The 113,192-nt window shown below is 46.2% G+C and overlaps 2 protein-coding genes, 1 non-coding gene and 1 pseudogene across 3 annotated transcripts; 3 read left to right on the forward strand and 1 right to left on the reverse strand.

The window, feature by feature from the left end:
• The first annotated feature begins 440 nt into the window (after positions 1 to 440).
• On the forward strand, positions 441 to 48,986 carry Gpatch1 (G-patch domain containing 1). The gene is made up of 20 exons (XM_032893858.1): positions 441 to 527; positions 9,396 to 9,530; positions 10,642 to 10,727; positions 11,623 to 11,783; positions 12,679 to 12,776; positions 13,810 to 13,868; positions 16,136 to 16,378; positions 17,790 to 17,937; positions 20,187 to 20,266; positions 23,430 to 23,634; positions 24,445 to 24,741; positions 26,084 to 26,262; positions 28,081 to 28,208; positions 30,547 to 30,683; positions 30,997 to 31,160; positions 35,358 to 35,571; positions 37,792 to 37,899; positions 38,585 to 38,682; positions 40,645 to 40,793; positions 48,719 to 48,986. Exons 1-20 carry the CDS (start codon positions 455 to 457, stop codon positions 48,747 to 48,749), a joined length of 2,793 nt encoding a protein of 930 aa, XP_032749749.1. The 5' UTR covers positions 441 to 454; the 3' UTR covers positions 48,750 to 48,986.
• A 1,065-nt stretch (positions 48,987 to 50,051) lies between these two features.
• On the forward strand, positions 50,052 to 89,139 carry Wdr88 (WD repeat domain 88). The gene is made up of 14 exons (XM_032895164.1): positions 50,052 to 50,142; positions 50,821 to 50,952; positions 51,154 to 51,469; positions 51,512 to 51,836; positions 57,897 to 58,007; positions 62,268 to 62,356; positions 64,767 to 64,830; positions 68,623 to 68,761; positions 69,891 to 70,020; positions 74,381 to 74,568; positions 78,868 to 78,950; positions 80,596 to 80,664; positions 87,600 to 87,692; positions 88,987 to 89,139. Exons 1-14 carry the CDS (start codon positions 50,052 to 50,054, stop codon positions 89,137 to 89,139), a joined length of 1,983 nt encoding a protein of 660 aa, XP_032751055.1.
• A 1,445-nt stretch (positions 89,140 to 90,584) lies between these two features.
• Trnat-agu lies at positions 90,585 to 90,658 on the forward strand. Its single transcript has one exon. It is a non-coding gene; the product is annotated as a tRNA-Thr (tRNA).
• A 21,258-nt stretch (positions 90,659 to 111,916) lies between these two features.
• LOC116895054 lies at positions 111,917 to 112,031 on the reverse strand (annotated as a pseudogene).
• Between the last annotated feature and the right edge of the window lie 1,161 nt (positions 112,032 to 113,192).

The following is a 113,192-nucleotide window of genomic DNA, read 5'->3' on the forward strand; positions in this document are numbered from 1 at the left end:
AGATATTTGGGTAGTTTCCAGCGTCTTATCGTGTCTTTCAGTACTCAGGCGCGTGACAGGGCCAGGATAGGGTGTTACAGAGACCAATTTTTGTTGTTGTTGTTTGTTTGTTTTTGTTTTTTTTTTTCGAGACAAGGTTTCTCTGTGTAGCTTTCGCTGTCCTAAAACTCTCTGTAGACCAAGCTGGCCTCGAACTCAGATTCTCCTGCCTCTGCCTTCTGACTGCTAGGATTAAAGACGTGCACTACTACCGCCCAGTCACAGATGCAAATCTTGTCTGCAGCTGGAGTCAGCTTTGCATAGGACTATGATCTGCAAGGAGGAGGTGACACTTCCCCGCAAAGAATTCAACTTTACAGTGTTACAGTGTTTCAATTCGCAAAGGCGAAACTGTGAATGTGTTTGGTCTATAGAGGCTCCCGTAGCGAGGGGGCGGAGCCCGGAAGGGAGCAGGATGGCGGCGTTGGACAGTGACAGCGAGGAGGATCTGATCAGCTATGGAACGGGCCTGGAGCCTCTGGAAGAAGGTGAGGGTCCGATGGCCGGCGAAGTCTGCAGGGCGCAGGCTGGGAATCCAGCACGTGGGCGACAGCGACATCTCGGCTTGGGTCTGGACTCATTTGCTGTGGGCACAGGGAACGCTCTGGAAAGTCTTGTGCACCTCACTTTGGCGCCGCGTTCTCGGGGGCTGAGAAGGACGCGGAGGGGTGGGAGATGCAGGTGTGACTAGGCAACTTGGGTATGATGGAGGGTGGTCAGTCAGTTTCTTGTCGCGAGGAAAGGTTTGCACGCGTACTTGAAAGTAAAAGAAACCAGACCTGGAAAGGCCTGGGAAGAAACACTTGAGATAGAAAATCTCTAAAGTGGCAGACAGTTTAGCAGTCTGATAGCAGAGGGATAGTCAGGACAACTGTGGGTGGCACTTGCAATGGTAAGGAATTTGGAGTGTGTGTGTGTGTGTGTGTGTGTGTGTGTGTGTGTGTGTGTGTGTGTGCTGAGGATGGAACCAAGGGCCTCATGCATAGCACTTTACAACTGAGCCACATACCCAGCCCCAAGAATTGGAATCTTTCCTTCTTCTGACAGGGTCTCATGTAACTTATGCTGACATCAAAGCCACTATATAGTTGAGACTGGACTCGAACTCTTGAACCTCCTATTCTTGCCTAACATGTGCTTGGTTTGCAACTGTGTGCCACACACCCAATAGGAGTTTGGCTCTTATACTAAGGGTAGGAAAAACCCTTGGTTCAATTTACACAAAGAGAAATGTATTTTCCCCTTTTTGGGGTGGGGGTGAAAAGGGAGGAGGGTCTTACTATCTCCACTTAGCTGAACTCACAGTATTCTAGCAGCCTCTGCCTCTGGTGTAAAGGTGTGTTGGCAGTATGCATGTTCTAACATTATGTTTGCTTTAATTTTGAGGGTAGTCTCCTTGGGGGTGGGCAGGAATGAAGTAGGGAAATTAGCTGGGAAGGTCTGGAGATTGTGGTTGTGTGGGCCGGAGAGTTGGCAGTGACAGCTCTTGGGTAGCTTTTGCATGGAGTAGACTTAACAGGCATTGACTGGAATTGCTGGTGAAATACAGGGGTGAAGATAAGAGGAAGCCAGGTTCTCTGATGTTTCTGATCTGTTTCACTTAATGACTAGATTTATCTACTGGGAGTCTATACCGCTGATGGTGGTGTTAACCCTGTGGGGAAGACAGAGTATTCACAGTGGTTCCCTGTAGACTTTGTCGGTGGAACTCCCTCCCCCCTACAACTGCCACCCCCTGCTTCCCATTCTGACCTCTGAGATATATTTTCACCGAGAGTCTGTCTGTTTTTCTTTCTCTCTTTCTTTCTTTCTTTCTTTCTTTCTTTCTTTTTTTCTTTCTTTTTTTTTTTTTTTTTTGCGGGAGTAAGTATAAAATAGGGTCTGTCTATATAGTCCAAGCTGGCCTTGCAAGCTGGCCTTGTACTTGTTAAATATGTAGACCAGGCTGGCTTTAAACTCAGAACTATTTACCTTTCTTAGCCTTCCCAGTACTGGGAGTACAGCTTTGCACATCACATATCACATATGTCTTAGACAGTTCTTCTGTGGCAGAGTCTCATGCAGCCCAAGCTAGCCTCAAACTTTTCTGCAGTGAAGACTGATTTTGAACTTCTGGTCCTCCTGTTTCCACCTCCCAAGGGCTGAGATGACAGGCCTGTGCTACATGTCCGGTTTGTGTGGTGCGGAGGATGAAACTCAGGCTTCTGTGCTTGTCAGGCAAGCATTCCACAATTGAGCTATATTCCCCAGCCCAAGCAGTTCTAATCATTAGAAATGTTTGTCAGATCCTGGCTCTACCCGTCCCCTCTGCTGACCAAAGGGAGAAAAGGGCTAGTCTCCATGCAAGTTCTTGTAGGTTTTAACTTTGCCCTTGTGTTTCCTCAGAGATGTTCGTGTTAGTGCACTATTATAAGTGATAATTTTTCTCTATCCCAACTAGTTCCCAAATAAATGAGACAGAGACGATAAGATTTATTTGGTCAAGTTTTACAGCATAATAGCTGAGCAGTTATTAATCTACTCTATTTCTTTAAGCTAATCTGGCTACATCCCAGCCAAAATCCACGTGATGCTTGCATTTTAGTATTGGTCTGGGTCTCTCAGCTCTGGGTATGTTCCCATAGTGTCTTCTTGACCCATTTCTCACAGAGAATCACCTCTTTTCTCTCTGCCCATCCCTTGACTGGTATCTCAAGACCAGTCCTATTCTCTGTGCTACTCAGCCATTGGTAGATCAGCTTTTATTGACAAGTCAGAGAATAAATGGGAGTAATGTTTACACAACATTGAGGCAGGAGATACTTAGAATAAGCACTACAATGCCACGTCCAGATTACAAGCAGATATGGAGACAGAAATCAGCAGAGGAGTAGTAAAGCATAATCTTTGCATGTATACAATAACATGTGTGCATAACCGATTTACACCCATTACCCTGGGTTTAAAGTCTCCTCAGCCCTAATTGTAGAGTTCTTCTCCAAGTAGACTGTCGGGTGGAACATGACCATCATAGCTATGTTCCTAATTCTAGCCTGTTTGTTCAATACAACTAAGATCACATTAGTTTTCTTGACAAGAACAACACCCTGTGAATGTAAAGAATCAGTTGATAAAGATCTTTGACTGGAGGAGTTTCCGGTTTAGTAGAGAACCAAAGCACAAGATTTGCAAGTACTAAAATATGTGATGTTATTGGATAGTATCCTTCACAAGCTATTGGAGAGGCCACAGGGAAGCCACAGGGTGCTGTGAAGACTGGTTAGACAGTAGCTGTGGAAGAGGTCAAGGGTCAGGCATGCACAACATCCATGTTGAACGTCCGTTTGTATCCTTTCCGTGTTTCTGGTCCTATGGTTGTTTCCTTGAGAAGAGATATGCTGTTAAGCCATCAACTGTTTGACCTGGGCTTTTCTAATTCTCCCTAGTTTGAAATCATATTATTATTACTGTGAGAGAGTATGCACGTGCCCAGTCTGTGTGCAGGGGTCGGCGACAACTCTCAGTAGTCAGTTCTCTCTTGCTATGTACGTCCCAGAAATTAAACTGAGGTTGCCAGCTTGGGCAACAAATGCTTTTACCCACTGAGCCATCTTGCTAGACCCTCCAGTTCTTCCTGTTTTTAACAACAGTTAGAAATGAAATAAATTGGTCTAACTGTGCTTTGGGGTGAAAGGAAGGGCATTGATTTGTAGAATCTTCTCTCTTTTTGATCCGGAGAGATTTATTATTTATACATGTCTGTCTATGTTTGGGAAGGACTGGTGAAAGAGGACATTAGATCTCCTGGGGCTTTATTTGTAGGTAGCTGTGAGCTGCCTGGTGTGGTGGGTACTAGGATCTGAACTTAGGTCCTCTGGAAGAGCAGCAAGTGCTCTTAACTGGTGAGCCATCTCTCCAGCCTCTCTGGAAATACTCTGTAACTTCAATGTTAGAAGCGTTAGAACTTTCTCCTCTCCCTCCCTCCTGCCTTCCTGGTGCTGATCCCACTCTCTAACACTGAGCTATATTACAGCCCCTGGTCCACCGCTCTCCAAACACTTTGAAGTCTCTGGCTGCTTTTTACAGCACAACTAGACCAATAATCACTCTTACTCCTGCTTTGAAGTTGTGCTGTCAGGTTAGGTAAACACTGGTGGAGGACTGGCTCCTTTGACTTAATTAAACCTTAATTAAAGTTGCTGGTCCTGACAGCGGGATTATTGGTTAAGTATTAGCTGGGGAGTTTAGTGACAGTGATCAGAAAGGAAGAAGTACACAGTACTTTCCTACTCTTCCTTAGACACCATCACCCCGTTATAGAATCCTCGATTCCAGCCCTCCTCTACAGATTCATTTTAGGGCTGTTTTATTTTTTTTCTTGGTGCTGTGACTACCACCCTTAAACTTACCTAGACATCCCTCAACACAGAGGATGTCACAGACCCTGTATCACCATTGCCAAGGGCCTTGTACTGTCAATCCTTTCTTCTCGCTCCATCTCACACTTCTTCCTTCTCCTCTGGTGCAATTGGACCGTCTCAGTATACCTGACACTATGGGTATTGTCTGTCTGTCTGTCTGTTTTTAATGGGAGGGGTGTGCTTTGGGTTAAGTCGGGGCTTTGTGCGTGCTAAGCACGCATTATTCCATGTTAGGACTCCTCTCCTCCCAAGGCCAGCACTGCCCTCTTAGACCTCCTGCGTGATGGCAGTTAAAGGTTCTGCTGAAATTGTGTCTCTACCTGCAGCTAACAAAACCCTGCTCGTTCAGGTTCCTTTATGCAGACACACGCATACAGGCCTTCCCTACTGGGTTCTGTGCTTAGCTTTTTCTACCAGTGTCTAGAACCCAGCTTCTTCCAGAGGCAGGGCTTTGGTGAACTTCTAGCTGAGGGGTAAGGACATCTGAGGAACAGTGTGGGTGGTAGCTCTGGCTTAGAGATAGAGTCGAGATCTGGCTCAGCTCCGTGCTTATTAACTGTGGGCCTCAGGCAGCTACTTAATAAGTACCCTTATCCAGGTACGATAAACAAGTAACTGATCAGCCCCTGATATGGGGAGAGTTAGTTGTTGTCTGTGGCCATGATTACAGTAGGTTCTGGCTAAAGTACCACTTCCTCTCTGGAGTTTACTGTCAACCTTGTTAGAGATGGCACCGTCTCCTCAGGAGTTCTGTGGAGCCTGGCTGGCCACACCAGTGGCTCTCATGACCGGCTGCCACCAGTCCCACTTAGTTGTCTGCAGATATTATCTTCCCTTCTATGTCAAGAAGGCTGCAAGAATAGCACCCTCCCTTACCTTATCCCAGGGCCTCACCTAGCCCAGCTGCAGGGCATGGGCAAGGTAGGAAAGGGAGCAAGCCCGCCACATATGCTGCTAAACATTCCACAGCACGCAGGACATCTCCCCACCACAAAGAACGACATAGAACAAACTGTCAGCAGCGCTGAGATAGCAAAATCTGACAAAGACAGGAATCATGCCAGACACATACAAAGTAATGGAGTGTGTGTACCAAGTTTCTAAGAAATGGGAAGTCAGGGTTATAACTCAGTAGGCAGAGTGCTTTTCTGGCATGCTTGAAGCCTTAAGTTATCCCCAGAACCACATAAAGTCATGTCTGTCATTTCAGTATTCAAGAGGTGGAGTTGGAAGGTTCTGAAGTTCACGGTCATCCTTGGCTTCATAGTGAGTTTAAGGCTTTGGGTTCATCCTGGCCACACTGGACCCTGGTTTTGTTTTTTGTTGTTGTTTTTCTTCTTAAAGAAAACAAAACAACAGTGAAAATCCTGCAGGATGAGAGCCTGGTCGTAGCTAGTTCTTTAAAGTAAAAATGGCACCATAGCTAGTGTTAACTGAGTCTCGCTATAGCAAGGCTTTGTGCATGGTTTGTTTATTGATGACGAGAATGGAGTCCAGGGCGTCTTGTGTGCTATACTAGGTAAAGGCTCCATCTCTGATCTGTTACTCAGTGATATTTAATTTTTGCTGCTACCACAAGATGTGTTCTATCATTATGCTAATTTTACAGTTTTAGAAGCCAAGCCCTGGAAAGACTAAGTCCTTGGCCCAAGACCACAAAATGAACAGGTTGTGCCACAGGAGGATTTGAACTCAGATTACCTGGCCTCTTAGTATAGCTCTTTATTTGATAGTGAAATGGGGGTGCGGGGGATAGAAGGAGTAGCTTTTGAGATAGGATCTCTTGTTAGCTCGGGCTGACTCAAACTCACAGCAATCCTCCTGCCTCAGTCTTCCAAGTGCTGGGATTACAGGCATGCATCACTATACCTGACCTGCCTACCTACCTACCCACCTACCTTTGTTTGTTTGTTTGTTTCTTTCTTTCTTTTCTTTTTTTTTTGTTTGTTTGTTTCTTTCTTTCTTTCTTTTTTTGTTTCTTTGTTTCTTTCTTTCTCATGACAGGGTTTCTCTGTGTAGCCCTGGCTGTCTTAGAACTTACTCTGTAGATCAGGCTGGCCTCAAATTCAGAGATCCACCTGCCCCTCTCTCTTGAGTGTGGGGATTACACGTATGCGCATACCACTGTCCAGCTATGCCTGGCTTTTTAATTAATTAATTTTGTTTAAAAAATAAGAACTGGGGGTTGGGGATTTAGCTCAGTGGTACAGTGCTTGCCTAGGAACCGCAAGGCCCTGGGTTCGGTCCCCAGCTCTGAAAAAAAAGAACCCAAAAAAAAAAAAAAAAATAAGAACTGGTTTAATTAATAAAGTCATGGGTATACCTGGCCTTCAGGGAATACCTCACTCGTGACACACAATGCTAACAGCAAGAATAGCAATGCTGGCTAGGCTCTTAAAAGCACTTCCTGTGTGCCCCTCCTGCTGTGTACTTCACAAGTGTTGTCTGATTTGCACACAACCTTGAAATAGCTGCTGGTCTGGTTGTCTCTGACTGGGGTCTCTAGCGCAGTCCTCTGTTTTACCTTCTGGTTGCATGGATTACTGGCATGCTTTCACATTTAGAGTTGGGGAAGCGCAAGTTGGGGCTCTGCTGACTGAGGTCCTGCACTAGTAAAGGTGGAGTTAGTGTTGGAGAGTGCAGCATTGTGACCGACCTCATGCCCTTAACTGACCACAAACCTGCTTCCTGTTGCATACATTTGTGGATAGCAAGTATGCGCCTGAGCTTGGATCCCTTCCACATTTTAACTAAGTGCAGAGCTTGGGGGTGGGCTGGGATGGGGGTGGGGACGTCCTCTTGGAGACGGGGAGGAGGAGGATGAATTATGGGAGGGTGGGCCAGGAGGGGGATAATGACTGGACTGTAAAAAAGTTAAAAGTAATTAGAATAAAACACACATTATTTTTTAAAAGATAAATAAATGCAGAGCTTTCGAGTTGCAGGCAGCAGTTTGTGTCATAACACCTGAAACTTGAAGCCTAAGGAACATTTATTTGCCTCAGGCTAAATGTGCAGTGGCCTTTGCTTGTACAGTGTGACAGCTCATTCTTTTTCAGACAGGACTGACAAGGAAGACAGGAGAGGGATCAGTAGTAAAGGTGCCTGCTGCTAACATGAGTTTGATTCCTGGGACCCATATGGTAGGAAGAGAAAATCGACTTTTAAAAGTTCTCTGCTCAGCATGGTGGCACACACCTTCAATCCCAGCACTTGGGAGGCAGAGGCAGGCGGATTTTTGAATTCTAGGCTAGTCTGGTCTACACAGATACATACAGGCCTTGAACTCATGATTGACAGTGTGTGCCATCACGCCTGTCTTAGTTAGGGTCTTATTGCTGTGAGCAGACACCGTGATCAATGCAAGTCTTATAAAGGACAACATTTAATTGGGGCTGACTTACAGGTTCAGAGGTTCCGTCCATTATCATCAAGGCGGGAGCATGGCAGCCTCCAGGCAGGCATGGTGCAGGGGGGGCTGAGTTCTACATCTTCACCTGAAGGAAGCCAGGAACAGACTGAGCATCCCCAGGCAGCTAGGAGGAGGGTCTCTAGGCCCACCCCACAGTGACACACTTCCTCCAACAAGGCCACACCTTCTAATAGTGCCACTCCTGGGCCAAGCATATGCCAATCATCGCAATGCCCATCCCCAGTATAAGTTTTTAAAAGTATTTTGTCTGTGTGTGCTTGACTGGAGACTGGAGGTCAGGGTTGGCTGTCTTCTCTGCTGTTCTCCATTTCCCTCCATTCATCTCTGCCTCCCTCAGCGCCGGGGCTGTCGATGTCTACATTGGCTTTCCCGAAGGCGCTATGATCTGCACAGCAAATACTCCCCACTGAGCCACCTCTCCAGCCCTAGTTTGTTTTTTTGTAATGAAATTGAGTTTTTATCTTGGATGTGTGCATGTGTATTATGTGTGCACATGTTTACTGTGTGAGTGAGAGCACTCATGTTCCATGTCATGAGTGTGGTGGACAGGATGACCTCTGGTGAGTCAGGGTTTCTTAGGCTGGGGCTCCTGAGCACACCGGGCTGTCTGACTTGTGGACTTCCAGGGGTTCTCCTGTGTCTCCCTCCCATCTTGTAGTAGGAATGCTGGGACTGCACACATGAGCAACTGCATCAGGCCTTATGTAGGTGCATTAATTACTCCTCTGTTGATGTGATAAAATATTATGACAGAAAACAATGTATAGAAAAAAGCCATAAACTCTGGTTTAAGGTTCTAGAGGGAGAGTCCACAATGGCGGGGAGGTGTGGAAGCAGACAGTCAAAGCATGGAACTGGGACATCACATATCGAGAGCAAACACAAGCAGGGCAAGTGAGCTAGAAGTGGGGTGAGATAATAAACTGTCAAGGCCTGCCCCAGGGATGTACATCCGTCAGCAAGGCTCGCGCGCACACACACACACACACACACACACACACACACACACACACACACACACACACGAGACAGGGTTTCTCTGTGTAATAATCCTGATTGTCCTGGAACTCACATTGTAGACCAGGCTGGCCTCTAACTCACTGAGATCCACCTGCCTCTGTCTCGCTAGTGCTGGGATTCAAGGCTACAGTTCTTAAAGGTTCCACAACCTCCCCAAGTAGTGCTACCAACCAGGGACTAGGTATTCAACTACACGGCCTGTGGGGCTCATTTCTCATTCAAACCACAGTTGAGTTTTTGGACTCTGAACTAGGGCTGGCTCTCATGTATGTGGAAGCGCTCTGTCCACTGAGCTCATCCTCCAGCGTGGACATTCTTGCTGCAACATATTTCTTAGTAGAATCTTCCAAAATGTATTGTTTTGTAAACTAAGCTAATAACGTCTAGAAACAGCAAGTTCAATTAAATGGACATCTTATAAGTGAATAAGAATGCATTATGTTTAAGAAATGACATTTCTCTAAAATCTTTCTAATTCATCATACCCTTCTCTCTTTGGCCAGGTGAAAGACCAAAGAAACCTATTCCTCTTCAAGACCAGACTGTCAGAGATGAGAAAGGAAGGTACAAGCGCTTTCATGGAGCCTTTAGTGGTGGTTTCTCCGCTGGTTACTTCAATACCGTCGGCTCAAAGGAAGGTAGGACCCTGCAGGAGCCAGAGGACTGTTGATCATGGGTATGACAGAGCTCAACCCCTCCTGGGTTTCATCTGTGTCAGTGAGTCTCACCATGTAGCTCAGGCCAGCCTGGAAACCTAGGCTCTCCCACCTCAGACTCCCGAGTTCTGGGGTGACAGGCATGAGTCTCCATGTCCAGATCCCTCCTGACTTTAAATAGAGCACAGAGATATTCTTTGAACAACTGGGTTGCTCCAGAGTCGACATACACACGATGTTGGGTGCAGCCTGACAGGGAAGAACCTTTCTCCTACTTTGTGGAAAATGGAGAGATTCCAGCCAGTGGTTAAAGCCAGATAGTGACTTCCCTCATTTTGTTTTGCCCTGAGCACCCTCAGGCAGATGCCCAGTTAATCACTGGCTGTACCTCTGACCCAGTGACTAAGAAGGTCAAGTGTCACAGGTGTTTTGCAGATTTGCAGATGAGGCCACTGGGGGTCATAGAAGTTGTAGAGTCAGGATAGCATCAGAACTGCCCAGGAATTATTCGACACAGAACTGTACACATCAGCTACTACTTGATCATGACCTGGAGAAAAATAAATTTAAATGTTGCGGGGTTGGCGATTTATCAGTGGTGGTAAAGTGCTTGCCTAGCAAGTGCAAGACCATGGGTTCGGTCCCCAGCTCCGAAAAATAGAAAAGAAAAAAAAATTAAATGTTGCACTATAATGTATAATCAGTTCTGTAATTAAAGTAACATGTGTTGTTTTCTCTTTCTTTTCTTTCTTTTTATTTTCTTTTTTTGAGACAGTGTCTCACTGTATAATCTAGAACTTGCGATGTAGACCAGGCTGTAGCTCCATCTGTTCTTCCTCCTGAGTGCTGGGATTACAGACATGCACCACCCAATTAACTGAATACTTTCTTACTTAGGAGCTGAGGATAGAGCCCAGGACCTCACTGCAGGCTAAAGCAGACATTCTACCACTGAGCTATACCTAGTCTGGTCTACCGAGTGAGTTCCAGGCTGGCCAGGCCTTTGTAACAAGACTCCATCTTAACAAACGCAAACAAACAACAAATGAAATACTGTCTAGGATCATATGATTCTAAATCCTTTTCCTTCCAGGATGGACACCCTCTACCTTTGTGTCTTCAAGACAGAACAGAGCGGACAAATCTGCTCTTGGACCTGAGGATTTTATGGATGAAGAGGTGGGTCAGGCAGTGACAGGGTCCTTGCATGTGCTGCCTTTTCCCTCCCCAGAAAGCCTGTGTAAGCCTTCCTTCCTGTCCGAGGCCTCACCTCTTAGATGTTATGCTCATGCCCTATGTGCCTGTCAGTGGCTTCTCCATCAGTCAGATGTCTGTGCAGGGGACCCTGGGACAGTTTCTGAAGTCAGGGATGTCATGTAAACGCCAATGTACTCAGACATCTCTAGTTGTCTCTAACTCAGTGTCCATGGTACTGAGCCCGTGGCTTTTCACAGGAACCCTGAAGCAACCGTGGTTTTAGGAACTGTAAACTATCTAAAATTAAACTCCCATTACTTTAAAACAACCTGGGCATGGACTCACCCATGGACACAGTTAAGTGCAGTCCAACAAGCTGTAAGCTACCAGGAGGAGTTAAGGAGCCCCTGGGTCTTGCCATGTAGCTGAGACTGGCTCTCAACTTGTGACCCTCCTGCTCCAGCCTTCCCTAGTGCTGGGATCACAGGCAGCTTGCCATCACATCTGACTTCTCTCTCTCTCTCTTTAAATTTTATTTAGTGTATTGAGATGCTATGTTGCATGTGAGTATGCACACAAGAAGGGACTGCAGTTACAGACAGTTGTGAGCTGCTATACAGATGCTGGGAATTGAACCTAGGATCTCTGGAAGATCAGTCAGTGATCTTAACCGCTGAGCCATATTTCCAAACCCCAGACTTCTCTCTTTTTCTTTGCATATTTACAGGAAACTGATCTCTGTTTAAAACTTTGTTGTGTGTATGTGTACAAAGGCATTTGTGTTAGTACAGAGCATTTGTGTATGTGTGTGTTAGTATCAGTGCATTTGTTGTGTGTGTATAAATGAACTAATTCTGTTTAATTTTCTTCTTTGAAGGATCTTAGTGAATTCGGGATAGCGCCTAAAGCAATTGTTACCACGGATGATTTTGCTTCCAAAACCAAAGACAGAATACGGGAGAAGGCCAGGCAGCTGGCAGCTGCTGCAGCCCCTATTCCTGGAGCCACGCTGCTTGATGATCTCATCACGCCAGCAAAGTGAGCGGGGGAGGGGTTGTTCCAGGTTCCCAGCAGGGGCGCTTCGTACACGTGTGGTTATCTTTCTCAGGGATAGCTAAGCTGCAGGCACAAGGTGCTCTCTGACCAGAAGAGTGAGAGAAGGGGTTTCACCCACAGTGTCTCCCTTTATCCCTGCAATGAAAGGCTGTTAGGAACTGGGGTGGCTTCCCTTCCTCATAGGCCTTGTGGCTTCTATCCTGCCTGCACCCTCTCCATTCCCTCCCTCCCTGTCTTCCTCCACACCTTCCCTCTGCTTTTCTTTCTCTTCACCCTCAGCTTGAGGACAATCTTACTAGTTTAAAAGATAGATTATTCCCTTCCATAGGCAAGGTAGAACTCTCAGTAGTTGCCTAGAGAATGAGAAAGAGGAGACAATAGAGACAAAAAGCCAAGCTCCTAAAGCTGGTTTGGGGAGCAGACACAGGGTGGGCAGGGGAGCCATCCAGGAAGAATAAGGAAGACCAAAATGTTGAAGTGCTAGGGAAACGTGCTTAGAGAAGAGATAGAAAAAAAGGAGTTATGCTTTTCTGATTAAGTGGGCAGACTTCCGAAGCTGCATGGCTGTTACCTGACTTTCAATTTCTGTATACTTTGTCTTCTGTTTCTGGGTGTGGTGTGGCCTGATTAGAATTTTCTGGTGTCCCTGGGCTGCAGGTTTCCTTGACAAGGACTTCCCAGAGACTCTACAGGCCCATCTCAAAGGCCAAAGAGGCAGATGTGTGTCTCCCCTAGTTCAGATGTACCTCCAAGCCCACAGGCTGGGCCATTGTGCTATAGCCGCAGGATGAGCACAGACAAGGCAAGCGGAGGAACTAGAGCAGGAGTTGTTTACCAACATTGCAGTTCACCGTCAGTGTTTCCATATCCTGTCTAGATTGTCTGTTGGCTTTGAATTGCTAAGAAAAATGGGTTGGAAGGAAGGACAAGGAGTCGGCCCTCGGGTGAAGAGAAAGGCACGCCGACAGAAAGCGGGTAAGCCAGCTTGAGGCCCCTTCTTCAGTGCACATCCTGGTTTGTTTAGTTTTGTCTTGTAAGACAGGGTGACAATCTGCAGTTCAGGCTGCCTGGAGTTCTCTGTGTAACTCAGGCTGGCCTCAAACTCATGATTCTCCTGCCTCAACCTCCTGAGTGCTGGGGTTATAGCTGTGAGCCATGACCCTTAACTACAGCATAGTTTCTGGTTTTTTGTTTGTTTTTTTAAAGGATTTCTTTATTACTAGCTGGGTATGGCAGCACATACCTTTAATCCCAGCACTTAAGGAGCTGTGCACACCACATATGTGCAGGAGCCCTGGGAGGCAGAAGAGAGTGTCGAGGCCCTGGAGCTGGAATTAAAAGATAGTTGTGAGCTACCATGTGGCTGCTGGGAATGGAGCCCAGGTCCTCTGCACGAGTAACAGGTGCTTTGAGTCACTGAGCCACTGACCGCTCCAGGCCCACAGCATATTTTGGAAAGCTGCATATTCCTAAAAATAAACCGCTGAGTCAGGTAGCATGCACATAGTGTAAGGTTTTCGGTGTATGCACAGTAACTTCTGGAAGGATTGTACAGTTCACATTCTTACCTGGAGTGTAGATGTTTGCTTTACAACCACACCTTAACTGAATCACAGTCACAGTCAACATTACTGTTTCCTCCTCCTCCTCCTATTTATTTACTGATTGATTGATTTATGCTAAAGATTGAACCTACAGCTTTACACATCCCAGGCAAGGACCATATCAGTGAGCCACACTACACTCACAGCTTAAAATTATTATTTTTCTGCTCTTTCCATACCCTCTGTGTCCCCAGACTGTGAGTGAACCCTTTGAAGGCAGGAGGAATGTCCTTTGGGTCCCTGCAGTACATTATTGGAGCACAGGTGGATTGGGCCTGTCATCCACCCAGGACCCTAAGGGTACAGCACTTTATGAGTGCAGTCATGTGCTTCTGATGAGTGTCAGGGGCTCGGGCTTTGTTTTCCTTTGCTCCTGACTAACGCCTTTGGGATCTCTTTTGTAGATCCTGGTGTTAAGATCTATGGCTGTGCTTTGCCACCTGGAGGCTCTGAAGGGTCTGAGGTATGTTACAGTAGAACGGGCTACTTCATGATGGTGAAATTGTAGGGTCACAAACTGGGAATGAAGCTCAGTGGTTGAGCCTAGCATATGCAAAGTCTTGGGTCTGATCCCTATTGCTGAGAGAAAATAAAAAAACTGCCGGGCTTGCTGGTGCACAGCAATAGGTAGACTGAGGCAGAAGGAAAGGTCTCTAGGTCTAGACTAGCCTGAGCTACATAGTGAGACTCTGCCTCAGAAAACAGTGGGATAGCTCAGTGGAGAAAGGAGCTTGCTGCCAAACCTGACCACCTGTGTGTGATCCCCTCAACCCCTGACCCAGATATAAGGAGAGAACCAACTCCCACAAGTTGTCCTTTGACCTTTACATACACTGGATGGCATGCATGCCTTTGTGCCCACATAATTTCTCTCTCTCATACATACATACATACACACACACACACACACACACACACAAATAAATAAATAAATGTAATAAAAATTACAATGCAACAACAAGGAAAATCCTAAGCAGTACCCAAGCAAACAGATAACTAAATCAATCAAGGTCATGAGCAATCTTAGGAATTTCTTAGGGTCCCCTATCTTGGAATAACCAACCATGCCCTAAAGCTGTTATTACTATGTCAACTGATACATTCAACAGCTTGCTAGTACCGTAGTTGTCCCAACTACATTCTTATTTATTGATTAATTGAGACAAGGTCTCACTATGCATCCCTGGCTGGTCTGGAACTCACTGTGTAGACCAGGCTGGCCTTGCATTCAGAGAGATCCTCCTGCCTCTGCCTCCCAAATGCTAGGATTAAAGTTGTGCACTACCTGGGATTTGGGGTGCTGGTGAAATGACTCAGTGGTTAAGAGCACTGTCTGCTCTTCCAGAGGTCCTGAGTTCAGTTACTAGCATCTATATGATGGCTCACAACCATCTATACTGAGATCTTACGGCATGCAGATGTACATGCAGATAAAACACTCATACACATAAAATAAATAGATAAAAATCTAAACATGGAAAAGAAAAACTTGTGTGCTATGATGCCCTGCCTGTTCTTACTTTTTTTTTTTTTTTTTTTTTGTGAGGTTTAAAACTAGGGCATTGCATGCTAAGCATGTGCCGAACTTTTGAGACACACACATACTCTTGCCCTTGTCTCATAGTCTTTCTTTTTCCTCTTTTTTTGTTTGTTGTTTTTTTTTTTTTTTTTTGGAGCTGAGGACCGAACTCAGGGCCTTACGCTTGCTAGGCAAGCGCTCTACCACTGAGCTAAATCCCTAACCCTTGTTTGTTGTTTTTTTTTAAAAGATTTATTTATTTATATGAGTACACTGTTGCTGCCTTCAGACACACCAGAAGAAGGCATTGGATCCCATTACAGATGGTTGTGAGCCACCATGTGGTTGCTGGGATTTGAACTCAGGACCTCTGGAAGAGCAGTCAGTGCTCTTAACCACTGAGCCATCTCTCCAGCCTCTTTTTGTTTTTTTGGGGGGGCAGGTTTTTTCTTTTTTTTCTTTTTTTTTTTTTTTTTTTAATGTGTGTGTAACAGTCCTGGCTGTCCTGGAGCTAGCTTTATAGATTTGGCTGGCCTCTAACTCACAGAAATCTGCCTTCCCCTGCCTCCCAAGTGCTGAAATTAGTCATGTACCACCACCACCCAGCTAGATTCTTTTTTTTGAAAGAGGTCTGTGTCTGCTAGTTAGTCTCTCTGTGTGTGCAGGTGCCTACCAAGGGCAGAAGAGGATGCCAGATCCCCTAGAACTAGAGTTAAAGGCAGGTGTGAGCTGCCATGCGGGTGCTGGGAACCCTGGTCCTCTGCAAAAGCAGAGAATGCTCTCAATGGCTGAACCATCTCTCAGCCTCTGCTTATAGCAGTGGTTGTTAACCTGCAGTCATGACCTGTTTGGGGGTCGAATGTCAGATATTTATATTTCAGTTCACAGCAGTCGAGTTCTGAAGTAGTTTTAATTAATATTAATAGTAAGTAGTAAATAGTATTTAACAATGAAATAATCTTGTAGTTGGGGTCACCACGACATGAGGAACTGTATTAAGAAGGTTGAGAAGCACTGGTTTCTCGTCTCACTGTCTCACCATGACGTCACTTTTGTTAGTATCGCTTTTTCCCAGGGATGGGGTCTGGCCATTCACAGCATCAGCAGTAGAAGCCTGGCAACCGTTTTGTTTGGAATTAATCACTGAACTCTAAGAAGACTTGGCACCTGATACTGACTCACCTTAATTCCTCCTCAAACATTTGAAACAGGATGAAGATGATGACTACTTGCCTGACAATGTGACTTTTGCTCCTAAAGACGTCATGCCTGTGGATTTTACACCTAAAGATAATGTACATGGGTTGGCTTACAAAGGCCTGGACCCCCACCAAGCATTGTTTGGAATGCCAGGAGAACACCTGAATCTTTTTGGTGGAGCATCTGAGGGGACCAGCCATCTTCTTGGAGATGTTGGGCTGAGTAAAGGAAGAAAACTGGGCATTTCTGGCCAGGTAAAAGTTTCTGTGTTGTAAAAGCAGAAACACTGATAAATAAGTATACTTCCCATGGTAGGTTAGTCCATCGTAGGTACTTTGTTTGCTCAGTGAGGACTTTGAAGTCCTATCCTGCCTCCCCATGAACCCCCTCTTTCTCTCTTTCTCTCCCCCTCTTACTATCTCTCTGTCTTTGTCTATCTCTGTTTCTTTCTCTTTCATTTTGGGGGGCTTGACTAGTATATGCAAGGCCCTGTGTTTCAGCCCCAGCACTGAAAGAGAGACAGAGGCAGAGAGAGAGAGAGAGAGAGAGAGAGAGAGAGAGAGACAGACAGACAGAGAGAAAGACAGACAGAGAGACAGACAGAGAGACAGACAGAGAGACAGACAGAGACAGATAGACTTAGGGCCTTGCCTACAGTAGGCAGGTACTTTTTCACAGTGCCATATGCTCAGTCCCAGATTCTGTTTCTCTGAGGGTCCTTTGGTGGCACCTGTGATGTTTGCCACCCTAATTCTAACAATGGTGCCCAAGAGCCTGTGTGTCCTTGGTAGAGACCCATGTTCCCTGCTGGAGGTCTGTTTTCCCATCCTGGTGGGGCCAAGAAGAAAAGCACCTTTCCAATACTTTGATTTAATCTAATTGTAACTGGGAGCCCGAAAGATGGCCCAGCAGACAGCTAAAGCCGCTTCGTTCTTGCCACCGCACACTGCTTGTAGGACTGCTTGTCAGGCTCTTGGGAGTCAGGAGCACCTGGGCTGTCCGGACTTGGAGGTTTTGTCCTTTTGGAGCGCCCTATTGTCCACCTTCTCAAATGGACTCACAGGTTCTTAAAAAGAAAGTGGGCAGCGTGGTGCTGCTTTCCTTTAATTCCTGTACCTGGGAGGCAGAGACACATGGACCTCTGTGAATTCCAGGCCAGCCTGGACTACATGAGAACAAGTTCCAGGACAGTCAGGGTGACATAGTGAGATTTTATCTCAAAAAACCAAAAAGTTGGTTACTTTGTTTTGTTCTTTCTTTGCATGCCCTTCCTCTTCTTCCACAAGAAGTCAACTTACTGCAGGCTGTTTCCCAAAGGTCAGACCTTGGCCCTGCTGACCAGAGACCAACAGATGTGTCTGCCTTCTCTTTTCAGAGTCCCATTCCTGTCTGTTCAGTGCTGTGTGGGTGCTCACATCTTTGCCCATGCTTGTGTTGGCGTCCCCTGCTGGGGCCGGAGGACGATGCCTATGCTACAGTGTGGCATTCGCCTCTGTCACTGATGTTCAATAGACCTGAGACTCTTCTAACTTAGGGTTCCCATTAGCTTCTCTCTCAGTGATCTGCAGGTGTACATGCATCCGCTGGGTCCGTAATACAGCTTACCCTGCAGTGCAGACAGACCCTCCAGCCTGGGAGCCCTGTTTGAAACCTTGTGTGTTGCAGGCTTTTGGTGTAGGTGCCCTGGAAGAGGAAGATGACGACATCTATGCCACGGAAACCTTATCCAAGTATGACACTGTGCTGAAGGACGAGGAGCCTGGAGATGGCCTCTATGGCTGGACAGCTCCCAAGCAATACAAAAATCACAAAGGTACTTCTTGGCAGCCCAGACGGTAGGACTGGTTGTCAGGCTCTTGGGAAGAAGGGGGTGCAGGCTCTGGTACTGGAGTGCCAGACTCGGTAGAGAAGGGGGTTATCAATGATACAGGATGTGGGGACTGAGAGATGGTTTAGTGGTTAGGGACACTGGATGCTCTTGCAAGGACCTGGGTTTGGTTCCCAGCACCCACATGGTGACTCACAGCCATCTGTACCTCCAGTTCCAGGGCATTTTATGCTCCCTTCTGGCCTTTATAGGTACACATACATACAGTTAGGCAAAACACCTATAAACATCAAACAGAAAGAGATAACCCAAAAATATGCAGGGTGTGAAACAACGGAAGCTGATATAGTGGCTTGTTCTTATAATTCTATCACTTGGAAAGCTGAGGCAGGAGGATTCCTGTGAGTTGGAGGCCTGCTTTGCAGTGTATAGGACATAAGAAAGAAATGGGGTTTAGGCCACAGCTAAAGCCGTCAGTGACGATGGGATGTACTTGGGAGCTGGAGAGGCGACTGTGTGGCCTGGTGCCATGTTGTGGTCAGACAGCAGTGAGGACTCAAAGTTCAGGGAAATGGAAGATTCAGCCAATTTAAACAGCAGGGCAGAAGACTAGGTTTGGGTACAGGTGACAGTGCCAACAATCTGTAACACAATAGAGCTCAGCTAACCTGCCCCCCCCCAACTCCTGAGGCCTCAACAGGCTGTTGTCTGTAATCAGACATGGTCGCTCACCTAACCTTTTTGTTTTTTGTAGTTAAGTTTTGACTATAGAGGCCAAGCTGGTCTCAAAGTAGTGCTCTGTCTGCCTCCACCTCCCAGGTGCTGGAATTACAGATGTGATTATTATAAATATTGGCGTCTCTCAATATAACTTAAATCTCCAGACAGAGTCTGTGGTGATTCAGATCCCTTGGTTAAACTGCCATTCCAGTCTTGATTTCTAGAAATGGTGCAGGGGAGTAGACAGGGTGGAGAATCAGGAGTGTCTAATACAGTCAGTCAGCACAGTGCCCTAGATCCTATCACAGTACCCCCCAGTGCCCAAACAATACACAGCTTCACATTTGTAAATTAGAAATGTTATTGTATATGTTACATGCTACTGCATTGATACCATTGACAATATGTTACATGTTAATTATATAATAATGCAAAGTACTAGTTACTAATTGAGCATACTCTAGACACTAATGGGAGAATGAAATTGATAATAGTTATCTTAATTATATCAGTAACCAATATTTAAGTTACCTAAATTATTAACAACTTATAATAGTTGGTAGTTTGCAATAGCATATACTCTAGTCTGCTTTCTGAAACAAATCCTTCACTTTTCCTGAATCTAGTACCTTCGTTCTGCTGATGAGTTTGGTATATTTTGTCTCTTTTTTAATTTGCACATATTTACTGCTCATATTTTCTTTTGACTGAGTGAATGTATCATTTCACCCAACCTCTGCAACTGACTTTTAGATTTCTTTTCCTTCCAACAATTAATGGGGCTAGAATGACTCTTATGTGTACCCACTCTGCAGAAAGTCTTTTTGTGACTTGCAGGGCCTTTGTCACAGGCTTGCATTGGCAGCCACCGGACCATCCCGACCACGTCAGAGGGCGTTGGTCACTCAGTTTCCTTAGTCTGCGGTCTTCTCTATCTACTGTTAGCATTTCATTTGCAACAAGAGTTTGTTCCCTGGCGAGTTCACAGCTGACCTGGTTGTGTTGCCTAGGAGCCTTATTTGGGCTGTTGCTAAGGAAACTGGGACACAGCCACCCTGGGGCACTGTGTGAGAAATGACCCTTGCAGTTGGGATCTTTCTTTTGACACTCTAGCTGGCTTTACTTGAGAACTTTCACTTAAATAACCGCCAGAGAGGACAATTTTATGGGGCCATTTTAGATCAAGTTTTTAGATGTTTCCTGATGGCGGCAGCACATCATGGTGGTGGCCTGTGCTGAGGCTGTTTTGCTAAGGTCCTTGCTTTGGGTGCTTGTCCTGGGAGGGAGGCGGAGGCAGCTGTCTGAGCTGTCTGGGTCGCTGGGCAGTGGAGAGCAGTTTGGTCTAAGCCTCACTGTGTCAACAAAGGGGTGAGAGTTTGAATGCCACTGGGTCCCCAAATGCTCCTTCCCAGTGACCTCACCCAGGGTGCTGTTTATGCTCCGGAAAATAAAAGGCCTCTTGTCTTACTTAATCACCTCAGCTTCTGGAATTAATCAGTGATGTCATTTTGTAGAACCCGAGAGAGATCTTCGATATGTTGGCAAAATTTTGGAAGGATTTTCCTTGGCTTCTAAACCTTTATCTTCAAAGAAAGTAAGAAAACCTTTCCATTAAAATTATTTTGCTTGTTTGGTACTTACAGTGTTTATTTTAATATTTATATGTTCTTTAATATTTATACTATCATCAAGTAATTAATTGAGCTATATCAATGTACTTATGGAAACCTGGCATTCCTCTATGCATACTCCTCTATTAACATTTTTTTAGAAGAAATCTGGGTATGACAGGACAGGTCTGTAATCCTAGCACTTGGGAAACTGAGGCAGGAGAATCATATTCTGAGGCAGCCTGTTTCAAAAAGCTGAAGGGGGCTTCACTTAGCCCAGCCAGTAAAGTACTCAAGACATGAATTCAATCCCCAAACCCATGTCAAAAAAGCTGGTGCAGTGGCTGTACAGTGGCTTCCAGTACATGGAAGTTTCCAGAGACTCACTGTCCAGCAGTAGAGCCTTCTTGACAAGTTCCATGCCAGGGAAAGAGTCTGTCTTAGGAAACAGAAGGTGGGGCTGGAGAGATGGCTCAGCAGTTAGGAGAACCGGCTGCTCTTCCAGAGGACCCAGGTTTGATTCCCAGCACCCACATGCAGCACACGACTGTCTCTAACTCCAGTTCCAGGGGACCCAGTGCCACCTTTGGCTTCTTCTGGCACCAGACATACATGGTAGCACATAGATGTACATATAGACAAGATGCCTATACACATTTTAAAAAAAAAGACATTTCCATTGAGAGGCCAGTAATGTGGCCTAGTGGTTAAATTCCCAGCACCACATAGAACCCCAAACCTTTGCATCTTGTGAGAGGGCAGTTCTCTTACTTTTAGACTAACTTGATGTATTGGGAATATTGCTCAGGGGAAAGTGCTTGCTTACCACATGCAAGTAAACGCAAAGGTGGTGGTGATTTCTTGATAGGAGTAATTCCACTGTGTCCGGGGAACTGTGAACTCCTAATTCTGCCAGTAACAACAGGATACAGACATGGATGTGGTGGAAAGTTCTCAGGCCAGTGTGCACCTGGGCCTGAGTGCTTCACTCAGTGTTCAGGGTTGACTTGGTTCTCACTTTCAGGGAACTTCTAATTCTAGAAGTCAGTGTACAAGCAATGGTTAATCTATGCTTGTTACACTAAGAGCAAGGGAACCCTTCAGTAGTTACTTAAAATATCTAATGGTTGGGTATATGATGCAGCCTTTAATGCCAGCACTCAAGGAGCAGAGCTGGGTGGATCCCCAAAGGGAGAAGCCAGCCTGGTCTCCAGATCTGAGTTTCAGGACCGCTAGAGCTACCCAGTGCAATTCTGTTTCCAAAAGAAGTCTAATGCTTAGGCTGGGCATGTAGCTCAGTTACAGAGTGTTCAGTGTGTGGGAGGTCCGTCAGCCCCCAAAGAAACAAAGAAGCAAAACTTCCCTCTAACTTTTCTATTCTGCTGTCATTAATGTCTTCAGAGTTTGAAATCCAGAAATTTCACAGATAGGTGTAAATGTCCATGCTGTCAGCCTTTACCCCCCTCCCTCTCTCCTGCTGAGGTTTGACCTAAGACCTCATGTATGTTAGGCACACACTTTACCCCTCAGCTACACCCTAGCCTGTCTTTGTTACTTTGTTGTTGTTGTGGTGTGGTGGTGGTGGTGGTGGTGGTGGTGGTGGCGGTGGTGGCGGTGGCAGCGGCGGCGGCGGCTAAGATTTAATCCCAGGGTCTTGTGACTATTCTGCAAATATTGTTACTGAGCCTCATTCCTCAGCTCTACTTAGGGTCTGAATTAAAAAATACTTTGAATTAAGAAGTTATGGGGCTGGAGAGATGGCTCAGCGGTTAAGAGCACTGACTGCTCTTCCAGAGGTCCTGAATTCAATTCCCATCAACCACATGGTGGCTCACAACCATCTGTAATGGGATCTGATGCCCTCTTCTGCTGTGTTTGAAGACAGCTATAGTGTACTCACTACATAAAACAAACAATTCTTTTTAAAAAAAAAAAAAGTTGGGGCAGGAACTGGAGAGATGGCTTAGTAATTAAGAGCACTTGCTACTTAATATTGAAAATTGAGGAGTGGGGTTTGGATCCCAGTACCCACAAATACCTGTAACTCCAGCCCTAAAGGGTTCATATCCTCATCTGGCCTCTGTGAGTACCTCCACACATGTGTACACACATTTACATAACAGATATACATATTCACTGTTGCGTATAATAATTAAAAAACAAAACCAACACTTACTGGCTACTCTCCAGCCACGGTGGTCTCCCCACCTCCATGGTTCCCATGCTGGTGACTGCCCAACTTCTCAAGGTTCACTTGCCTAAAAACCTACTCTCATTCCCATTAATCTGCCCCCCGTGTCTAGCTGTCACAAATCCCTGTAACCCAGTGAAATCAAAATTCTAGAGGCTTGTAATTTATCAGTTAGATTTATATCAGTAAATTCTCAACTCACAAAACTCCCACACAACGAACTTAGTGCCAATTGATATTGATACAAGCTGCCCACCTAGACTGGACAAATTGTCCTACACTATTCTATCCCTTCGATGATATTCATAGCTACCTGTGGCTATTGAAGGCCATGTGGTTCTGGTTTGTCCTCTTCCTCCATCTTCTCTGTCCTTCTGTCTTCCCTGTGTGCCTGTCTGTCCCATCTCTAAAACTCTCAGCCCTCCTTCTTTTTCCGCTGCCCAATCATAGGCTCTAGCCTTATCTTGTGCCTGCCCTCACCTGCATATAAACAGCAATCCACAATTCACGAATAAAATAAAAATGAATAAAAAATAATGAAGGTCTGACGTTTCACTTGGAAGTGAACCATAGCCCGCACAAAGAGTTTGGACTTTAAAACCACCTACTTTCAAGTTTGTTTGTTTGTTTGTTTGTTTTTCAAAGGCTTGAACAAACATCTGTAACTGTTCAGTCTTACAGTGGGCTGGGTCCACATGTGGGGCAGGACATGGTGCTATGTCTTCTTATATTTAGTGCTCTCATCATGGGAAACATACATATTAGCAGTGGTGTTGTTAGCAGTGCGAGGCTGTTTGGACAGTGGTTCTGGTTTCCCTCAGAGGCCAGTGCTATCCCAGTGCTCTCCACCTCGAAAGTGAGCTGGGGCTGGGCATAAATCATGGTTTTCTTTCTTAAGTTTTTGTGATCTTGTTGCCCAGATTTCCTGACTTTTATTTTGTCTGTTTTTCGTTAAGATTTATCCACCCCCCGAGTTGCCCAGGGACTACCGACCAGTGCATTATTTTAGACCTGTGGTCGCTGCAACGTCCGAGAACGCTCGCTTACTTCAGGTGTTATCGGAGTCATCTGGGAAAGCAGGGCAAGACGTGGGCACACACAGTAGGCATCAACTCAATGCCTCCAAGCGGGGGGAGCTGCTAGGAGAGATGCCTGTTCCAGGTACGTGTGGCGGAGGAGACTGGGCTTGCTGTGTTTAACGTAATCTTACTCAGATAGGAAGTTGTGACTTCCCACTGATGGGGAAGCCTAGGAGCAGTGTCATGTCCTACAAACAGCGTATAAAAGTGTACACAGACCTTATTCATTATGACTTGGTAAGTTGTCCTTTTGCCCCTCCCCCTCCCTTTTAAAGGTCTCATGTAGCCCATGATGGCCTTAAATTCTCAGTGTAGCTCAGGGTGATTTTGAACCCTCAGTTCTGTAGCCTCTGACACACAAGTGCTGAGATCACAGGACTGTGCCACTCACATTTATTTGTTTTGTTTAAAAAGTTTTATTTAAGTTTTATTAAAATGTATTAGCCAAGTATTGGTGGCACAGGCCTTTAATCCCAGCACTTGGGAGGCAGAGGCAGAGGTAGGTGGATCTCTGTGAGTCTAAGGCCAGCTTGGTCTACAGAGCAAGTTTTGGGACTACAGAGAGACTAGGACTACAAGCCAGGGACACACAGAAAACCCTGTCACCCCACCCCCCTTTTATTTACATGTATAAGGGTGTGTACGTGCACATTCATGCTGGTGAGGCCAGAAAAGGCTGTTGTATCCACTAGGGCTGAAGTTGTAGGTGGTTGTGAGATCAGAGTTGTACCTGTGGTCGATTATGTAAATATGCAGTGCATAGGACATATAGATATTGATAAACCAGTAACATAAACACTCGTCTGTGATTATGTACATTTTCAGTGGTGACTGTGTGTACAAAATAGTTAAAGCTGTCTGAATGTCATCTCTCGTTACTGTTTTTATTTAGGGTCAGCGACTTCAGTGTTGGAGTTTCTGTCCCAAAAAGACAAAGAAAGAATTAAAGAAGTGAAGCAAGCAACTGACCTGAAAGCCGCCCAAGCCAAGGCCAGGAGTCTGGCCCAGAGTGCATCAAGCAGCAGAGCACAGGCCTCCACACCAGACCCTGGGCACAGCTCATGGCATCTGGCCCTGGGCAGTGGGACAGTCACCACCAGAGCCAGCAACTTCAAGCCTTTTGCCAAAGATCCAGAAAAGCAGAGACGATATGAAGAGTTCTTAGTACACATGAAGAAGGGTCAGAAAGGTGGGTGCTGGCCTGGCAGGGTTGGCAGCCTCTCTGTGCATCCCCTCCTCCATCACAGACTGCAAGTCAAGCAGCCCCGATCTGTCATTAGTTTTGCTCCACTTGGTGTAAACAGTACAAAGGTTTCAGAACCTCACTCTGAAAAGCAAATTCATAGCAGAAATAGAGTTAAGGCCTATAATTCCAGCACTGGGTGGCTGAGGCAGTGGGGTGAAGAGTTTGAGGCCTGCCTTGCTATGTAGCAAGTCCTTGTTTCAAAACTAAAACAAAACAAAACAAAACAAAAATCGCAGAATAGTGATAATTTTGGAGTTTTAGTTGCTTTGAAAAACAGAAAAGTATTATGGGGATGTGTTTTCATTTTAATCCCAGGTGTGTGACATGGGGCTGCTTCAGACCGTCCACAGCAGGTGACTGTGATTTGCCTCACGCTCTAGCAGGGGCGTGATTTTGCCAGCTGCAGACAGTTTCTGCGACTGTGTGAAGTTTGAAATCCTATAGACTTTTTAGAGGGTGTATAAATTTCAGGGCCCTGACAGATGGTTTGTTGGTTGTTGTTGGTCATGGTTTGTTAAGTAGTTGTGCACAAAAGAGAAATAAGGAGAAGAAATTAGATATCCTGATGGTGAAGATCAAACTTTCCCCAGGGAGCTTGAAGCCTATAATCAGCAAGAAGTAGTTTAATGATAATGTCGCTCCTTTTCTGACTCCTAACTTTATTCAGGGATCTCTTTCCTTTCCCCTCTATTCTTTTCTCTCCTACCTAGTGTTAGGGGGTGGAAATGGTGGAAGAAAGAACCAACAAAGTAGCAAAAGACAGCCACACAGAAAAAGGGCAGAGTCTCCTCCCTAGCACAGGGCTGTAATTGGTTGGATTTACCAATGTCTGGATACACCAGCAGTGCCCTTATGTCTAAGGGTTAGCCATGCACCAGCCTTCCAGAACCTTCTCTAATACCATGTCGTAACTAGAATTTAATAAAGAGCATCTTGATGACTTGGGGACTGAACAGACGGGTCAGCAGTTAAGAACACTTGCTGCTCTTGCAGAGGACCTAGATTTGATTGCCAGCACCCACACAGCAGCTCACAACCATCGTTCCAGGGGATCCAACAGCCATACATGCATGGTGTCCAAATATGCTTGCACAAAAACATTTATATACATAAAGTAAAATAAATCTGGGGAAAAAAACCAAAGCATCTTATGAAGGAAAGAGTATTATTTTCTGGAGGTAGCACCCAGTGCCCCCACCTCCGTAAGTACAAGGGTCTGGACATCTGGCCTCTGAGGAAACACACAGAACAGTGGTGTCCACCTAGTGCTCTCCCTGTCCTGCAGATGCTCTGGAGCGATGCCTGGACCCCAACATGACCGAGTGGGAGCGAAGCCGAGAGCGGGAAGAGTTTGCTCGGGCAGCCCAGCTCTACGTGTCCTCCAACTCTACCCTGTCCTCCAGGTTCACTCACGCCAAGGAGGAAGATGATTCAGATCAGGTTGAAGTTCCTCGAGACCAAGAGGTCTGTCGCCATCATGTGCCTACCTGGTGAACTTCATTTTGTGTTTTTGCAGTTGTAGGAATTGAGTTGAACCCAGGCTTTCACACAGTGTTAGTATGTACGTGGTCTAACCATAAAGCCATACTCCCAAGCTCTGGTCAGATTTTTGTTTGTTTGTTTGTTTGTGCATTTATGTGGATGTGTGTACCGTGTTCAGGTACATGCACCTGTATGTGTGCATCTAGAAGTCAGATACCAACATCGAATGTCTTTCTCAATTATTCTGTAACTTACTTTGTTTTATTTAGTTTTCTTTTGAGACAGGCAAACTGTTCTGATATAGGCAAACTGTCCTGGAACTCTGTTCTTTCTACCTCAGCATTCCCAATGCTAGGGCTGCAGGTGTGACCCACTCCGTCAGTCTTCAACTTACTGTTTTGGTTGTTGTTGTTTATGTTCATTGGTGCTTTGTATGTCTGTGTTAGGGTACTGGATCCCCTGGAACAGGAGTTACAGACAGCTGTGAGCTGCCATATGGGTGCTGGAACCCAGTCCTCTGGACGAGCAGCTGGTGCTCTTAACCGCTAAGCCATCTCCCCAGTCCCTTTGACCCTGCTTTTTTTGAGACAGGGTCTCTCACTGAACTCAGAGCTCGTGGATTTAGCAAAGTGGGCTAGCCAGTGAGCTTCAGGGATCTGCCTGTCTTCTCTTCCCCACTAGTGAGATTCTGGACACGTGCTCTTGGACCAGCCTTTAGGCAGGTTCTGGGGACATAAACTCAGGCCCTTAGGCTTTGGTGGCAAGCACTTGCGACTGAGTCATCTCTGCAACCCCTCTTAGTGATTTTGACGTTAAAACTCCATGCACCTAAATATTTTGAATCAGTGAAAAGATCAAAATACACATGGTACAGTAGAGTGAGAAATAGTTTTGATATTTAGCTTACAAGATATAGCGGTGTAACAACTCAAACTGTTTTCAAGACCAGTGTTTGTTTGTTTGTTTGTTTGTGATGAAAGTACAAGGGAATGAAGCTTAGCACTTTAAAAAATACATATTTATTTTTATTTTATATGTGTCAGTGTTTTGTCTTCATGTATTTCTGTGTACCACATGCCTGTCTGGTACCCTCAGAAGCCAAAAGACAGTGTTAAATTCCCTGGAACTAGAGTTAGAGATGACTGAGCCATCCTGGTGCTGGGAATCAGACCTTCGGAAGAGCAGCCAGTGCTCTTAACGTTTGCGAGATCTCTCCAGCCCTGGCCTCTTTCTTTTTGGTCTTGGTATTCAGGCTGGGCTAGTTTAGAATTTGCTACGTAGGCAAGGCTGCTTCATACTCATTGAGACCCACCTGTCTTTGTCTCCTGACATAAAGTTTTAAGATTTATTCTTATTGATTTTTAAATATTCTTCGTTCAGTGCTTTTAATCCCAGCACTGAGAAGGCAGAGGCAGATGGATCTCTGAGTTCAAGGCCAGTCTGGTCTATAGAGCAAGTTCCTGTAGAGCCAGGGCTACACAGAGAAACCTGTCTTGAAAATCACAGAAAAACAACCCAAAAAGCGTCATATATGTGTGCATCTACATGTGAGTATTTGCATGTGTATGTGGGTACCCATCGAGTCCAGATGAAGGCTTGGGTCCTCTGGAGCTGGAGTGACAGGCGGCTGTGAGCTGCTGCACTTGGCTGTGGGGCATAGAATCAGGGTCCTCTGCAAGAGCAGTGTGCTAGCACGACTGCTGAGCCATCTCTCCAGCCTAAAGCTTGATATTTCTAACCTGGAAGACTAGTGAGGTCAGTTCTCTGACTGCATCAGACAGAATGACTGTCTCTTTCTAGAATGACCTCAGTGACAAGCAGTCAGCTGTGAAGATGAAGATGTTTGGGAAGCTCACCCGAGATACATTTGAATGGCACCCCGACAAGCTTCTGTGTAAGAGGTTTAACGTCCCTGACCCATATCCGGGGTAAGTTGGGGTAGCCTGTCTTTCCACCCACTCCATGAAAGCTCATTTAAGAGAAAAAAAATGGTGAGATTTATTTTATGTGTTTCTGCCTGCACGTGTGTCTATGCACTACATGTTTACCTGCTACCCTTAGGTCTTGGAAGAGGGTATCAGAACTGGAGTTATAACCACCAACTACCGCATGGGTGCTGGGAACTGAACCTGGGTCCTGTGTGAGAGCAACAAGTGCTCTTAAGCACTGAGCCATTTTTCCAGCCCCCTTAGTGTTCATATTATGCTCTTGCAGTCCCCTTTTCTTTTTTTTTTAAAGATTTATTTATTTATTATATATAAGTACACTGTAGCTGTCTTCAGACACACCAGAAGAGGGCATCGGATCTCTTTACAGATGGTTCTGAGCCACCATGTGGTTGCTGGGATTTTGAACTCAGGACCTCTGGAAGAGCAGTCGGGTGCTCTTAACAGCTGAGCCATCTCTCCAGCCCTGCAGTCCCCTTTTCAAGAGAAACTTAACTTCTAACTATTGGGGGCTGCCAGTTTGCACATTTACTTTAACTTCTGTTTGTTTATTTATTTGTATTTTTGTTCATGTGTATGTAGCTGTGTGCATATATGAGAACTCAAGGGGGACAACAGAGGACATAAGGTCCCTTGGGGTTGCAGTAACAGGTGGTTGTGAGCCACATGACATGGGTGCTGGGAACCAACCCATCCTTTGGAGGAATAGTAAGCACTCTTAACTGCTGAGCCATCTCTCTAGCCATCCCTACCCCCTTTATTGTGATTAATGTGATTGCATGCATGGGTCTGTGTTGCCACATGTATTTAAACCATATTGCAACCTCTTAATTCATTGCCAACATATAAATACAGGTAAACTTTATACCATGTTTTAATGACTTTGCGTGGCACCCATAATGCTGCTCATACATTTTATTTTAAACATGTTACTTACAGCTGGATATGGTGGTGCCCGCCTTTGATCCTAGCACTTTCCAGACAGAGGCAAGAGGATCTCTGGAAGTCTGAGGCCAGCCTGGTCTACAGAGGGAATTCCAGGACAGCTAGGGATACATACTGGAGAGATCCTATGTCAGATAACAATAAAACATGTTATTTGTGTTTCTATTCCCTTCATGTGTGTTGGGAACATGCTAAGATCAAATACTGTAGGGTCTTGCATATATTAGGATCAAACACCACAGGGCCTTTGCACATACTAGGATCAAACACAGACCTTTGCACATGCTACGATCAAACACAGGGCCTTGCACACGCTAGGATCAAACATAGGGCCTTGTACATACTAGGATCAGACACAGGGCTTTGCACATATTAGGATCAAACACAGGGCCTTGTACACACTAAGATCAAACACAGGGCCTTGCACATGCTAGGATCAAACACAGGGCCTTGCACACGCTAGGATCAAACACAGGGCCTTGCACATACTAGGATCAAACACAGGGCCTTGCACATACTAGGATCAAACACAGGGCCTTGCACACAGTAAGATCAAACACAGGGCCTTGTACACAGTAAGATCAAACACAGGGCCTTGCACACGCTAGGATCAAACACAGGGCCTTGCACACGCTAGGATCAAACACAGGGCCTTGCACACACTAGGATCAAACACAGGGCCTTGCACACACTAAGATCAAACACAGGACCTTGCACACACGAAGATCAAACACAGGGCCTTGCACACACTCGGATCAAACACAGGGCCTTGCACATACTAGGATCAAACACAGGGCCTTGCACATACTAGGATCAAACACAGGGCCTTGTACACACTAAGATCAAACACAGGGCCTTGCACACAGTAAGATCAAACACAGGGCCTTGCACATGCTAGGATCAAACACAGGGCCTCGCACATGCTAGGATCAAACACAGGACCTTGCACATGCTAGGATCAAACACAGGGCCTTGTACACACTAAGATCAAACACAGGACCTTACACACAGTAAGATCAAACACAGGGCCTTGCACACGCTAGGATCAAACACCAGGCCTTGCTCATGCTAGGATCAAATACCAGTCTCTGTATAGACCATGCTGGCCTTGAACTCTCAGAAATCCATTTGCCTCTATCTTGTGTTTGCTGGGATTAAAGGCATGCACCCCCATGCTTATCAGTCAATACTCTAACAGAAATAACTCAAGAGTTCTGAGGTCAGGTGTTCTGCCTTCCTGAACTGCTCTGAGAAGTAGAAATGTCTTGCGCCTTCGCTGGAGAGCTGATGTGAGAAAGCAAGTCTCATAGTACGTGGGCTTAATCCTAGCTGTTCTTAAAACACCATCTGTTTTCCTCTTTTCCCGCTACCCCAGCTCGACTTTAGTTGGCTTACCCAGAGTGAAGAGGGATAAATACTCAGTCTTCAACTTCCTGACGCTCTCAGAGCCTGCCTCTCTGCCCACAGCTCCAGTACCCAGTGAAAAAGCCCCGCAGCAACGGGGTCCAGACAGTGAGTAGAACTCCCTGGGACCCAGGTACTGACCCAGGTCTCAATCCCTCACTGGCTGGAAGGTGGAATAAGGAGTGGGCCAGCGTGAGCACAATGTAGACTTTCTTTGATAACAACTGCTTGTACCTGCACAGCAGCACTGGGAGTTTAATCTTTGGGCTTAGGTCTGTCTGCACATGCCTTACCCCAGTACTTTGTATGGTGTGCCTGGTCCCATCCAAGGTAGACCTAGGTTCTGAGCAAATGAAAGGTCAATCTTGAATTTGCCTTCTGTTCACTAATTCCAGTGTTCTGTTGGGTTCCTGCCTTTCAGAATCCAGGAAACCATCCCGATGGGACACATCCAAACAGGAGAAGAAAGAGGATTCCATTAGCGAGTTTTTAAGTCAGGCTAGATCAAAAGTTGGACCTTCAAAACAAGAATCCAGTGCCTTAGGAAGCAAAGAGGAACAGGCCTCTGAGCCACACCCAGACATGGTATGCGGATGCTGCTGTCTGTGGCCCAGGCCCATCTCTGTGTGATGTGTTCTCTCTATTCAGTAGTGGGTGGGTGCCCACGTGTGTGCATGTGCATATACAAGTGTGTGTGCCCTTGTGCTTGTGTGTGCCCATGTGAGTGTGGGTGCTTGTATGAGCAAATGGTAGCTTCTGCTGCTCCTGTGGTGTGCAGTGAGTACGTGGGACACCATAGGCTTGTGTGTGAATAACAGAGGACACATTTTTCCAGAACATCTTTACTTATGGAAACCAACAGCAGGTAGATTTGGCCCATGGGTTCTACCTGGCTGGTGCCCATTAGACAGACCCACAATACAGCTGTAGCTGTATATGAGAAAAGTCTACACATGGTGTCTAGAGCAGCTCTCACTTAGTGTAAAGCATTGGAACCCAGCCCACTGTATTCATAGAACATGGATAATGTTCCCTTCTAGATGCAAGTGTTCCCTTTTGTGGAGAGATCCCCTGGGTTCTCTTACCTTGTATCCTTGGCTTTTACACATATGTAGTCAGAGGATGACCTATGAGAATGGGTTCTCTCCTTCCACCATTTGGAAGGATCAAATACCACAGGGCCTTGCACATGCTAGGATCAAATACTACAGGGCCTTGCACATGCTAGGATCAAATAAATACCACAGGGCCTTGCACATGCTAGCATTGAACACCTGTAGGGAACATTTCACAGTCAAACCGTGGTGGTCCTGGGCCTCTCTGACAGAATCATTAAGACCGTTTGTTAATATCCCACAGGTTTCTGTTTATTTTTGTTAATCTCCCTCTTTTTCTCTCCTTTGTTCAAAGTGGTGCATTTTTATTGAACTGTTTTCAAGTTAATAGACTCTTTCCTGTGCTATTTCATTCTTCTTGTGAATACAGACAATAAGTTTTGTTTGATTGGGAGTATTGGCCCAGCTCCCAGGATCCCACAGTTCCCCAGCCTCATGCTCCCTGTGGATGAGACCATAAGTAAATACCTCCATAGGCAGCTCAATGATGAGTCCAAATCTTCTGTTTCTTATATTTTCCACCTCTGAAATATACATCTCCCTTTATTTCTTTGCAAAGACTTTAAATGAAATCTTTTTATTTGACCTTATTCTTGGAGCATAGTTATAATGACTACTTAAAGAAGCAAGAAGCCAAGTGTGGTGTTTCACACCTTTAATCCCAGTACTCAGTGGGCAGAGGCAGGTGGATTCTCTGTGAGTTCGAGACCAGCCTGACCTAGTATAGGGAATTCCAGGCCATCCAGGGGCTATATAGAGAGACCCTGGTAGTCTCTCCTGATAGTGGGCATGACTCCTGATAGTGGACCAAAGGCTTCCCCTTCCATGGGTGCTCTTACTAGGCTGTTCATTGCTACCTATGAGGTTGGAGCCCAGGGTCAGTTCATGTATAGTCTTTGGGTAGTGGCTTAGTCCCTGGAAGCTCCGGTTGGTTGGCATTGTTGGTCATATGGGGTCTCAAGCCCCCTCATCTCTTTCAGTCTCTGATTCCTTCAATGGGGGTCCCGTTCTCAGTTCAGCGGCTGGCATTCACCTATGTATTTGCCGTAGTCTGGCTGTGTCTCTCAGGAGAGATCTACATCCGGTTCCTGTCAGCCTGCACTTCATTGCTTCATCCATCTTATCTAGTTTGGTGGCTGTATATGTATGGGCCGCATGTGAGGCAGGCTCTGAATGGGCGATCCTTCAGCCTCTGTTCTAAACTTTGCCTCCCTATTCCCTCCCAAGGGTATTCTTGTTCCCCTTTTAAAGAAGGAGTGAAGCATCCGCATTTTGGTCATCCTTCTTGAGTTTCATGTGTTCTGTGCATCTAGGGTAATTCGAGCATTTGGGCTAGTAGCCACTTAGCAATGAATGCATACCATGTGTGTTTTTCTGTGATAGTTTACTTCACTCAGGATGGTATTTTCCAGTTCCATCCATTTGCCTATGAATTTCATAAAGTCATTGTTTTTGATAGCTGAGTAGTATTCCATTGTGTAGATGTACCACATAATCTGTATCCATTCCTCTGTTGAAGAGCATCTGGGTTCTTTCCAGCTTCTGGCTATTATAAATAAGGCTGCTATGAACATAGTGGAGCATGTGTCTTTGTTATATGTTGGAGCATCTTTTGGGTATATGCCCAAGAGAGGTATGACTGGGTCCTCAGGTAGTGCAATGTCCAATTTTCTGAGGAACATTCAGACTGATTTCCAGAATGGTTGTAATACCCACCAACAATGGAGGAGTGTTCCTCTTTCTCCACATCCTCGCCAGCATATGCTGTCACTGGAGTTTTTGATCTTAGCCATTCTGACTGGTGTGAGGTGGAATCTCAGGGTTGTTTTGATTTGCATTTCCCTTATGACTAAAGATGTTGAACATTTCTTTAGGTGCTTCTCAGCCATTGGACATTCCTCAGCTGTGAATTCTTTGTTTAGCTCTGAACCCCATTTTTTTAAATAAATCTTTTTTTAAAAGATTTATTTATTCATTTATTATATATAAGTACACTGTAGCTGTCTTCAGATACACCAGAAGAAGGCATCGGATCTCTTTACAGATGGTTGTGAGCCACCATGTGGTTGCTGGGAATTGAACTCAGGACCTCTGGAAGAGTAGTCGGGTGCTCTTAACCGCTGAGCCATCTCTCCAGCCCTGAACCCCATTTTTTAATAGGGTTATTTTTCTCCCTGCAGTCTAACTTCGTGAGTTCTTTGTATATTTTGGATATAAGCCCTCTATCAGTTGTAGGATTGGTAAAGATCTTTTCCCAATCTGTTGGTTGCCGCTTTGATCTAACAACAGTGTCCTTTGCCTTACAGAAACTTTGTAGTTTTATGAGATCCCGTTTGTCGATTCTTGATTTTAGAGCATAAGCCATTGGTATTTTGTTCAGGAAAATTTCTCCAGTGCCCATGTGTTCGAGATTCTTCCCCACTTTTTCTTCTATTAGTTTGATTGTATCTGGTTTGATGCGGAGGTCCTTGATCCACTTGGACTTAAGCTTTGTACAGGGTGATAAGAATGGATCGATCTGCATTCTTCTACATGCTGACCTCCAGTTGAACCAGCACCATTTGCTGAAAATGCTATCTTTTTTCCATTGGATGGTTTTGACTCCTTTGTCAAAAATCAAGTGCCCATAGGTGTGTGGGTTCATTTCTTGGTCTTCAGTTCTATTCCACTGGTCTATCTGCCTGTCTCTGTACCAATACCATGCAGTTTTTATCACTATTGCTCTGTAATACTGTTTGAGTTCAGGGATAGTGATTCCCCCGGAAGTCCTTTTATTGTTGAGGATAGTTTTAGCTCTCCTGGGTTTTTTGTTATTCCAGATGATTTTGAAAATTGTTCTGTCTAACTCTATGAAGAATTGGATTGGAATTTTGATGGGGATTTCATTGAGTCTGTAGATCGCTTTTGAAAAAATGGCCATTTTTACTATATTAATCCTGCTAATCCATGAGCATGGGAGATCTTTCCATCTTCTGATATCTTCTTCAATTTCTTTCTTCAGAGGCTTGAAGTTCTTATCATACAGATATTTTCACTTGCGTGGTTAAATTCACATCGAGGTATTTTATATTATTTGGGACTATTATGAAGGGTGTCGTTTCCCTAATTCCTTTCTCAGCTTGTTTCTCTTTTGTGTAGAGGAAGGCTACTGATTTATTTGAGTTAATATTATTCCCAGCCACTTTGCTGAAGTTGTTTATCAGCTTTAGTAGTTCTCTGGTGGAACTTTTGGATCACTTAAATATACTATCATGTCATCTGCAAATAGTGATATTTTGACTTCTTCCTTTCCAATCTGTATCCCTTTGATCTCCTTTTGTTGTCTGATTGCTCTGGCTAGGACTTTAAGAACTATATTGAATAAGTAGGGAGAGAGTGTGCAGCCTTGTCTAATCCCTGATTTTAGTGGGATTGCTTCAAGTTTCTCTCCATTTAGTTTAATGTTAGCCACTGGTTTGCTGTGTATGGCTTTTACTATGTTTAGGTATGGGCCTTGAATTCCGTTCTTTCTAGGACTTTTATCATGAAGGGGTACAACCAGTACTTTTAACCACTCAGCCATCTGTCCACCCCCCTAAGCCCAATCTTAACTGTTTAAGCATGTGTACATATGTATTTCAAAGCATCAAGTCCTTTCACCCCAACTCTTGTTTCTGTGTTAATGCAGACTGTAGACAAAGCTGTGGATGCACAGCCGGACAAGGAAGGTAGCCGTCCTTCCATGGATTTATTCAAGGCCATCTTTGCCAGTTCCTCTGATGAAAAGTCCTCATCTTCAGAGGAGGAGCAAGAAGACAGTGAGGACAGTCAAGAGCACACCGAGGAGGCCAGCCTTAAAGGTTCCCAGGAGGCTGCTGTCAGGGAGACCTCTCTGATCCATGGTAAGGCCACCTCCCTGACTTGGGTGCTAAGGGAGAACTGACAGTGTTGAAGGGCAGTCAGTTTGTCTGTGGTGAGACAGGCTCTCAGGGAGAAGCCCAGTCTGACTCGATCTTCCTAAGGCTGGCCGGTAACCTCTGGTCCTTTTCCTACCTCCCAGCCTCCATCTCCTGGGACTACAGGCAGGCACCATATTTGGCTTCGCAGCCTACAACTAGGACAATTGACAATTAATAGTATCTCATCATGTTCATATACATACACACACGCAAACACTTACACATATATATGCACACACATATATATACACATGTTTGTATGTGTGTGTGTGTGTGTGTGTGTGTGTGTCAGTATGTTCATTATGTGTGTGCATGCATGCACAGTGGGTCCAGAGATCTGCCTTAAGTGTTGTGCCTCCATAAACAACCCCTTTGCTTTTTGAGATGCAGACTCAGCAGTACCTGGGGCTCCCCAGCTTGTCTACGCAGTCTGCTCACAAGCCACCGAACCCCACGTCTCCCACACTGAACTTCCACGTGCGTGCCATCACACTCAGCTTTTTACTGGGTTCTGGGCTCAAACTTGGGTCCTCGCGCATATGTGGCAAGCATTTTAGGGCCTGTACCACCTCTCAGGCCTTTTATCACTATATTTTAATTTGTGTGAGTAGAGTCTCAAGTGTTGGATCTTTTTAAATCTAGTTTAAATCTCTGTTGTAAATTTTAAAGATAGTGTGTTTGACAATATTGATTTCCCAACTTAGTCTAGTTAAGAATTGAAAAAGTACAAATTTTCTTTAAATTTCTTTTTTTTAAGGGTTGGGGTAGAGTTCAGTATCTAGTTGGCAAATTCTTTCTTTCTTTACCTGGTTGCTGAGGGAGTGTCAGGGTTCTGGGAATGCATTTGGTAAGAATGTTCAGGTTCCACTGTGTGGGAGAGGGGTTACGCTCTGGTCCTCCGGTCGGCTCCAGCAGGCATGGCCTGGCACACTGACCTAGTAAGAAACGCTGCTGTCATTTCCTGCCTCCACACTTGCCCAGAAGACTGGCCAGCTTGTTCCAGGCACCACCTTGAGCATTTCAGACAAAACAGAGAACTTTTGGATGCTGGAGCTGTGAGCAGGTTCCATTTGCATTACTGGCAGTGTCTGCCCCCATGTCTGTCTGTGGTAGACCTGAGTATAAATCCTGAAGGGTCCCACACAGGGATATGATACAGTATTTATTTTAGATGATTACAGAATCAGTTCTTTGTTTTTTCTCCTGTGGATAAAACCATTATTTTTTTTTTAAATTATAAAGTCATGTATACTTGAAGTTTAAAAGTAGGCTGGGCATAGTGGTACATGCCTTAAATTCTAGCACTTGGGAGAGCCAGTGGCAGATGGATCTCTGTGAGTTCAAGGACAGCTTTGTCTACATAGTGAGTTCCAGGACAGCCAATAGTGAGCCTCTGTTTTAAAAAAAAAAAAAAAGTTAAAAAGTATTGGGTTGGCAATATAGCTCAGTGTAGAGTGCCTGCCTCCCATGTAGAGGACCTGAGTTCAATCCCAAGCACTGCATAAACTGTACATGGCCCAGAACTAGTGTATGGACAGCAGACTCAAGAGCTGTAGGCCATCCTCAGCTATATAGTGAGTTGGAGGTTAACCTGGGCTACATAAGATTGTCTCAAAAATGAAGTAGAAAGCAGGTAGAAAGGACCACTATGAACACTCCTGATGCAGACTTTGTATCTTATGCTTGTTCTGTCTGACAGTGGAGTAGTCTGTCTGTCTTTTTGGAGGGGATGGTTTACTGTGAACAGAATCCTTTATTTTCACTATTTCTTCTGATGATAGCATATTTTGAGTGAGGTTTTTGGGGTAGGCCACAGTCTCTCATCCCTGTTGGTAAGCTTGTATCTTCTCCTATGGGCCTTCTTCCAGTGAGCTCCTCAGCTTCCATTCAAATAATTTGGAGTGCAGGTCTCTGGCTGGCTGTCTATGGTGGCCTCCTGTTGACAACCTGCCATGCACTTGGTTCCGTGTGGCCTAATGTAGCTGACCTCCCACCCCAGTGTCCTCAGGCAGAGGTGGCCTCCACCATGTCCTCCACCGTGTGCTCTGCATGGGCTGCTTCAGCAGACTGAAGGAAGTGTACTATTCAGTGGTAAAAGACACCAAGACTTAAGTGCATTAGCACCGGGCAGATGAATGGAATTAATACTTGGGTGTTTTTCAGCTGCTGAGCGGGAGCCTGGTGAGCCTGCAACCCCCTTCCCCATCCAAAAGGTACAGATCGATGAACGGGAAGAGTTCGGGCCTCGGCTGCCTCCTGTCTTCTGCCCCAGTGAGTCCAGTGCACACATCCACATGTGCCACTCCTGCAAAGGAACAGCCCGTCAAATGTCCCTCCCACCCATCTACCAGATTCCTCGACATTGAGTGTTCACAGTGTTTCTGATTGCAGTCAGTTCCTTTGGCTATAGGCACAGGCTACCCCTCTTCCCCAGCGTCTTTAGCCGCTCTTCTGTCCAGGGGCTGTATATGAATGTTCCCCATGAAGATATTTAGCCTGGTTTTGGCTGTGGCTTTGAAAGCCAGGGTAACAATTATGACATGGCCCAGTCAGATAAGTGCATGTGATGCCGTTGCCCACCATGCTGCTTCCTACAGTATTCCACCTGTGTTGGCTTGGCCGCTTAGCTCAACTTTTAGAGAATCCAGCAAGCCCGTCTCCCTCAGCTTTGGCTCAGGGATCTTTGGTACCAGGTTGGTGTTAGTGGCTAAAGTACTCTGGCTTATTTGTGCCTATTTTCCAGAATGCCCTGACATCCATAAAGTAGCGAACAGTAACTTGGTGTATGGGTTACTTACGGGATTGGATTTACAAGAGGTAGCATTAGGAGAAGCTTTGGGGAGGTGACATTTTGAGATATCAGACTGTCAGTAAGGTTAGAGTGGCAGGACTCTCTGAATGGATAGTCTTCCTTTCTCCCTGCTACTCAAAGCATTTATCACACCTTCCTCCCCAGACACTCGCCAGAAACTCGAGATACCTCACAAAGAGAAACCCAAGAAAAGCAAAGAAAGACACAAGAGCAAGAAGGAACACAGAAGGAAGAGAGAGAAGGTGAGTGTCTCCCTCTAGTGTAGAGAAGTGTGGGAACGTCCTGAGAAGCCCCAGGGAGAGGTGCTCCTGGCTGGGAAGCTGGACATGGCCCCTCAGTGGCTTGATAGAATTGTCACGTCCATTGCCAGCTCCCTTTGCTTTCTTTTAGAGAGCAAAGATGGAAAGAAAGATAGAAAAGAAAAAAGAAAAGAAATTTGTGTCCAATCAGGCATGGCGACACATACCTGTAATTCTCTGCATGAGTGGCTCAGTGGTTAAGCCCCCTGGCAGCCTTGGTTTCTGTCACCTGGCTTACAGTTGTCTACACCTCCAGCTCCAGATCTGACGCCCACTTCTGGCTTCCACAGGCACTGTGCACAAGTCACACACAGGCAGAACACCCATACACGTAATATAAAGAAAAGCCGTAAAGGATCTGAGGTACCTTAAACTAAACATTAGACATTAAATAATAAAACCGTCCACATCCACCTCAGTACTCCCATAGACCTTAGGGAAAGAAACCTGAGACAAAGAATCCCACAGTAGGTGACTTTTCTTGTCATCCATGTGTTCTTTATGGCTTCTAGCCTGTGGTCTGGCCGTAGTTAGTGGCAGTGCCTATGCGTCCCTGCCTAGGATCGGAGTCAGTAAGAAGCCGCGGAAGGATGCACAGCCAGTGTTGGAAAAGCAGATCGGTGTGTTCTTATTCCTGCACATCAGCAGCCCACTGCCACTGCCACTCTCTCCCCTCTGCCTGGACAAGTCAGATTCTTAGGAGGATAGGGGCTGAGAGTCACCATGAGGTCCTGCCATCATCTGTGTAGCCCTTTGTTGTTGACATGTTGGGGATACCAGCATGTATATGGTTTAATGTGTCACAGCTGTTAGCTCTGGGTATCACCATTAGGGCAAAGCATACTTTAAAGGAGAATCATATTTTATTTTTTAAGTTTTGAAAGAAAAAAATTGTTTCTTAACAGCTCTAGCATCCAAATACATGCTTGGTATTTCAGCCCAGGTTATTATATGTGACAAAGTTCTAACTTTGTAGTTTCCCAGCCCTTCTCAGGCAAATTCCAAGCATTTTACTGCTGAGTAATCTGCCAACACTTCACTAGAGGATTCTAGGCAGGTGCTGTGCCACTGAGCCACGCCTCCAGCCCCTCACTGGGGGATTCTAGGCAGGGGCTCTACCACTGAGCCATGCCCCCAGCCCCTCACTGGGGGATTCTAGGCAGGGGCTGTACCACTGAGCCATGGCCCCAGCCCCTCACTGGGGGATTCTAGGCAGGGGCTCTACCACTGAGCCACGCCCCCAGCCCCTCACTGGGGGATTCTAGGCAGGGGCTCTACCGCTGAGCCACACCCCCAGCCTCTCACTGGGGGATTCTAGGCAGGGGCTCTACCACTGAGCCACACCCTCAGCCCCTCACTGAGGGATTCTAGGCAGGGGTTCTACCACTTACCACAGCCCCAGACCCTCACTGGGAGGTTCTAGGCAGGGGCTCTACCAATAAGTTATACCTCGTGCTCCTGGGTTAGAAGTGTGTGTTCAATTGTGTACATATAGGTCAAGCATCATATTAAATCATTCACCTTTTTTGTGTTTTTTTTTTTCCAGGTTTTTGTTTTCTTGAGACAGAGTCTCTCAGTATTGCCCTGGCTATCCTAGAATTCACTCTGTAGGCCAGGTGTCCTTGAACTCACAGAGATCCACTTGCCTCTGTGTCCTGAGTGCTGGAGTACATGCTACCACGCCCGGCACCTCCACCTTATTTTTTGAACCTGTAGCTTGTTGCTGCTGGGATGGAGCAATACACACACACCTGCTTTTTACATATGGAACTTGGTCAGCAAGAACCTTACTAACTGAGCTACTCCCCAGCCCTTGTTCAGCTCCATTCCATCGAGTCAGCAAGGAAAGCATCTATTGTTTCTCTCTCGCTTCCTAACCTTCATTTCTATTTCCTTTTTTCCTAGAAAAAGAAACATAAGAAACACAAACACAAAAGTAAGCAAAAGAATAAGAAATCAGAAAAAAATAGCAGTTCTGAGAGTACAGATAGCAGTGACAGTGGGAGTGATGCAGGAGGGTCCACAGAGCTGTCCCCGCAGGAGCTGCTACGAAGGTAAGCCCTGGGGATGGGGAGGTGGGAGGGAGCCTAGCAGAGCTATCCCCCAGGAGCTGTGGGGAGGTGGCACTCACCTCTTACCCTAGCTCTTTGGAGGCTGAGGCAGAAGGATCTCAAGTTTGAGGACAATATGGGCCACATGGTATGATATTGTGTCTCAAAAACCCAAAGTGGGGTTGGAATAGAAATAGAAAACTTCAGACCCAGCAGAAAGAGCTCCCCTTTCCATATTAACCTCCTCAATCGGTCTCCTATTAACTTTTAAGACTTCTGTACAGACATGCACACACACACACACACACACACACACACACACACACACACACACATATGTAACTAACTTTTATTCACCAGATGTAATTGTTATCTCAGAGGCTTACTGTTGAATAAGCTTATTCTATTTCTTTCTGAACTCTGGCTGGCTGGTTCAACTTAGCTGTTCTGACCCAACCTCCTCTCCAAGCTGACTGACTCAAACTGCCTTCTTTTGGCTTCTAACTGAATTGCTCTTCTTGGCATCATACTAATTTTGGCAATCTGTGTTGTTGTAACAATATAAAAAATAAAAAAAAGCATGGCTGTCTTTTACCTCACTAGGTTCAGCACCACAGTGCCCCAAGATGTCTGCTGGATATCTTAGTTCTCAATCACCAAAGCGTCTCACAGACTCTGCACCATCCCCTATCACACTGCTGAAGGCCTCTCTCTGAGCCTGGCAGCAATCTCTACCTATCTAGCTCCCAAGACAGCTTTTCATGCCAGAAACACACATCCCAACTCCGAGGTGACCCAGACCAGCGGCCCCACACTCCATTACACTTAAATCTACACATGAAAGAACACAATACAATAACCTTTGGCCCAGTTGATAAGATGTAATTGCCCACCTAAACCTACAAAGCCCAATACACATCCATCCCTTAAGAACATTTGTAACAACCTGTAAAGGTACAGTGTGGAATCTTAACGTCACCTGCCATAGTGTCCTGCCACCGCTTCTCTCCCTGTCCCTCCTGTCTCTTCCTCCTTTCTGTTCTAGTCTCCTTCTCTTTCTTCAAACTTCTCTCCCGCCCATCCTTCCTTCTCCTCCAATGACAGGCTTCCTTCTATCCTGTACCTGCCCCTCACCTGTATTTTACAAATTCAATGGGGAGAAGGTTCTGGTGAAGTCACCTGAGTCCTGAGTATGTGACTGGGCAGCTGTACTTGGGGCAGTGGAATTAGCATCAAAATACAGATAACTCCAGGGCAAACCACAACATTTCCCCCTTTTTGTCCAGTTAAGAGACCTTTTCACTTATATATAAATTGAGTACAATTACCACCATTCTACAATTTATAAATATATGATACCCAGTTCATCGCTATATCAGTTAAACAGAACATTTAGTTATCCATTCCAGCTTAAAAAAGGCTTAAAATCTATATTATATCTTGGCTAGCTTATATACTATCTGATAACTATCCAATAAAATATGTATTTCCAGAGTTAAACAGCCTGATAGGCTATAAAACTATAATCAGTCTTCAACCCCATCAGAAATCTGAGAATGACTAAATATCTATACACATAGGAAGCCTAACATGGCTTGCAGAACTGAGAGGTTGTAGAGACAAATCTCCACACAGTCACCTGTTAGCAACATGTGAGCTCGTCTTCAGCCTTCTGGCCCAATATCTACTGACAGACTCTTGAAATGCAGATTTTTGAAGGACTGATCACCCTGTCTGGGCAGAGCTTATCAGTCAACTCTTCTGCATAATTTGTCCTTTTTTGGACAGCATCAGTCTGGAGATGAAACAGGCAGGTTTTTCCAGCATCCTCCTTGCCACAAAATATTGACTGGCCTGGAGGTAGAGATGTTCAAATTCTTCCTTAAATCCGCCAAAGGGGAACTATTAGGAGCAGGTATATCTCAATAAAAGATAAATAACTTTAAATCTCAAATTTTGTGGATTTCTGATGTTTTTGAAAACCAGCTATCTATATAAGACAATCTGGACTGTTGTCTTTAAATCTTAATATTATCTTGAAAGTACTCTCACAAAGTCAGAGCCATGAATTTGCTATTTGGCCCTTAACTCACATATATAATCAACTCAGAAGTTTGTAATGACATCAATAGAAGGACTGGCTCTAAACCTTATACCTTTAAACTTTTTTGACAAATAAATTCTATACCAAAGCAAAGATATAATTTTAGATTAGTTACCAAATGAGATTATGATGTATAACTCAATCTAGCTGATTCCTCCCTGTTAAATTACAACCAATTTTGTTTTTTTCTTTTTTTCGGAGCTGGGGAGTGAACCCAGGGCCTTGGGCTTGCTAGGCAAGCGCTCTACCACTGAGCTAAATCCCCAACCCCTATAACCAATTTTAAATTCCTCATAAAAACAACTTTAGAATAACCACTTTTAGCACCCCAAAAGTCCAGGGAATTGGGGCGACAACTTCTCCATAACTTCTTCAAGCTGTACATGGGTGTTGAGATATCCTTGGGGGTAGGAGGGTAGGAAGAATGAAGCAAATGCTGTAGCCAATGTGTCCTGACTGGACCCAGCTGAAAAGCCCTTGAGACCAGGAATCCAAGTAGGCACACTCTGCAAAATACAACTCTCAAGATGAAAGTTTAGAATCGAGGTATTTTTTTGTTTGAGTCTCTTGAATCTAATTTTTCAGGTGGTCTCCCTCTATCAAATCTGATCAGTATGACTCTGTGAGGTTTCCAGAGCCTAATCACACTTTTTAAAAACACAAAGACAAAATCTTTCTCCCAAAATACTGTGTTCCTTAGTCTGAAACCAGAAAAGCTTCTATCTTGCACTCTCTCCCAGAGTAATAATATAACCATAAAACCAAAGTCACACCCACTATGAAGATTAAACAATTTTTACAAAAGGAAGTAGGCTAAACAATGAGCCTGATAGGCTTTTGTACTCTGCAATATCAGGAAATGAACCCCAAATTCCCATGGAGCCCACGTTAAGAGAATCCGAGCTAACTGTTGTGGTAGATATCAAAAGTAACCCCCTCGCTAGCTGGCATCAATGAGCCATATGGCCTTTAGCAGGGTAATTCATAAAACAAACTAAACACCTTCTATCAATTCTAATACCAATAAGCAATTTATCAAACCAGGATTTTCACCCAAAATATATCCATTTGTCAAGCTCTCTACCTGGAGCCACAGATTTTTCTTTAACCTTAATAACTTGTAAATACCTTCTATCAATTCCAATATCAATAAGCAACTTAAAATTAGAACTTTCACCCAAAATGTATCCATCTGTTAAGCTCTCTACCCAGAGCCACAGAATTTTATTTAACCTTAATAGCTTCTATAATATATGTCTGCATTCACTCCATCTGGTGTTACAAACATTTATCACAACTCTCTACTTGGAGTTAGTGACTAATTTTTCCCTGTCTAAGTTCTGAACCGTGGGTGAAAATCCCCACGTGACTCAGGTAATCTCTTTACTCTCTTGTTTCTAAAAACAAACTCAATCACCTTCTAATAATACCTGTCATTAAGAAGTAGCTTGTCTAACTAGGATTTCAACCCAAAATTCCCATGGAGCCCATGTTAGAAGGAATATGAGTATCCTGAAAGACTTTCTAAACACCTTTCTTTAAAAAGCAGCTTTTTTGGGGTTGGGGACTTAGCTCAGTGGTAGAGCGCTTGCCTAGGAAGCGCAAGGCCCTGGGTTCGGTCCCCAGCTCCAGAAAAAAAAGAACCAAAAAAAAGAAAAAAAAAAAAAAGCAGCTTTTAATCTCTAACTCTCTGATCAGCTATTACTTATCACACAGCAGGGGACCTACAGCCTGCCAGCCTAGGCTACTTCCCTGTTTCTTTGCTTAAATCCTGCCCTTGAGCTATCACTTGACAACATGGCGCTGGCCTCCTCTTAGAAAATAAAAACTTTCTCTCAATTCTTAGGATTACTAGTGGATTCTTGCCCATAAGGTTGGTTCACCATCTGTTGTTGTAAAAATATAAAAAATTAAAAAAGTACGGTTGTCTTTTATCCCCACTAGGTCCAGCACCTCAGTGCCCCAAGATATCTGCTAGATATCTCATGTGGCAGAAACACATCCCAACTCCTCGGCGGTGGCCTGGTGTCTCCAGTTGCCGCACACTTTCACAAACTCAAACTGTCACATAAAAGAACACATAACACAATAACCTTAGATCCAATTGGTAAGATATAATTGCCCACCTAAATATACAAAGCCCAGTACCATCCATCACTTAAGAACTTTAATAACAACCTGTAAATACACAGAGAGGAATCTTTTTTTTTTCTTCTTCTTTTTTTCGGAGCTGGGGACCGAACCCAGGGCCTTGTGCTTGCTAGGCAAGTGCTCTACCACTGAGCTAAATCCCCAACCCCTCACAGAGAGGAATCTTAACATCACCTGCCATGGCTTCTCTCCCTCTCCTTCCTGTCTCTTCTTTTCCGTTTCAGTCTCCTCCTTTTCCTTCAAACTCTTCTCCCGCCCATCCTTCCTTCTCCTCCGATGACAGGCCTCCTTCTATCCTGTACCTGCCCCTCACCTGTATTTTACAAATTCAAAGGGGAGAAAGTTCTGGTGAAGTCACCTGAGTCCTGAGTACATGGCTAGGCAGCTGTCCTTGGGGCAGTGGAATTAGCATCAAAATACAGATAACTCCAGGGCAAACCACAACAAATCTGTCCTACCCTTCTGGTTTCTTCTTGTTCACTGGTTCATTTTGTTTTCACCTGTGTCTAGCTTGTTCTGCCACCTGTCTCTGTACAACTGTCCTGTTAAAACTGCCCCTCTCTTTCCTGTCTGTTCTCTTGAGAGTTGGGTGTATCCTATCTCTGATTCATTCAATCAAATCTTGCTCCAATTAGTCTCTTTGTCAGTTCCTCAATTAGACATCACCATCAAACATGGCTGCTTCCTTCCCTCTAATTTTACCTATACTGTTTGGGATTAAAGGTGTGTACTAAGGCTATGTCTGCTTTCCAGCCAGATCACATAGACCTAGAAGGTCTTTGGATATGATCTCTTGTCAGAGTAGCCATGCTCCTAGATTAAAGTTCTTTTATATACACATGCACATGCATGCCCATATACACATACACACATACATGCACACACAGTCATATCCACACATGTAATCATATGTATATATAATCTTATAAACACAACTATATATATAAGCAATCATATATACATACAATCATACATACATGTAATTATATATGCATACATGCACACGGATTATCATATAAACACATACTCATAAAAACACACAACCATACACACATGTAATCATATATACATGTAATTATTTATACACATTATATACACATTGATGTGCCTATTTAATATATATTTCAGGATTGGTTGATTTGTTTGCCTGCAGACACACACACACACAAAGTGTGTCATATGCATATAGTGCCCACAGGGGCCAGGAGGGATGTTGGATCTCTTGGAGCTAAGTTACAGTGGTTGTGAGCTGCTATACCAGCACTGTGACCTGAGTCTAGATCTTCTGTGAGATTGGCAAGTGCTCCTGTCTGTCCTAACTGCTGAGCCATCTCTCCAGCCTCCTCCCACACTCCCCTTCAGAGTCTAGCATGCATGGCGTCCAGTTCAGTTCCCAGTGGAGTCCTGTCCCCTTCTGAGTGCTCACGAGCACAGTTCGTACTGTCCTGCCTCTGTCCACACCCCCACAGAATGGACTATAAAGCTCTACAGCCTTCTAGGTTTTCTCTATTTTGCAGCTCTTAACTTTTCCACATTTTTCCCACAAACCAGTTCTAAAGACCATGAACCCCATGGTCAGGAGCCCTGCTCCTTGGTAGCAGTTTTTTTTTGTTTGTTTGTTTGTTTGGTTTTTTTTGTTTTTTGTTTTTTTCCGGAGCTTGGGACCGAACCCAGGGCCTTGCACTTGCTAGGCAAGCGCTCTACCACTGAGCTAAATCCCCAACACTTTTTTTTGTTTTTGTTTGTTTGTTTGTTTTTGTGCTGCTGTGATAAAATAACTGACAGGCAGCAGACTGAGGAAGGAAGGGCTTATTTTGCTAAGTCTGGTGGTACTGCAGTGCGTCCCAGGGGCTGGCTGGTGATCAGTGTCCGGGAATGTATTAGAGCAGACAGAAAGCAGGCAGGTAGCTGGTGCTGATCGACAGGTAAAACTTAAGTCATACATGAAAAGTTTGGTGGCGCCTGCCTATCCATAATCCCAGCATCTGAGAGCTGGAGTCAGGAGGATCAGGAGTTCAAAGTCTTCCTGACCTACATCCCAAATTTGAGGTCAGCCTGAGCTACATGAAATCTCATCTCAACAAACAAACAAACAAACAAACAAACAAAAACAAGGACAAGACCGGAGAGGCAATGTATGTGGTGAGCACCGCTGGTGCTGGAGACGCATGCTTAGGTCTTTAGATAGCGGCTAATGCACCATGTTCTCATCACCAGAACGAATACCCAAGACAACCACTTGTAATGGGAGATGTCACCTTTGGGCTCTCGGTTTTTAAAGAGGGTCCAGTCCTCACTCAGTCGTCCCTGTTGAGTTGGTCCTGGGCTGAGGCTGCGCATTGTGCTGGGAAGAGGCTGGGGTCCTACTGTCTGCTTCAGTCCTAAGACTTGCCACTGTGTCCCACCAGAGAACAACTCGTGGAAGCTGCTTTACCCCTACTGTGTGGATTCTGGAGATCAGACTCAGGTCATCGAGACTGGGGGCAAGTGCTCTTTGCCTTCTGAGCCATCTTGCCACCTTTGTTCTGTTTAAACACAGTATCTCACTATTTAGCCCAGGCTAGCCTTGAGTTCACAATCCTTCGTCAGCCCTCGGAGTACTAGGATTATCAGAGTGCACACCCGTGCCACCCAGCTCCTGTTAAGTTTTCATCTTATTTAAAGAAGTCATGTTTAATTTAGTTGTGTGTGCTTTTTCCCTTATTGTATGTGCAATAAGGAAAAAATAAGGATTAAGTCCAGAGCCTCCTGCATGCCACTGAGCTTGCTCCTCAAACCCTGATGGAATCTTGTTACATGAGCTCTCAGTGCTTGGCTATGGAGATGCTTCTGTGTTGCCTAGGCAACAGTCACTGGCTGGTCCTTGGCTGTGCACTGTTCCTTTATGCGAGTGAAGCATGGAGTGTTGTCTGTTCTGTCTTGGTTTTCTCCCTAGAGTGAAGCCCCACTCAGAGTCCAGCAGCCGTGCACCTCCTTTGCATTCAACTCGGCCCTTTTTTCTTCCTTTTTATGATAAGGTCTTGTTGTCTAGCCCACTCTGGCCTGGAGCTTGTGATCTTCCTGTCTTAGCCAACCTCCCACCCCCACCCCATGCTGGGATGACAGGTGAGCACCTCCTTAATTGGATTAAGAAGTTGAAATTTCAGACTGATAACTCAAAAACGTTGGGCCCTGAAGTGAGCAGTTTTTGTTCCTTTCCAAAAGTCATGTGACGGATGAGGCAAGCTCGTGAAACTGGCATCAGGAGTTGCTGTTAGCAATGGAACAGGGCTGTTATGCCCTGGAAATAACTGGAGGAAGAGTGTAAAATAAGGAGCAAGGAGCAGAGAGATGGGTCAACAGCACGGCTCTTACAGAGGACCAGTTTTTGTTCCCAGCACTCACAGCAAGCAGCTCCCTCCTACCTACATCTCCAGTCTCAGGGGCTGTTGTGCCCTCCTGACCCTGAGAACACTCACACACATGTGTATGCAATGTGAAGATGGTTATAGTAAATCTTAGCAAATAAAATAAGGATCGAGGGCCGGAGTGGTGACTCACGCTTGCAACCCTAGCCTTGGGAAGCTGAGGCCAGCCTGGGCTAAGGGCTGGGGACCTCGCACCGTGGAGGTATTTGGCTTTCAGTTCGTGTTTCATTTCCTTTTCTCCCCCTCTCTCCTGTTTTCTTCTGCAGACTGAAGTGTCTCCCCCTAAGAAGGCAGTGATGGAGCCCTTCCCTGGCCTGTCTCAGTCTGGAGGCTCCTCCATGATGGAAGTCCGTTGATTTCCCAGTTCATACATTGTACAGATGTATTTATATGTAAATTCCTTCTGTAAAATAATCTTTTAAACCTTGACATTTCAAAGGCTGCCTGAAAGGTTGCAGAAATTGATTTCTATTTTTAACCTCAGTTCATGTTAGAGGGATAAAAGACTGAACAGTTTAATTAAAGTGACTTTTTAAAAAAAAAATATGTGCTTCTTGATTTCTTTTGCAATGTGCTGGAGATTTTAAAAAGGAGAGAAGATCGAAGGCTTTTCTCTGGTTCCTGTCAAGATAGACCAGTCCAGTAAGGACAGCTGGGACTTGGCAGAGGAGGGGGAAGGAGGAGCTTGCCCATCCCCCTCCTTGGGAGAAGCATCCTCCTGCTGGAGCAGGGCTGTGTGCACCACAGCCTGGGTCCCACAAAATGCAGAGCTGGGCAGGGGTGAGTGGTAAAAACTTACTGAGCCAGGCACTGATGTCATCCCAGCACCTTGGTGGAGGTGGGGTGGGGACCAATGTGCAGGGAACTTTATACAATGAGAAAGACTTCACAAGAAGCAAGATGATCGGGGTTGGGGATTTAGCTCAGTGGTAGAGTGCTTGCCTAGGAAGCGCAAGGCCCTGGGTTCGGTCCCCAGCTCAAAAAACAAAAAAAGAAGCAAGATGATCGTGCTTTGTTTAACCACCCAGATGGGTGAACCCTCTATATGCCACAGTTATTTTATCTAGTCTTTTCTTCTGCCTGTAACTATCATTGTTATGAATTGTAATGAATTTTTCCTGTCAACACACAAATGGTGTAACCCTGGTCCCCAGAAGCTGCATCCTGTTCTGTCCAAGTCATGAGCTAGCTCCTCTACAGGCAAAGGGACAGTGATTTACAGTGACAGCCAGGATCCAGGAGGGTACAAGGGTAAGATCCCTGGTTTTGCACTTCAGTCTTCTTCCTTATGTGTCCAAAATGCCAGAGAACATTTTAGGAGCACTAGTACTCTGCATTGGGAGACATCTTCTGTCACCCCTCCCCCGCCCTCATTTCTTCCCTTTTCTCTTTTTCGAGATTGGGTCTTGCTGTGTAGCCCAGACTGGCCTGGAAGGGAACAATCCTGCGAGATGCCTCCGAGTCAGCAAGTGGGCAGGTAAATAGCAGAACCTGGTGCAGCACGTGGATCCGAAGGGCTCAGCGAGGGGCGTGGGCACGTGGTGCCACCGTTCCCGCTGCGCCCGCGGCTGGCCCGCGGCTGGCCCCGCAGGCTCCAAGATGGCCTCACCCCAAGTCCCCCGGAAAGCCTTGGGGGACACCAGGAAAGGTTCAGGAGAGACTAGGACGGGTTCAGAAGACACTAGGACCGGTTCAGAAGAGACTAGGACGGGTTCAAAAGAGACTAGAAGGGGTTCAGAGGAGACTAGGAGGGGTTCAGAAGAGACTGGGAGGGGTTCAGAGGAGACTAGGACGGGTTCAGAAGACACTAGGAGGGGTTCAGAAGAGACTAGGATAGGTTCAAAAGAGACTGGGAGGGGTTCAGAAGAGACTAGGATAGGTTCAAAAGAGACTGGGAGGGGTTCAGAAGAGACTAGGATAGGTTCAAAAGAGACTGGGAGGGGTTCAGAGGAGACTAGGACGGGTTCAGAGGTGACTAGGAGGGGTTCAGAGGAGACTAGGAGGGGTTCAAAAGAGACTAGGAGGGGTTCAGAGGAGACTAGAAGGGGTTCAGAGGAGACTAGGAGGGATTCAGAGGAGACTAGGAGGGGTTCAGAGGAGACTAGGACGGGTTCAGAAGAGACTAGGAGGGGTTCAGAGGAGACTAGGAGGGGTTCAGAAGAGACTGGGAGGGGTTCAGGGGAGACTGGGACGGGTTCAGAAGAGACTGGGAGGGGTTCAGAAGAGACTAGGATAGGTTCAAAAGAGACTAGAAGGGGTTCAGAGGAGACTAGAAGGGGTTCAGAGGAGACTAGGACGGGTTCAGGGGAGACTAGGACGGGTTCAGAGGAGACTAGGACGGGTTCAGGGGAGACTAGGACGGGTTCAGGGGAGACTAGGGAGGATTCTAAAGATAGCAGAATAATTATTGATGAGATTAGGAAAGACACAAAAGAGGTCCAGAAGAGCTCTGGCAAGGCCAAGAAGAGTTATGTTAAGGTCAAGAAGAAGAGGAGGAAGAGTACTAAACAGAAGGGGCCTGAGCCCAAGAAGTTGGATTTTGTCGAGGACAATGAGCAGAAGGAGTCTCTTGGGATCAAGAAGTTGGTTTTTATCGGGGACCGTTGGCAGACGGTGTCTCTTGAGCCCAAGATGTTGGGTTTTGTCGAGGACCCTTGGCGGAAGGGGTCTCTTGAGCCCAAGATGTTGGATTTTGTTGAAGAACCTTGGCGGAAGGGGTCTCTTGAGCCCAAGATGTTGGATATTGTTGAGGACAGTTGGCAGAAGGACTCTTTTGAGGCCATGAAGTTGGATTTTGCCGAATACAATTGGATTTCGATAGATAACAGAGTTTCGGCAGACAGCAAGAGGAGTTCGGTCGATAGCAAGAGGGATTCAGTCGATAGCAAGAGGGGGTCGATAGATAGCAGAAAGTTTTCCGTCGATAGCAAAAGGGGTCCAGTCGATAGCAAGAGGGATTCAGTCGATAGCAAGAGGGATTCAGTCGATAGCAAGAGGGATTCAGTCGATAGCAAGAGGTTTTCCGTCGATAGCAGAAGGGTTTCCATCAGCAGCAAAAGGAGTTCGATCGATAGCAAAAGGAGTTCAGTTGATAGTTGGAAAAGCTCTGGCGGGACTTCGCTGGATTTCAGTGAAGACAGGAGGAGTTCTGGCGAGGATAGACACATTTCTAGTCTCGCCAGGGTGCGACACAGTAGGGTGCCATGGGCCACCCTGATGAGAGCACTGGGTCGTTTCAAGCTGTACCTCCCACATATCCGTCGGTATTATAATCTGTCCTCCCGTGACCCCCTGGCCTTAGACAAGGATTTTCTTCTGCCACGTGAGAAGCACCTCAAGGCAACAGTGCAGAAGTCCTGGGGCAACCAGCAGCCTCTCTCTAAGGTCAGAACTACCCACCAATGTTAGAGGTCCCAGGTGGCCTCCCACCCACCTGAGTGAGGCCCATTATCCGCCCTGCACCCTCCCACTGCAGCCTCTATAGAAGGCAGAGGGGCAGTATCCGGTGCGGCCCCTAGGGGGCATTAGTGATTCCTGAGGCTGTCTGTGCCGCCTGACACCTGATAGCCAGTGCCTTAACCTCTACTTTCCCAGCCCCATGTACCCTTTTACATCCCGGGGAGTCCTCTGCAACTGTGAATGACCTTATCCACCTTCACCTTCTTGGGCAGAGCCCAAAAACCCGTCTCCTCCCCCTCTATCCTTTCGTGTTCCCTCAACTCAGCATCTGGAATCCGGACATGACCCTATCCCATGATTCTTAGCTGTGGGAGGAACCGGGTAAAGGTTGGGCCGTTTTCATCCGACCTCCCTATCTTTGCTTTTCAACTTTATTGTTATAGTTCTTGTATCATACAGTCCAACTAAGCAAGTCATACATCGACCAATGTCTTTCTTTAAAGATTTATTATGTATATGAATACACTGTAGCTGTCTTCAGACACACCAGAGGAGGGCATCAGATCCTATTACAGATGGTTGTGAGCCACCATGTACTTGCTGGGAATTGAAGTCAGGACCTCTGGAAGAGCAGTCAGTGCTCTTAACCGCTGAGTCATCTCTCCAGCCTCGAAAAATGTCTTTTTTTTTAATTAAATAAAAACATTTTCATATTGTCCAGCCATCACAACTCTCAAACATTTCAGTCATACCTCCGACCCACCAGAAAAGGTTAGCAGTTATCAGTCATTTCTTGTTTTCTTATAACCCAACCTCTAACCCTAGGCAGCCACCATTCCTACTTTCTGATTTGTCAGTCTAGAGAGTAATTGAATCAAGTGAAGCACTGTGCTATGTATGCGAAGGAGGGAGAAAACTTCTTTCCCTTAACACGATGCTTTCAGGGTTCATACACACTGAGCATCTATCTGTAATCTTTTTTTTTTTTTTAAGAATTATGTATTTACTTTATGTATATGAGTATACTGTAGCTGTCTTCAGACACACAGAAGAGAGCATCGGATCCCATTACAGATGGTTGCGAGCCACCATGTGGCTTCCGGGAATTGAGCTCAGGACCTCTGGAAGAGCAGTCAGTGCTCTTAACCACTGAGCCATCTCTCCAGCCCCCACAAGAAGCACTCCTTAGTTTCTTTTTCAAGACAGTTTCACTATGTAGCCCTGGTCATCCTGAAACTCACTTCGTAGACCAGGCTAGCCTCAAACTCACAGAGAACTGCCTGCTCCTCCTTCCCTAGTGCCGGGACTAACGGTGTGTGCCACTCCACCCAGTGTAAGAAGGGCTCTTTTTTTTTTTTTTTTTTTTTGACCCAATTGGTAAGATATAATTGCCCACCCACACATACAAAGCCCAGTACCATCCATCCCTTAAGAACATTTGTAACAACCTGTAAAGATACAGCGTGGAATCTTATATTTTTGGTTGTGAGCCTAGCCTTTAACGGCTGAGCCACCTCTCCAGCCCAGCGTGGAATCTTAATGTCAGCCTCCATTGTCCTGCCGCGGCTCGTAAGAAGGGCTCTTGACTGTTGAGATGTCTCTCCAGTCCCCACGGTTAACTTCGTAGAGAAATGCTAAACTATTTTTCTGAAGCGGCTACACATTTTTACCTTCCCATCCGAACTCATGTGAATGCTGAGGTCTCAGTCTCAGGAGTAAACGGGATACCCGGATCCTCTGTCTCTCTGCTCTGTGTTTGATCAAGAACCTCTGAGAGACTTTCCCTCAAAGAATAAGGTGGAGACAGGTTCTTAGAGTCTCCCCATACACACGCAGCACGCCTTCCACATGTGTGAATATGTACGTGTACTACTTCACTGTGCACACAAAGAAGGAAACAATACAATGAAATAAAGTGTGAATTTCACCATGCATTCTAAGTACATGCCACACAACAAATATGTAATTTTTTATTTTTTATATTTTTGAGACAGGGTAGCCCTGGCTGTCCTGGAACTTGTTCTGTAGACCAAGTTGCCCTCAAACTCACAGGCCTGCCTCTGCCTCCCAAGTGTTGCCACCATACCTGGCCAGATATGTAACTCCTTGATGATAGCCTCTGCAGCATGATGTTTTTAAATGAAACTGAATTAAATTAAATTAATTTTTTGACATAGGGTCTCATTATGTATCCTTGAATGATGTGGGACTCGTGTAAGAACTAGGCTGGTCTTGAACTCGCGGAGATCCATCTGCTTCTGCCTCCTGAGTGCTGCAATTAATGGGGTGCTTCTTGGGTCTGGAGAGTTGGCTTAGCATTTAAGAGCTTGTGCCATTCAGTTTGAGGACCAAAGTTCAAATCTTAGGTGGCTCCCACTGCCTGTGAACCCAGTTCCAGGAGACACCTGTATTCCTATGCGCATACCCCCTTAAAGAATAGAAAGTAAATCTTTAAAGGTGGATGGGAACTTTATTTTATTTTAATTTTTTAGGACATAGTTTATTTCTGTTTGCCTTTTCTTTTCATCCTCCCCACCCTCACCCCAAAGTCTAGTTAGGAATTAGGGATTCCATCACACAGAAGAAAAAAATGGGAATAAAAATTTGGGGAAGGCAACCTGCATTCTCTGCTGTAGGGTAATGGTGGGTGAAGGAAGGATCTGTCCCATAAAGCCACAGGCTTATGCATTTAAATTTGCCTCAGTTGACAGGGAAGGTTGTTTCTGCTCATAGAACTATATGAAGCAAAAAAGGCAAACACCGGTGTGTCACTGTAGTTAGCTAATCCGCTTTACTTCCCAAGCAATGGCTGTGTGAGCTCCTTGCTAGCTGCTTCAACACACACGCACGCACGCACGCACGCACACATCCTTATATTTAATATGCCTTTATCAGCTTAATGACTGGGCCACTCCCAAACTTCCACATTGTTAACTCTTCCTCTTTAATACTCCTGAATTATTACTTATTAAAATCTATATTCCATCTTTGCTACCCTAGACCCAATGCCCCCACCCCCAACCCCGGGCCTCTCTTCCCTGGCCCTTCCGTGATTGACGTTCCCTTCCGTAGCTCTCAAGCCTGGCCCTTCTGCTACCCCTGCACAGCAGTTCTGCGCCTTGGCCCCCTTGTCCTCCAATCCTAAAGTCCCGCCTCTGTCTCCCTGCCCAGCCATTGGCTGTCGGCAACTTTATTTGCCAATCAGAACCAGCTGGGGGTAGGGACCCTCAGCGTTTCACATGCAGAATTCTCCTGCAATTTTGGGAACTCATAACGCCAGCGTTAAACCAAATCCACAACACTGGTGTCTTGGTTCCTCTGACTCTCCAAACACGGAGTCTATCTTTCAGGAAGGGAACAGTCGAAGCAGCCTTGACTCATCTGTGAAGGATGTACCCTTCTGTCCATCCTTCTGGGATGGAGAGCGTTCATAGATTTAGAGGCTTCCTTGGGAAGTGTTTCTAAGCTCTGTCTTTACAACGGGGGCGGAAATGGGGTCCTGGCACTGTTTTCACCACACCAGGGAGCTTGTTTGAAATGCAGAGGGCGCTATACTCCCTCATCTCTCTCTCTCTCTCTTCTCTCTCTTTCTCTCTCTCTCTCTCTCTCTCTCTCTCTCTTTTTCTTTTTTCTTTTTTTTCGGAGCTGGGGACCGAATCCAGGGCCTTGCGCTTGCTAGGCAAGCGCTCTACCACTGAGCTAAATCCCCAACCCTGGCCTCATCTCTTTTGATCACCGGTGATCACATAGATTTTTTTTTTCCCTCCAAGTAGAAATAGCCTCCCTGACAAAGCAGCTCCCGAAAGTGAACTGCCATCTCTGTCTCGCCCTGGCTGTCGTCCGCCCATGTCCTTCCCCATGACGACTTTTCTAACTTTACTTTTCGGAGCAAGGTTTCAAGACTCGCCGTCTTCTTACTGTTGGTCCCCCCCTTGCTGAGAACACAGGCACATAGGATTTTAATTGTGACATCGGTTTGTCCATTCTTGCTGCTGTCTTTTGGTGTCAGATCTAAGAAGCCACCAAGGCAAGAGTGGGGATATTTACACCTCTGCTTTCCTCTGAGCCTTAGAGTTTCAGTACTCAGTATTAAAGCTTTTGACTCATTTCGACTTCGTTTCTATATGTGGTAGGAAGTTTGTGTGTTTTCTTGCAGCTAGTGTAAGTAGTTTCCCCAGAAAATGGGCTTAAGAGCTTATTCTTTCCTCTTTGTGTGTACATGTCGTGTGTGCTAGCATTCCTGTGTATATGTGTATGCGTGAGTGCGCTGGAATGGACATGTGTGTGTATGTGTGTGTGTGTGTGTGTGTGCATGTGTGAGTGTGCATGTGTGTGTGCCACAGATCAACATTAAGTGTCATTCCTCAAATCCCGTCTACCTTGGATTTTTTTTTGTTTTTGCTTATTATTAGTGTGTGGAGAAGGGGTGTACACACATGAATAAGAGGAGACTTTTGGGGAGCGGGTTCTCTTTCCACCTTGTGGGTCCTAGTGATTGGGTTTAGGATGTCAGATTCACACTGGGTTCAACTCTGGCCTTGGCCCCTACTTGGGTGTTTCTTGTTTGTTTGTTTTTGTTTGTTTATAATACAAGGTTTCTCTGTGCAGCCCTGGCTGTCCTGGAACTCACTCTGTAGACCAGGCTGGCCTCGAACTCACAGAGATCTGCTTGCCTCTGCTTCCCAAGAGCTGAGTGCTGGGATTAAACAGTCCAGCCTACCTGGGTGTTTTTATTTGTTAAGTTTTGAGACAAGATGTCTCCCTGGGACCTGGGGGACTAGCTTACCAGTCAGGCTGGGCTGGGTGGCCAGCCAGCCTCAGGGGTTCACTGCCTGCTTCCTCAGTGCAGGGGTTGATTCCAGGCAGATACCACTGGCATTTGCTGTGGGTTGGGGGAAGTCTGGAAGTTAGAGGACAGTTTGTTAAGTTGGGGGTCTCCCCCCACAGTGTGGGTCCTGGGGATTGAACTCACATCATCAGGCTTGGCAGCAAACACCTTCACTCATTGAGCCATCTCGTCCACCCACAGATTGGTGAATTGTCTTCCTGGATTTTCACAAAAGCTTTAAGAGAAGCTTGTCAGCTCGACTCCAGGGACTGCTCAGTGGTTAGGAGCATGCACTATTCTTTCGGGAGGACCTGAATTCATTTCCCAGCACTCATATTGTATGGCCCACAACCGCTTGTAACTCTATATTCAGGGTATCCAATGCCGTCTTCTGGCCCACCCATCACACACACACACACACACACACACACACACACACACACACACACACACTTGTGCACATAAATAAAAATTAAAAGTACATGTAAATAGGCCAGGTGTGGTGCTTTATGCCTTTGATCCTAGCACTCAGGAGGCAGTGGCTGGCTGAGTTCTTTCTGTGAGTTCCAGACTGACCTGGTCTGCATGTTGCATTCCAGGATGGCAGAGCTTTATAGAAAACCGTCTCAAAAAATAAAAAAATAAAAGCACATAGAAAAAGATCAGCTTGGGCTGGAGAGATGGCTCAGCGGTTAAGAGCACCCGATTGCTCTTCCAGAGGTTATGAGTTCAATTCCCAGCAACCACATGGTGGCTCACAACCATCTGTAGAGAGATCCGATGCCCTCTTCTGGTGTGTCTGAAGACAGCTACAGTGTGTACTTATATGTAATAAATAAATAAATCTTTAAAAAAAAAAAGAAAAAGAAAAAGAAAAAGATCAGCTTGTCACTTTCTACAAGGATTTCATTCCTATCTTAGAATCCAATGAAGTAGTGTTGAACTTGTGGGTCTTTTTGGAGGACCTCTTTTATTTTTAACATGATTAGGTCTGCTCATCTGTGATCATAGGATTCCGGTCCTTTTGTGTAGGTCTACAATTTCTTTCAGCATTCTTTGCAACGTTTACGATGATCAACTACCCATCATTTTTTGTGCTGGGATGTTCTTGTTAATTTTTTTTTCATGTCACATGTTTATAAACACTGCTTGGTTTTGCCTGTTTTCCTTGTGTCCAGGGACATTGTTAAACTGGCTTAATCCATCTTTTTGTTTAGATCCCGTATAAAACTCTGACTGGGCATGACCAAGCCGTGAGTTCCTGCCACTTTTGTATGGACGACACAAGGTTGCTCAGTAGTTCTTATGACTGCACTGTGAAACTGTGGGTAAGTGGCCAGATGATAGGGTCTCCTAGCACCCAGACATCGTGTACACTTAGGCTCCTCTGCTGGAGACTTCTCCAGCACCGAGTTCTTATTTTCCGGGGTTTGCCAAGCCTTCTGAGCAAGTGCAAGATAAAGGAGCTTACTCCAGTGCTGAGTACTCAGAAAAAGCTTAGGGACAGCCAGCCTGTGGCTCTGAAAACAGTGGGTGCTCAGGCTGAAGTCCACAACGCTGACAGACCCAGCTTTGGGGAGGGGTCATGGTTGTTCCTGGTCTTGAGAATCACTGAGCTATATCTTATTTTCTTTGGTTAAAATTTTATTTCAGATATATTTGTTTCTGTGCAGGGGTATTTTGCCTGCATACTGCATGTGTGCAGTTCCTATAAAGGCCACAAAGGGCATCAGATTTCTTTCTGGAGCTGGAGTTACAGACGGTTGTGAGCCACCTTGTGGTTGCTGGAAATTGAACCTAGGTCCTCTGGAAGAGCAGCCAGTGCTTTTAGCTGCTGAGCTGACTCTCCAGTCCCAATCTTAACTTTTTTTATTTTTTATTTTTGAGGCAAGGTTTTGCTAATGTAACCCAGGTTGACTTTGAACTTACAATCCTCCTGCCTCAGCCTTCCATATACAGGGATTACAGACCTGTGCCATCACACCCTGGGCAGACTGTTATTTCTCTGGGTCTCCTTTGTATCTGGAAAATGCAATTCTTGTTTACTGATCTTGTATCGTACAGTTTTTGTTAAACCTGTTTTCATTTTTATGTGTGTATGTGTGTGTGTGTGTGTGTGTGTGTGTGTGTGTGTGTGTGTGTGTGTGTGTGTTATGTGCATACAGGTGCACTGGGTCATCTGGAACTGGAGTTCCAGACAGCTGTGGGTCTGCCTAATGCGGGTGCTGGGAATTGAACTCAGGTCCTCTGGGAGAGCAGTCAGTGCTCTTAACCACTGAGCTATTTCTTCAGTACCCTGTTTCTTTAGATGCCATATAACATTCTTATGGATTTAAGCACACTGTGAATTCCTGCCACTTCTGTGATATCCAGGCCTTGGGCATTCACAGAGAACAAATGGGGGCCAGGTCTGGGTTCTGTCCCAGAGAGATGGAGCAGAGAGGCAGGTCTGAGACAGATCAGTGCCAGGCTAGGCAATGGCAGAAAAACCAGGAACAGAGTAGTATTCAGGCCAGGCAGTGCTGACAGAGAGGAAGGAGCAGGGATGGAAGGTGCCGTTGGCCCGGAAGGACTTGACTGAGGATGTCCGTGAGCTGAGGCCACATGGGAGACTGCTCAGTTCTGGGATTTTCTGCTGTCTTCTGGCTTGAGTTGAGAAGCGGCAAGGAGTTAAAGATTGTCAAGGGGGCTTCAGGTTCTAGCATGGGTAACTGGGCAGAGTAGAGCCCCTGATTCTACAAATGACCTCAGCGGAGCATCTTGTCATTTGTGGGTGCCAAGGCACAGACCGATCAGGTTCAAGGGTTTGGGACTATCCCAGTTCAGCTCAGACATTGTATTGAGGACCCAACGGCTGTGTGACCCTGAGTGGTTTATCCCCCTCTTGAGGTCCTCTGAACTCCCCAGCCTCAAAGGATAGAGCAGCTTTGTGGTGGGACTGCACCAAGCTTTGCTTCACCCACCTCCAACCCCCGTGGACCTCACACCTCCCTCTGCTGCTGCCCCGTGGACACTTTCTTTGCATTCAGAGGGCTGTCTCATGGCGGGGAAAACTCTCACTTTTACTGGGATCCACAAAGCCTTTTCTACCCCTCAGTAGTCACCAGGGGTTCCCAAGAAAGGGGATCGGTAATTGTCATGGTGTGCTGTTCGTCTGAAGGATTCATGGGACTTGTACATGTCTGGGCTGAAAGGCTGTGTCTGCTTGGTTTTTTGTTTGTTTTGTTTTTCTGATATATATATATATATATATATATATATATATATATATATAAATTGGGACCACACAGAAATACAGAAGATATAATCATCATAAATTTAATCTCCCATTGTCACACTCCCCTGATTTTTCTGAGAGTCAATCAGTGCTTCCCTCTGCCTCCTTCAAAGTCTGGCTAAGACTGACTAAGTCTGGCTAAGAGATGGCTCAGTGGTTAAGAGCACTGCCTGCTCTTCCAGAGGTCCTGAGTTCAAATCCCAGCATCCACATGGTGGCTCACAGCCATCTGTAATGAGATCTGATGCCCTCTTCTTGTGTGTCCGAAGACAACTACAGCGTACTTACAATAAACAAACCAACAAACAAATCTTAAAAAAAAAAAAAAAAAAAAAAGTCTGGCTAGTACTCCATGGGGCTAGCTCAGGGCAGAAGACCCTACTAGGCTCCATAATCAACACGAAAAGAAAACAAAACTTAAAACTTCCTACAAAACTAATCAAAACCCGAACAGTATTTAACCCTTCAAACTCTCACTTCACAGGTGCTAGTTTTTCCCAAGACCAAGCTCAAAAACCTGCTCTGAGTCTCCGTCCTTGACTGCTGTTCCTCTTTTGGCCACAGGGGGACACTATTGAATTTGCAATCGCTTCGTTCTCTGCCCAGCCTTCAAGGCCAGTGTAGCTTACAGTCTCACAGAGGGGGTTGGGGTGGGTTAGGATTGAGGGAGGCAGGAAGTGTTTTCCGATAGAGCAGCGTTTCTTAACCTCCCTAAGGCTGCGACCCTTTAACACAGTTTCTCATGTTGTGGTGACCTCCCAGCCATAAAATTATTTCGTTACTTCATAACTGTAATTTTGCTACCGTTAGGAGTTGTAATGTACTTATCTGTGTGGCCCCTGTGAAAGGGTTGTTAGGACCCCCTCTCAGGGGTCTCAACTCCCAGGTTGAGAAACTCTGCTCTAGAGGCACCCTGCCAACCCAGAGAGACTGGATCCCAGTGGTCAGCATCAATCCTTCTTCCTGAGCCCGGGACACTAGCCTGAGGGTGGCCGCTGAATTCCATCTGGGGAACTCCTAGCCGTCCTTATCTCCCACCGAGTTTGGAAAAGGGCCTTTAGGGATTTCCTGAATGTGATCATGTGCTTCAGGGGACAGGCGTAGGGAGCTGGGTGTGTGCAGTATAACTTCCACGACAGGCCTGGGGCTACCATAAAGGCCACTGGCTTTAGTCTGGGAACCAGTCTGGTGAATAGTCCTTTACCATCTTAAGAGATTCCCCAGCCACCACCCCACCACCACCAACCCCCATCCTCCAACCCGCCCTGCGTAATAAAGGCATCGAATCACACCTTTACAGCCCGTGCAAACTGCCTTCCTGGAGTTCAGGCGCAGGCTAGGCAGTCAGTGTCCATGGGACTGGTTTCCCTTCAAGCTGGGCTCTGGTACGCCCTTCAGGTAGACAACACTTTACGTGGCTTGCTGTGGGCTATTGCCGTAAATGGTGAGCCCCAAGCTCTTCAAGAGAAGATTGGCGAACACCTAGCTTCCTTTGGACTTTGCCCCCAGCACTTTATTATCTGATGCTCTTAACTGTCCCTGTCACTGTAGGGAACTTGAGTACATGAGTGTTCTGCTTACATGTTCACGTGTGCACTGTGTGCGTGTCTGGTGGCTGCAGAGGCCAGAAGAGGAGGTCAGATCCCCATGGATTGGAGTTAGAGATGGTTGTTATCCGCCATGCTGGTGCCGGAAACTGACCTGGGTCCCCTGAGAAGGCAGGGCCCTTAACCACTCAGCCATCTCCCCTGCTTTACATAAATCTTTAGTTATGTAAAAAACAAAACTGCACAGTGTGTATGTGGAAGTCAGAGGACAACTTTGTGGAGTAGGTTCTCGCCTTCCTACCATGTAGGTCCTGGGGACTGAACTCAGGTCATCACTTGGAGGCAAGTGCCTTTACCCACCGAGCTATCTCACTGGCCCATATATAAGGCTTTAACCTCAAATCTGTTTATTTCCTTCAGAGGCACCGCTCGGAGTATAGTCAGAGGGCCAAAGGGCATGGAATTATATTTAAAAGAAGTTCTTGAGGGATATTGATAGATTCTGCGAAACCTCTTTGGCCAGTACAAAAATGAGAAAACAATCTCGAGTCCACTCCCAGTGTGCCTAGGGCCCATCCGTGCCTGTGGCACTGTGAGGGGGATTTCCTGAGGATGCTGTGGATGATGGAGTGTCCCTCCTGCTTGGGATGTTGGAAAGCCCCGGAACGTTGCCACAGGCCAGCTAGGAACTTCTGCTGACCAGAACTCATGACTTCCATACATAAACCTTGACCACTGTCTCTCCTCTCTCCCATCGATTTGAGGATGCTGAAGATGGAACTGTGATTTGTGACTTTGAACCACGACCCAAAGCTCCTGTTTTAGAATGCAGTATCACAGCTGACAACAGAAGGTGACGTCTGCTCTGTTATATACTGGTTGGGGAAAGTCAGAGTCAGTAGGCAGGCCTCCAGAGCTGTATACAGGCTTTTGTTTGTTTGTTTCTTTCTTTCTTTTTTCTTCCTTTCTTTCTTTAAGAAAATATACAATCACATCCCCCCTGTATGAGCCTCAGTGTTTCCATGTGCTCTGAGAATCAAGGAGTCTAACAATGTAACAACATTCTGAACATTTAAATTGCTTAAAAGAGAATGCTTGGGGGCTGGAGAGATGGCTCAGCGGTTAAGAGCACTGACTGCTCTTCCAGAGGTCACCAGTTCAATTCCCAGCAACCACATGATGGCTCACAACCATCTGTAATGGGATCTGATGCCCTCTTCTGGTGTGTCTGCAGACAGTTACAGTGTATTCATATAAATAATAAATAAATAAATCTTAAAAAAAATAGAATGCTTACTGTAGTTAAGAACCTAATCTGAATTTTCTTTTATCTGCCCCGCCCCCCACCGCCCTGATTCTGTTTGAGACTGAGACTCACTCTGTAGAGAAGCCAGGCCAGCAACTCATTATGCAGCCCAGCCTGCCTCAAACTCGCGGTCATTCTCCTGCCTCAGCTCCTCCAGGGGCTGAGATGACTAACGTGCCATGAAACTTTGCTTGAATTTTCCTCATAAAGTGTCTTTTCTATGGTCACACAGAACTCGTGTGATCTCAGCTCACCGTTGCCGTGAAGAAACAGCCACGACCAAAAAGCAAGATGGGGAGGAAAGGGTTTATTTGATTTCCACCCCACTGTTCATCACTAAAGCAGGAACTCTGTCAGGGCAGGATCCCGGAGGCAGGAGCTGATGCACAGGCCATGGAGGCATGCTGCTTACGTGTGTGTGTGTGTGTGTGTGTGTGTACATGTATATGATGTATATGCATGTGCATATGTATTATACATACATACATATATGGAAAATCTTTGTCACATGCTACATGAGCAGGCAAAAATATATACATTGGTTTGAATTTTTGTCACTGGGACAAATCCTGAGACGAACAACTTCAGGGAAGAAAGACCTGCTCTGGCTTACGATTCTAGAAGCCATGTAACTGTTTCTGAGCTGTGGCAGAGGATGATGTCACAGCAGGAGGACGCAGGGTGGGAAAGGCACTCGATCCATGGCAGCCTGGATGCAGACACGCAGGAATCCTCTAGGGACAAGATCTGCCCTTCAAAGACACCACCCCAGGGGTGACTCCCTGTGTGTAAGCCATCCCACGTCACAGTTTCCACCACCAATCAACAATGCCATCGAAGTGTGAGTCCATCAGTGGATTAAGCATGAATAAAGGCAGACCCTCAGCCCCCTCAGCCCCCTCAGCCCCCCTCAACCCCCTCAGCCCCCAGCCCCTCAGCCCCCCAGCCCCCTCAGCCCCTCAGCCCCCTCAGCCCCCTCAGCCCCCAGCCCCCAGCCTGGAGACTAGGTCTTCAGCTCCTGGAAGGTGACACCTTGAACCCAAAACACAGCGGGACATTCACACACACACCTACATGTACGAGAGCATTTCAGAACACAGCAAGCTGCCCAGGAAATTATTTTCCTGCACAAAGACTGAAAATACACAAGCAGAGTGGGGAACAGGGTGCTCCTAATGAGTTGCAAAGTTGATCTGGAAAGAGAACATTTCTTTCTATCTATCTATCTATCTATCTATCTATCTATCTATCTATCCATCCATCCATGTCTGTATGTCCATATATTTGTATTTTCTTTTAAATATTTTACTTGTTAGCTGGGGATGGTGGTGCATGCCTTTAATCCCAGTACTTGGGAGGCAGAGGCAGGTGGATCTCTGTGAGTTTGAGGCCAGCCTGGTCTACAAAGCAAGTCCAGGACAGGCAGGGCTACACAGAGAAACTCTGTCTCAGAAAACAAAAACGAATACAACATATATATGTATATAGAGAGTTTTTGTTTTGCTTGTTTACATTTATGTGTATCAGTGTTTTGCCTGCATGTGTGTAAGAGAACTACATGTGTGCATTGCCTATGAGGCCAGAAGGGGGTGTTGGATCTCCTGACATTGGAGTTATAGATTTTGTGATCTCCATGTGGGTGCTGGGAACTGAACCGCCGTCCTCAGGAAGAGTAGCAAGTGCTCTTAACCATGGAGCCATCTCTTTAGTCCCTGAAATTATATTTTTTATAACCTTAAATATAGAATACTATCTTGGAGTGTCTAAGGGTAAGAAGGATAATGGTGCTGGAGAGTCTGGGCACCGTTTTCAGCGGGGATACACAAGTCCCCAGAATCTTTGGAAAGATCAGTTTTGGTCCTAAGTTATCAAAGGGAGAAAGGCTCCTCACAGGAACCACAGGTTCTAGTGACTATTGTTAAGATGCAATGTGTGTGTGGTTTTTTTTTTTTTCCAGGATCGTGGCATCATCTTATGATAAAACGGTGAGGGCTTGGGACGTTGAGACAGGTCAGCTTCTGGTACGTATGCCCTGCCCCTGTGAGGGTGTCAGAGTACAAGACCATGACTGGGTTTTGGTGGCATTGAGATGGACCTGGGATTGGGGACAATGACAGAAGCCCCAGGTCTTCCAGGAAGAGCATATTCTCACCCGCAGGGAGACTGCACTGATGGAAGGTAGGCATTGGGCAGGAGAGGCTTCCACTCCAGGTAGGTCAGGGGCTGCTCTCAGAACCACAGGGAGAGGCTGAGAGCCCAGATTCCCCAGGGAGCCACTTGGACTTGAGACTTGATGAGGCAGGAAGTGGGCTGAGGCCATAGAACGAAGGCTATGAGGCCAAAGAGCCAGAGCTATAGGTCTTTCCCTGTCTCTTGTCTCTGTTTTCCAAAAGTCCTGCGATTCCTTCCTTCTGCACTTCCCAAGCCTGGGCAGTGTTAGCACTGCTCAGGGGTCCTCTGGCACCTGCTGTCCCAACCCTTGCTACCCCCACCTAATGTCTTTGCTACTTTCTCTTGGCCAATCTTTATCACCTCCCTCTTCTCTTCTTTCCTTGAAAACAACCTTTCTAGCAGGGTGGTGGTAGTGAATACGTTTAATCCCAGCACTCAGGAGGCAGAGGCAGGTGGATCTCTGTGAGTTGGAAGACAGCCTGGTCTACACAGTGAGACCCTATCTCCTAAAATAAAACAAAAATAACAAAAATGAACACAACACACACACACACACACACACACACACACACACACACCCCTTTCTAAATTGGTGCAGTGGTCGTACACATCTATAATCTCGGTACTGGGAAGGCTAAAACAGGAGGAAGCCATTTTCAAGCCTAACCTGGGCTACACGGTGAGACCCTCTGGAGCCATGGCTCAGCAATTTAGCTCACTCATTGCTTTTGCACAGGATCGAGATTTGGTTCCCAGAACCCACATAGTGCCTCACAAGCTCCTGTGGCTCCACTTCCAGGAGATCAGACTCCCTCTTCTGGCGTGTACAGGTACTGCATGCATAGGGTACATATACACACAAGTGGGCAAAACACCATACACATAACAAAAATAAATCCTAAGAAGGAAGAGGAGAACAAAACACTCAAATATCCAACTTTTCTTCTTAGCGTAAAAGTCAACACACTCATCATAAGCATTTTAAGGATAATTCATAGATCTATTCGTCGACGTGTCTGTCTTGTGTAGTTTGCTTCTGAGTACAGGTGTGTTTTGTTTTGTTTTGTTTTGTTTGTTTTGTTTTGTCTTTCTCTGAAGCCCAGGCTAGCCTGGAACCCTTGGTCTTTCTGCCTCGTCCTTCCAGAGTCTGAGATTACAGCACGCACAACCACGGCTGACTTTTGCCATCCTTGCTAATCAGTGTTGCTGGACTTCACAGCACCGACAGGCGAGGCCCTGCCTCGCTGGCCCCACAGTGAGGGCTACTGTATCTGTTGTTTGTGTGTGTACATCTGTGGACATGCCATGGCATGGATATGGAAACCAGAGGAGAGCTTGTCAGTTCTATCCTTCCACCATGTAGGTTTTGAGAATCCAATTCAGGTTTTTCCAGCTTGTCAAAGCTCTACCCACTGAGCCTTCCCACCTGCCTGGCCCATAGAGCTGATGCTAAGGGAGATTTGCATGTATTTGTTACTGATGTTGTTGTTTTAAACTTCTGTCTCTGTCTCTCTGCTTATGTCTCTCTGTCTCTGTCTCTGTCTCTGTCTCTGTCTCTGTCTCTGTCTCTGTCTCTCTCTCTCTCTCTCTCTCTCTCTCTCTCTGTGTGTGTGTAGAGAGGCATGTGAGGCCTAGAATCCATGTAAAAGTCAGAAAGGGGGGTTGGGGATTTAGCTCAGTGGGAGAGCGCTTGCCTAGGAACCGCAAGGCCCTGGGTTCGTTCCCCAGCTCCGAAAAAAAGAAAAAAGTCAGAAAGGGGAAGCATCTGTCTGCACTCTCAGCACTCCTATAGAGAGATGGGAGGCAGGGACAGGGCATCCCCCAGAAGCCGGAGAGCAGCTAGCCTGGAATATGGAGAGAGAGAGAGAGAGAGAGAGAGAGAGAGAGAGAGAGAGAGAGAGAGAGAGAACAACCAACCCTGTGTCAAAAATGATGGATTGTAAGGACAGACATTCAAGGTTTTCCTCTGACTGCAGAAGAGTAGCTTCACACACACACACACACACACACACACACACACACACACACACACACACACACACACACACACACACACACACACACACACACCTATACACACACACACACACACACACACACACACACACACACACACACACACACACACACACACACACTTTTGCCTGGGTTTTGATATCTCTTCAGGGTATATAGCCAGATTTCATTGTAGGAATACAAAGCTTAAATCTTTTCAGAAAGCTGTGCCAACTCCCAGCCCTGGCATTCAAGCAGGAGGCAATGTCTTCCATCCTCACATGCCAGGTATCATAAACTCAAAAGACTTAGCCAGTGTGGTAGGGAACAGATGAGACTTACATGTACTATTTCTGATTTTAAACATCTTTTTCCAAATGTTTTTTTTTTTTCCCTGTTGTAATTTGCCTGCTGTAGTCTCTGGCTAGCATTTCTATTTCAAGTCCCTTTCTTTCTCTCTTTTTTTAAAAAGTCCTTTTATTTATTTCTGTTGCACAAGTCACTAGTGACTGTGGCCAGCGTTAGGGATGGCTTAGTGACTAAAGGGCTGCTTGACAAATGGCTCCCAACTTTGGTTGCCTTAAACAGCCAGCATTTTTTTCGGGTGGTTCTGGCTCCAGTTTCTTCCTTAAGTCATGGTGACAATGTCATCTGGAGCTACAGTTGTGCTAGGGCCCCCCACTGGGCCGGAAGGATCTCCTTCCAAGATGGGTCACTCCCCTAGTTGTTGGCAGGAGGCCTCTGTTCATATCCTTGTGTGTCCCCAGGGTCACACAGAGCTGAGTGTGTGTCTTTAGAACATGACAGTTAACCCTCATGGAGCATGTGTTCCAAGAAAGGACAAAGAACAAGCTATACTTACCCTCTCCCTCCTCCTCCTTTGTCTCCCTCTCTCCCTCCTTCTCCTTGAGATTCAGGATCTCTGAGATTCAGGTTGGCCTCGAACTCAGAATCCTCCTGTCTCAGGCTGCCATGTGCTGGGATAACAGGCATACAACCCCATGTCTAACTTCTTTTCTTTTCTTTCCTTTTCTTTTCTTTTCCTTTCTTTTCTTTTCTTTTCTTTTCTTTTCTTTTCTTTTCTCTTTTTGGATTCTAGGTATTTAACCCAGGGCCCCAAGATGCTAAACTAAACATATACTATATCACTGAACTACTTCATATCGTAGCTCTACAGTGTTCTGTTCTCTCTCTCTCTCTCTCTCTCTCTCTCTCTCTCTCTCTCTCTCTCTCTTCCCTCCCTCTCTCTCTCTTTCTTCCTCCCTCTCTCTCCTCTCTTCCTCCCTCCCTTTCTTTCCCTCCCCACCCCCTTAATTTTCCTCCCTCCCGGTCTCTCACTTTGTAACCCAGATTGGCTTTGAACTTGCCACCCTCCTGCCTCAGCCTCCCAAGTGCTGGAATTATAAATGTGTGGAATTATAAATAAGCTGTGCACACCCAGCTTCAGTGACTGCTTTCCTAATGTGGCGCCAGGCCATCCCTTCTGCCGTACTGTAGCTGTCAGAAGCAAGCCCTGGGTCTGGCCACATTTAATAAGGGGACAGCTAGGCTAGGCTCAGTCTGTTGGAAGGGATCTGAGGAAACTCCTTAAGGCTGGAATCTGCTGAGCAGGCACACTGTCCTCTTTGGGCCCTGCCTTGTTCCAGTGGAAAGTCAGGCACGACACCTTCATAGTGTGCTGCAAATTCTCTCCCAACGGGAAATACGTGCTGTCAGCCTTGGATGTGAATCGTGGGATCTACCTAATGGATTCAGAAAACATCACCTCCGTGATCCATATGAAAGGTGAGGTTGCCAGGCTCCCCATACACGGCAGCAACGCCTGACCACTTGATCGATAGGGTCCTTCAATTGGTTTGTATGGTGATACTTGTCAGGGTCAGGGCCACATCATGAGCCCCACCTGGGCAACTGCATGCCAGGAATTGCAGCACATGGACAGTGGAGGCAGGAGGATAAGGAGTTCAAAATGATCTCTTTCTTTCTCCAGTTTCAACGACTGCTACCCTAATGTGGTGCCACACAGTCCCTTCTGCCATACTCTAGCTGTCGAAGCGAGCTCTGGGTCTGGCATATTTAATAAGGGACAGTTAGGCTCAGTCTGTTGGAAGGGATTAGAGGGAGCGCCTTAAAGCCCCTCACTGGGGGATTCTAGGCAGGGGCTCTACCACTGAGCCACGCCCTCAACCCCTCACTGGGGGATTCTAGGCAGGGGCTCTACCACTGAGCCACACCCCCAGCCCCTCACTGGGGGATTCTAGGCAGGGGCTCTACCACTGAGCCACGCCCCCAGCCCCTCACTGGGGGATTCTAGGCAGGGGCTCTACCACTGAGTCACACCCCCAGCCCCTCACTGGGGGATTCTAGGCATGTGATCTATGACTGAGCCACACCCTCGGCCCAGAGGTGTTATTAATAGTGCATTGCTAGATGACCTTTCTGAATTAGTAGTGTGTGTGTTGCCCATCTCTTTGGCATTTAGTGTATCACTTCCCAGCATTTTGTACCTTCCTATAATGGATCTCTTCCTAGTCTATCCTTCATATTCCCAAGTCCAGCTATGTACCCTCTTCCTTCACACTCTACCATCTCCAGGAATGCATCCTCGATGACTTAGAGCTTCTTTCCAGCCAGGAACTACTGTGTGCTCTTCTCGTTGCTCTTGGCACAAAGCAGGCCATAGCCTGCCTGGGGATCGATCAGTGATAGAGCCCCTCCCTAGGCACAGTGAGCCATGTGGTTGCATGTGGCCCGGCAGCTGGGCTGAGAGCCTGGCTCACCTCAGACAAGCAGGAAATGCACATGTGGGTGGACCGTCCCCTGGGAAAACTGGCATTGTCCCCATTGCATCACCGGTTGGTAGGGTCCCCTGAGGCTTTTCCTTGAGGTCACTTGTCACTTTGCTTGTGTGTAGCTCAACACCAAAGGTCCATCACTTCATGCTGCTTTGACCCCGACAGCCAGAAGGTGGCTTCTGTCTCCATGGACAGGTGTATCAAGATCTGGGACATCACATCCCGAGCCACGCTGTTTACCATACACGAGTGAGAAGGGTCCTGAGTAGGGTGGCCAGTGGGGTTTGGTTTGGACAGCAGCATCCTACAGCAGGAGATGGGAGAAGTGTCTTTCTTCCTTCCTTCCTAGATTCCACATGGAAGCTAGTGTCCCAGTGGAGGTGCTCTAGAACATCCCAGGAAGCCAGAGAGAAGCCACCAGTGTAGCTTATAGGCTGGGCCAGGCAGGGTCTCAAATGCATTCGTTTCAATGTGAACTCTTAGCAGCAAACACACCCAGAGCCTGTTGTGGTAAAGTTAAAATGGAGGTTTCTTTCACCCTGCTCTGGAATGGGAACTGTGGGGCCTCATGGCATCTATGGAATATTTTCACCTCAGTCAACAAACTATCTCACCCGCTAAGCTCCATCCATATCCCACTGCCCATGGCTACTCTCTGAGCCCAGCAACAATCTCTCTACCCATCTAGTTCCCAAGGCAGGTTGCCAACCATGTCAGACAAACACATCCCAATTCTGTGGCGGCCCAGTGTGTCCAGCCACCACACCACACACACACTCTTGAACTCAATTAAATCGCCACATGAAAGAAAACACAACACAATAACCTCTGATCCAATTGATAAGGTATAATTTGCTTATCTAGACATACAAAGCCCTGTACACATCCATCCCTTAAGAATATTCATAACAACCTGTAAATGTGCAGAGAGGAATATTAACGTCCACTGCCATGTTCTCTTTTGGCCTCTCTCTCTCTCTCTTTCTCTCTCTCCTCGCTCCAGTCTCCTCCTCCTCTAAATTTTTTCTCCCACCCATCCTTCCTTCTTGTCCAATGACAGCCCTCGTTCTATCCTGTACCTGCCTTCACCTGCATAATGACATCATCCTACATTTCACCCTTTCTAATTAAAAAAACTTTTCTCTCATAAGCTGAGCACAGCTATTATCATTTTGTAAATTAAAAGCATAAAATATACCTAACACCCAAGTCTAACATTTTATCAGTTAAACAGAACATTTAGTTATCCATTCCAGCTTTAAAAAAGGCTTAAAATCTATACTATATCCTGGCTAGCTTGTATACTATCTGATAACTATCTAATTAAATATGTATTTTCAAAGTTAAACAGTCTGAGTAGGCTATGAGACTATATATAATCAGTCTTCAACCCCATCAAAAATCTGAGAATGACCAAATACCTATAAACATAGGAAGCCAAATATGGCTTGCAGAACTGAGAGGTTGTAGAGACAAATCTCCACTAGCACAGTCCTCTGTTAGCAACATGGGAGCGCAAGTCTTCAGCCTTCTGGCCCCAAATCAACTGACAGACTCTTGAAAGGCAGAAACGTTGAAGGGCTGATAATTCTGGCTAGGCAAAGACTATAAGTCAACTATTCTGCATAAAGCGTCTCTTTTTGGACAGTATCAGTCTGTAGATGAAACAGGCAGTTTCTGCCCAGTGACTGCCTAGCCACAAAGTATTGTCTCACCTGGAGGTAGAGATGCTCGATTTCTTCGTTAAATCCACCAAAGAGGAACTGTTAGGAGAAGATATGTCTCAACAAAAGATGAATACCTTTAAATGTTATATTTTGTGGATTTCTGACGTTTTTGAAAACCGTCTATCTATATAAGGTAATCTGGACTGTTGTCTATTAACTATTTTCAACTATTTTCTGATGATAATATTTTAAAAACACCCTAATGGTGAACTAGGAGGCATGGATTTGTTATTTGGCCCCTAATTCCTATGTTTAATCAACTCAGAGGTTTGTAATGGCATCAATAGAAGGACTGGGTCCAAACTTTGTACTTTAAGTTGTTTTTTGTAACAAATAAGTTCTATACCAAAATGAAAATATGATTTTAGCTTAGTTACCAAATGAGATTATGGCTGTACGACTCCATCTAGCTAATTCCTCCCTGTTAAATTATGATCTTTTCTAAATTCCTCATAAAAACAACTTTAGAAAAACCAATTTAGCCCCCCAAAAGTCCAGGGAGTTGGGGCAACAACTCTTCAATAACTTCTTCAAGCTGTATCTGGGCATTGAGATATCCTTTGGGGGGGGAGGGGGTAGGGAAAATGGGATGAATGTCGTAGCCTGATGTGTCTGTCTTAACTGGACTCAGCTGAAAGTCCTTGAGATCAGGAATCCAAGCAGGTACATTCTGCAAAATATAATTCAATAGAATGTAAATATCATTCAATATATAAATCAATATAATATAATTCAAGGCAGAGGTTTAGAATTGTGATATCATTTTGTTTAATTCTCTTGAATTTAGTTCTTCAGGCCATCTCCCTCTATCAAACCTGATCCATATGACTCTGGGAGGTGTCCAGAGCCTAATCACCCTTTTTAAAAACACAAAGACAAAACCTTTCTCCCAATACTGTGAGGTCTGTAACCAGAAAAGCTTGTATCTTGCACTCTCCCCCAGAGGAATAATATAACCATAAAACTCAAAGTCACACCCATTATAAAGATTAAACAAATTTTAAAAAAGAAATAAGGTAAGCCATAATGTCTGAGCCTGTTCAGGCTTTTCTAATCAGTCATATATCAGGAAATTAACCCAATATTCCCGTGGAGCCCATGTTAAGAGAACCTGAGCTTCCTGTCAGCTGCTGCATGGGCTTTGCTGCCCAAGACTGGCAACTTGAGTTCAATGACCAGGACACATGACAGAAGGAGAAGATTGACTCCTCCAAGTTGAACTCTGGTCTGCCACATTCACTGTGTCACCCACGCACTACCACACAGAAATACACGCGCAAAATAAATAATACACGCAGCAAAAAACAATAAAAAGTAAAAATGAACCAAGTGGTTTGGGCAAGATGACATTTTCATTATTTATGATGAAATGCATGCAACATAAAATTTGACCATTACTTTTCAGTGCACAGTTCACTGGATTAATTACATTCACGGTATTTTGCAACCTTCGCTATCTATTTCCAAAATGTTTCACCACACCAAAGAGAAACCGTATCCATTAAGCAACGGCTTCCCGCTCCCTAAGCCCCTGGGAGCCCTTATTCCAGTTTCTGCCTCTATGAATTTGCCTAGTTTAGATATTTCTATAAATGAAATCATACTTGTCCTCAAGTGACTTGGCTTTTTCCACTTGAAGTGATTTTTCAAGAATCATCCCTGTTGTAGCACATAGCAGGACTTCATTTCTTTTCATAACTGCATAGTACTCCATTGCATATAGATACAGATGGATACATATAAATCCATGTGGATACATATATACATATATACATACATATATTGATATACATATATGCCATGCTCTAATTATTGGCCTGTTGAAGGGCACTTGCTTTATTTTTATGCATCTGTCTGATTCCCTGTTTTTAGCAATTGTTTTTTTTTTTTCTTTTTTTTCGGAGCTGGGGACCAAACCCAGGGCCTTGCGCTTGCTAGGCAAGCGCTCTACCACTGAGCTAAATCCCCAACCCCTGATTCCCTGTTTTTAATTCTTCTGGTAAATGGCCAAGAGTGGAAACGATGGGCCAGATGGCAGTACTATGCTTATGGTTAGCTTTTTTATTTTAATTTTTCTTAAAAACTTACTTATTATTTTATGTGAGTGGCTGCATGGCCTGCATGCATGTTGGTGCACTCCATGTGTGCAGTGCCTGTGGAGGCAGCTGCCACCAAACACACACACACACACACACACACACACACACACACACACACAAATCATTTTATGTACATTGGTGCTTTGCTTGCATGTATGCCTGTGTGAGGTGTCAGAAGCCCCGAAACTGGAGTGCCAGACAGGTGCGAGCCACCATGTGGTTGCTGGGACGTGAACCTGGGTCCTCTGGAAGAGCAGTCCTTGCTCTTAACTGCTGAGCTGTCTCCCCGGCCCCGAGAGCAAGAAACTCTGAAGAAACGTCACCTGGCCAGGCGTCGTGGTACGCACTGGTAATCCAGCACCTGGGAGGCATAGGCGCCAGCCTGGTGTACACAGTGAGCCCCAGGACAGCCTGGGGTATGCAGTGAGATCATGTAGAAAGGATTGCCATCTGATTGCCCCGTTCTATATCTGGCTGGGTGTAAAAATCTTGGTTTTCCCCTTTCAATTTTTTCTTTTCTTTTCTTTTCTTTCTTTTCTCTTCTTTCTTTTTTTCTCTTTTTCTTTATTAACATGACTGGTCTGACTGTGTTATCCCAGCCTGGCCCCAGACAGTGAGGCTCAGTCTGGTCAACTCCAGCTGGACCTTGGTAGAAAGTGATCAGAGGAGTGATAGCCACGCCCACACGAGAGGTGACATCCCCCTTACCCCCAGGGTCCTTTCAGAGGTGTTCTGGGGTCTCCCGAGAATGGCGTGTTAGCGTGCACCCCACCTTTGTTTCAGGGCACATAACAACGCCATCTCAGACTGCTGCTTCACCTTTAGTGGACACTTCTTGTGTACCAGCTCCTGGGACAAAAACATAAAAATCTGGAATGTCCACACGGGGGAGTTTCGAAACCGCGGAGCCTGTGTGACTCTGATGAAGGGCCATGAGGGCTGTGTGAGTTCCTGCTGCATTGCCAGAGACAGTGAGTGACAAGTGTGCGCAAGGACCTCCTCCTTCCCCTCCCCCTCCTTTGTGTGTTGCTTCCTGAGTGTTGGGATCTCAACCCCATTCACCGTCATTTACCACACAGATGGTGGAAGACAGCATCTGTGCGGACTTTCCTGGTACAGGCAAGAGGTGATTCTCCACGATTCTAGCAGGAAGGACGATGCTCCCCCCCCCATCTCCTCACACCGCCCACCGCCTTGTGCGCCAAGCCAAGCAGGGGATTCGTGGACATGTGCTTTCCAGTGGCAGGAAATCCCAGCTCGATGAGGCTTAAACCAAAAGTTAGAAAAGTTTTTTGAGTATGTGTAAAATATTTATTCAGGTTGCCTTAAAACGGCATTTCTCAAAGTGTGGTCTTTAGACCATTTGCTTGTTGAAGTACTGTTTTCTTAGTCTTGCACAAGACCAACGGAATTTGAATCTTTGGAGGGCGCTGCAAGATTCTGTATCTTAAAAAGCTCCACCAGGTGCACGTAAATAACGAGAACCCACTACCCTAAAGGAAATGCTTTCCAATGCCTGCAGTTCTGTAAAGCTTTAATCCTGAATACTGAATCTCCCGATGAATGCTTAAACCACCCCTTCCCAACATGGTCTTGCACACCTAAGCTGACATTCCCTCTCTAGCAAAACCACAGCCTTCTGCTTCCCTTCCATGTGGCTTTCCCCACTGGGGGGCAAGGATGGCCTGGTGTGTTTCCAAGCCAGTCTGGTTCTGGCCACCGGCAATCCTCAAGGATAAGTGAATGTCTGCCGGATGATGTCAGCACCAACGCCCAGGGACAGCTCCCATTGGCTCAGCTTGGGACACATGCCCATCTCTGAGCTGGGCACATTGCCATGGATGAAAGGCCGTGATAGGCCAAGATTGGGTGACTTTTCTGCCTCCAGAGTTGGAGGTGGGAGTTGTACCCTTTAAACCAGAGGGAAGTTAGGGTGCCAGTGAAGTGGAGGGGAAGACCAATGGCAGGAAGCCTTCGTCAGGCTAGGGCCTTCTGAGGGAAGCAACTGTTCAGGAGCCAAATATATGCATGCACGTGCACTAACACACACACACACACACACACACATACACACACACATACACACACACATACACACATACACATACACACACACATACACACCATTCTACTGAAGAGTGGGCTTGCCCTGTATATGTGTGAGAGACGCAGGGGTTCCCCAGCCATTACGCACATGATCAGTATCCTGTCTTCAGAACTGCTAAGGGATTTCTGAACACCCTTCCTGCTCCAGAAAGCAGCTATCGTTTATATTTGCTTGTTTATTAGCAGAGGTCCTGCCAATCTTCTTTGCGTTGCTTCAACTTTGTACGTGTAGCTGAGTGTGGTGGTGCATACAGAGGGAGGGGCAAGTGGATCTTTCGTGAGTTTGGGGCCAGCCCGGCAAAGGAGGGGTCCAACAGAGAGACTTGCTTCCAAAACAAAACAAAACAATATACTTAGTGTCACGTGTGTGTGCGCGCGCATGTGTATGTACACATATGCCTATGGAGACTAGAGGTATCAGATCCTCTGGAGCTGGAGTTACAGGCAGTTGCGAGCTGCCTGACACGGGTGCTGAGAACCACACCCAGGTCATCTCCAAGAGCAGTATGCATTCTTTTTTTTTTTTTTTTTTTTTTTTTTTCCCGGAGCTGGGGACCGAACCCAGGGCCTTGCGCTTCCTAGGCAAGCGCTCTACCACTGAGCTAAATCCCCAACCCCAGCAGTATGCATTCTTAACCAGAGAACTGTCTTCTCCAGATCCACACTCATGCACTTTTGTCGATATTTTTTTTTTCTGTTTAAACTGTTAAACAAAGAGCTGGAGAGATGGCTCAGTGGTTAAGAGCACTGACTGCTCTTCCAGAGGTCCTGAGTTCGATTCCCAGCAACCACATGGTGGCTCAGAGCCATCTGTAATGGGATCTGATGCCCTCTTCTGGTGTGTCTGAAGACAGAGACAGTGTACTCGTATAAATAAAAAGAAATAGATCTTTAAAGAGCCAAAAATAAATACACACACTGTTAAAGAAGCAGAGTGGTGACGTGCTGTTAAATTGCCTCCAAGGGCAGGAACACTGCACTCTGCTTCATGGAGAAAGCACTCCTCACACATGAGCTCCGCTGAGACCTGAGATACAGTGTTACTGGTGCCACACCGGTACTCAACAGTGCATGTTAGATAGGATGCCTTTACATAGAAACAGTGTATTGACTGATTAATTGATGAACGTGTCGTGACTAAAGACTTGGTCTGTTTGGTTGGTGGTGGTTCTCGTTCCATTTTGCATGTGCTTACGTGTGGGTGCATGCACGTGTGTATGCCTAGGGTTATATCAGGAATCATCCTCCGCTACTCTCTTGTCACAATTATTGAGACAGGGTCTCTCAGTCAAACCCAGAGCTCACAGATCAGGTTAGTCTTGCTAGCCAGCTTCTTCTAGGGGCTATCTCCTGTCTTCATCTCTGGGGGCTGGAATTTCAAGTAGGCTAACCTGCTCACCCAGCACTTGAGTAGGTTTCCGGGGATCTGAACTCCAGTCCTCAGGCTTTTGTGGTAAGTGTTTCAAACACGGATGGGGTTGGGGATTTAGCTCAGTGGTAGAGCACTTGCCTAGCAAGCGCAAGGCTCTGGGTTTGGTCCTCAGCTCCGAAAAAAAAACAAAAACAAAAACAAAAAACAAACCAAACATGGAGCCACCTCCCTAGGTCCCTCTGTGTTTGTTTACTTGCTTTTGTTGTTGTTGTTGCTGCTGTTTTCCCTTAGGTTTTGGGTTGTTTTTAAATTGAGAGGGCTCAGTGAGTAAAGTGCCAAATCTGGAAGAGAGAATGGATTCTCAAAAATTGTCCTTTGGCACCATGTGCATGGATGTGTACACACACACACACACACACACACACACACACACACACACACACACACACACAGAGAGAGAGAGAGAGAGAGAGAGAGAGAGAGAGAGAGAGAGAGAGAGAGAGAGAGAGTAATAATAACAAAACAAAATAAGGTCTGTTTTGTAGCCCAGGTTGGCCTCAGTATTATGACCCAGTTGGACTCAGTATTATTAAGTACTGGAATTATAATCCTTCAACACATGTCTAATGTGAGCACAGACTGGCAGGAATTTGACCCTGCACTGCTTCTAGGAGCCGTGCAGGACTGATCTGTTGACGTCATAGCTATATGGGACATAACTGCCCAGAGTAACAAAGGAAGGGTTCTGGCTGACTGGGCTATAAAGTGGAAACATAAGGGTCCTTTGGAAAGTCAGTTGTGTCAGATGGTGTTTCGCTGGGGCAAACTCATGAAGGAGTGTTTTCCTGAGGTGGACACAGGTGAAAGGCTAAGGCAGACTCGTGAAGAAATGTTTCGCTGAAGCAGACACAGGAGAAAGAATGTGAAAGGACACGTGATGAAGGATTCTTGGCTAACAACACACATGTATTGGTCCGCCTTACACTATGTAGTTGAGCTGCATTGCTGGACTCCACAGAAATGCACCGAAACACTTCTGATGGTGTGCTGCAGTTTCTTGCTGCTTCCAATTGACCGAGTGACGTCAGCCGAGACAGATGCACACGCTGAGGCAAAACGTGTTGAGCAAGACCCATGGAGGACAAGTGGCATTTGAAGAGAGTATAAAAGGACTTGATGGACAGTGATGGGGGCTGAGCTAGGCTTCCTTATAGAGACAGCTGTGCAACGCTTGTGGGTCTCGTGTCTTCTCTGATCATCGCTTCACTGACAGAGGCACAGCGGAGAACTCCTGGTCGCTCCTGCTGATTCATGCCGAGGCTGTGGCCTGGCTGTCTCCATTAGGTAGTGCCACTGCTGCTGATTCGTGTTTGCTACCCCAAGTCTACCGAACTAGACCGCTGCCCTATCTGCGAAGTGTTTGTGAGTAGATCGAGCTGCCGCTGCTAATCTGTGAGCTAAACTGCTGATTTCCAGACAACACAGATGGAGTTGCTCTAAACAGGTCCACTTCTACCACACCCTTTCTTTTCCACTGCCTCTGGTAGTGTGGTGGAATAAAGGGGAGGTTAAAGCATTTAAGAACCATCATTTAAAAGTAGACATTGAGGAAAAAAAATTAAAGTTACAGGGCTTCATTGAGCCACACCAGGAAGGTGTCCCAGTGTCTTTGGCATAAGCTCCAGCAGTGCCTCACAGATGTCACCTTCAGCCCTACCACAGAGGAGAGGGAGCACTTGACAGAGGAAAAGGGCTCAGCAGCCACCATTACCACCCCCTCTTTGTGTTTCAGGCTCTTTTCTCATTTCTGGTGGATTTGACAAGACCGTGGCTATTTGGGATGTAGGAGGTGGCTACCGGAAGTTGTCATTGAAGGTACAAGTGTCCGCACAACATGATAAATCTCTGTGTGTGGTGTGCGTGTGCATGTGTGGCGTGGGGAGGCGAGTGTGCATGTGCATGGGGATTGGGGTGGAAGGAGGTTACGATCTTATTATGTAGCCCAGGTTAGCCTCAAACTGTTACTATGTAGCCCAGGTTAGCCTCAAACTGTTACTATGTAGCCCAGGTTAGCCTCAAACTGGTGGTCTTTCAGTTTCAGCACCTCTAGTACTGAGATTTTGGGTGTGGTTCACCACTCCTGGGGGCGTGGCATCTGAGACCGAGGCCAAGGCAATGGAACAGGGTACCTTCGAAGGGTACTGACACCTCCATAGGGAAGGACGAAGACATCAAATCAGTAAACGAGCCACCAGCAGCGATGACAGAGAGAGAAAGATGATAGAAGGGTATGACAGAGAGGCTTAGGGACTGACCCATAGCGGGAGAGCAGTGGGCCATCTAGTGGAGGCACTTGATTTGAGATCTCAGCGGACAAGCAAGGGCCTCGGGGAAAGGCACGCTAGGCAGATGAAACGGCAAAGCCCGGAACTAGGGAGGAGTCCAAAACCAGCAGAGTCTGACGCCGTCACGAGGACTAGTCCAGCCCCGGGTCTTCTGCCACCCACAGAGGAGCCCCACACCCAAGGCTCTCTGAGGTTGGCAGGGTGTTATCCAACATGGCAAGAGTTTAGGGCTGGACCCCTGTATGGCTGGTACAGTCTCTCCGTTGCATTTTGCTTTGAGTGCCTACACCCGTGACTTTCAGCCTCCGAGTCCTCAGGGACCCTATGTCATCTATGCCTTCTTGAGTGGCACTTGTTCATCCCACCCCTACCCCCCACGCGGCCAAGGCCAGTCTTTCTAAGCTGAGTTCTTCCAGGGAGTTTTCATGATAGCAAATAAGCAGCTTCACGCTGGTTGCTAACCCCACTGTCCTTCACACCCCTCTGCCCCATCCCGTCTGATGGCTCTGGTCTCTTCCCTGCTGAACACAGCACAGTGCGCGTGTGGAGATCTTTGAGGAGTGGGTTTATCTCCTTCCATTTTTACCTGGGTCCCAGGGATGGAACTCAGGTCTCCAGGCTTGTGGTGGTGAGCGCTTTACCTTCTCTGTCACCTCCCTAGCCTTTTGATAAACGCTGCAACCTAATCTCTCCTGCTCCCTTTTCTTACCCTGCTTGGTTGCTCCCTTTTCAGTAAGTAAATGGCAGAGATGGTAAAAAAAAAAAAAAAAAAAAAAGCCTAGGCAGAGCCCTAACCCATAAGCAGCGCCTGTCTCCTCCGGTTTTACAGTTCCTCACTGACTTCAGCTACCGTGGAAGCCCACAAAGACCCTCCCTGGTAGAGCCTCTAAGAGGCACTTTGTCAAGCAGTAGGTGCAAGCAGACCTAAGACCAGATAGGAACATCGGTCTTTTATTTCCTCCCATTCTGCTGAGCCTTGCATATGGTTTTAAAAACACACACACAGCACCCTCATCTCAGTACTGTGACCGGTCTTTGTGGCTTGCATTCTGCCTTAAGTGTGGACGGGACCCAGCGTGTGCTGCAGGTAAGCAACAGAAGCTTGCTGGCTTTTTGTTTGTCTTGCTTTTCAAAAGCATTTCTCCTAGGTCTTTGTTAAATTATTTCTTGTTCAGGGCCACGAGGACTGGGTGACGGATGTTGCTATTAGCAACGACAAGAAGTGGATCCTCTCGGCTTCAAAGGTAAAAGCGACCAAGCTTTGGCTGGCTTAAGATGCCTAGCACATGTATTAGTACTTGAGAGCAGAAGTGGTCATCCCAAGTATGAAATCCGGACTCGGGGTTGCATGCCCCAAGCCTGTAATCCCAGCATCCAGGAGGCAGAGGTAAGAAGAGGGCCATCGAGATGGTTTGTTAGGGAAAGGCACCTTCCACCAAGCCTGACTACCTGATTCCCAGGTCCCACAGAGCAGAAAGAACCGGCTCCTGAGTGCTGTACTTAGATCGCCACATGCAAATTGTAGCAAGCGCCTGCCCGCTAGTCTCCAATAAGTAAATAAAGGGGTTTTGTTTTGTTTTGTTTTGTTTGTTTGTTTTTTCAAGATACGGCTTCTCTGTGTAGCTCTGGCTGTCTTTGAACTCGCTGTGGAGACCAGGCTGGCCTAGAGCTCAAGAGACCCTCCCGCCTCTGCCACCCGAGTGCCAGGACCAAAGGTGTGCACTGACCGCTCGTGACTCACACAGCAAAAAGAATTAAAAGGCAAAACCCTGTTTCTGTGCAGGCTCAGTTTAACTTAGTCTGTACTCAGGAGCTGCCCAGGGATACGGTGCTCAGTCCTTTCTTCTGTCTGAGTCTGGGGATTGCGGGGTGGATCCGTTCTGTCCACCAATGCTTGAGTTTTTGCTGGAGAAGCCTGAGCGGGTTTTGGAGGGCAGGCACCAGCTCACAGCTAAGCAGACTTGTCCTCTGGAGGCCCCAGATGGATCATCCATTCTAGTGGCACACAACTGTCCCTCACCCAGAGGCTGTGCCAGGTGACAGTGTCAGAGGAATGGAGTTCCGCCTTGACATCTGACCTTTAATGGTGCATTTTGTTGTGACTGTCAGAGGCCTCTAGGTCTGCGAAGCAGTGGATGAGACCCCACCTACCAAGCAGTTTTGCTTCGTGACAGGATCTTGCTGTGTAGCCCAGGCTAGCCCACAGCTGCAGGTCTCCTGCTTCAGCCTCCTGAGTGCTGAGACTGTATGTGTATGCCGCAGAGAGTGGCACAGGACAGACATCTCAGACTAAGAACCCATAGTAAACGCACACTAATGTGTGATGAAGATGTTACCTCTGTAACAGAGAGCCTGTCATGCTGTACATTTTACATTACTGCATTGGATTAATGCCGTCATTTAAAACAACAAGACGGGGTAGGTGACAGAGGAATGAATGGCAGGAGTGTATGAACAAATATGCTTAAGAAAACCATGAAAATACCGTGCTATAATAATGTTATTATATTATACAGCATTGCAATAGAACAATCATTATATAATACATTACACATAATATATTGTGATATGTGTTATGTAGTAAATATGATAGATTATATTCTAACATATAGTATAAGTCATATTATGTATTATGATATATCGCTAGATTAATTAAATATCCAATAAGCATATCATAATTATATATGTATATTATATAATAAATATCATACAATACATGGATGTTACATAAACTATAAGTATATAATTACGTTTTATTAGGTACTTGATTTTTGCAGGCTATATTATTATATATTCTTGTTTGATTGTTTGAGACAGGGTGTTACCATGTAGTCTAGGCTAGCCTCAAACTCGTGATCCTCCTCCCTGTGCTCCCAAGTGCTGGATTATAGGCGTGTCCACTGTATCCAGTTATTATATATTTAAGCTATGTAGATACAAGACTACTTTATGAAGAGGACATAAACACAGTGACTAAACAGAGGCTACTTACATTCCATTTCTTGAAATGTAGCCACCTATGGTAGTACACATGTGCAATTGCAGCTCCCCGAGTGTTGTATGTATTCAATAAAGTCCTTATGGAAGTGTCAGTAGCTCCCCTTTCCCCTCCCCCATCCCTTTCCACATGAATTTCACGTCCATAAGGAACCCATGGGGTCTTTGAGTACCTGAATGGTAATATTCTCAGTAATGTAATTGATGGGCACATACTTCCTGAAGTTCAAGCTCAACTAGATCATAATTAACATGCTAACCGGCACCAGGACAGATAGATGCCTCAGTGGGACAGACAGGCAGACCTATCAATAAGCCACGACTTACATGGGCTGATTATTTTGTGCCCCAATCACGAAATGGAGAAGGGATAATCTTCCCCACACATGGCGGTAGGAAAACCGGATATTTACAAGCAAACAAATGAAACTGTGCCCTTTCCTTATACCACATGCAATTGTCTTTCTGTATCTGTGGGCGTCAACTAACTTGAAATATAAAAAAACAAGAAACAAAAAGCATCCTCAGCATAGTGGGGAATATCTTTACTTCAACACTCAGGAGGCAGAGGCAGGTGGATCTGTGCATTCAAGGCCAACCTGGCCTACATAGTAAGTTTCAGACCAGCCAGGGCTACACAGTGAGAACCTGTAAACTCTCTCTCTCTCATTTACCTGTCTGTCTGTCTGTCTGTCTACCCTATCTAGATATAGATATAATCATAACATATTTTAAAAACTAAGCTAAATAAAACTCTATCTATACTGGCCACACAAAGAACTCGTTCCCTTGACTCCCAAACAATAGTCTGTTTGCAGTTTCTCAGGCATTATATGCAATCTAGAGATGATTTAAAGAGTATAGGCATATATGTAAATTTATACAAATTCAATACAGTTTATGAGGGGACACAAGCCTCTACCAGTTTTTTTTTCTCCATCTTTATTAACTTGGGCTCTACCAGTTTTGGTATTCTTCATTGTGGGAGGTCTGGGAACAACTCCTCATGTACATCCAGGGACCACTGTACAAGATAAAATGTATCAAAGACCTAAACTGATGAGCTAAAATTTTAAAAATACGAAGGAAAAGTTTGAGAGACTCTTTGATAGTCTGGGTTTGCAGTGAGTTCAAGAGTTTGACAGCAAAGCACAGGAAATGTAGAGCCAGAGGGGTGACTCAGTGGCTAAGAGCACTGGCTGCTCTTTCAGAGGACGCAGGTTCAATTCCCAGCACCCACACGGCAGCTCACAATCATCTGTAACTCCAGTTCCAGGGGATCTGATGTCCTCCTCTGGCCTCCAGAGGCTCCTGCATGCACACTTAAGAATACCTAAAAATACTTTAAGCAAGGAAACAAATAGGAATTTTTAAAAATTGAATTTCATCAAATTGAGTAACTTTTTTGTGTCAAAAGGCTAGGCACAGTGGGACACAGATATAATCCCAGAACTTGGGAGCCTGAGGCAAAATGGAGCGTTCCAGATCAGCCCGGGATGCACAGAGAAACCCTGTTTCTCAAATCAAACCAAATAACTCCAAATAGTTGTGTGTGTGTGTGTGTGTGTGTGTGTGTGTGTGTGTGTGTGTGTGTGTGTGGTAAACATTATATACATTTGTGTTATTATTCATTTTGTTTGCATTGCTTTATGAAGATAGAACCTCAAGTGTCCCAGTTTGGCTTTAAACTTAGCAGAGTTCCTGGTCTTCCATCACACACACACACACACACACACACACACACACACACACACACACACACACACATACACACATACACACACATGTACACACACACACACACACACATGTATACACACATACACACCCATACACACACATACACACACACATACACACACATACACACACATACACACACATACACACACATACACACACATACACACACACATCACACACACATACACACATACATGTACACACACATACACACATACACACAATACACACAGATACACACACATACACACACATACACACACATACACACACATACGCACACATACATACACACACATACACACACATACACACACATACACACATACACACACATACACACACACACACACACACACACACACACACACACACACACACACACACACACACACACACAATGCTGGGATTACTTAGCCCAGGATGACCCAGAGCTCCTGGTCCTCCAGCGTCCACCTCCCAGACACTGGGATTACAGGTCTGTGTTGCCACACTCAACTTTATTACCTTTTTTTTCTACTCCTATCCTCGAAACATTTTAAAGTGAGAGATATCCTTGTCACATACCTTAAAAATATAAATTTCTGACAGGCTAACATTTTAAAATCATTTCAAAAGCCAGAAATGCTGACAGCCACACTGTAGACATATGTTCACAGAAGATGTTACCTTCCATTTCTAGAACAAAAATTCATCACGGGGCTGGAGAGATGTCTCCGTCGATCACGGACTTGCCACACAAGCATGAGGGCCCAGGCTTGGATCCCAGAACCCACATAAAAGCAAGATGCTCTGCCTAATGCCAGCCCTGGGGTAGGAGCGAGGCAGGCTCCCCACTTAACTTCCCATTTGCTTTGGTAGAAAGCTTACCTTACCCAATGAATGGCATTTGATGAAGTTTACATTTGCACCGTGTGTTAAATGTGCAGATGAGTTAGAACAGTCAGATTTGGAGCCTGAAGTGACAGCACAGGCCTTAAACCCCAGTGCTCCAGAGGCAGAGTTCAAGGCCAGCCTGGTCTACAGATCAAGTTCCAGAACAGCCAGGGCTACACGGGCAAACCCCGCCTTGAAAAATGAACAACAAACAAAATTACAGCAACAAATCTGGTCTGAATTCAGGTAGTTCTTAGCGAGCTTTTCTTTCGGCTTTCTGCATTTTCATTAAAATCTTCCCAGGAAGCCTAGAAGGTATCTGAAACGCCCAAGTTTGGAATCAAAGTATCTAAAAGCCGATGGGTGACTTTAAAATACAATACATGCATTGCCTCTGTGTGTGTGTGTGTGTGTGTGTGTGCGTGCGCACCAGCCATGTGTGTTCAGTGCCCTCAGAGGGCAGAAAGGAGAGTAATTGTGGGTGCTGGGAACCGAAATCCGGTCCTTCGTAGGAGCAGTGAGTGTCCTTAACCACTGAGCCTTCTCTCCAGCCATCTTTGTTTGCTGGTTCTTTGGTTTTCTGAGACTTCTCATGGTGGGGTCCTTGTAGCCTGGGCTGACCATGTCACCAGGACTTGACAAACTACTGTCGAAAGTGATTATTGATAAAACCTGGCTCTTCTCCTGTGTAGCTGTTCTCCAAATTTCAGCATCTGTCTCTCTAAGACATTTAACCGTTTAATTAAGAAGCGTGACACACAGTCAGGGAGATGCTATTGCCGCTGAACCAAATGGGCATAATAAACAGGTCGGACTTCAGGCTTTACAGCTCCACGGGATGCACAGCAAAGACAGGGAATCTCACTGGGGCAAAAGTCAAGGCTACTAGAAAATTGCCTTTCTTTTCAGAATTATCTTTATTAGTATGTAAACAAGTCCAGAGTTCACAATGTTGTGTGAACTCCCAAGTCTGGCTTGTCACTCAGCCAATTGACCATAAACTGTAAGTCTCCTGCCTCGGGCTCCCCAGTGCCGGGATTACAGGTGTGTACCACCTTGGTTACTTATTTATTGTACATTCCTTGAGTTTTGTTAAACATGGGCCATGCATCCGTCATTACAGGAGCCTATAGAATCGTAGAATAATTTTACTGCCTGAAAGAACCTTATTCTCTGATTTATTCAGCCTCCCCTTTCCTCTAGAGTACCCACCAGCCACCATTTCTATTTTTTTCTTTTTCTTTTTTCTTTTTTTCGGAGCTGGGGACCGAACCCAGGGCCTTGCGCTTGCTAGGCAAACGCTCTACCACTGAGCTAAATCCCCAACCCCCACCATTTCTATTTTAACTGTCTCTTACACACACACACACACACACACACACACATACACACACACACACCACACCCACATACCACCCAGAAGACTTGCAACATCAACTGCACATTCTACGCACAGCAGACACAACACATACTACACACAACACACCTACATACAGTACATGCGACCCAACACATACGACACACAACATACCTACACACACTACATACAATACGGACTACACATGCTATACACAATGCACACGACAATACCACACCCAACATATTCCACCCAGAACACAGCACATGTACACAAATGTAACTCTCACCTCAAAGGTGAGAAGGGATAGTTTATTCTGAAGTCAAAGATGAGTGACTGCAGCAGACAAATAAAGAACCAGGTTATGCCAAATTCCGTGCTCCACCGCGGTAACAGTTTTCGTCAAGCTTCTATAATAGTGGAACAAGGGATACCACAAATCATTCCCAAACTGACTGATGGAAGGTCACGGATAACAGGGAGGACTCAACCACAGGCCGTAGCTCCTACTGGGCAGTGCTTAGCTTTTTCAGTTGTTAGACGTGACGTGTCCGTTTGTACATTCCAAAGAACTTACCTCACAGCCACAGAGGCAGCGGATGACGTCAGAGGTGGGTCATGAAGGGCTATCAGAGGTGCTAAGGCGGCTTGTGAAGATCTGGCTCTGGACTTGCAACATTCCAACCTCTCCAAGCCCTTAGAGTTCTCATCAGCTAATGAGCTGGCGGAAGGCTTAGTGGAAGGTGTGGGTTTTTTTGTTATTTGTCTTTCCAGGAACTTGTGTCCAATCTCAATCTGCAATATTTGCTTTCCTGGAATGCTTGAGAGATAAAATTCACAGCCTGTAGCCTTTCCAGACCGTCTTCTTTTGCTCCACAATACATGACTTTGTGTCTCTATGTGTCTGGGAGGTTTGGCAGCTCCTCTATTCTGAACACAGAATGCTATCCCATGGCACAGCTGCACCACAGGTCTTCGTGTAGCCCAGGCTGGCCCTGAACTCCTGATCCTCCTGCTTCTCCTCCTCATGTGCTGGGATTACAGGCGTGTGGCATCGTACTTGGCTCTTAGGATGCTGGGGGACGGAGAGTCCGACACTCTACCGGCCGTGCTACCACAGTCTTCACAGTGGTTTGCTTTGTTTTGTTTTGTTTTGTTTGCCTGTCTGTTTTTGTGACTCCTGGCTTACTGTTTGACTTGTTTTAGGACAACTCCATGAGACTATGGAATATTGAAGAAATCGACAAAATTCCTTTGGTTTCTGAGAACAAAAGGACCATGGGCTTAAAGGTCAGGCAGGTTGGTATGAGGTAAAATCAGTCCCAGGAACCTTCTGCCCATCTTCACCAATTCAGCATATTCCCTGAGCAAACATTTATTCGACCCCTGGGGACACAGTCACAAACAAACAGTGGGATCCCAGCCTTGTGGGTGCTTAAGTCCTAACGGACAAGACAAGTGTATAGAAAACAAAGAAAGCGGCCCCATGGTGAGTGACAGGAGAAGAAAATGACACAGGAGGGAAAGGGTGTGTTGGGGTCTTTACCTTCTTTATTTTGTTCTCTGAGACAGGTTTTTGCTACAGTTCCTAGGCTGGCCTGAGACTTTATTCTTCTAAGTGCTGGAGTTATAAGTGTGCATACACTTGTCTGTCTGTCTGTCTGTTAGTTGTAGGATGGAACACGAGGCTTTTTCACATCCTGGGCACGCACCCTCCCATTGAACTGCACTCCTAACCTCCATAATTACTTTATTTTATTTTGGAGACAGCGCATCTCATTGTGTAGCCCTGGCTGGCCTGGACCTAGCAATGTAGAGCAGGCTGGACTTGAATCCCACCTGCCTCCATCTCCTGAGTGCTGGGATTAAGGGTGTGCTTCCTGCCGGCGACTGTGTGTGCGTGCTCATGTGTGTGTTTATGTGTACGTGTGTATGTATATGTATCTATGGAGTGTGTGTGTGTATTGTCTGTGTGAGTGTTTGTGTGTGTGTGTGCGTGCTCAACACTAAAGCAACATATATACATTTTCTCTCCCTCCTCCCCCTCTCTCTGGGCAGCGGGGGTGGGAGGGTGGGGGGGACGAGGGGGGTGGGTGTTGTTTGGGGAATGTAGCTCAGTGGCCTAACACATTCAAGGGCCTGCGCTTAATTCCTGCTACTGAAAAACAAAAACAGTTCCTTACCTGCTTGTCTTGCTTCTTTCTAACCCTCTGCTCTGTAAGCCGGCTGTCCTCAGCATACCAAGGACTCAGAGCACCCCTTGGGTCCCACAGTTCCACTCTGGACCACTCTGTACAGAGAACAAGACAAGAGCGGGACACAAACCCCATCTTCCTCCTCCCAAGCATGTGGCTACATGAGGGTCAGCCCTGGCTTCCCTCCTAGCTTTGGAGGGAAGGCTGGGCAGCACCCACCCATGTTTGATGCTCCCAATCCTCCCCGGGTAGTTTTTGGGGTGAGAGACTCCAGAGAGGGAAGGACTTGCCTTGGTTCCATCCAGGCTGCCTGAGGTGGGGTACGGGATTCCACACTCACAGTCTGATCTCCTCTGACCTGCACATCGTCTCTGTTTCTTGAAAATGTCCCACCACAGTGCAGGAATTGTGACCAGTTTTTCTCCGCCTTAGAGAGTGACGTTTATTCTCAACTCTCCAACACGTGTCTGTTCTGCCGGAGAGAAGAGAAGAGCTTATCATCTAGTTCTTCGTCGTTGTCATTATCGTCACTGGAGAAGTTCTGCAACTGACGCCTGCTGAGCCCTTCGAGTGCTTGAGGACAGACCACCTGCTACACAGCCCAGCCCGCAGTGTTCTTCAGGGCTCTGTTCTGAGCTCCCCTCCCAGAATGCACCTGTCAGACTGAGGCAAGGGCCAGGCCCCCAAATAGACTGTCAGCATGGTCTGCCTCTCTGCTTACCGCAGAACCCTTTCAGAGGGGAGCACTGTTAGTTTTAATATAGAATAAATCTTGATTCCTCTGGAAAACAAGTGTGTGGGGGAATTGTACATACAATTTTTCTATTTCGGAGCTTCATAACCTGATCTTCATCTCATTTTTGCCACTGGAACTGGCATGTGTACTTCATGAACATGCTTGTTAAGGGAATATGATTCGTCAGGGGTGGGGGAGTGTGTGCACACTCTGCGGATGGCAAGGCATTGTGACCGCTATGGTTTGAATACGGTTTCTCCCTTCTGGGTTCAAGAGCTAGGAACTTGGTCCTGTATCTAATGGCGCTGAAGGGTCTTCTCAGGTTGTGGTTTCCTTTCTCCTCGTGTATTTGAGTGTATGTATGCGTATGTATCTATGTATGTATGTATGCATGCATGTGCCTCTCATGTATGCAGTGCTCACAGAGTCCAAAAGATGGAGTTAGATTTCCTGGAACAGACAGTGGTGAGCTGCCATGTGGATGCTAGAAATTGGAACCTTGGGCCTTCTTAAGCACTGAGCTAGCTCTTCATCTCACCGCTAGATAGTTTTGAGGCCTCTTTCGTCACTAAGACCTCGGTCAGTGTATTTGTCACCACCTTAGCTCTGGGGACACCTAGGTCATTACGTTTCTGTGCAGGTTGCATTTATTTTTGCATAGATGAGTTCAGCAAATGAAATCTGCTGGAGTAAAGCCAGAGGAATCCATTAGTAGTGCTGCTTGACTTTGTTGTCAAAGGGACGGTTGGCATGGAAACCCCTGAGTGACTAGGGAAAATCTGTTTGGGGAGGGCTGGGACTTGAGCATAAAACAGAAACTTCTACACACATCCTGTAGGTTCTTCGAATCGTCCAGAGCTCCTCTCAGGATCTCTAGCTGGTTGCAAGAGAAGCAGTCCAGAAGTTATGGGCCTGGCCGCAGCTCACTTGAGATGACATCCAAGGCAGCACTGGGAGGTTCTGGGGTAGCTGGGGGCTCCGCTGCGATTCCCAGAGTCACACTCAGCCGAGGAACTCTCTGACCGGCAGAAGATAAAGCTCAAAAAGTGACGCTATGGCCCGGAAATCAGGGCCGCCGCACCCCGCCCACTCCGCGAAGCCTATTTAAATCTCCAGCGTTGCTTTGGGCTTCGGAAGCCTGTTCAAGCGAGAAACGTACCGCGCATGCGCTCCCCTGCCCGCGCAGAAACGTGTACGCATGAGCAAAGCTCATGAAGTCACTAGAAATGGGAACTGGTTTCTCGCACTGGCCGTGCGGGCGGCGCCGTGGCTTAGTTGGTTAAAGCGCCTGTCTAGTAAACAGGAGATCCTGGGTTCGAATCCCAGCGGTGCCTCACGCTGAGCGCTTGCGCTCCACTTTTTGCGCGACCTTCGTGAACGCTCTCCCAGAATCGTTCCTCTGTCAGCCAGGAAGACATTTTAGCTGAAGACTTTGTCATGTTCCCTTCTAGCCTTTGCCTCTTGAGGTCAGCCAAATAGCTGTCCCCGAGTGCTCCCACCGGTCTGACAAGTCCCTACAGCCTCTTGGCCTCGCTGAGCACTGTAAAGAATGCTTTTTTTTCCTACCGGAATCCGCGCAGTGGGTACCAACCCTCTGCATACTGAGGTCAGCTTGGTGAGGCCGAGTGAGGTTCTGTAGCGTCAAATTCGATCAGTCAATCTGCATCTACAGAATGCATTTTTAAAAAAAGTGGCTAGGTCCTCTAGTGTGGGGCCGGACCCTAGGGCCTGGGCTGCGGTTGCCAAGAGCTGGGACGCCACAGGCACTCGGTTGTTCCTTGAAAGCATTTGCGTTTGGAAGGTGGGGAGGCTTTGGAAGGTGGGGAGGCTTTGAAGTATTAAAGAATGTTCCTCGGGGATAAACCCAAGTGCAAACAAAACACAGAATGATAAACCCAGTGAGCTTTAGAAAATGCACGAGCCACATAAGGCTGTGACTCCTAATACAGAAACTTTGACTCACAATTGAGGTACAACCTTAGAAATCATTTAAAACCATCTTAAGGACAGATGAGACAGCTCAGTGGATAAAAGTCCTTGATGCCAATCCTGAACGTTCTGAGTTCAATTCCTGGGTCTAACAGAGTGGAAGGTGAGAATTAACCCCCGAAAATTGTCCTCAGGCCTGAGGGTCCACATGCATGCTGCAGCTCACATATGACCACAGATATGTTCACAACATGTAAATGTAATAGGAAAAAAAGGTCCTAAGCTGAAAAGTGACAAAGCATTAAGCCACACAGGGAACACACGTGAGCTTCTGGTTAGATAAGGCAGCATGCGGAAAAACGCACAGTGCTGGGAAAAAGATGTCTGCGCCGCCGCTGCACGGCTATTTGAGAGGTCATGGGGGCTTCTTTCTAGCTGGGGAAAAGACTAACAATTAAAAACACTGACTTCCAGTTTGGGGATTTAGCTCAGTGATAGAGCACTTGCCTAGAAAGCGCAAGGGCCTGGGTTTGGTCCCCAGCTTTGAAAACTATGGGTCTGGACTTATTGTTTGTTAGTTTTGGCCAGTTCCTGGCCCTTTGCAACTTGGTTCATTTGGTCAAGGACAACAGGGCCATTCAAATGAATCCAGTTACTAAAGGCCTAATTGGAACACACGTTTGAGTCTTTCTGGGGTTTAGTTCTAGCTTGCTCTATCAGCCCTGGGGTTTGGAGCACTTGTCTGTTGGATGCTGATTTATGGTTTGAGATGAAAAGTGTCTCCCCCGATCCAGTGGCCAGCGTGCTCCGCTCTGGTAGTGGTGTTCGGGAGGAGACTTTGGGAGGTGGGGCCTAGCAGAGGGCAGTAGGTCAGTGGGGTCAGGTGCTTGTAAGCTACCTGATCCTGATCTCTCTCTTCTCTCCCCTTCCCCTCCCCTCTGGACTACGAACTGACACGTCTGAATTGTCTCTCTAATCCCCTTTTTAAGTAATTGCATGTGCTCTACAGTAGTGAAAAGCTAAGTCGGGACCAATCAGAGATGTTGGTACACTTGAGTCTGAGGGAGGCTCGGCTCTAAAAGAAAGCCTTTGTGAGTCACAGCTGCACAGGGACAGAGGACCTGGAAGACATCTGGTTGGCTGGACACTCCCCCCTCAACCCCCCACCCCACCCCAAGCAGTAAGCAAAGCCAGAAAAGAGAATCAGGCTTGTCCTGACCCACCTGCATGGGTCTGCCTGCCTCAGGGCCTTTGCGTTCACTGTGGTGGGGGCTCAGAATGCTGTTTCCCAGGTCATCTGGGGGGAAACTCATCCCATCAACGATCCTTCAGCCAGCGTGTCATCTCTCAGAAGAATTGTCACCACCCTTGGCCCAACCCCTCCGAGGCCACCAATGAAGCCTCTTCTTTATTCATGGGGTCTCATTATATTGTCACCCCAAACAACACATCACAAATGGGAATGGCTACGGCAGCCCTACTGTGAGACCTACCTGAAAGAGCTTTGTAAAAATGTAAAACAACGTTTTGCTTCAAACTGAATTTTGGTTTATGTTGTAAATAATTTTATAATAAAAGTGTTGTTTGTGTCCATGTGTATTTGGTTTATCGCAGTTAGTTTTTAAATCAATAGATTTTTCTCTCTCAAACTTCTAGTGTCTTCCGTGTTGACTTTGCCATGATGATAATGAACTGATGCACTGAAACTGTAGGACAGCCTCAATTAAATGTCTCCCTTTATAAGAGTTGCCTTGGTCATGGTGTCTCTTCACAGCAAAGGAAACCCTAAGACAGAAATTGGTATCAGGAGTGGGGTACTGTTGTAATAGGCCTGACAATACTTTTGTTTTGATTACACTGAGGTAATTTGAATTTGGGGGAGTTTTGGAGGAGAAGAATTTTACCCGTATGTATTTTTTTTTTTTCAGAGCTGGGGACTGAACCCAGGGACTTGCACTTGCTAGGCAAGCGCTCTACCACTGAGCTAAATCCCCAACCCTGAGAAGAATTTTAGTATGTGGCTTAGAGACTCTTCTTGTGATATCTTGGCAAAGAATATGGCAACCTTTTCCCTTTCTCTGAAAAGTCTGCCTGAGGCTAAACTGAAGAGTTTTGGTTGGTTGAGGAAATTTCAAAACAGTCTAGTATTGACTCTGTCCTATGGTTTACTCTTACGAAGATCTGTAATGAAACGGAGCAAGCTGAGCAAGGAAAGCTACAGAATATACATTGAGGAGAACGGGGCACCGGGAAGTGGAGGGGAGCTAAGTCCTATGTTTAAGGAGATAAAACAGAGTAAAAGAAAACCTGGTGGGCTGAAGAGAAGGCTCAGCAGTTAAGAGCACTGACTGTTCTTCCAAAGGTCCTGAGTTCAATTCCCAGCAACCACATGGTGGCTCACAGCCATCCATAATGAGATCTGATGCCCTCTTCTGGTGTGTCTGAAGACAACTACAGTGTACTCATATATAATAAATAAATAAATCTTAAAAAAAAAAAAAGAAAACCTGATACTAAATGAAATAAAGGGAGTGGTGACCTCAGGTCAAGACCCCACCCAACTAAGCTTCCAACTGGTAAAGAGGAATTAGAGAGCTGGTTTCAGAATGGCCAAGCTTAGGCAGCAAAGGAAACCATTGAAAACAAAGTTTGAGAAGATGTAATTGGACGAATGGGGGTGGGGCATGTTCCAGCCTCGGCAAGCAGCAGAACTTGCCAGCTTTGGTCACATGGTTCTGGCTTTAGAGTCAAGGATAGAAGAAGGGGTTATGGAATCTCTGTGACTAAGGAAAGCCTCGGAGGCCAGGCACGCGTCAGGGATGTCCTGGCATGAAGACCCAAAGAGACCATTGTGCGAAGCTGTGAAGATGAAGCCTGGATAGCCTTGGAGACCCCAAGACGTTGGAGACGTCAGAGTCATGGGACACCTGCCAAGGAAAGCAGCTAACAGAGAGTGGAACCAGCCCAGGAGAGAGAAGTGTGCTGCAGTCAACAGAGATGAGAGGAGCTGGCGATCTGAAGAGCACTTTGACATCAGACACGGAGACGCAGGGTTTGGAGTTTGCCCTGATTGTTTTTAGTCTTGCTTTGGTCCAGGATTTCCTCACTATGCTCCCTCCTCCATTTGGAATGGTAATGTATATATTCTGTGCTGTTATATATTAGAAGTATGTGATTATGGTTCAGATTTTATAGGGGATTACAGTTAGGAGATTGCATGAGACTCAGAAGAAACTTATTCCCAGGGTTGAGATTGTTATAGACTATGGGGACTTCTGAAGTTGAATTAAATGCACTTTGCAATACACACACACACACACACACACACACACACACACACATCAGGAAGTGGAATGTAGTAGTTTGAATAAAACTGGCCTCCATATCGAAGGTGTGATCGTGTTGGAGGAAGCATGTTTCAGTCTCTCCCTGCTGCCTGATGATGATCTGGATATATCAGAAGATATATACTTCTCCAGAACCATGTCTGCCTGCACAAGGACCTGCTTCCCACCACGATGATAATGGACTAAAGATCTGATCTGTAAGTCAGCCCCAATTACGTATTTTCCTTTATAAGAGCTGGCACGGCCATGGTGTCTCTTCACAAAACCCAAACTAAGATAGTAATTTTTAAAAAGATTTTAAATTTTCTTTCATGCCTGTGTCTATATTGTCTGCGATCCCTGTGCATGCAGTACCCAAGGAGGCCAGAAGAGGGGGCCAGCGTGGTAAAGATGGAACCCTGATCCTCCGTAGAAGCAGCAACTGCACTTAACTACTGAGCCGTCTTTCCAGCCCACAGGAAAGTCTGAGACTTCTGCGATAGAATGTTTGAGAATCACTGTTTAAATGTAAAGCCTTTTAAAAATATTTGTTTTATTACATTAGTGTGAGTGTGTGGCACGCACGTGTGCAGTACATGGTCTGATACATGGTAGCTGTGGCGTGGTTGCCAACTGCAGTATCTTTCGCTAGTAGAAAACAGGGGCCACACTTCTCAGCCAGCTTTAAGACCCTATGAGTTTAGTTTTTATTGTGGTAAGAGACATATAACATGAAATTTACTATTGTAATCATTTTTTTACACTGTACTGAGAATCAAATGCTAGACAAGAACTTGGCTACTGAACTACTAAGCCACACCTCCCCAGGAGAATTCTTACCATTCTCACTGAGCCACGCTCCCAGCCCCTCACTGGGAGATTCTAGGCAGATCCTCTACCACTGAGCCACACCCCCAGACCCCTCACTGGGGGATTCTAGGCAGGGGCTCTACCACTGAGCCACGCCCCCAGCCCCTCACTGGGGGATTCTAGGCAGGAGCTCTACCACTGAGCCACGCCCCCAGACCCCTCACTGGGGGATTCTAGGCAGGAGCTCTACACTGAGCCACACTGCTAGCAAATCTTCTTTTGAACACTTCTGCAGAGCTTGCTTGGCTCAGTTCCTGAACACACAGCTAAGGCTGGCTGCAGGTGAGAGCCGTCAAACAGGCCCTGGGTTCCACGTGTCAGCTCCACTCACCCCAAAGAAAGCAAAAGGAAGAGGTGGTTGAAAGGGGGAAAGGAACTCAAGGAGCAAAGCTGTGGGGGGAAGGAGAGAAGCTCGCATTTCTGCATTTCTGTCCATCTTCAGAGGTCCTGATATAAGCCTTAGGTTTCAGCAGAGCAGGAAGAAGAGCAGAAGGTGCAGAAGTAAGCAGTTCCGGTCTGTCCGGTCAGCCCGGTCAGTCACGGTCTGGCCTGTCTGTTCATTGCCTCTGTTCTGGTTCTGCAAGGTTCTGAGAAGTTCTTATTGCTTGAGGGGACTCACTTGAGAAGATTACCAGGCAGGGGAGGGCGGGGTTATCTTTCCAAGAGGGGCCATTTTAGGATCAGGGATGGAACACTGTAAGAGTTGAGTTGTTTCTTTGTTTCTTTCTTTCTCCCCCAGCTTTGTTTCTTTGTTTCTGTCTGCCTGTCTGTGTTTTGAAACCCAGTCTGAACTCACAGTGTAAACTAGGCAGATTTCAACTCACGAAGACTCCCTTCTTCTCCCAAGTACAGGAGTTAAAGCAGAACTGCTTCATTCTGAAGGCCTTGGTTACTCACCCGGAAGGAGGATGCAATTGCTTAGAAATCGCAAATTTTTAGATGGATATTCCTTGTGACTGACATGCAGTTAGGAATCTGACCCCACATTTTAACACAAAGGAGACAAAATGTGGATAGAGGAGCCAGGGTTTTATTCTGCCTCATGTTACTGTGGGCCCAAGTGAGGAGCTGGTGGTATTTAGCAAAAACAGATTTTAGGTGCTTGTTTTAAGTACACATTTCTGAGAGAATCCAGCCCTGGAGATGGCCACACTGAGCGAGTACATTTAAAGCTGCAGCAGACACCTGGTAGTCTTTCTTTTACAGCGAGTCTAAAACCTCCTAGAATGCACGAGTAGCAAAATAATTAGTTTCGCTGGGCATACCTTATGGTACTGAAGTAAAGGCTCACTTAGTTATTTTATGTATATGAGTACACCGTCGCTGTCTTCAGACACCAGAAGAGGGCATCAGATCCCATTAGAGATGGTTGAGCCACCTTGTGGTTGCTGGGAATTGAACTCAGGACCTCTGGAAGAGCAGTCAGTGCTCTTAACCACTGAGCTGTCTCTCCAGCCCTGGTACTGAAGTAAAAATATGTAAATCTAAATCACCCCAAAAAAGAAAAAACTGCAAACCCCCCAAAGCCAGTATAGTGGTGCACACCTTAAATCCCACCATGCCAGAGGCAGAGGCAGGCACATCTCTGTGAATTTCTGCATATTGGATTCTAGGCCAGCCAGGGCTATGTAGGGAAACCCTGTCATTAAAACAACAGCAACAGCAACAGCAACAGCAACAGCAACAGCAACAACAACAACAACAACGATCTGGCTATGGTTGTACACACCTGAAATCCCAGCACTTGAAAGGCAGGAAGATCAGACTTCAAGGCCAGCACAAGTTTGAGGCCTGCTTATGAGGCCCTGATTCAAGGAACAAACAAGCAAACAAGCCCAAGTCATCTAGACCTGTTTAGACAATAGTTTTATGTCTATTATTAGACTTAGAATTAAGAGTGTGGTGGTTTGAATAATAATGACCCCAATAGGCTCATATATTTGAATTCTTAATCATTAGGGAGTGGTTTTACTTGAGAAGGATTAGGAGGTGTGGCTTTACTGGAGGAAGTGTGTCACTGGGGGCGGGCTTTGAGGTCCAGTGGTGCTCTCCCTGCTGCTCTAGGCTTCATCTAGTGCAGAAGAGAGCCTCCTCCTGGCTCTTCTGGATCAAGACGGAGAACCCTCTGCTTCTGCAGCAGCATGGCTGCCTGTGTGCTGCCACGGACTAAACTTCTGAAGCCGTAAGCCAGCCCCAATTAAATGCTTGCTTTTATTGCCATGGCCTTGGTGTCTCTTCACTGCAATAAAACACTGACTAAGAGTGGGGTATTTCTAAAGTTCATCAATGTATAAATACTTAAAAAGAATCAACTTTTTGCTGGGCAGTGATGGCACATGCCTTTAATTCCAGCACTCTGGAGGTAGAGACGGGTGGATCTCTAGGAGTTCAAGTCCAGCCTGGTCTACAGAGTGAGTCAGAGAAACCCTGTCTTAAAAACCCAAAACCAGGGGTTGGGGGTTTAGCTCAGTGGTAGAGAGCTTGCCTAGCAAGCGCAAGGCCCTGGGTTCGGTCCCCAGCTCCGAAAAAAGAAAAGAAAAGAAAAAAAACCAAAACCAAAACAAAACAAACAAAAAACCCAACCACCACTAACAACAGCAAAAAGAATCAACTTTTAGTTTTGCAGATATTTCTCTGCTTTTTCAATTTTATTCACACTGATTTCTTTAAAAAATTTTTAGTGTGTGTGTGTGTGTGTGTGTGTGTGTGTGTGTGTGTCAGGGGGGTCTATGTATGCCACAAGTATACAGGTGCCTGTGAAAAAGCCTCAAATGTCCCAGAACTGATGTTATAGATTATGATCAACTATGATTTGGGGTGGGAGCTGGGATTTGAACCCATTAAAGGCATGTGCCACCACTGTCCAGCAAAAGACCAGAGTGTGCTTTTCCCCACGGAGCCATCTTTTGGGCCATTTAAAGCTCATTAAATTACCTCAGATATGACCTGCCCTGGTGAATATTTCTTGTGCACTTGAAAAAAATGAGCATTCTCAGCTGGGTGGTGGTTTTGCACATGGGAGGCAGAGGCAGGCGCATCTCTTGAGTTCGAGGCCAGCCTGGTCTACAGAGAGAGTTCCAGGACAGCCAGGGATACACAGAGAGACCCTGTCTCAAAACTCCCCCGCAAAGAAAGAATGAACGTTTTCTGGAGTTGGATGGGTAGCAAGTATTGGATTGTTACGAAAGGTGTGCGCGTACGTGTGCGTGTGTCCTATTCTCTGCCTTTGCTATGTTTTCTCCACATCTCTAAGTAAGAGAATAATGTGAAAATGTCCATCTCTGACGGGGGCAGTTGTCAACTCTCCATAAAGTTCTCTCTGGTTTGCTTCTTACTTTCAAGTTCCGATGACGGGGCATCCATATTGAGGATTAACTTTTCTCTATACTTTGAGATGTTCCTCATTTTCAGTGCCCCTGGGAACCTCCTTAGCTTCGGAGTCTATGCCTCTGATATTAGGATAGATTGGTTTTGTTTCCAATAATATTTGCTCCTTACGTCTTCTGTCTCCTCCTTCCCCCACGGCTGTAGGCTGAACAAAGAGCATTGTACGCATGGGGCAAGTGCTCTGCCTTTGAACTACATTCCCAGCCACTCAGGGTGGACCTTTCCTCATCTTTGTCTACGATTTTCCGCTATATACTACAGCACTTTGGAAATGATATTTTGGGGAGGTATACACTGGGGTAAAACATGTCTCCTGGACATGATAGAATGGCTGTACTCATGAATCTTCAGAAGTTGTGGCTCCCTGTGTGAGATCAACCCAGTCCATGTTCCAGTATAGAGCGGGAGGGGCTCACCAACCCACACCCCTATCTGAGGATCTATATGCAGTTAACAGAGAGGTTAGTTTTCTTTAAGGATGTGGCCACTGAGATGCTGACCACAGTCCAGTGGGCTGCCCCACACCCGGGAGTATTCTGTCAGTGCAAAGCGGACTTGGTTTGTTATATTCAAGGTTGGGTGTGTGTCTTAGCTGGGGTTTTGCTGCTGTGAACAGGTACCATGACCAAGGCAACTCTTATAAAGGACAACATTGAATTGGGGCTGGCTTACAGGTTCAGAGGTTCAGTCCAGCATCATCAAGGTGGAAGCACAGTGAGTGTCTAGGCAGGTGTGTGTTCTCCATCCGAAGGCTGCTACGAGAAGACTTGACTTCCAGCCCACAGTGACACACTTCCTCCAACAAGGCCACACCCACTCCATCAAGGCCACACCTCCAGATAGTGCCACTCCCTAGGCCTAGCATATTCAAACCACCACAGTATGGCGCTGGAGAGATGGCTCAGTGGCTAAGAGCATTTGCTGCTTTTGCAGAGGACCTGGCTTCAGATGCCAGCACCCACAAACACCTGTAACTCCAGTTTCAGGGGACCCAGCGTCGTCTTCTGGCTTTTGTAGGCATCTCCACATATGTGGTGCAAATGCATACAGCCAGGCATACACACGCATGCACAAATAAAAGGAAACTTGTCTTTTTTTAAAAAAGGAAAGGACACCAAGTTGAGGGGTAGGTTGAAGGAGGTATATGAGGGGGGTGTAGATTGGGAGAGCTAAGGGGAGGAGGAGATGTGATTAAATGTGTTGTGAGAAAGTCTCGAAGGATTAATACAGATATATTAAATGCATCACAACCATTCCGAAGCTAGATGTCTAGGCTGTGGTTTCAGTTGCTTGCAGGGGAGGAGGAAGCAGCAGAGGGGGTCCGGCCTACAAGTTTAAGACCAGTCTGGGCAATAAATAAATAATCTAATTGATTGTGTGTAAGAATTATCATATGTATACAGTCTGTAATAGTCATTGTAAAAGAGTTAAAAAGCTGAGGCAGGAGGATGATGCCTTTGGGGCTAGTATAGCGGTGTAGTAAGATCCCGTCTCAAAACAAGAACTACAACAAAAGGCAGTCCAGCCTTCTGTCCTTTGTTAGTGTGCTCGGCCCACCTGAATTTAATGTAGCTGTCAACACCCTCCATGTATCTGTGTCTGCTCGCTTCTGAAAGTCTGGCTTCCGGGGTGATGGGCATTAAAGTTGGCGTGACCTTTACGTCAGGGCTTGGTGGAAGGTGGTTAGCTCTTGGGAAGTACTGCCCTTCAGATCATCAGTATAGATCTTGCGGAATATGTTAGACACACACACACACACACACACACACACACACACACACACACACACACACACACACACAGGATAGCCTGTCCCCTGGATATCTGTGGTTTCCTGTCTCACCATACAATTTTTTTATTTTTTTTTTTTTTTTTCTTTTTATTATTTTTTTAATTTTTAATTTTTTATTTTTTTCTCACCATACAACTTGAGCCACACCTCTCCCGTGTGCCACCATGTGCTGCGAAGCTCACACCAAAAGCTGAGGCAATGGAGCTGTCTAATCTGGAACTTTCAGGTTCTGAAAACTGTGAGCTAAAGTAAACTTTACAAATAGCCAACTTCAGGTGTTTTTGCTATAGCAACGGCTAATGGAATAAAACCGTTTTGTTTTCTTCCCTCTGTTTGATTACATTTTATTTAGTGTTCTGTGCTTTTGTGTATGGGTCCTGGACACAGAACACGAAGCCCCCTTTGCTGTTGTGGTAGTTTGAATAAAATGTGCCCCCACCACCACCAGGCACATATACTTGCACATTTTAATTCCCAGTTGAGAAACTGTTTGGAAAGGATTAGGAGGTGTGGTCTTGTTGGAGGAGGCGCGTCATTGGAGGTAGGCTTTGGGGTTTCAAAAGCTCATATCTGAAGCCCCTCCCCCTCCCGCTCCCCCCCTTCCCCCGCTGCCTGTGGATCAAAATGTAAAGCCCTCAGCTACTGTGCCAGTGCCATCCCCGCCTTTGTGCCGCTCTGCTCCCTGCCCTCATGATAATGGACTAAGTCTCGGAAGCTGTAAGCCAGCCCCAGTGAAATATTTTTTTGTAAGCGTCACCGTGGTAGTGGTATTTCCTCAGAATAGTAATTAAGATAGCTGTTGAGCCAAGTTGCCAACCCCGTGTTCACTATTTTATAAACAAAACAATTTTTGTATGTTTAAAATATTCAGTAATAAAACTCGCACATTCATATAATATATATCAAAAGATGTGTATTTGTGAAGATATTTAGGTGCACATAAAGAAACACACACCAATGTCTTAGGAGTGTGGATTGTTGAATCACAGTTATGGGTGTTTTTTTTTATTTATTTGCATTTACATTTCTCTAAAAAATTCTTACAGAATATGCATCTGAAATAGAAAGTTGAAAAAGTAGTTTTTGTTGAGAATAATCTTTTATCATAGGACTGGTCACAGTGAAGAACTTATCTAGAATCTCTCAGTGAGGGGCTGGGGGTGTGGCTCAGTGGTAGAGCCCCTGCCTAGAATCCCCCAATGAGGGGCTGGGGGCGTGGCTCAGTGGTAGAGCCCTTGTCTAGGCACTATCTCCAGCACTGCCTGTCCTCATCAAAAAGCATCTTTTTTTTTATAAGAAAGTGTTTGGGACAAAACACTTTGTGGTCCAGCCTTGAGGGTTGATCTTACCTGATTTTCTTAAATAAATTCTTCCCCTTCATCCAGCTTTTTCTGCTCTTACTACGAGGTGAGTCTAAACTCATAAAGCCAGGTCTGTCCACCACATACTAGGCAATCAGCCTGTGTCTGGTCTTGCTGCTGGTTTATGAGACCTTGTGGAAATATTTCTCTGACTTTTTTTTCTAGCGTTTCCATTTCTTAAGCATCTGAATCAGGTCTGTGCTGGTGTGGACAACCACGGAAATGCTGTCAGCTTGAGTGGGGACTCCCCTGGCTTCAACATGCACCTGCCAGCCTGTGTCTAGAAGAGGGCACAAGTGAGTTCACCAGAGTGTGTGCAGCCTTAAGACTGGCATTCAGGGCCACCATCAAGGGTCTAGTCGACCTTGTGAGCTTTCACACCCAGAAAGAAGAGCCCCAGGGCTTTCTATCTGGGATACTCAGCTGCAGCTGGGGCCTGTGCAATCCCATTACTGACTTCTACCTGTTGATACCTGTTGGTGAGTATTGTATTCCCCAAACTATGAGAACACAATAGATCCTCTACATGCACATGCACACACAAAGAAAGGAAGGGAGGAAGAGTAGAGAGGGAGGGAGGGAGAAGAGAGAGAGAGACAGAGAGCTGTATTACTGAACCATGTCCTAGGTCCCTCACTGGGTGATTCTAGGCAGGGGCTCTACCACTGAGCCACGCCCCCAGCCCCTCACTGGGGGATTCTAGGCAGGGGCTCTACCACTGAGCCACACCCCCAGTCCCTCACTGGGGGATTCTAGGCAGGGGCTCTACCACTGAGCTCTACCTGTGGCTCTTAGTGTTTTGAGATAGAGTTCCACAATGCATCCCAGGCTAGTCTTGAACTCACTCTATATAACCAAGGCTGGCCTTGAACTTGAAATCCTCAAGGGCTCAGTCTTGCCAGAACTGAGATTACAGGTCTGTGCTGTCAATCTCAGCAAGTGTGGGTGTGGTTTTGAACAGAGGAGGTGTGGCTCAGTGGAACTGGGTGAGCCTGAAGAGGTAAGGGGGAAATACTGGACTTGCGAGACTTCTGATGAGAATGTTAAAATAAAAATGTCGCATTATTATTTTGGAAAAATACTGATTATATGTTGAGCGTTGGTTTGGAAAATGCTGATTATATAGCGAAACGATACTATTTTGAACCTATTTGTCTACAGTGTATCATTAAGTCTAATTACTTAATTTTGTCAACATTTATTATGACTGTGTGTGTGTGTGTACAGGTTTCTACAGAGGCCAGAAGAGAGTGTTGGACCGGTGTCTAGAGACAAGGTGGTTGTGAACTTTCCAATGTTCTGCTGGTACCAAACTCAGGTCCCCTGCAAGACCAGAAATGCTCTTAACCCACGGACCTTCTCTCTCACCCCGATTTCTTTATTATGTTTGTCTGTTTGTTTTGGTATTGGTGAGAAAACGTAAAGTCTCACACATCCCAAGCACATGCTGTACCACAGAGCTACACCCTAGCCTTGCTTTTACTTTAAATGCTTCCCTACGGCTGCCCATGTGCGGGTCCCATGACATCTCTATCAGATGGTCCTGGTTGGAGAGGATGTGCTGTCAGTGCCGATGCGTGCACAGTGTGTCCATCTGAACTCTGTCCGGGATGCAGGGTTGGTTGCTGCATTGCTGCTCTTCCTATGCGGCTCGACGGTGCTCTTTGTTGCTCTGTGTAGCGAGGATGCATTTCGTATGAAGCAAAAGCGATCAAAGGGCAAAAGAAGACCACGGTGACCATTCCAAAGCAAACTGAGTCAACGTCACACCAGGAGGCTTGTAGTGTGGCTCAAATTCTCCGCTTCAGGACGGGTGGGGTTTGAATTGGGTTTATTTCATTAGTAGCATAATTGCGTGTGAGTATGTGTGTTTGTTCGTGTATAGAGATGTACATGCAAGTGTGGGTGGAGGTCAGTGGTATCAGATGGTCCCGAAGCTAGCGGGAGTTGCAGGTGCTTGTGAGCCACTGGCATGGGTGATGGGAACTGAACTCTGGCCTTCTACAAGAATAGGAAGTGTTTTGACTGTTAAACTTTCTGCCCACCGCCCACCCCATCCCCCATTTTCTTTTTTTGATACAGGGTTTTATGTGGTCCAGGCTGGCCTCAAAGTTGCTCTGTCGTCTAAGACCAAGGCTGGTCTTAGACAGCTGATTCTCCCGCTCCTACCTCTAAAGGCCTGGGATTCCATTTGTGAGTCACCCTGCCCAGCTCAGCACCTCATTTTTCATCAGCTACCTGTCCCTTCTGTGCAACATCGGAACCACAGACTACACCTGGTCTTACTGCCCCGTTAGAGTCCCATCATCTGGCTCTGCCCAGCTCACCTGGGTGTGGCCACTCACAACTCAGGCCGAAGCACCATTGGAATAGTGAGTTCTAGGCTAGCCTGGGCTACAAAGTGAGGCTATGCCACAAATAAACCTCAGTGTCAGGTTGCATGGAAAAAGGACAAAAACGGCACTTAAAAAATATGAATTTTCCCAGGCAGAAAGATGACCTTAAGTCCTGTTGTAACAGGCCCCCAGACCTTAGCACAACTGACTCCATGATGAAAGTAATCATTCAGGCTGTAAAACCCAGCATGTGGACAGCACCACCTACCAAAACCAAAATAAAGACCATCAAAGTTCATAGTTTTGGGAAGATCTCTAAATGGACTAACCTTGCCTTTGGCTTCCGTAGTTCTGTTTCTGGCTAACTGTTCTTGTTAACTGAAGTGTGCCAACTCAGGATATGTTCTTTTTTGTTTTTTTGTTTTTTTGTTTTTTTTTTGTGCTCACAAATTCACACTGAGAAAGGCTTGGGGTTATATTGAGATTCAGGACACCAACTGTAGTCCCCGACTGACTAATAAAGGCTTTCTATTGGCTTAAACTTGAGTCCAAGTAGTCATCTCTGGTGGATACTCCACAACACTGTCAAGTTGGTGATCAATATTAACCATTGAAGCCACAGTGGCCAGGGAAAACCACACTGTCCTCCCTGTGGGTTTGTTTGATGAGCCAGTAGAATTCTCTTTGTGTTTCCCTGTGTGAGAATTTCTCCTAGAGGTGCCTGGAGGGAAGGAGTGGTATAATGTCGTAAGAGCAGATGCAGACACAGGACTCCAAAGACTCTCTGAATTTTGGATTCAAATGGACACCACTGAAATCCATCTTGGTGAACCAATGAGTTTTGTTGGGACTACTTATAGGAATATGGGTGAGGGGCCACTGACAGCAGGTTCATCAAAGCCCACCCCAGCTCACAAAAACTAGGAACCTGGAGCTTACTGCACAGCCTGCAGGCAGATCAACCGGTTGGAAAGTGTTCAGTTAGTCTGAAACTCTTCCAGGAAGTTGGGAATAGGGAGGGGCAGCGAATCTGGTCAGCTTCAGGGACTTCCTGAAGTTATTTGAGTTGTTTACCTTTCTGTTTAAGGAGCTTGCTTGCGGAATGCAATGTTTCAATTTTGGAGGAAATGGATACACAATAGGGACAATTATTTACTCCCCCCATTTTTTTGAAACAAGGTCTCTAATGCTGTCCTGACTGTTCCAAAACTTACTCTGTAGATTAGGTTGGTTTCCAACTCACAGAGATCTGCCTGCTTCTGCCTCTGCCTCCAGAGTGCTAGGATTAAAGGGGTGAACTAGGCCTGGTTTACTTGTGTGTGCGTGTGTGTGTGTGTGTGTGTGTGTGTGTGTGTGTGTGTGTGTGTGTGTGTGTGTGAGAGAGAGAGAGAGAGAGAGAGAGTGTCTGTGTCTGTGTGTGAGAGAGTGTGTGTATGTGTGTGTGTGTCTGTGTGTGTGTGTCTGTGTGTGTGTGTGTGTGTGTCTGTGTGCATGTGTAACATAACTTCTTTCATGAAAAATACAATACTCCAGTGTGGAAGAAGGATGTCTACACTTGCCGTCTTCAGTCTACACTCTGTCCCTTCGGTGCCGGGGACAAAGCTGAGGACTTGGCATGAGATGCTTGTGGGAGTGTGAATTTGTGTTTCTAGTGAGGGATACCTTACCTTTCTCTTTTTCTTGGTTGCTATTTCAGATTTAGGAGCTGGAAGGACACCAAGAAGCTTTTTGGCACAATTATTTTGGCTGCTGTGATATTAATGATTCACTAATTGAAAAAAAATAAAATAGCCCAGAACCCCTTGGCTGAGGGAGTGAGTCAAAGTCCTGTTGACAAACGTGCTGTTCCGAGACACCTGCGGGGGAACAGCACCTTCCATTCCCGTGGGGGTTTGTTGTTGGTGTGATTTGTTCCGAGGGAAACAAGTCTTCAGAAGTAGGGAGAGAGCCAAGCACAGTGGCACACATACGCCTTTAGCCCCAGTACTTGGGAGTCAGAAGCAGGTGGATCTCTGTGAGTTTGAGTCTAGCCAGGTTTGTGCAGAGAGTTCCCTGACAGTCATGTCTGCTTTCTGCCTGTAGGACTACACAACTCAGGGAGGCACGTGGAAATACATGCTTCATAGGCGGCTGTGGTCTTCGCTATGCTCCGTGGACCGCCGTGGTCTTTTGCAAGCCTGTACCGAGGACGTTTAGGAGAAGATGACATAACAGCTCATACGCTCTGTGGCAATGATGCTTGATTAAGGCATGCACAATGGGTTTTAAGCATCTCTTGTTCTCGCACAGTTACAGCAACACAGCCTCATGCCAAAAGCCACGTAATTTGCTTTATCGGAATGCTGGTTTTAGGTCACTGGTCTAGAGCTTGAAATATCTTTGAATCGTGCTGGTATTATGCAAAGATAAGCCAATCCGGAGTTACTGAGAAACCGAGGACGTTCTGGGCCGAGGGAAGGAGTTGGAATAGTTCCATCTTGTAGGTGCAACCTGATGATTTGCCTAACACCAAAGGGTGAGGGTTTTGTCCTACAGGGACTGGTAGGTCCATGACTGCACTGCTATCTGTGCAGGGCAGAAGCTAAAAGCGAGGGTGCGGATCTTTGTGTGGCAATGTGGAAGGGTGATGCCAAATGGCCATGCAAATGCTGACCGCGAGTCCATTTTTGTAAATAATATATTTATGAGCATTTTCAAAAGCGACCAGGCCAGTCCCATAAGGACAGATACCATACAATTCCAGTGAGATGAGACATACACACCAGGATGCCACTCGCCAGGGGCCAAGGGGAAGTAGGATGAGGATTTATTGTTTAACAGATGGGGAAAGTTCTGGGGATAGATGGTGGTGGGGTTGCTAGAATGTGGTCAAATTTTTAAAAATTCTTTACATGTATGTGTGCATGTGGACTTGGGCCTATGAAGGCAGACCCTCAGGAGCTGGAGTTACAGACAGTTGTGAGCCACCTGACATGGGTGCTGGGAAGAGTCCATGGGTCCTCTGGAAGAGCAGCAAGTGCTCTCAACTACTGAGCCACTTTTCCAGCCCTGTGATTAAAGTTTTATATATATAAGTTTTATATATATATATATATATATATATATATATATATATATATATAGAGAGAGAGAGAGAGAGAGAGAGAGTACACTGTAGCTGTCCTCAGACACACCAGAAGAGGGTGGTTGCTGGGATTTGAACTCAGGACCTCTGCAAGAGCAGTCAGTGCTCTTAACCGCTGAGCCATCTCTCCAGCCCCGATTAAAGTTTTTTTTTTAAAGATGTATTTATTTTTATTTTGTGGGTATGAGTGTTTGTCAGCGTGCATGTTATGTGCACCATCTGCATGCAGTACCCAAGGAGGCCAGAAGAGGGCACTAGATTCTCTGAAACTGGTCCTCCACGAAAGCAGCAAGTTCTGAACCATCTCTCCAGTCCCTCTATATGTTTTAAATGAAACACGAAAGTAGACAGCGGTCTAAGTGGGAGAAATAAGGTCTAAAGGGAGAGGAAAATAGGAGAAGGTAATCGGGAGAAATTAACATACACTTCATCTTTCCTCATAATGCACATTTTCTTTCTCTAATGAATATACCTATCATATATATGGTATATATCATATACATACATCATACATGCATTCATGCATACATACATACATACATGCATGCATACATACATACATGCAGGAATATTTGGGAGAGGAAGGGACCAGTGAGAGGAGGGCCAGGGGATGAGAAAGATAACAGAGTGAACAAGAACAGTGAATAATGATCTACACATGTGGAAATGCCACAGTATAACCTATTGTTCTGTATATGAACTCAAAAATTAATTAAAAAATAGAAATGAAAACTCATTCAAAGTGGAGAAGGAAAAGATTGCTGAAATAGCATTAGCGAATTTAAAATCGTTGCTCTTGGCGGTCCTTTTGTTTACTTTACAAACAACAAGCACACGTCACTTCTATATCCAGTGAGCTCATGCTGGCCAGCCTGCGAGCCTTAGAATCAGCGGCTACCCCATTCCTGTTTAAAATTCAAAAGTCAGTGTCTCATCGATTTGGAACCTGACTCCCAGATGCCGCCAAGCCTTTCAGTCTGGCAAGTTTAACTTAGAAGCAAATGTGTACTTCCCGATCGCTTCACTCACTCCCCTGCTCCCGTAGCTTCCAACTTCTGAAGCTGGAGGCCATTTCTGCCCACGGTGGAGCCACTCCCTTCCCTGGCTACCACGGGGAAGTCTTGCGCATTTGGGGAGGAATGCGGGGTGCTAGGGGTGGTTGATGGAAGCCTTTACAGCAAAATAGGCACCATGTTGGCATTGGCAAGGACCAGATACCTCCGCTCCCTACAGCTGTTCACCTTTGCGACCCCAGCTCACAGCTCCACATCCCTGAGAGGTACTGATGGTACAGGCCCAGGAGCAGGGGTGGTAGACCCCGTATTCACTAAAAACAGAGAGAATCGGCCTGACACGTGTGTGTGTGTGTGTGTGTGTGTGTGTGTCGCCTGCGCGCCTGCCTCTGCATACGTACAGTAGCCTTCTACTGCACATCGAACAAAGCACCCCCATGCTTAGTGGCTTAAAAAATAGCGGCAACGGATGGGGGCTAGAGAGATGGCTCCGTGGTTGAAAGTGTGGACTGCTCTTGCAGAGGACCTGAGTTCAATACCTAGCATCCATGTACAGTGGTTCACAACTAACTGTGACTACAGCCCTAAGGAGTTCAATATCCTCTTCTGACCTATGTAGACAGACAGACAGACAGACAGACAGACAGACAGGCAGGCAGGCAGGCAGGCAGGCACGCACACCAGCATGGTGGTATAAACTTCTAATCCCAACATTAAGGGAGCAGAGGCAAGTGTGAGTTCAAGGTCTACAGTAGTGAGCTCCAGATTAGCCAGGGTTACATGGTGAAACTTTGCCTCAGAAAGGGAAATCCACCTAAGTATTAGCGCTATTGTGCAATATGGACGCAGTTCAGCTGTGGACCTTGACTCGGAATCTCTCAGGGGCTGCGATGAGGTGTCTACTAACGCTACAGTGTCCTCTGATGGCTCCGCAGGGGGAGGAGCCACTCCCAAACTCACACGTGGGATGGAGCACCGGACAGTTCACGGTGGGGCTTTCCTCAGGGTGAGCTGCCCTGGGGGTGAGCAAGAAGACAGCGAGAGAGGGCAGCCCAAGATGAAAGACTCATACATGTATACACATGCTTCTTCCCTCCCTTCCTCCCCCCGTACTGAGAGTTGAACCCATGCTAGGCAACACTTTACCACTGAATCACGCTCACTGGTGGATTCTGAGGCAAGCGCTCCTTTGTCAACTAGCTCGTCATTGGTGGGCTCCAGGTGAGTGCTCTACCATTAAGCCACCTCAAAGCGTCCTAGTCAGGTGGCAGAGGACTTTATTCCCACAGGTCTCCTCATCCATCTTGCCAGCCTTAGGTCTCCATGATCTTTAACTTGTGTCTCTGGCCCCAGGCTGCCTCCCCACACAATCTTTGTTCCCATGGAAGCGACAGGGTTAACTCACCTTGGGGATTCTTCTCCACTAATTGCTTAGTGAGGCGCACTGGATTAGATGGACTCTTCCCAGATCAGCACTATGTCAACACACTCTGGAACACTCCATCAAGGCCAGGGGGAGTGGCCTTGATTGAACCCTGGAGCTGCCACTCAGAAGGTTACACCAATCAAGATGGCCTGGTGTTTACATTCTATGACAGTGAGGGCCTCCATGTGTGCATACAGGCATGTGCATGTAATACATGTGTGTGTGTGCACATGTGCATGCGTGCGTGCAAATGCACACTTGCATGTGCATATGTGTATGTTCGAGTGGTGCTCTTATTATCCAAGCCTATATTTTAAAATTACTGCAAAGTATTGAAGGAAAGATGATTTTTATTGCTGCTGGTCTATAGTAATGGGGTTCAAAAGATGGCTCCTTAGGTGCTTGCCAATGAGTGCGATAATCTTGGTTTGATCCCTGGGACCCACACAGTTCTCCTCCGACCCCAATGGGTGCCCATGACACATGCATATAAAATAAATAAATGGACTAAAAATGTAAATAGATAACATGGCTTTAAGAACATGGCTAGACACACTTGGCCATGATTGTTTCTGCAGATGAACATAGCTAACAGGTGATCTATGACCTGAGCACTTGACATGGTGACCACAACTCTGCTCTAAGCCTTGCCCTTTCCCACCCTGGATGACTAAGGCTCCAGATGACAGAGTATAACCAGCAGACACGCAGGAGGCTACCCTACTCAGCTCACATGGAAATATAGTTAGAACCATATACGCTGCTAGTTTGCTTTTAGTGTTTTACATTTTCATGTTGTAATGGTGGTAAGAGACATATAACATGACATTTTAAACTTTTTTTAGACGTTTTATTGGTTCTTTATGAATTTCACATCGTGCACCCAAATCCCACTTGTCTCTCCCTCCCCTCATACCGGCCTCCCATCCCTGCAACCTTCCTCTCAGCAGTGTGACTCTTTTGTTTATACTTCTTTGCTTGCACATGCTCTTTGCAAAGGTCCGTTGGTCTGGTTCAAGGCCTCTGGCTTTGCTACACTGCCGATACTGGAAACTCACAGGAACTTCTCTTAGCTATCCTCCTGTTGCCCTGTGTCATGGAGATCCTGTAGGTTTGGATCTGTAGAACCAGCCCCTTCATGCGGTCCAGCAGTTCATCTATGGGGTAGATGTTGGGATGGGCCAATTCAAAGCCCTGGATCTGGGCCTGAGAGCTATGGGAGCTGGGCAGCCTGCCAGCTCTCCTGATCCCACGCCCTCAGGGCTGGCGACCATCAACTCCAGCAACCAGGGCCAGCTCTACACTGCTGCCCTGGCAAGGTACATGGTTTGTTCTCCCAAGTGTTGCAGCTGGTGAGGAACAGGGCCAGTCTCCCATTCTCAGAACCCCAGGGGGCCAGATCCTTTGCCTGCCATAGGTGGCAAGCGATGAGGGAGGAGGGCATCTGTCCCCTGTCCACACTACCGCACAGCAGACAAGAAGCATGCTCACCCACTCCCTTGGACCTGCTTACCTGAAACCCCCACATCCAGGGCCAGCTCTACTGTGCTGCCCAGGTAAGGTGCAGGGCCTGCTCTCCCCAGTGCTGCAGTTGGTGAGGGGCAGAGCCAGCTCTCCTGCTCTCATGATCTCAGGGCCAGGTTTCCCACCTGCCACAGGTGGCTAGGGGTCAGGTCAGGTCTCCTCCCTCATGCTACGAGGGACAGCTCTCCCATAATGCCCAGGTGAGGAGTGGGGGTAGTTATGCACAGCCCTCAGACATCAACATGTCCCATGCAACAGCCCAGATCAGGGGTGTCTGCATGGTTTTGGTGGTAACAGATCGTGCCTGACTGGTAGTCATCTCAGGCTCCTTGCCTGGCCTGCCCAAGTAGTCCCTTGTGAGGGTCTGTCTTGGGCTCACTCCTGCCTGGGGCTTGTGGTTCTAAGTGTGGTTCTTCTAGTCTCCAGCTTGCTCCCAGTCTTGGGAGTCTGTCTGAGCCTGCCTGGTGCCAGACTGGTGTCATGTCAGACTTGTTTCCTACAGGGAGTCTTAGGCTACGAATCATTCAGATGCCCACAGGTCAGAACACTGAGTATGGACATAGCCGCTCTCCTCTCTGACTCCTACTGGTGCATAGCAGCCACCCCTGCTAAGGGCAGGTTAGTCCAGATGATGCTGCCTATTCTAGGAACCTCATTTGAATGGAACCACATAGCATGTGTCGTTTGTGATTGGCTTGTTCTACATGGGTACCACTCTCAGGATTCATCCACATGGCACCATACATCAGAATATCCATCTTTCTAGATGGAGTATTATCCCATCACACAGTCCTGTGTGTCACATCACAGCTGCTCATTCATCTGCCAAAGGATTCTGGGATGGCTTCAATGCTTCATCCAGGATGGTGAATGGTGTATAGGAGCCCCTTCTTTAAACTTAGAATGGAATTTCTGGCTTACATGGTATATATTTATTTGTATATATGTGTGTGTAGACGTGTATTTATGTATGCATATATACATATATGCTTATGTATATATGTGTATGTAGATGTAGATGTAATAGCCTCTGTGTGTGTGTGTGTGTGTGTGTGTGTGTGTGTGTGTGTGAGAACCCATTCCATCCTGTTTTCTTCCTGGATCATGGGCTACATGCAATCGCAATGTCATGTGTGATACTAGCGTGTGCCACCATGTACTTTGCCTGCATGTGTCTATGTGAGCCATACATGTGTCTGGTGCCCACGGAGGCCAGGAAAGGTTATCAGACGCCCTGGAATTGGAGGTGTAAACCAACATGGGTGCTGGAACCGAACTCAGGTCCTCTGGATGATCAGCAAGAGCTCTTAACCACTGAGCCATCTGCCCAACCACTGCCCCCTCATTACCCGATTTTTAAACCCTTTAATATTCCCTGGGAAAGTCTGCTCTGGCGTAATCAGAGAAGGCTTAGAAGGAGAACAAGAAAGCACAGAAAAACTCCCCAAAGAAACATTCTTGGTTTGGTTCCTGTACAGTGAAAATGAATTTATGAATTACTGTGTCCACAGCTTTCACTAATGGACGATCGTTCCCCTCAACCTTCATAATCTTAATGGGTGACAGTGCCTGTGAGGGCACACATACAAGCTCAGGAAGGTGGGGCTCACCCGAGCTTGTAGACCCTCCCTACTAAGGGATCTTTGGGGACCCCTGGTTTGGTATCAGTTTTAAAGAACAGCTGACCTCAATTGACCCCAATTCCTCAATTCTTCTCCCAAGTTCATTCTGGTTTTTGCTTCTCCTGCATTCAACCCCTTGGTTGACAGGTCGTCTACAG

The sequence above is a fragment of the Rattus rattus genome, chromosome 2 (assembly GCF_011064425.1).
Source record: "Rattus rattus isolate New Zealand chromosome 2, Rrattus_CSIRO_v1, whole genome shotgun sequence".
Taxonomy (NCBI): Eukaryota; Metazoa; Chordata; class Mammalia; order Rodentia; family Muridae; genus Rattus; species Rattus rattus.

Bases quoted from the DNA above. Each gene is read 5' to 3' on its own strand.
- Gpatch1 (XM_032893858.1), top strand. From the start codon at position 455: ATGGCGGCGTTGGACAGTGACAGCGAGGAGGATCTGATCAGCTATGGA. The intron at 17,938-20,186 runs GTACTTCTTGGC...GTCATTTTGTAG, and splicing joins GCAATACAAAAATCACAAAG to AACCCGAGAGAGATCTTCGA. The intron at 20,267-23,429 runs GTAAGAAAACCT...TTTTTCGTTAAG, and splicing joins AACCTTTATCTTCAAAGAAA to ATTTATCCACCCCCCGAGTT.
- Wdr88 (XM_032895164.1), top strand. From the start codon at position 50,052: ATGGCCTCACCCCAAGTCCCCCGGAAAGCCTTGGGGGACACCAGGAAA. The intron at 51,470-51,511 runs GTTTTCCGTCGA...CAGCAGCAAAAG, and splicing joins GATTCAGTCGATAGCAAGAG to GAGTTCGATCGATAGCAAAA. The intron at 87,693-88,986 runs GTTGGTATGAGG...GTCCCACCACAG, and splicing joins TGGGCTTAAAGGTCAGGCAG to TGCAGGAATTGTGACCAGTT.